General features: G+C 55.5%; 4 protein-coding genes across 6 annotated transcripts; 1 reads left to right on the top strand and 3 right to left on the bottom strand.

Annotated features, from left to right (window-relative positions):
* Positions 1-13786: 13786 nt before the first annotated feature.
* Positions 13787-24337, bottom strand: PTPN9 (protein tyrosine phosphatase non-receptor type 9). 2 transcript variants are annotated; one of them, XM_086471500.1, is made up of 13 exons: positions 24299-24337; positions 19837-19980; positions 19239-19328; positions 19001-19125; positions 18120-18225; positions 17375-17485; positions 16358-16686; positions 15865-15958; positions 15688-15757; positions 15046-15124; positions 14635-14785; positions 14322-14529; positions 13787-14014 (listed from the first exon to the last, which is right to left on the bottom strand). In XM_086471500.1, exons 1-13 carry the CDS (start codon positions 24329-24331, stop codon positions 13788-13790), a joined length of 1767 nt encoding a protein of 588 aa, XP_086327626.1. In that variant the 5' UTR covers positions 24332-24337; the 3' UTR covers position 13787. The 2 variants fall into 2 exon arrangements, with proteins under 2 accessions (XP_086327626.1, XP_086327625.1); XM_086471499.1 differs by lacking the exon at positions 24299-24337 and adding an exon at positions 22215-22238.
* A 3005-nt stretch (positions 24338-27342) lies between these two features.
* On the bottom strand, positions 27343-37092 carry SNUPN (snurportin 1). The gene is made up of 8 exons (XM_086471618.1): positions 36911-37092; positions 36563-36716; positions 35623-35727; positions 35401-35497; positions 34785-34882; positions 34369-34446; positions 32379-32459; positions 27343-28412 (listed from the first exon to the last, which is right to left on the bottom strand). Exons 1-8 carry the CDS (start codon positions 37090-37092, stop codon positions 28080-28082), a joined length of 1128 nt encoding a protein of 375 aa, XP_086327744.1. The 3' UTR covers positions 27343-28079.
* A 1524-nt stretch (positions 37093-38616) lies between these two features.
* On the top strand, positions 38617-42130 carry SNX33 (sorting nexin 33). 2 transcript variants are annotated; one of them, XM_086471694.1, is made up of 3 exons: positions 38617-39791; positions 40014-40057; positions 41864-42130. In XM_086471694.1, the coding sequence occupies exons 1-3, from the start codon at positions 38617-38619 to the stop codon at positions 42115-42117; spliced, it is 1473 nt and encodes a 490-aa protein (XP_086327820.1). In that variant the 3' UTR covers positions 42118-42130. The 2 variants fall into 2 exon arrangements, with proteins under 2 accessions (XP_086327820.1, XP_009954443.2); XM_009956141.2 differs by having other exon boundaries at positions 38617-40057.
* Positions 42131-51935: 9805 nt separating this feature from the next.
* Positions 51936-85421, bottom strand: CSPG4 (chondroitin sulfate proteoglycan 4). Its single transcript, XM_086471711.1, has 10 exons — positions 85334-85421; positions 65664-65827; positions 60973-64551; positions 60194-60673; positions 59561-59737; positions 55868-56066; positions 55555-55689; positions 55237-55391; positions 54226-54409; positions 51936-53848 (listed from the first exon to the last, which is right to left on the bottom strand). The coding sequence occupies exons 1-10, from the start codon at positions 85419-85421 to the stop codon at positions 51936-51938; spliced, it is 7074 nt and encodes a 2357-aa protein (XP_086327837.1).
* Between the last annotated feature and the right edge of the window lie 48351 nt (positions 85422-133772).

Below are 133772 nucleotides of genomic sequence, written 5' to 3'. Positions count from 1 at the left end.
GCTGTAAGAGATCCTTTAAAAATGTGGGAGGAAGGGGGAAGAATGAGGCAAAAAGCAGGTTGCGTCACCAGATTTTAAATCACTTACAAAGTCCTGATGTAAAGTGTTCTCTGTTTAATCCACACAAGATGTGTAACCTCAGTGAAACCCACAGACCCACTACACCAGGAGTATTTTGGATACTGTGTGACACACAGCCATGGTCCTCCCAGCATCCTGGCCCCACTCACCAGCACAAACCAAAAAGGGCAAACTGGAGCAGTGCCAGCAGGCACCGCGGCTGGCGCCCTGCATGCCTGCCACGGATGCGGAGAGCACTGACCAGCAGCTCTCCCACGTACTCCCCAGTATTTTTCTTCTCCAACACGCAGGCACGCTCCTGCCCTACTCTAAGTTGTCTATGCAACTTCATTTCACCTCAAATCTCACAGGCCACGTTGCCACTGCCCTGCTCCTAAAAGTGCCATGAATTCTTCGCTCTGTTTGACTGAACCTACTCTTTCCTGCAAGCAAATTCCAGTGCTGTTTTCTATGCATCAACAGTTATTGCCATCCTTGAGATGTCATCTGCTGTTCATGAAGCCACTGGGTGCTCAAAAGTATATGCAGCATATTAAGGTGTTTGACAGACAGAGAAGAGAGTGAAATCCACCCTCTTCTGCCTCTAATTCCTCAGGACCTGTCCAAAGCAAGTCCTTTTCAGTTCCGGTGCAGTTAAACACATTCATTGCTAACGCGGACACACGGATAAGCAAGAGGGAATGAAGCTCCCCCAGAATAATGGTACAGCAGTCAGCTAAGCCAATTCCCATCTACCAAGTCAGGACAGCTCTTCACAGTCTAAATCCATCATTAACCAAAGAATCCAAAGATCATCCACCAACACCCCCGTTCACATCAAACCTGAAAACGGGAACCAGCACCACAGAAGTTCAGAATAGATCAAAGTGGGTTCGAAAACACAGGGCTTGTGCAACAAAGTGTCCCTCTTCACTCGTCTCTCCCTTCACTTGGAGGGGGTAGGACAACAAGGAAAATGACTTCATTTCTTTTTGGAGTTGCTCTTCAAGTTTAACCTCTCAAAATAGAGTCCCTTAGCAGATCCCCAAAGCACCCAGCAGGCAGAAGACAGCTGGCAGAGGCAGACGAGGACTCCTCAACCCAAGTAAAGAAGAAAGCTTGCTAACTGGATCTAATTTACAAGTTACAAATCCTAAGTAGGTCTGACCTCCAGCACACGCTCCAAAAGCAGAGGAGCACACCCCAGGAGCTCATTTTGCTAATGGTGCCTGCACTGGTTGTCTTTTCATTCAGCTGGTCTCTGCTGACAAATAAAGAGCTAGGTAGGTTAACCTGGAGCTACTCCCCTCACGCACTGCCCACATTCAGCTTTGTAAAAACTTAATAGGGCTGGGACTAAACTGAGCGACGCCAGCAAATCTGGCCACGCACCATCATCCCACAAGCAGAGCTAGCCAGGATTTTGGATGACAATGGCTGACTGCACGAGTAAAGTCTGGGCAAAGCTTTGGTGCCACCTATTTATAACACGCTCACCAGCTTGGCTATCCCTCTGCTCTGAACACTGGTACCCCAGCCTGTCCTTCCACTTTCTTTTGATCTCCCAGGCTGGTTCGCTCCTTACCCTCTCAACGGTACAACTGCTTTCCTTCCCTACAGGAGCAACCAAGAGCTGCTCGTTTGCAGACACACAAACGCAATATCCACAAAGCAGGAACATTCTCAGAAAAAATTCACATGTGATTTGCTATAAAGCAGCTAAACGGTTCCAGCAGGCTTAAAACACCGTCTGTGGTAAGGGGTGTGTGCGTATATACACACGTATACACGGTGTATACGTGGTGTGGCGGCTGCTAAGTGCCCCAGCCTTGTGTCTCCCTTTCCAAAGCAACACTCCACACTTGTCGCTTTGGGTGGATTACAATCAACCTTTAAAGCAGAGGCTGTTTGAGGACAGAAGATGGCTGAAAGACTCATGTGCCCTTATGGGGATTAAAATGCCACCTTAGGCTGACCAAGAAGCCTTTTCCCTGTGGAGCCACCAAACTTCTCAGCCCTGGGAGGCCACGGGAGTCACGGTAGCACCAAGGATACATTACCCCATACACACCAGCAGCATGAACATCAGTTTTTGAAGCTCCTGATTCTCACAGACCAAGTGAGCAATTTTCCAGAAACCTAGTTTGCTGTACAGTCAACATTAAAGCGTCCATTTAGTGAAAATTAAAGCTGCTGTAGGTTCCTCTTCCCTCTGAATTCCCCTCACCTCCACTAACTGAGCTTGGACTCTGCTTCTATCCAAGCACCGCACCTGCTTCAACTTTAAAATTTGATATTATAGTCTATATATATAGAGAGAGAGAGAATCAATATTATAAGCAATAGTCGATAGCATTAGTCAGTCTTCCTAGGTAACACCTTACTAAACTCCTACTTCGGATCTGCATCCGCTGCATAAGAGCGGCTCGCAGCAAACCACCACTTAACGATGATTACTAATTCACAGGCTTTTTTAATCCTAGCAGAGAGATGATGTCGATCCTCTGCTGTACCTAGACAAAGACTAGTGATGTTAACTCTGCATCCACCACCACCGAAACTCTACAGAGAGGGAGGGGAAAGCACTGGGGGGTGAGCAAACCAGCACCAGAGCAGAAGCTGGTCTGCATCTTGCAGAAGAAAATACGATGCTGAATGCTCCCAAAGTGCATTCATTTCCTCGCTGAGGTCCTGCTGATCTTGACCTGGCATCTCCCAAGGATCTCCTCCATTCAAAAGCTGGAGAGATCTGTTGTGCAGCAAGTCCTGCCCCTCCCACAGCATGCCAGACAGCTGATAAGGAAGAAGGACTGTGATGAAACCCAAGACTAGACTTGTCATTTTAAACATTTAAACTGATTTAGCTGAAGCCTGCTCAAAGGGGCAATTCCATCCACCTCCACCCTCAATGACAACCGTTTGCTCTCAGTATCCTTGCTGACAGCAAAGCCCAGCTAACATTTTGAGGATAAATATACAATTGCAATCAATAGTGTCAAAGACTTGTGTTGGCTATTTGCCCTCCACTGTGGCAACACTACAAACAGTACGGACTACACTTACTTTATGTCATCTTCTCAGAAACGTAGCACACAACTCTGGTATCCCCCTTACGGTTATTTAGAAAGCCCCAATTCAAATTGCATCATCTGTAATCTTAATTTGGGGGTAGGGAAGAACAAAAGCCCCAGAAATACAGCAAGGACTGCACAAGACCGAAAGCAAATCACAAACTTCAGGTACTTCCTTTGTTAAAAGCATTAACCTGAGGCACGTAGGAGAGCTGAGCAGTGACTGAACAGACCGAGCCCTGCTCTGTGCAGTCCACGGAGAACTGAATCCGTTTTCCCCAGCACCACTTCTACTCAAACTAGCTTTTAACTTCAGTTAGAGTACACTAAATTCTGCCTACAGGTGAATGAAAACTGTATTTTTTTTTTTCTTTTCTGAGGTTTTTAGTGTTCCCCTTCACAGGGAAAGGACACTGCATAGGAACACCCCTCTGATCTTCCCACCCCTGCCACCTCCCAGCTCACCAGCTTTGCTTCGTGCTACAGGTAGGGTGCATCAGGCAGACATACCACAAACACACACAGGCTCCTTGGCCAGTAAAGCAAGAAAAAATAATTTAAAAAGGTACGTTGCATCTCAGTTAACACCACCAGAATTATGCAATTCCACCCTACGAACTCCATCAGGAGATTTCCCCATCCATCTGCCTCACATAAGCCAGTGGGACCAATAAATGTAAGTGGAGCACATCCCTTCTCCTCTGGTACCGCAGGGAGGAGGGGAGCAGCAGCGCTGACATGGAAAGAGAAGGAACAAAGTGGGGACACGGTTGAATTCAGCTGGCAGAGCACTGTGCAACTCCCTCCTCATGCCCGGCTCCCCTCCTGCCTGCTCACTCCTCCACAGGAGCAACAGGGGCAAGAGAGCCTGGGTACTCTCCTGTTCCCTCGCAAAACTGCCTTGCCCATGGCAGCTCCGCTCCCCAGCTTTTTATCAAACAAGATCTCAAAAATCTGCACAGCTAGAAACCGATATTGATTTTTTTTATTTCAGGTTTTCCAATCAGATAAGCAAGGTCTTCTGGCATTAGAGATCAGCTAATATTAAATAGGAGCAGGAACCAAAAGAAAAAAGGCAAATAGAGAATAGGAAGAAAGCAAATCGGGAAGGTCTGCTGCCTTGGCACCTGTTGGAACCACAACATGCCTGTGGATAAACACAGTCTTCACAGACAAGCTGTGAAAGTGCCACTAGAAAGGATTTTGGTCACTGCAGAGCGAGGACCCTTTGGAAAAAGGGCAGGGAAATCGCATAGCTGCAGATGACGCGTTTAACGCGTGTGTGGGTTTTTTTAAAAGGTTTCCTTTTGAGAGAGAAAGGACTCAAAACTCAGGAGCAGCAAGTGTAAGTCTCAGCTACAGCTCCAGACCCTGTAGGGGCTGCTCTGACCCTGGAGCCGCCGCGGATGTCCTGCAGGACAAGTCCCCCATAGGATTCCGACACCATGTATCACGGCGCCTGCTAGAAAGCAGCTGGCTCGGGTTCTGGCAGCGCTGCTGTCTATGCACTAACCCAGCCGCACGACTTCCAGAACGTGACCCAGCTTGTTCAGCAATCGCTGGTGTATTTTTTACACCATGCCACACAGCCTGGATCCCGCGCCTGTAACACGGGAATAAGCCCCCAGCCCCACTACGGAGGGGTGCTGTGCAGAGAGTCACATCCCTGACCAGAGAGTCATTCCAAAAATAAAACAAGAAGTATCCAAAAGAAAGAGGTGCTGGAAAAGGTTTACGCGAAGCTTTTGGAGCAGTTAGGAGAGTTTTCTGTGAGGTGACACGGTGACAGCCTGCGGATTGCGTGCCAGCACCCCCCACGAGGCAGACGGGACAGGAGTAAACCCCACTTGTCTCCATCCAGATGGGTAACAAGTGGCAAAGCACGGATCAGCAGTGCCTTACCAAAAGCAGCAAAGGGCCTGGGTGTTAAACCCCACGGCAAAGGGACGATCCAAACTGAGCTTTACACTCAATACAGAGGTTAGCAGCGTTTTGCCCAGTTTCCTGAGTACGCTTTCGCCATGCACAGAGGGAATTATCAGAATACTTTTTTTTTTTCTTTTCCTTTTTAAATAAAATGAGACAAGACGCCACAGGAGTTGGAAAAAAGCAGCACGTCCCCAAAAGCGCACCCCTCGCCTACCAGGCTGAAATGACAGCTATTACGGGACTCTCTTTTCTGTTCCAGCTTTAACAGCCATAAAAGCTTTCCAACACTAGAGAAGACCAGAACAGCAATCTGGACAGAAAACGATTCATAAATCCTGGAAACGTAAATGATCCGCGTGCCAATTTCAACGCGATGCTCCGGGCTCCGAGCCCCACACATGCCAGGAGCCTGCGTGGAGGGCTCCCCCAGCAATCTGGGCTGGGGAGGGGGGGGAAGAGCATTCCCCTTCCCCACCATGCTGGTAAAAGCAGTCTAAATCACTCGGAGTTTCCCCAAACTTTAGCAAATTCCTGACGTTTTATTGGGGGAATGATCACGTTGAGGGTCTTCAAACAAATTGACACTGAAACAAGCATCTTAACCAGAAGCGGCGGTCCCCTTCCCCACCCTGCTGGTAAAAGCAGTCTAAATCACTCGGAGTTTCCCCAAACTTTAGCAAATTCCTGACATTTTATTGGGGGAATGATCATGTTGAGGGTCTTCAAACAAATTGACACTGAAACCAGCATCTTAACCAGAAGCGGCGGGTGGGAAGGATGAGGAGGAGATACTTTGGGTGAGAAAGAGCAGCTTCCTTTTGAGAAGAGCGCACCGGCCTGAAAAACTGCTAACTTCACCCAGGCACGGAAGACAAGACCCTAAAAAGTGGGGTTTTTTTTGTTCCCGGAGATCCAGCACAGGCTGACACTAGACTGCCAAGGCACTTTCATGAGATGAAGGAATTTTACAGGTGCTTTAAAATTACTCTATGAACACAAGGCGCCATTTTATTACATAGTATTAACAGCACAGTATTTTAGAACAATGTAAACCGCTTTGAAAGTATATTTTTTTAAAAAAAGTTACAAGTTAGGAAGATTGAAGGGCAGATAGAGCTGTACCGAAATCAGTCGGGCACTGATTCCCACTCGTTTACTGACCCCACACCTTTTAACATGACTGATGAATACAAAAGCAACAAGTTAGAAAAGAAACATAAGGCGTTAGGACATCCTTAAGCTACACTTTAGCACGCGAACCGAGTTGATTCCCCTGGACAGCGTGGGAGATTAAAAATCCACACGCAGCTACAGATGCCTTTAACAACTTGTTCCAGCACTATTTTAAACATATTTCACACCATTCTAGTGGTCCAAATAAATGTGTTTCTTCTGGGACGTACCCTTTCCATCACTGTACTCATACACGTGTTATTTGCACAAATAATGACTGTTAAAATTAATTCTGAGCCCGGGACAGGAAAAAGCAGAAAAGACAGCATTTGGTTAAGCGAACACCAGGCACGATGGGATTTTTAAAGCTGTCTGAACCCCACGGCCAGCCTCCTGCAACCCCAGGAAAAAACCTGAAGTAGTTTCTGTGGCCGTACAGGAGTCTGAAGAATCTAAAACCGGGGCTGACGTACCAAGCGAGAGCCCCCGTAAGGTCCGCGGAGAGAACACGTAAAAAAGGCTGCAGCTCGCTATTAAAAACGCTGGAAAATTAACGCGTGCGAGAGGAGCGCTCCGCTTTCCGTCCAGCCACGCATGGCTCCAACAGGTCCTTACGGAGCGCTGCGGGATTGGGCTGAAAAACCGCCGTAGGGGGTCTCTGAAAACCGACGGGGGGGGTGGGGGGGTGGACGGGTGGACACCGGGTACCGCTTCTCCCGGGGAGCGGGGCGGGAGGCGCTGGACGGGGTAGGGGCCGGTGGCGGGGCGCGACCCCGCCGGGCGGTTGTTGGGCGGCGAAACGCTTTGAACGGCAACTTCTGCGGGAAGTTGGGGCGGGCGGGTGGACACCGGAGCCGGGGGAGCCCCGCGTCCCCCCCGCCCCACGCCCCCAGGCCGGGCAGCGCGGGGAGGAGCTCCGGTGGGGGAGCCCGGCGGAAGATCCATCGCGCAATGCGGCCGGTACCGGGGGCGTGCAATGCGGGAAGAGAGCTAGCGGGGGGCGGTCCCGCCGCAGCCCGGGAGCGGCACCGGGCGGAGGGCGGGAGGAGGGGCGGAGGGAGGCGCCCGCCTCGCAGCGCGCCCAGCGGCCGCCGCACGCTCCGCCCGCCACTCCCGCCATGCCGGGGCCGGGACACCCCCTCGCGCCCGGCGGGGCGGGGCGGGGCGGGAGGACGCGCGACCGCCCGCGCGGGCCGGGGCTCCCCGGGGAACCGCGCCGCGGGCACCGGCCCCCCCCCACCTCCAACCCCGCTCCGCCGCCCCCCTCCTTCTCCTCCTCCCGCCCCCCCCGCCAGCGCGCGCGGCACCGGCGCCAGGCCCCGCCCCCTACGGATCGCCGGAGGGGGCCGGCACCGGGCCTGGCGACCCCCCCCCCCTCCGCACCCCCCTCCCGCCTTACCTCGAAGCGGGCCCTGGCAGCGGCCGAGTCTCCCTCAGGGTCAGGGGGCGGCGGGGCCACTGCGGGCCCCTCCCGGGCGGGCGGCGGGGGCGGGCTGCCCCCGGCGCGGTGAGATGGGGGGGTCCCCGCGCCCCTCCTCCCGGAGAGGGGGGGCGGGCGGGGGCGGCGCCGGGGCCCCGGGCGGGGAGGGGGTGAGGCTCGGCGGGAGGGGGGTAAGATGGAGTAACCGTCTCTCGGCCGCCGCGGCGGAGCGCTGCCCGCTTCTCTGTTCCCCGGGAAATCCCGCCCCTCCCCGCGCAGGGGGGGAGCCCCAAACGCGCACTGGACGCGCCGCACGCCCTTCAGCTCCGCGGCTAATCGCCGCCTTGGTCCCGCCCACTTCGCCCTCCCCTATTGGCCGCGGCCCCCAGGAAGGGGCTGTAGAGAGGAAGGGAGGGAAGAGGGGAGGGGGAGTACGACCGCCGAAGAAAAATGTCCGTATAAGCAGCGCGCTCCGCCCCCGTCCCGCCTCCTCCGCTGCCTCATTCGCTGAGGAAGAAAAGCGCCGGCCAACCGGCGAGCGGGCAAAGCGACCGCGTCACGGCGGGGAGCCCGCCCACGCGGCGGGGACTGGCCCCGCCTCTGAGCGACGAGGCCCCGCCCCCTCTCTGGGGAGCCCTTTTGTGGAATGTTTACATCGGCGGCGGCCTGCGAGCCCGCGCGCGGCCCCCTCCCCCTCCCGGCGCGCGCGTACGTGCTCGCCCCGCCCCCCTCCTCCCCTGGGCCCCGCCGCCAACACCCCCCACCCCCCCCGCCGGTTGGCGGCGGAGGGGGGCGGGAGGGGGCTTGGCGGCGGGGCCCGGCGGGGACACACACACACACAGCGCGGTGCTGCCTTTTGTCCCCAACCCCTTCACTTCCGGGATGGCAGCGCCCCACGTGGGGCGGGTCGGTTACACGTGGGGGGGGGTGGGGGGGGGGTGGTGGTGTCGGGTGTGAACGGGACCGGACACTCACACACACACGCACGCACGCACTGAGACGCGCGCGGAGGGGGGGGGGGGGAAGGCCCGCGCGCCGCGGGGGCGTGCCCTCCGCCCCGCGGCCAATGGGGGCGGGGGGCGGGGCCGGCCCAGCCACCACTTCCCCCCCACTCCCTCTTCACATACACTCACTCCCAGCGCCCCCCCCCTCCCCCAGCCCCGCGCGCGCGCTTCCCGCCGGCGGGCGTTGGAGCGCGCGGGTCGCTCCTTCCCTCAGCGCAACGGCGGCGGCGGCGCCTCCCGCCCGCGGGGAAGCGACTCCCCGCTCTGCCGTGAGGGGGGTGGTGGTACGGCGGGGAGGGGGGCGGGGGGGGAAAGCAGCTGTTACATACCCTCAACGCGCAGGCGAGGAGCCCTGAATGGAGGGGAACTCCCCCCGGGGCGGATTGGCCCCGCGATGCCGATCGTCACGGCCGGACCGCCCACCGGCGGCGGCGGGGCTGAGGGACAGGCCTCACCGTGGAGGGCGGGAGGGAGCTGACCCCCGGCCCTGCAGCAATGCGTGCCCCCGCGGGGGTGGGTGAGCGCTCCCCGGCCCCATCTTACCGTCGCTATAACCACGAGCTGGAGACGGGGCAGCGGCTGCGGGTTTAAATTTTTTATTATTATCTATATTTTTTGTTTTCTCCCGGGGTTTACAAAGTTGTGGAGGGAGTTGGTGGCTTCCCCTCTGCTGCAGGCACCGGCCCCCTGCTTGCCTGAAATTAAGGCTGGAGGAGCCAGGCCTGGCCTCGGATTAACTGTCTCAGGGCCTGCTGCTCCTCTGGTCAGCCAAGAGTGTGCTCAGGAGGGGGAAAAATAAAAACACACAACTAAACTTCTATTAAAATACATATTTTGAGCGTGTTCACTCAAACAAGGTCTAAACCTCTTTCTTTCTACCTTTTCCCTTTCTCAGCTCTAACCTCCAGCCAGGGCCAGGAGACGGCAGCCCCCGCGGGCACTGCCAGGACAAGCAGGCACAGCAGAGGAGGATCTCTCTCGCCTCTTCGGCTCAGTTTCACCACTGAAAGGTCTCTGGTCAGGGGTGTTTGAACCTGCACGGGGTGCTGTGCCGCTGGGGATCAAGCCCGAGCCTTGGAAGCTGGTGGCAAGGAAGCAGGAGGGCTGAGAAAGGAAGCGCTGCGGAGCCAGGCTGTTTTCAAACTCGCAGGGCTCAACACGCTGGGCAAATGACGAGCACTAAAGTAATCGTAATTAGCGAGGCGGTGCGCATGCAGCCAAGAAATTCAGAAAGCCAAATGAGATAGGTGGGCACAGGAATGGCATTGTCACTTTGGGGTTTCCCTGCAATGGCTTTAAATCCTATTTCCAGCCTCGATCAGCACTTTGGATTTCATTCTTGGGCTTGTCCCCGCTGTGAGTTTTGCCCGTGGTGATTGATCCCCACCCTTGAGGTGCTCTGGGAAAGTGGAGATGCTGCAGGCAGGGCAAACCTGCTGCCCACACTCAGCGGCTCATTTCTCCCACCGCTCTCCAAACAACGCTAAATTTTACTTTCCAGTAACACTTGGCTCTCTGCGTGAAGGGGCCATTTCCACGGAAATCCATATTTCTGCTGCCGAGCGGGACCTGCTGGCACAGGGAGGAGGAGTGGATGGAACAAAACCTCAAGTTGTGCAAGAAGACTGAAAACACTGGCTTTGACAAGAAATGCAGCCCTGGAAATAGTCAGGGAGGGTGAGTGTTTGCCTTGTTTTCCCATGGAAAACACTTAGAACCCTTTCCTCTGCCGCCAGCACAGATGGGATCTTCACCCATCCTTGAAGGGAGCTGCTGAGGTCTACAACAGCGACATAACCGAGCAGCTCCCATTCAGAGCCGGTTGGCCATCTCCCTCTGCCTTCACCTAAACTCGGTTTTCTCCAGATTACCCCTCCCCCTGTGCTGCCCGCAGGGTGAGCCCGAGGGGTGGCAGCAGCTGAAGAAATCCTCTACCCTGGCTTCTGCTTTCATTTGTCTGCCAGAAGCCACCATATGGGTTAAAAAGCCCCAAACCTCAAGTTCGAGAGGCACTGTTGACAGCACAGGCTTGAAAACAAGGCACAAACACCCCCTTTCTGCACGTGGGCCAACAAGAAAGCCCAGCTGGGGTGAAGAACATGTTTGGCAGTGAGGAGGGAGTGCCTCAGGATCCCTCCTCCCAAGGACGAGGGGCTCCCTTGGATGCTGGAGCCACCCTGCAACAGGCGCCAGGAGGGAAACTCAAGGCCAGCCAGAGCTGGAGGAGCCACTCTGCAGGTCAGACGGCGTGGGCTGACGCTGCTTGCGAGCACAGCGGGGCACAAAATGGCACCTAGAAGAACGGGATGCTCCAGCTGAAACAAAACCGCTCCGCAGGCGGGACACGCACGGCTCCAGGGATGCTCAGAACACCCACCTCTCGCGCATCCCTTAAAAACGGATGCCCTGCTGCCTCCTCTCCAGCCACCCAGCCCACATGTCTGGCCCTGGTTTGACACGGCCAAGCCTCTCCATGCCGCAAGCGCACGGGAAAGCTTCCCCCACTGCCAGTCCCAGAAGGCACTGGCCTCCTTGGCTCTCTCGAGCTCCAGCTGAGCAAACACAGGTGCTGCTCTTCCCACCCACCAACGTTTCCTCTCGCCCAGGAGCCTCGCTGGGGCGGGCTGCTCTGGGGCACGTGCTGTCCCCGCTGGCTCTAGGGCTTGGTTTGCACCAGACGCCTCTTTTTTTCCCTCGCCCTGAAGCCTCAGGCTGCTGCTCCAGGACTGGCATCTCTCGCACCCGAAGGCGCTGGGGCTGGCTGTCAGCCCGGGAGCCCGTGGGCAGCCCGGCCACGTTCCCCCCAGCCGTGCCCACGTGGCTGTGCGCCCTACACACCTGCTCCGAGCGGGTCTGGCGGCACAGAAGCGATGCCCTCACCCTCAAATCCAGCAGCAAAATGCCTTTCCCTAACACTGCCATCGTTTTACAGAGGCACTTTCACAGAAAGCTCCCAACCATGGGAAGGCAGCGGACGGTCCCCAAACCACGGCTGTAGGTGCTGAGGAAATAACACCAGAAGTGCCCAACAACTCCATTCCTTTAATCTCCGCTTCCACCCCTTGAGCATTACAGGTAGCAGCAATGGGATCAAGTGTGTCTTGTTCAAATCAGCAGCCGCCCATCCTTTCGCTGTTGACAGCGTTTGCATTAGAGGCAAACCCTCCCAGCCACCCCAAAATTCACTGTGACTCGTGAGGTGCAGGCAGAGCCCGCGGCCAGCCTCCCCAGCCGGGACGTGGAGGCTCCTTGCAGGCGGAGGTTTGGTTTCCCAGACTGCTCATCAGGTTGGCCAACACACCCTGGGCACTTTCTAAATAATTATTAACAAAAATAGAGAGGAGGAAGGTGACAGCTGGAAAAAGAGACTCTGCAAAGGAGAGGAGGCTCTGAAGAGCCCGTTGCTTGAAGCAGGACAGGAGATGGATGCTCTGGGGGAGGCTCCTGGGCTTGGAGGGGGGCGCCTTGTTGTCCCCCCCCAGCAAACGGAGCTGCTGCCTTCCCCCCTGCCGTTATCCTGCCTGCCCAGGAAAGCTGCCCGCAGCCTGGTTATCTCCTGCAGGGCCTCACCCAGGACAGGAGCGGGCTGGCCATGCAAGTCCTACCCTGGCTGGCACGGCCCAAAACACAGCCCCGTGTGTCCCTAGGGACGGGGCCAACTTGCTTTTGGGGACCGCGGGGTGTGCAAAGCCCTAAACTCCCTCCCTCTCCTCTCCTGCCCCTGACCAACTCCACCACGAGAGCTAAGAGGCCTGGTCACTGGTAGTATATTTATATGTCGATACAAATAAAATCAAAACGAAACCCAAAAAGTAACAACAACAAAAATGTTTCTCTGAATGAGAGCAAAATAGGAACATTTACAAATACTTCTGGCTCTGGCTTGGATCAAGTTAATGTTAAATACAAAAAAAAAAAAAACCAAACAACCAAACAACCCCTCCCCAAGATTATAAAAAAATAAGAATATACACATTCAAAGAGCTTATTACAGTATAAAGTTACTGCGGCCCAGGCGCTGCCGGTCCCGGCTCCCCGGCAGCACGGAGGGGCAGGGGGCCAGGGCAGAGGTCGGCTCGCTGCCTCCCAAGGGTTTTGGGGGTTTTTTTTTGCTCAGCGCTTTTCCAGCCCATGACTCACGGCAGGGCTGGGCCCGCGGGTTCCCACTGCCGGCTTGGGAAAGCCGGGCGACCTGGAGAGCCGGTCAGTCCCCGTCCGTCCCCATCACCTCGTACCTAGTGACTCCCGCGGCTGCGCCCCAAGGGGCAGGGGACGTTTGCGAGCTCCTCGGCCAACCTGCCTGCCGCAGCCCAAATCCTCCGGATCCTCCTCCCGGGAGCAGGGCTGCCCTCTCCCAGCAGGAGACAAGGATGAGGAAGATGAGACAAGCAGAGGGGGGGGGATGCCGTTGAGCATCCCCATACCTCCCGTGGGATGGGCACGGGAGCGGGTACTGGGTTCCAACGCTGCCCGTGAGGAGCAGGAAAGGGAAAAATGGCGGGGAGGAAGACAAGACAGAGCCAGAACCAAACTCACTGCTCCAGGGATCACAGCAGTGAGACGGCAGGGACCCACAGCAGCTGCTGCAACGGCTGCTTGTATATATGTATCTATATAATAGCCGGGGTTGGGCGCAGCGAGGATATATTATATACACACATACATACAGACACACAGACTTAGCGGCAGGTAAGACTGAAGTAGGAGCCTCTTCCTAAGCCCCAGGCCAGGGCAGGACTGGAAATACATTTCCTAGGGCTTTGCAAAGCCCCTCTTCTAGATACGTTTTAGATGGTCCCAACAGACAAAAATAAAAATAACTTGAAGAAAAACCACCTCCCCAACCAACCCACCCCCCCACCAGAAATACCGTGGAGAGCAGCGAGAGCCTCTTCCCGCGCCGTCCTCCACCCCCCGGCGAGCGGCAGCCACCATTTGGTTTGAATAAGGCACACTTCGACAGCAGTGCGAACAGCCGAGGCCGGGCAGCTGCCTGGCGCCGCCGGGCGGCCGCCCCCGCGCTCCAGCACCGCCGCCCCGACGGCTCTGCCGACTCCCGGTGGGCACAGAGGCGGCTCTGGCAGCCCCGCGAGGACGGGAAGGAGGGGGTCTGCAGGGAGGCGGCGGGTCTCAGTGTCCCGGCGAGTTCTTCTCCTGGCCGGCCCGGCTGTGGTTGGCGAGCAGCAGGCCCTCGCGCTGGGCGTGCTCGAGGACGGCGGTGTAACAGAAGTAATACTGCTCGGGGGTCTGGATGCTGAAGGCGCGCTGCGTCCGCATGCGCAGCACCGTCTGGTAGATGTTCAGCGTGCCCACGTCCTGCAGCTGGGACAGGCAGATGTCCAGCGCGCAGAAGGTACCTAGGGACAACGACAGGGACGGCATCAGCCACCAAAGAGCCATTATCGCCCCTTGCAAGAACCGGAGCGGGGCGGCGGTGGTCCTCAGCCCCCCACCAACCTCCCGCACAAGACCACAGGCATCAGGAGAAGCGGGGCAAAGACTTCTCCCAAGTCTGATGGCTGCAGGAATTCCTGGGGATACGCATCCTGGGTCAATCAGTTTGTGAACACCCTGGGGGTCCCCGGGATGGAAACTTCCCAGGGAGGCTGGACTTGCTCCCCCCCCACCAAGATCTCCACCCCAGCAGCGGCGTAACCCAGTCACCTGTCCTGCCGATGCCAGCACTGCAGTGCACCACGATCGGGGGTCCCCCGGGGTGACCCTTGAAGCGAGGTCCCAGGGCGCTGACCGCCACCCTCTGCTGCTGCTTCACGGCCCCCAAAAAGTCAATGAGGGTGGCCGCAGAGGAGGGAACACCATAGTCTGGCCAGCTCAGGTACTGGAAATGGGACACCAGCCGCCGCTCCCTGGTCTGGGGGAAAACAGGGGGGTTAGACCCTCTCCCTTCCTCTGCCTGTGGCCATAGAGACCTTGCAGCACCCCCATGCTGTCCCCTGCCCTGACTGTGGCCACGCACCTCTGAGCTGTGGATCTCCAGGATGGTTTTCTTGTAATGGTTGAGGTTCTCCACGCCCAGGTTGGTGATGGTCAGGGCCCCGAAGCACACCTGGAAATCCTTCTCCAGGGGCCAGTACTGGCCACATTTTCTCCTGCCTCCCTCCTCCAGCCTGGGAGCAGGAGAAGGACAAGCTGGTGATGTCCTCCTCACCCTGCTAGGGACATGTCCCATGCCACCCGGCCGTGGTCCCTTGGGGATCCCACAAGGACCAAACAGTCCATCCCTGATGTGATGTCCCCACCCTGTAGGGCTCTGTCTGGCACCACGGCTGCAGGGTCACTGCAGAGAGCACAGTGCTGCTGACCCAACAGCAAAAACGCTCATTTTGCAAAGAGAAACAGGGCTGTGCCCCACCCCAGGAGCACTCACCGTGTTGTCATCACTATCACCAGGACGTTTTGCTCCCACACCATGCGCCAGAAGTCACCGTAGGTGTTTTCCAGGGGCCCTGTGGGGACAGCCTGTATGTCAGCACAAAACCTGATGGATTTGGGAAAGCCCCTCCATACAGCAGCCTCCGCCAGCTCCCCTCACCCTCCCTGGGGAAACAGCCCCTTCCCGTGGGGACCAACCCCGGTGCAGATCCACCAGCCCTCCCTGAAGCTGACACCCATTGCTCCCCCCCCCCAACCAAATCCCTATGGCTCAGCACCGACCCCCCTGCCCCGATCCCTGCTGCTTCATCCCCCGGCAGGTGGGGCAAAGCTGGGGCTGGGTAAGGGGCAGGAGGAGTGGGCTGCCATCACCAGGGGTCTGCTCAGCCCAGGACCCGTTTTGCGGGAGGTGGCTGAAGGAGGATGGACCCGGTTGCTGTCTCCCAGGAGAAACTCCATTTCTCCCTGGCTGGGGACTGGGAGGGGAGTAAGTACACCCAGAGGGGAGGGGGACTTGCTGGGCAGTGCCCTGCTCCCGGGATGTCCCAAACCGTGGCCGGCGGCTGATGCTGGGCAAGGAGGTGAAGCCCACACGTGCATCAAGAGCAAAATAACCCCTTGGCGGCTCAGGCCATACCCTGAGTCCCGATGTAAGCGTTCCTCTGCTTGTAGCCGTCCATGAAGCTTGCGTTGATGTAGTCTGTCAGCTGCAGGGAGAAAAGCAGGCACAGCGTGAGCCCTCCAGAGCCCCACGGCCGGGATGGCTGCATTGGCTTCACGTGGGACCCCGAGTTTCCATCCCGGGCTGGCTCACCTCCGGGCGGCTGTACGGCTTCGCCAGCTTGACACGGGTTTGGTCCAGGCAGGGCACGTCCCCGTACCGGTTCTTCTCCTGGTTGTAGGGTGCCCTGAGAGGCAGGGGAGAGGGAAGCACGGATGTTTTCCAGGCAGAGGACGACGAGACAGCATCCCTCCCTCTCCGCAAGCCTCCAGCGCTCATAGCCTGGGCTCTGCTGCCATCACCTGGCCAAAGCCTCGGGAAGCAGAGTCCCGGCCAGGTCCTGGTCCCTGCTGTCCCCTGAGCAGCTCCCTCCTACCCCCGGGGGGGCTGCGGGACCCACAAAGAGGGCTCGCAGCATCACTAGGCTGGGCGTCTCCATTGCTAACCCGAAGCACTGCACCCCAAAGAGGCAGCTGAGCCACCACCAAGCAGCAGAAGTGGTGAAGTGGGGGGGGACCCAGCTCTTCTGGGGTGAGAGGGGGCCCGCATGCTGGCCCGCACACAGCTCCTTGCCCACCCAACTCACAGAGAGCAGACAAAGGTGCCAGCCGGGCTCCTGCGCCGAATATCTTCGTACTCTTCGTAGATGCCCCTTTTCTGCTTGTGGCTAACGTGATCCAGCAGCTCCTGGAGGGTGATGGATTTGGGCCCGGGGACGTGGACGGAGCCGTTATCTTTGGGGGCCACCAGCGGCACCAGGATGAGCTCGTCCAGGGGGTCGGGGTGCCCGTTCTGCTGGGGCAGGAACCGGCAGTTCCAGCTCAGAGGGTCCAGTTTGAGGGACCCCCCGAGGTACTCGGGAAGGCATTCGCAGGGTAGGTGCTCCTTCAGCTCCGACATCTTCACCATCTGCACCTGCAGGAGGAAGAGGAGGGGCAGGCGTGACTCCAAGAAGGATGGAGAGGGTTCACTGGGGATGCTGACAGTCTGGCACGGTCCTGATGAGCCCGGAGATTTCCCCCAACAGCATCGGGATCTTCCTCCTTCCTCCCCTGCCCCGCGAGGGCACTCAGGGGAATGCCAGCGGTGGGGCAGGGGCTGACGCCCCCACGTACCCAGGGTGGGAGTCCACACCAATACCCAAATTTGCAAGCGGCTCCAAGCTCCTACCCAAAAGCAGAGGGACAAAGTCCAGTCCAGGGAAGACGTCAGTCTGAAAGGGGCTGCACCAGCAGCACCGCTGACGCCGAGGGGCTGTTCTAGGTATTTTTGGCTTTGCCAGCTAGGGCCTGAGCACAGGTTCTCTTTTCTCCCGCGTGCTCAGCAGATGTTTCCTTTCCCTTTAACCATTTACCATTGCCTCCACTTGCTGCTGCTGGCAGCCTCACCGCAGAGGAAGAAATCAAAGGCCATTTCAAAAGGGGTTCAAGATATTTGCTGAAAACACCGAAACAGGTTGACCTTTTCCCATGGATTTGGGCTCAGCAGCTTCCAGCGGATGGAGCTGAGGGCCACAAGCTGCTCACACCAGCCTGTCCCAAAGAGAAAACAGCCTCAGCCCTCCCCACCGAGGGTCCTGTGCCCAGGGGAGGACCACGCTTACCCGCTCCCGCAGCTTCTCCTTCAGCAGCAGGCTGATGATGGAGTAGGGCACGCGAAACCACATGGGTGCTCCCACGATGAAAACCTTCTTGAGCCGAGCCGGGAAGGCACCCTGCGGGCAGGAGGGGGTCAGATCCACGCTGCCAGGGAGGAGCCAGCCCCTCTCTGCACTCTGCTGGGGTGGGGGGACATGTCCTAGCAGAGATGACAACCAGCAAAGAGACCCCGAGGTGGCAATGCCGCATCCAAAGCGTGCGTCACCCACAGCCGGCAGCCCACGGCCGTGCTTATTTTCATGCTCCCTCCTAATTCCTTGGAATTAGGTAGGCAGAGGGTTTAGGTCTGCGGGGGAGAAGTGAAGCCTAGGAGCCAGGACTTGTGTAGAGAACACACCCCGGCCGATATTCCCTGTTATTTCTTTTTTCCGGAGAAGGGAGGAGGCATGAAATGCCAGCACGATTAAAAAATAATTTGCATCTGTTTTCCCAAAAGCGCTGCCAGCAGCTGCGAGAGGAATCCAGCACGGGGACAGCTGATCCCCTCCTACCCACGGGACACCACGGCCCCGGCTGGGTCCAGCCTGGCAGGCTCCCAACGCCTTCCTGAGGTCCTACGGGACTGGAGACGGTGCTCCTCAGCCGAGACGTTGTCAGCATGGTCTGGCGTGAAAATTTATGCCGAAACCACAGGTACGAGCAAGTGGCCCACGCATCGTCCCTGGACACTGGGTCACCCCTGGCCGTTACCTTCAGCAGGTTGAGGATCTTCTTGCTGAGGTCCAGCTCGAAGTTGGTGTACTGCGAGCCCGCCATGTCATAGATGAATACCAGCCCGTTCCTCTGGGTTTCGAAGCTGAGAGAGGGAGAAAGAGCAATGACAACCCCACGACATCCAACTGCTCGGCTCCTGCACGAGCAGATCTGCCCCATGCCAACCTGACCTTCAGCTTGCTGACGCCAAAATAATCCCCTTCTGCGCTCAGGACTCACGGACCCAAAGCTCGCTTTTGCATTTCCCAGCTGCTCCACCACCTCTTCCTACAACCCTTATTTAAGCCTGGCTCATGTCTTAAGCCTGTCTCAGCTGCATTGCCCGTGATGGGCAGGTTCAAAACTAGAAAGAGCCCAGCACGATAAATGGGACGTCCTGGCTTTATATTTTTGGCAGGGTTCACGTTACGTCCCACCGGCGGCAGGGCTGCCTCCTCCCCAGCTGAAGCTTGCAGGAACCAGGGGCTTTGCTAAACTGGAACCTGGACATGGGCAGGGAAAGGCTGCGAAGAGCCAGCTTCAGGGCTCGGCAGGTTTTGTTCCCCTGCCGAACACCTCCATCGGGATGACTGGCTTGAGTTCAGACCAGGGGAAGACAGGGAATTTCAAGCCACAGGGAGCTGTGACCCCCTTCTCTCCCCTAACTAGAGATGGGGCACCCAGAGGCATGCAGACAGACTCAGCCACAATCTCACTATCAGGAATTCACGTTCACGTCTTTTCCCTGCGAAGCCTTTTGTTGGGATTTCATCAAAACCTCAGCAAGCAAGCAGCATCTCCCCTTGCCCCTGGGAGGGAAGGGGCTCCCCGGGGACCTGCCGCTGTACGACACGGTACCTCGGCGGAGGCAGGCTCACCTCTCCACCGCTCGGTCCAGCAGGTAGAAGAGCGCCTGGAGCACCACGTGCTGCATGCTCTTGCTGGGGTGGTGCAGCTTGGCCGTGAAGAGGGCGATGGAGGCTCCTGAGGGGTCCCGCACGCTCTGGCGAGGAAACAGGGTCAGGCTTCCACGGCACCAGAGGACACCCACGCGGAGCAGAGCTGGGACGAGCCCCCCAGCTGGGGTAACTTGGGGGGACACACAGCCCCACCTACCAGAATGGTGAATTTGCCACTGAGCAGCTCTGAGCGCAGCGGCTCCTCGTGCGGCTTCAGCTTCACGATGCCCTCCTTCAGCCGTGTCTCCTGCAGGCAGGGAGCCGGTGTGACAGGCAGCACGGGCACCCCAACCCTCCACCCACCATCATGTCCCCATGGAAGCACCCAGCCCTCCGAGGGAAGCCCCAGCAGGGAAACCTCTGCTCCATGGCCCCATTTTCCAGCAGAGGATTGCAACCGGCTGCAGCGCCACAACCCCCGGCACAGGGAGGAGCAGCTTTGCAAAGCCAAGGCGGCAAAGGTGTATATGCACATGTATCCTTAATATAGGGGGAGATGCTCGGCGGGCATCGCACACCAGCCGGGAGGGCACGCTGCGAACACCCACGCTGCTCTCAGCAAGGGGAGGGGGCTGGGGTCAGCGAGGTCTTCATGGTGACTTGCCTTGGCTGAAAAAGGATTTTCCAGCCGGATAAAACTCAGAAGGGAATGAGAAAAAGGAAAAAAAAGCAAGGGGAGGGTCATCCTTGGCACCAGAGACCCCTTGCAGAGCAGGAAGCACTCGACCAGGGGGGACCAGGCCCCGCTCTCTTACCCGGTAGGAGTGGAAGAGCTCGATGGCCCGCAGGACATCAAACTTGCGGGCCATGAGGAACTTGACGGCCACATTCCAGGACAGTGGGGACACATTGTACTGGCCCGTCCACTTGTTGATCTCCTCCAGAAACTGCTTGGTTGCCTGCAGGAGAGATGAGGGGCACGCAGTGAGATGGGGTGGGAGGAGGAGAAGTGCCCGAGGAGCATCCCTGGTCACAGTGGGAGCTACATGGTCCTTGGTGCATGGGCAGGGGCTGAGCATGGCTCAGCAAACCCAGCAGCTCATCAGGGTAAAGCAGGGAGCTCTACGGCAGGCGCTGGGCCGTGTGAACACAGGTAACGAGCGAGACAGGCATTGAGGGCTGACACTTCAACCTGCTACAGGACATGGACCAGCTCACCCAGTAAGGCCAGCTTCACATGGCCACAGAAGACCAGATGAGAAGGATTCAGTCCAGGAGGGTCCCAGGATGCTCCCACTGCTCCCCACGGTCCTGTAACGCGCCGGGGCCATCCCCCACAAGCACCCTCCTAAAGCACTGGCACCGCACGCACCCGAAACCGTGAGAAACCATGAAAGAAACTTTCCCAACCCTAGTGCTGACGGAGCGGAGTCGCAAAACCCAACCTGCAACCTCCTGGCAGGCTTAAAGCCCTGAAGGCGAGCAAAATAACCCCCAAATGTACTCTTTTTACACGCTGCATTTGCAAGGCAGGCATGGGGTTTCTGAACACCCCCGCTAAGGGAAGCAGCTTTGCTTTCTGCTGCGTAGTGACCCCCTGTCCCATGCAGGAGCCCCGAGGGAGATGGGGCAGGACGGCCCAGCCTTCCACCACGTATCGCTCAAAGGATGCGGGCAGGATGGAGGGAGTCCCTGAAACACCCCGCTTCCACCCGGGCACACCCCAAACCCTCACAAGAGCGGAGGATGGCGATGACAGCACAAGGAGGAGGAGGAGGAGGGACAGTGAGTGCTGAAGGCTGGCTCTGGGAGCAGGGAGCACAGGCAGACGGCGGTGTTGGATGTCAGGCAGTGGCACGGAGTTACTGGGAGCTATTCAGCCAGAAAAGCTCGTCGGCGTTAATGACTTCCGATGGGAGGAAGCGAAGGGCCGGGGTTTATCGGCAGCGGGAGGCTCAGCGGGGGCAGCAAGCCTCTCCCATGGGATGAGCCAAAGGAGCCCAGCTCAGCCGAAAGGTCTCTCCACAGCCCGCCTGGCATCCCAGCAGGCATTTTTGGAAGGGGTACCGGCTCACTCAGCTGCTGGCAGCTGCTAAGGGCCAGCCCAGACCCCCAGCATATCGCAACCAGAAGCTCCCTAACTCGGTATCGGAGTCCCACAGGGTGGCCAGGCGAGCACCAGACGGGAGGGAACTCGGGGAATTGGGCTGCATCTGCCGCCAACAGCGCCAGGAGGAATCTGAAAGCGGATTTCAATAGCCCAGCTCCAAGCCCTCGCAAAAATCCCCTTTAAGCATCGCGAGCCGTCCTGGCACGGCGGTGTGTCACGGTCAACCAGCTGCAGCTCAGCAGCCGTACCGGTGCCCCCATCTCTGCAACTGCTGGGGGCAAGGGACTAGCACGGAGCAAAGGAGATAGGGCATTAGACACCCCCCTGCCTCAGATTCCCACCTCCCAGCCAACAGCCGGCAGGAGGTTTTCCTGGGAGCTGTACCTACGGGACGCCTTTATTCCCACAGCTTCATCTCCAACAGCCTCCACTTTGCCCAAACAAAAGTGACTCTTTCGTGGCCTGAATTTCTAACAATTTCTCCTCTATTGAAGAGGGATGGGAAAATAAACGGGGCAACACAGAAACCATCTTCAGCCTTAACACACACACACTTGTATGTATATAGAAATACATCCTATCCATAAGCTAAGATGAGGAACCTCGCTGGCCGTACCCCTGCTTCGCCAGTGAGTCCCCTGAGGCCCCCAGCTGTCCAAAAGCTAGGGCTGGGCTGGAGATGCAAACCCAAAATAACAGCAGAGATGCTCCTTCCCCAGCACAAGCAGGACAGTATGGGGATGGGGGCAAGCACCAGGCACACTCCCACTGCCCTCAGACAGAGACTAGAGCCGACACTACAGCTTGAGATGACAAAGATGCCCCAAGATGATGGGAAGGATGCCCCGAGGGGCACAGCGGCAGCAGGGAGAGGATATAAAGCGTGGGTCAGGTCCGCTTCCTCAACATCTAACCCATCACACTTCATGCAATCCCATTTCCAGCATCCATCATGAGAGATGCCGGGTTTTTTTGCAAGGGGGAAGACCCACGAGAACAAGCACTGGCTTTGCAGCACAGCTCAGCCATGAATTCCAGCTCTTCCCTGCTTTCTCCACGAGCACAACAAACTCCCAGACTTACCAGTGCTGACATTCAACAGCAGGCGAGCCGGCAGTCACCGAGCTGAGCAGCAACACCAGCTGTAGCTCTTCCCCCCCTTGCATGCTCCACTGGGTCTCATCATCATTTCTGGCCCCGACCCTACCTGGATTTATCCAGGAGTTGAGCCGAGCTTAGCAGGGCTCACCCCACGCGCTGAAAATGAAGCCCGTGACCCAGAGCTGCGGCAAGAAGCCCCGTTTCTGCGAGCGACGGCAGCGCTCTGAGCGAAATTGTCCGCGGCTGGGCGTTCCGAACAATGCCGGTCTTTGGAGCGCTGGCGTCATTGAAGTCGCTGCTTCCCTGCGCCAGGGCAGGGTGGTGACAAAGCCACCGCCGCAGGAATAGGGGGGCTCTTCAAGCCCTCCTCCCGTGGGCTGTGCAGGCAGCAAACCCACCCTCCTCCTTCAGCCCGGGGTGGGTGAAATAAGTTCTGTGAGAATTGCAGCTGGGCTGAAAACCACCGAGGAAAATCGGTTTGGGTCCTCTGGTCGCTCTGGGATAGGCTGGGGAGGGAACAGTGGAGATCCTACAGAACAGGAGATGTCCGAATGCTGGCAGGGAAAGGAGAGGGGTGAATTCCCCCTGGCTTGATGTCAGTAACAGGGGAGAGCAGACCTGATGGTCCTGAGGATGACGAAGAGGTGGCAGGAAGGGCATGTCCCAGCCCCAATCAGCACTTATTCATGAAAAGACAGAAACTTCCACTATTTGGCTTCCCAGCCATCAAGGGCAGCACCAAGGGCAGCCTTCCCCCACCCCAGTCTGATGATCCAAACCTGGAGCTGTTATTGCAAATATCCTTTCATCTTCTCCATCCAATACTCCTGCACAAACCAAACACCTCAGAGCCCTCTCCCGGGATGCCGGCTGGGGGAGCCCAGCCATGGCTCTCGCTGCAAACCAAACCTCCCTGCCAGAGCAGGGTCTTCCAAAACCCTGTTTGCTGGAAGCTTTGCCCCCTCCATGATGCAGGGGAAATGCAAATCACAGGCACCTGGGGGGACACAGGGCATGAACACCCCCCAATCCTTGAGGGTTTGTTACCCTGGAGGGAGCGGCGCTGATAAGGGGAGGTGTGGTGGAGGAGAAAGCCTGGGAGCGCTGCATTTCCCGAGCACCAGCGCAGGCTGCGGGCCGGACTCCTCCAGCTCCTGGTGAGCATTCCCTGCGAGGGGCACGGGCGTTTTGGGAACCCAAGGTCTCCGTACCAACCCTCCTAAACCTCTCTGTGGAAACGAAAGATATTTTTTTAAAAAAAAACCAACCCCACAACCAGCCAGAAACCTGACCAGCTGGGCCCTTTCGCCTTCGCAGCGCAGCCCCCACGGCCAGCAAAGTGGCCGATGCGACGCCATGCCCTCGGCCAGCCCGAGCATCGCCGTGGGGCGAAGGGGACCCCGGCTTCGAGGCAGCCCCAGGTGGACGCGGCTTAGAGCGGGGACACGGAGCCGGGGGGGGGCATCCCCGGGGACGAAGGCGAAGGAGAGGAGAGCCAGAGGCTGCCCTCGCCCTCCGACGCGCCCCGGCTGGCTTATCGGCCCCGCTCCCCGAGCCCAGCAACATCCTCCCGCGGTGACGCAAGGCCGGCGGAGGAAGCCGGGACGTCACGGGAGGCCTGGGGCGTGGGAAGCGCGTGCACACGCATCCCCACGCCAGCCTGCCCACGGGGGGAGGCCTGCGAGGAGAGGCCGCCGGTGCCCGGGGGGGTGACACGCCGCTTTGGGGCTGCATGACCCCCAGCCCCCCGCCGCGGCACCCCTGCTCGCCCTGGCGCCCAGGGCGCAAGGCCTCGCAAAGGCCTTTGGGGCGGGGGCAGCCGTGCGGAGATGGGGGGTGGGGGGCTTTGCTGATGGGGGGCTGCGCGGATTATGGGGGGGTAGCTTTACAGACAGGGCTTTCCTTGGGGAGAGCCACCCCGTTGGGGAAAAACAGCACTGCAAATGGGGGTACCCAAAAAACGGGGGAAGGGGGGCAGCGCACGGGGTCCTGCCCTGCCCTGCCCAGCCCGGCCCGGGGAGCGGCGCAGCCCGGCGGCGGGGAAGGGGAGCCCGGCGGGGACCTACCTGCTCCTCCTCGGCGCTGAGCTCCGCGGCCATGCTGCGCGGCGCGGCCCCGCTGCCCCCGGCGGGCCGTACCGGGCCGGGCCGGGCCGTACCGAGCCGGGCTAGGCGGCGGGCGCCCCGCCGGAGCCCATCCCCGGGGACCGGCGGCGCTGCGGGCACCGGCTCCTCCCGACCGCCGCAGGCTCGCTGAGGGCGGCTCCGCCCCGGGGTCCCCGCCGAAAGTGCCGAAAAAATTAAAAATAAATTTTAAACAATTAAAAAATAAATAAAATCCGTATATCCCGCAGCCCCCCGGGAAGTTTCGCTCGCCCCGGGGAAGCGCCGCTCGGCTGGGCTGGGCCGGGCCGGGCCGAGCTCCCCGCCCCGCTCCGCTCCGCTCTGCCCCGGCGGGGGCGGCGGCAGGAAGCGCCCGCAGCCCCCTCCCCTCCGCTCCCCTCCCCTCGCCGCTCGGCTCGGCCGGCCCCGGCGGGCGGCGGGGGGGGGGCGGGCGGGCGGCCAGGGGAAGGCGGGGGACAGGAAGCCCTCCCCGGCGGGGGGGCGGGGGGCGCCGCCGCCTCTGGGGCCGGCATCGGCGAGGGCAGCGGCCCCGCGATGGAGACGGAGGAGCCGGCGGAGCCCTGCCTCTCCCCTCCCCTCCCCGCCCCGGGCTGGCTCGGCTCCGCCGGGAGGGCGTCGCGTTCCCCGGCATCCCCCAGCTTCGGTTCCAGCCGCTAAAATGGTGGCAAGCAGCCCTGCCCGACATCCACCGGCGCTGCCTGCAAAGGGGAGAAGGGGGCAGCGCTGGAAAAGGGCGCCCCAAGACCCCCAGGGCTCTGCCTTCCCGCCTGGGCCACCTCCGCACCCAGGCTCTCGGGGGGACCTTCGAGGAAACGCAGAGGCCGTGCTGTGTGTTTGTGCGAGCCCAGCGCCAGGCAGAGCTCCCCGGCGCCCAACGTCAGGCTTAGGATTTTTTTATTCTGGACGCGTGCTGTACCTCCGAGCGGCGTGAGCAGCGCTCCCGGGACAGGAGCAGCCAGCCTGCCCCGAGCATCGGCTCCCCGGAGCAGCCCGGCAGCTGGGGCACGCAGCCTCGCCTCTCCCGACGGCCCTTCCCGGCACCTCGTGGCAGCGGCGGCCTCCCTTGCCAGTACTTCGGCCTCTGCCTCGCAGCCTTCCCCCGCGGGCAGGAGGGCAGGCGTGTGCCTTCCCCCTGCGCAAACACGGGGCCGGGACTTCCAGCCGTTTCTTTGCTCTCCCTCCTCTGCAGTCCCTAAATTGCATTCCCCGGCTGGGCACGGGTGTCAGCGCCGGGATGGAGAGCCCCGGTGCTCCTCCGGAGGGGCTGCCGGGAAGGAGCGGGGACCCCAGCACAGCAGCAGCCCCACTGAAAAGCCAGGCCCCAGGACAGGGGGACATTTTGTTCAGCTGAGGACGACCGCATTGGCAATGTGCCCACAGCCAGAGTCTTTGCACCTAACTCGGAGAAAATGGAAGAAAGGGCAGAGGGAAGGGGCTGAGCCCCGAGCTGGATGCGGGCTCCAGGGCTGGCTGGCTGTTTTCCAGAGCCGCAGGCCACCTCTACAGGTTGAGCTGCCCGCTCGGCTCTCCTGCCCCAGACTAAATTTAAGCCCCCAGGGGGGTGACCCCTCCTCGGTCACTGCCAAAGCTGCGGCTTGTTCCAGCTGGGAGCAGGATCGCACCCAGCAAATAAAATAGTCCCAGCAACAAACTGCGTTGGCCCTGGCGACTTCCGTTTAACACCCTCTCTCCAAACACAGCCTTTCGTTTCCAACAGGAATTGTAACGCAAATATTTATTTCTCCAGCTTTTAAAAGGGAAACTCTGCAGCATCATCTGGAGCCGGTGGAAAGCTACAGTTGCTTCCCTCTTGCTCTCCTCCATCGATCAGGGCAAGCAGCTGCAGGCAGCCCCTCTTCAGCTGTATTTTCTCTCCTGCCCACTCCCTTCCCTTGGCTGGAGGACCTTGAGAGGTTGCTGGAGGGCAGCAAGGGAGGCAGTAACCTGAGCTGCAGCTTCCTCTGCCCTAAGGGATGCACAAATCTACATCCAGATGCCCACCTCCGGGTTTAATTGCCTGACGGAAGGAAAACTATGCTGATAGGAGGCTGGATGCTGTCTCCCAGCCAGGGCTCTCCCTGCAGTCCTCTGCCAGCGGGTGAGGCCGAAGCGTAGGGGGAACCCGCAGCTGGAGCAGCCCAGGGCCTTCAAGGGACAGGGAGGACAAGGCAGTCCAGGTGTTTGTCTTCTTCCCCCGGGCCAGTTGCTTGATGTGCTAAAGTAATAATAATAATAATTATAATGCTTATTATAAAAATAATGAAATAAGCAGCCGTTTGAAAAGGACCACAGCGCACTCTGCCGCATCCCAATGTTGCAGAGCTGGGGTGCTGTTTCCTCCCCTCCCGGGGAGGGGGAGCCGAGGCCAGCCCCCTCCCACAGCCAGCTCTGGCAGCAGCAAGGAAAGTTCCTGCTGTCCGCTGGTATAATCAATAGCGGCTGCACAGTCAGATGATCGCGCACAGCCCACATGCTTGGCACAGAAACGAGCGGTTTTCTGGGAAAAACGGGGGTTGCGAGGGCAGGATACAAGTGCCCCCGCTATCTGTGGGCGGCGTCCCCACTCTCTGTATCTCCTCCTGGGCAGGGGCCCTCCTCCGGGGCATTTTCACAGACGGCCGGGAGGAGACTCCCCAGCGCTGCCTTTAGCCTGATATTTCATCTCCCCGCTGCGTGGTGAGAGCAGTCCTGCTCTGGCCTTTTAACTTCCCTCTGGAAAACAACCTGGGAACGGTGAGGGGAATTGTTTCACCCCGCTAAAACCGGGGAAAGGCAGCAGCAGCCAGTGCTCACAAAGCAGGCTTGGGCTGGGATAAGAGGGGCAGCGGCAGGGAGGGACTGAAGCACCTCGGTGCACAGAGGAGAATCCAACCCGCACAAGCATTTCCTCCGCTCCAGTTAGCTCTGTAAGCAATTTCTCTATCCCTATTTGGGAGGCACAGCACGCACCCACCCTTAGGTAGCAGGAAGACACTCAAGAATTTGTCTTTCTGAGAAACCTTTTATTTGGCACAATCAATGCTAGCGTTTTTCAGAGCGAAACCATTCCTTCCTCCCCCTACTGAGAAAAGCCTCGAGTACAAGCTTCTGCCACGCTCGCGCCGCACAAAGCTGTGCTCGGAGGCAGGGCCCGCTGCGATGTAAGGAAATCTAGTTTTTCTCAGTAACGTGTGGGTGTGGAAAACCCAGCCTTTGGATTTACAGCAGCCTCCTGCAAACTTTTTGTTACTAGAAGCGGACCGACCACAAAACTTGCATTGAGAAGGTCTCGGTAAACAGCTGGATCAAAGGCTGAAATGCCCCGATTTCCGGGGCCGGGGAGGTGGGGCTGCCATCGGGGCCGGGGTTACGAGAAGCAGCTGCACCTCAGAGGTCTGAGCACTGTTCCTATGCTGGAGCTTTGCCAGAGGCTTTAACAGAAGCAGGGTCAGGAGCTGAACCAGGAACCCTGCAGCGTGGGGACGGATCATTTCGTTTCCCAACGCACGACTGCTTTAGGAAATAACCAGACAATCCTGTTAGAGGCCTCACAGAAGCCCTGGCAAAAAAAAATAAAAAAAAAAAAAAAAATCCAGCGGCACTTGGAGCAAGATATTCCACTTCCGTGCCCTTTAAACAAAACCATCCTATCATTACCTTTGCCCCCCTCCCAGGGAGCGTGAGTGACAGTGAGAAGCGGGGAACCTTTTGCTTTCTCCTTACCCAACCGGTCTGTCCCAGCAGCCTAATTCTCCATCTGGCTCACTGCTTCATCCTGGCCCTCCAGAGGGTTTGCCGACGGAGGGGTAGACAAGTGTTCCAGCTCGTAATGTCCGTTCCTCGCAGCCGCCGCGCTGCTCGGGTGACCCTTTTCTGCTGCTGCCAGCTTTTTACTCCTCTTGCTCTCAATGATCTGCTGGAGCTGACGCCCAGCATAGTCTGGTTTGGCAGTGAGCGCCGTAGCGGGCACGGCGAGCCCGAGGATTTCGGGTACCATGTAGGGCCGGAGCCAGCCCACCAGCGGGGTGCTGCCGGGGGTATAGTGGGTTTGCTTGTGATAGAAGAGAAGTCCGTCGACCTGTGAAGAGGAGAGGGAGTGAATGAAAGGGCAGAGCTGGAGGCTTTTGCAGGTGGATGACAGGGCGCCAGACGACAGCATCGCTCTCCATTTACAGGCCAAAACTACCAGCTGGATCATTTTTCCCCTCAAGCAGTGCAATAAATAGCGGAAGGGAAAGGAGAAACTCGCAGAGCTCCTGCCTTGAAAGATCAGTGCAAGCCCAGCGACTGCCGAATGGCTTTAAATCGTCAAAGGCAAAGCATTTCAGCCCGATGTTGGCACGGACCAGCACTTTTCCTCTGGTTGCTACGATCCCATTCTGCAGAAAAGCCATCAGGTTTCTGAATAAGGCAGTGCCCAGAAAGGCCACTTTACCGGATTAAGGTTATTTTAAATAATACATTTGGAGAGTAATTAGTCAGAGCGCATGACGCCAAGGAGCCCCGATTCATAACGCTGTTACAGCTCTTTCAGCTGGCTTATGCAAAATAAATTCTTCATGTTTCCCAAGAGAGAACTTCTCCAGCAATCAATGACATTTAAGGGCACTCAGGACTTTGAAGGTTTAGGCCCTAACTCTTGTGCTGCTATTTCCACACTCTGCAATGCTGCAGCTGGCTGACGTTTTCCCTGCTTCCCCTTCACGCTCGGGGATTTTCACCCCCCTCTCCCTGTGCTTCCCAGGGGTGCACGCTGCAAGGTTAGATCCTGCTGCCAGGCTGACTAACGCTGGAGGTGGTGCTCCTCTTCACTCAGCCTCGCAAGCTCTTAAAAGGACATTTGGCTACGAGAAAGAGCGGCTGAGTGGGCAGAAGAGATGAGAAAGAGCCCACCTCAGGCTGAATTGTCCCCCAGGCCCTCCCCTACAGCCCTCAGAATATATGCGGCAGCAAGCTGAAACAACCAAGTGGATTGAGGTGATTTCTGCTACCGTGCTGGACTGTGAGCCAGGCTGAGCAAAGAGCAGCATACGTCCATCTCTGCACCATGGATGCCAGCCTCCAGCAGAGCCGGTAGAGCTTCTTGAACTACTCTGTCCATAATTTTCAGTCACTGCTAAGATCTTGCAAAATAATCCCAGAAAAAGGGGGATTCCTGTGCTAGGAAAACACAAAACCAGAACAGTAAACATCATGATGAGCTTGTGTAACCCTCTGGATATCTAAAGTACAAAGCTTTTCCCTCCCCCTGCCTCCCAGGAGACTTGGGAATAGCCAGAGTCTGCGGCACCCCAGCACCATGCCTGCACATCCAGCCCATTCCTGCGGGTGCACGGCACTTGACGAGCAACGGGGATTCTCCAGCACCCACAGGAATGTTCTGGTAAAGATCAGAGCCTGGAAAGGCTTCTGCCTTCCAGACCGCGCCAAAGATCTTCCCCAAGCTAGAGAACTCAAAGGAGTTCAGCCTGGTGGAGAGTTAGGTCATGTTCTTCCTTCCCCTGATTTCTCTTAAGTTACTCCCATGTTCCTTCCAGTTTATTTAATTTGTTGGCTGGATCCCTACCCTGAGTCACCACACTGACACCAGCCACATCAGAATAAGGGCTGACACTGTCCCTGAACGAGCGAACCTGATGAGAAACTGGCCTGGCAGGATTTCATGTCTCACAGCCACGCTTTTCAGATTTTAGGCACCTAACAGTACTTCGTTCCTTCACACCGGGGTTTCTCAGAGCCTTTGGCTCCCCCTGCCTTTGGGGAAACCTGAGCGTTGTTTTACTCAGATCTGCAAGTAGGACAGTAGCTCTTAAGATCCACTCCAAAAACCACTTCAAATCCAGTGCCAGTCAACTGATCCAAAGTCCGCTGAATTCAGTGGAAAAAAAATAATCTGCTGAACCTAGCGGATCAGGTCCTAACTCTAAGGTTACAGATTAACTCTGAAGATCCGAAAGAACCAACCACCTCTGTTGCCACCACACGCGCAAGATCCCTGTAAGGATCAGGAGATGCTGGCCCCAGGCATAAGAAGACCTCTATGATACCGCACTATCTATAGCAAGGCTGTATTCTGCCTTCTGCAAAGTTTATTCCCTCCTGCGCTGCCGGTGGAAGCTATTTCAGGGGATTTCTTGGGCTCCCTCTTGTGGCACATCAGGAAGAGACCCACGGTTCCCTTCATCCCTGGACATGGCACCACGGTTTCCGGCTGCTTTGAGCCAAATCACACCAGGTTGCATTGTTGGGGTCGAACGCTGCGGTATCGACCAGACAACCGGGGGGGCAAATCACAGCTGGATTACAAGGGAGAGTCTGATCAACTCCATCTCCCTCCCCCGGCATTTCGCAATGGCCTCCTTCGCGGGCCAGAAGTTTTCTGCTCTGACCGCAGCGGGGCAATACTCCTCAGCCCTTTCTCGTGGGAGCAGAGGCCTCAAGAAGGAATGAAGCTTTCTTCAGTAAAGACAGGAATGACTGTTTCTGCAGAGGCACTCAGAGCATTTGTAATTGAGCATGTCAGCTGCAGGGAGCCTGGGATGCCTTCTCAACATTTCGGGATCTGGGGTCAGAGCGGGCTCCACCAAGACCAGCAAGGGGCTGGGAATTTCCAACTGTCTCTAGTGACTGTCCTGGCTTTGACAAGCAGAAGGCAGCCAGCCCTCGTGGCCAAATTCACGTCCCTTAAATTTAAACCTGCACTTACGTTAATCGCTAACTTGGGCCAGGAGAGCGCAAGAGACACAGTCAAATCCAAGTGGCTTTCAGCTTAGCGGGATGAGCAACCTCTGTGGACGCTGTTCCTGATGTAGGGCTGAGACCGGGCACTCTGCAGGAAGTGCTGCGGCCACTGGAGGAGCTTCTGGCTCCCACATGTCTGTCACCGACCCTGTGCTGGAATGCCATCGCCTCCTCCACCCTCCTCTGCTCCAGTGCAGTCAGCCGGGGCAATCAAAAGCAGCCTGAGCTGTTTTCATGAGGGCCTCGACTTGCTGCTCATCACCACACGGAGCTGACCTGGGTGGCACATGGATTTGCCTGTCCTGCCCTTCTCCCGCAGGTCAGCAGAGCCTGGACAGCACAACGGCACCTGCTTCTAAAGCTGATGGAGCAACCGCAGGTGTCCTGCTCAGCTGCTCCTGCTGGGGGACCGGCCACCTCAGAGAGAGCCAAAGGCAGGAAGCTGCCGGTTCTGCACCAAAGCAAAGAGCGGAGCTCGCACTGTCCCCTCCACAAGATCAAACAGTAGTAGAGCAGGAGGACAGGCTCATCTGAGCCCCTCCCAGCCACTTCTGACACAGCCACCTGCCCCCAGCTCCAGTACATCTCAGGCACTCACCACTAACGCCCCAACCCCTCAGAAACCATCGGGAGCTTACCACCACCCTTCTCTTTCCTCCCACCACCCTTCTCTTTCCCCCCCACCACACACAAGATAGCTGGGTGCCTTGCACCTAGACGGATGGAAGTAGCTGGGCTAAGGAAACACAGAGCCTGTGGCAGAGGTCAGAGAAAGGCACCACTGCCCACCCCGCAGACCTCTCGAGAAACTCCAGCACATAAGGGAGCACACCGCAGAGACCCTCATGCCTGTACCCATACAAGCCCACCCGGGGCAGCAAGCAGGACCAGCTTTGGCCCTAAAAAGGTCAGCTGTCCATCACGCTGCCACACGACTGGGAGCTATGCTGCTTCTGGAGGCAGTCTGGGTGTCCGCATCAACCCTCTCTTCCCCAAGGGCTCTTTCAGACACCAGCAGTACAGGCAGCCCAAACACAGCGAACGCTACGGTTTAACTCTGGCTAATTAATTTGGCTGGATGCAGCCTGTACCTGGTGACAAGAGGGTCACAGCTCAGCCATGTGCACAAAAGGCATCCATCCCCACACAGGGAAACAAAGGGAGCAGCTCAGCAAGCTTCCTGCAGGCCCCAGGAGAGCACAGATCCCAAGCGAAGGGGATGCACCTCTCGCCAAGCGCTGGCAGCTGCGCAGCCGGGCTGTCTCTAAGGCTGAGGTCCAGGCCCCTGCCTGCGTGTTCTCACCTCGAAGGGGAAGTCCATAGCCAGCACCTTACACAGGCTGTCCGAGGAGCAGGGGAAGTTCTGCAGGCCCACGAATTTGAACTGAAAGAGTAAGAGAGGGTTAGAAGAGAGAACTGCATGGCCTAAAGCAGAACAAGTCACTGCATCGCGCACTGGTGCGGAGGCAGCGAAGAAGGAAGGATTTCCCCCAGCGCGAGATCCAGCCTGAAAGGGTGAGGGACAGGCGTCAGATGAAGTAACCAGAGAGGAGATCTCTAGCAGGGACCACATCATTTAACCGCTGCCCTTCCTGCCATAGGGTATGGGGGGCCCAAAAGCACAAACAGGCTCAAAAAAAAAAGGATTAGACCAGCTCCTGAGAGGCAGGTCCCCTGGTGGCCATTAACTACATGATCCAGGTACAACCACTGGCTGATGAAGTCAGAGGGAACAGGATAGGTACTTCCAATTTCTTACTCTTTCCACAGCAACTGGTCTCTGTGGTTACTACAGGTTATTGGGACAGACAGACCTCTGATGCGATTCAGAACAACAATTTGTAAGCAAACCCCAGATCTAGAGAGAAAACAACAGGACCAATCTCTCCAGCGGTGCCAATCATACCCCACCACAGTAACTGGGAGCTCTTCCATGAAAACCTACAAAAATCACCCTAGCCACCAGAGAGAATGGGGTCGTTAGAGAGAACCCCCACCATCTCTCCAGAAACGCTGGATAAAGCACATACATCGCTGCAACTTTACAGATCTCATCCCAGAAACAGAAGATGACCTATAAAAGAAGACCCATGGATTACCACCACGATGCCCGGACTGCATGAAACCTAGAGTGCCCAGAATGATCTGTTTCAGGTTTTTTATCACCCCAGGTCCAAATGACGCCCTCTGGCATTTAACAAGCGATGCAGATGGCAGAGCCTCAGGGCACGGCTCCAGCGTGCTCCCGATACCTTTCTTCCAAGCCTCTAAGACTGCAGGAAGGACTTTTCAGGAGAGCTGACCCTGAGATGCTCTTTTAACCAAAATAGAAAACGATGACCTCTGGGCAGGATGCAAAGCAGACAGACGTCTGCTCCAGGCTGCTGGCTCAGCCAAGCAAATCTTTCCACCCAGGAAATGAAAGCTGAAACGACCGCCCCTTCGTTAGGTAGCTGTCTTCTGGATATTCCTGTTGGAGTCAGAACAGGATGTTCTCCAAATACAGATACCTTCGCTGCTGGCACAGGAGTGCTCGTCCCCGTTTATGATCGATCTGCTCAGCCCACAGGAGCTGCTCTGCTGAGCTGTGTCTGAGCACGCACGGGGGCTCCACACTGATCAGGTCCCGCTTTGCAAACCGCGCTCCGCAGGCCAGGCTGACAAATCTCTTATGGCTGTGTGTGTTCCCCCCCAAAAAAATTCACTTTCCAAGCTGCTGTGGGTTCTAGATCTGACCTCCCTGCATGAGTCTTCAAAGGAAGACTTTTTATCCTTGCTCAGCAGGGACTCTGGGTGGCAATCGGGCATCCCCCCTGACAACTCCAATGCCTAGTTTAAGCAGGAGGGAAGGCTAAAGCTTTACGAGCCTCTCCCCTTGCCTTGCGAGCCCACAAGACTATGCAAAGACAAATCCCATTGTAGTCAGGCTGCCGACCAACGCTGCCCCGGTAGAAACCACACTGCTTTTACATTCCATTTCAAGGGAAAGCTAAAAATGGCATGGAAGTTAGCTGATACCCTGCAGGCTGATCTTCCTCAGCACTTTGGCTGGGGAAAAAAAAAAAACACTAACAGCAAGCCACAGTCATTTACAATATTCAGTGGTTCTATTTGCATCCTGAACATGGCATCCCATTTCATCAGAAGTACACTTTGAAGCCTGATCTGCAAGGGGGGAAGAAAAAAAACAGAAAAAAAAGAAAAAAGCTTCCGCTTCTGAAAGAAAGCGCTGAAGCCTGCTGAACAGGAAAGCTTACCCCCCATCCTCCTCCTCTCAGTACAAAAGAACTTACTGGATTAATCCTGCTTTTCTCTCCCAGCCCTTCCTCCTCTTGGATCTTTGAGAAGAGCCAGAAGAATCTGAAGTCGGTCTGTGAAAGGAGGCAGAGACTTAATGACCAGCCAGCACACATCACCGATCAGCACCTGCTGAGTGTCTCCATTCCTCTGCACTTGCCCGGGAGACTTACAAACTCAGCTTCTCCTGCAGAACCAGCCAGCACCCCAAACTCCACTGCTTCCCCCGATACTCCCAAAAGATGTACCCAATTGTTCCAGTAGCCAGCAGCCCATAAGCTGTAAAGATGCTGGTGCTTAAAACGAAATACCCGTCCTACTGCACAGTGGGCTATGTCCTGTGCTGGCTGCAAAGCAGCTCACAAAACAGGGAACAAAAGGGAGGGCAGGACAGAGGGAGGAGATTCAGTACCTGGCAGTCATAAACAGGGTGTCCTCTCCAGCACATTACATCGAGGATATAGTACGTCTGCTTTGCCTCGTTGTAGATGCAGTCCAGGATGCAGTACACTGTGCACACAAAGAGGGAGATCCAGACATGCTCCAGAGAGACCCCCTTCTGCTAACAGAAGCTGTGACCACAAAAAGCCTTTAGCTTGAGGAGTCCAACAAGGCTACAAAGGCACCAGCCAGAGGCACAGCAAGCAAAGGCACGTTTCAGAAAATGGCACAGTAACCTCTCCTCAGGGCAAGAAAGCAACTACAGGAGGCATTAAGAATGATCACACTGTACACAGCTCTTTCTCAGAAGACACAGAGGATGTTGAGATTTAAGAGTGCCAGTTAACCAGGCAACTAATTAAAAGATGCTCTTATCCAGCATAAAGTATCTGATATCGTCCACGTCTATTTATTCCCAGAGATACACGAACAGGCCTGAAGCTAACCGCCCCCGGCACCAGGAAAGGGCCCAGCTCCAGGGCTCAGGGGAGCTGGAGGAGCAGCACCGAGCCTGCTGGTGCACACACTCACAGGGAAAGGCAGGCGGTTCCCCTGTCTCTACCCCAAATGTCCCCTCACACCATTACCTTTCTCACTCATTGAATTGTGCCTGTTCCCCCCTGGCAGAAGGGATGGGAACCTGTTGACACAGAAGCCACTCTTGGTGTAAGCTGCTGTTGTGCCCTGCGAGGAAATGGAAGAGAAAAAACCAAAAGTCAAGCCAGACAAGTGGCCCAGTGTTATATTGGTTGTGAGACAGGTACAGGCCCTTTACCAGATGGTGAGACATCGCCCCTGCTGCTGCTTACCCTGGATGCCACGACTAGTGCCCTTTTCCCGACAGGGCACACCACTACAATCCACTCCTGCTCCAGATCCGAGGGGACATCGACCAGCCATTCTGACAGCATCAGCTGCGGAGAAATCCAGAAAAAAAATGAGTTAGTAACAACTCTCCTGAAGTTACGGAAAACTTACAGCTCAAGGATAAAGGAAGGAGGTTTCGACTTGGCTTCAACAGCTACACTGGGTGCTTCAGAGGCAACTTGCATTGCTTGTCACCCTGCGTTACAGCATCAAAGGGCCTCCCTCCCTCTCTTTAACCAACCTGCATAACAAACTCTCTCCCAAGTCTTTCTCCGGCTTCCCAGCTGCTGACTAAGCTTCAGACTACAGCAGGGGGCTCACAGTCCTCACTTGAGCACCTCTGTACCTTGGTCCCCACTCCAGCACTTCACATTTATTTATTTATAAATACATGGCACAGCTTAGAGATTTCTAAAGACTAGGAGTAAAGAGCCCAGACAAGTTGGCCTCTTCAGAGACTGTCTGGCCATGATCACCTGAAAGGTCGTTTGTCCTCTACAACCAATATGGCAGCCAAGGCTGATAAAACCCAGCAGCTGAGGTCTCCCTTCCTTCCTGGTGTCCCAGACACGGGGAGAGACGGAAGCCTTTAACTGACTGCTGCACAACAGGATACCAACGCTGCTTAGCTGAGCTGAAGTCTCCCAAAGCCACAGCAACCCAGCTCCACCTGTCCTCCATTTCAACGCAGCATGTCTCAGAGGCAGAACCGGGGCACAGTTTTCCTCTCTGAGCAGCAAGCCAGGCAGGACACGTTATTCTCAGCCTCAAGGCAGCCATTACCATGGCCGCTCACCATGCCCAGCCTCACCACCCCACACCCCTCACCCTGCCCCACATTCACACCCACACCCCGTGGCGGGGAAGCCGGTAACTCCTCACCTGATTGGCATAGCGCTTGGGCAACTTCTTGCCAGCATCCACGTCCATCTCCTCTTCCTCATCTTCCCCCTCCTTCTCCTCGCCCTCGCTCTCCACCCCGGCCCAGTCGTCCTCTGCCAGCCTCCTGGCATGGTTCACGTAGTCCAGCCGCCTCCTGCGGGGCGGGAAACAGGCCGGCTAGCGGGAAGCAGAGCAGGCCACCGCCCCGCTCCCCAACACCCTGGGCCGCGGCCCCCCAGCCCAGACCGCCCGGCGGGCCCAGCAGAGGCCTGCCCGCCCCAGCGGCTCCCCCCGGCCGGGCCTCCCCTTCCCCGGGCCCCAGCCCAGAAAATTCGCCCTCTCGCTCACTCTCTCTGGAGGCGGAGGAGGCGCTGGCGGCGCTCGGCCTGCCCCGGGCCGCCGCGGGCCTTGTAGGCGGCCAGGCGGGGGTGCGGGGCCGCCGGGCTGTTGGGCGCCGCCAGGGCCACGCCGGCCGCCAGCGCCGCGCTCAGCTCCTCCATGGCAACGCCCGCCCGACGGCCGCGCGCCATGACGCGCTTCCGCCCGACGCCGAGGCGCCGGTGCCGCAGCGCCCCCTGGCGGCGCGGAGGCTCCGTACCCCCCCATCCTCCGGGGCCGGCGGTAGCGCCCCCCTCCCCCGCCCTGCGCCGTGACTCAGTTTCCCGGGACGCGGGCAGTGACACTCGGGGTCGTGACCGGGCACGGCAGTGGGGGGACACCTCGGGCAGGGACGTGGGGACCCCCGTGGGCGGGGACGGCGGGGACCCCCGAGGGCGGGGCTGCTCGGGGCCATGCCCGGCCGGGGAGGCGGGAGCAGCCGGTGGCCGGAGCCGTGCCCCCGCGGGCCGGGCCGTGGCGGCGGCGGTAGTGGGCGGGCCGAGTGCCCCCCGGGCCGGCTGCCTGCAGAGGGCAGCGTGCGACCTGCCGCGCCGCTCCCGAGCGGCGAACCGGGGAGCTCAGCGCTGCCGTGCGTCACGGGAGGCTGGCGGCCAGCCCCGCCACCGGCACCCCCACCGGGCAGCAGCACCGACATCGCGCAGCGGCAGCGGGCGCCGATACCGGAACCGGGCGGCGGTACCGACAGCGGCCCCGGGGCCCCGTGCGCGGGCGGCGGCAGCGAGCGGCGCCCCCCGCCCCCCCCCCGGCCCCCTGCCCCGGCCATGCGGTGAGGGCGGCCCGCCGGGTCCGCGGAGGGACGGGAGGGGCGGCCGGGCCGCGGCTGCGCTCGGTTCTCCGGCTCCGGTAGCGGCGGCGGCGGGCCGGGCTCCCCCTCCCTCCGCCGCCCGCACCGGCAGCCGCCAGCCTCCCTCCCCGTTGCGGCGGGGGCTGCCCCCGGTACCGGGGCTACCCTGCCTGCGGGGCCCTTCCCCTCCGTCCTGCGTGAGATTCGCGGATTTCAGGGGAAAACAAAACAAAACAAAACAAAAAACCAACAAAAAACCCCAACCAAAACAACAACAAGCCCCCACCAAACCCCGGGACAGTCGGCCCGGAAAGGAATTGCAAAATCCCCGGGCCGGGATCACGGGAGGTAGGGCTGGTTTTGGGGTCGGTTCCCGGTGCTCTCCTGGCGCCCACCGACTTGCAGCCGCCGGCTGGAGGAAACGGGTGTTTTATCCACAGGAGCCCCGGGAAAAGTCGCTTTGGATTTATTTCCTCGCTGGCAGCCGGATCTTTTCCTCCTGGAAAGTGAAACCGCGGGATCAGCGTCCCAGCGAGATAAAACCTGCGTGGACATGGCAGAGCCCGGCTCTGGGTCCGGCCGGGGTTTGTATCCTGTAGGAGCGAGGGAGATGCCGCTTGCTTGACCGGGGAATGTTGTTTTTAACCGGGGTGCTGGGATCGGGGGGGTCACTCGGGCACACGGACCTTGGCGTCACCTCGTAAGGGATTTCTTCTCCACCTTTTTTTATTTCCCTGAGAAAGCGGCCGAGCCTTTTCCCACAGCGCGTGGTGGCCCCGGTGCTGAGCGAGCTTGCGGTATCGCCGGGGGGATTTTTGTGTGGGTGCGGGGATTGCGTTACGCCGTGACCCCCCCTGCCCCGGGACAGGCCATGGCGTTGAAAGCCAGAGCGCTTTACAACTTCCAGAGCGAAAACAAAGAGGAGATCAGCATCCAGGAGAACGAGGAGCTCGTCATCTTCAGCGAGAACTCCCTGGACGGGTGGTTACAGGGCCAAAACAGCCGCGGCGAGACTGGCCTCTTCCCGGCCTCCTACGTCGAAATCCTCCGCTCCCGGTCGGGCTCCAACTACACAGACTACTCCAGCAGCCCGGCCGGCTCACCCGGGCACGACTCCTCCTTCTACACAGCCCCCCCCAACCCCGGCATCTCCTACCAGGGCAGTTTTGAGGATGACGATGATGATGATTGGGATGACTGGGACGATGCTTGCACGGTGGTGGAGGAGCCACGGAGCGCGCCGGGCAGCAACGGGCATCCTTCGCCCAGCCTGCAGTACCCGGCGGCGTACGGCCACCACCAGCACGCCGGCTACCGGCCCAAGCCGGCGCTGGAGAGGCAGGACAGCATGAGCTCCTCCAAGAGGGGCAGCGTGGTGGGGAGGAACCTCAACCGCTTCTCCTGCTTTGTCCGCTCGGGGGTGGAAGCCTTCATCCTGGGCGACGTGCCCCTGATGTCCAAGATCGCCGAGGTGTACTGCATCGAGATGGGCTCCAAAGGTCCCCAGTGGAGGGCAAACCCCCACCCCTTCATCTGCTCCGTGGAGGACCCGACCAAACAAACCAAGTTCAAGGGCATCAAGAGCTACATATCCTACAAGCTGACCCCCAGCAACATCAACTCGCCCGTCTACCGGCGGTACAAGCACTTTGACTGGCTCTACAACCGCCTCCTGCACAAGTTCACGGTCATCTCGGTGCCCCACCTGCCCGAGAAGCAGGCCACTGGGCGCTTCGAGGAGGACTTCATCGAGAAGCGCAAGCGGCGGCTGATCCTCTGGATGGACCATATGACCAGCCACCCTGTCCTCTCCCAGTACGAGGGCTTCCAGCACTTCCTCTGCTGCCGCGACGAGAAGCAGTGGAAACTGGGCAAACGCCGGGCAGAGAAGGACGAGATGGTGGGCGCCAGCTTCCTCCTCACCATCCAGATCCCCACAGAGCACCAGGACCTTCAGGACGTGGAGGACCGCGTGGATGCCTTCAAGGCCTTCAGCAAGAAGATGGACGACAGTGTCCTGCAGCTGACTAACGTGGCCTCGGAGTTGGTGCGCAAGCACGTGGGGGGCTTCCGGAAGGAGTTCCAGAAGCTGGGCAATGCCTTCCAAGCCATCAGCCACTCCTTCCACATGGACCCCCCCTACAGCTTGGATGCCCTCAACAACGCCATCTCCCACACAGGCAAGACGTATGAGACGGTGGGGGAGATGTTCGCTGAGCAGCCCAAGAACGACCTGTTCCTCATGCTGGACACTCTCTCTTTGTACCAAGGGCTCCTCTCCAACTTTCCAGACATCATCCACCTCCAGAAAGGTAAGGGTGGCTTCTTCTCCCCTGGTGAGGAACTCTCCCGCATGATGTGTGGAGCAGCACAGGGAGCGGGAATGCAATGAGGAAATGCTGTGCTTGCGGTGATGGGGATGGGGATGGAGATGAGGATGGGGACTATTGCCTGTGACTCCGAGGGAGGCAGCATGATCCCTGCTGGCACAGTTCCCTGGTCACCCCAGCCCAGGAAAGGCTGCTGAGGTAGTTGGGTCCAGGATCAGGTTTTGCCTCAAGGGATGCTGTGGACTCCATAACCGCTGCCCAAAGCACTGGCTGGGTTGTCAGCACAGGCATTGCTGGCCCCAAGCCGTGAGCGGGAGCCAATGCCATTGCTGTTGGCTCCAGGATGGCCTGCTCAGCCCCTTGTGAGTGAGGGGCTGCACTGCACCCCCGCCCACCATCACTTGTTCCTCCTCATCCTCCCTCCCCGGCTGAGGCAGACAGTTGAGTGGCCAGTGGGGATGCTTGGGCTTGCTCCCCTGGGGCTGGGATACGGCTGGACATGGCCATGGGTCGGTCGGAGGGGCCGGGGGGGGCTGTGCAGGGCAGGTGGGATATGGACATGTCCCGTCTTCCCACCAGTCTCACTGTACTGTCCTGGCTGGGGGACACACACTGGACCTTCTGGGGACAACTCTTCAAGAGTACGTCCTGCCCCTCCAAGCCCAGGAAGGGTGGGTTTAGCACCCCCAGGGCATCAGGGCTCCCCATGTCCCCTTTGTCCCCTTTGTCCCCTTGTGCTTGCCGCTCTCCTGGGTATGTGGAGGGGGGCCAGGAAGGAGGAGGGGGGGGGTGAGAGGTGTCTGCCCTGCCCTTCCTGGGGAGGGCAGTGGGTAGGCAGGGCTCAGTGTCCCTTTGCACCCAGGCAGGGCGTGACGCAGACAGGGAGCCAGGTGCGGGAGCGGAGCTGAAGTCCACGCACTCCTCCCAGCCCAGTGCCCACGCCAACATCCCCGGATTTTGGGGAGCAGAGGGTTCTCCCCAGGGTGAAGCCAGGGCTGTCCATGTCCAAGCATCCTGGAGTGTGGGTGTATCGCTCCGCATCCCTGGGGGAGGCTGGGGCGGCAAAGGGGGAAGGGGAGGATGCGATCCAGCCCTGGCCGCTTCCTCGCCTTTCCCTCCCGGCGTTGTTTACCATGGCGGGTGAAGAAGGGCTGGATCCCATCCGGAAGCGAGGCCGCGTGGGCAGAGCGGAAGGCAGGATTTGGCCTCCAACCTTTGCTTCTTCCTCCTCCTCCTCCTCCTCTCTGCTGGGAGCAGGGCTGGCGCAGCAGGAACACTGTAACCCCGGGTCGGGTGCTCCCAGCAAGGGGCAGGGAGCTACGGGCCAGATCCTGTTTTCAGGCAAAGAGCCTCTGTGCTAATGATGGGGGAGGAATGCAGGGCTGGAGCCAGGCAGGATTCTTTCGAAACCAAGCTATAAAAATAAATGCAAGGAGGGAGGAAAAAAAATGATGTCAGATCATCAGCCGGCTCTGGGAGAGGTAAATATGAGGCTGACTGCCCAGGGATGGGGCAGGAAAGGAGTTGGGGAGGGCAGAGTCCAGAGGGAAGAGGTTCCTGGTCTTTCCCTGCCTGCAGGAGAGGGATGGGGATTGGTGGGCGCGGTGAGATGACAGCCCAGGAGCACGCAGATCCCTCACTTACTGACGTGGGGCAGCCATGCTCCTCTGGCGGTGGGGCCAGGCTGGTGCCCTGGCATGAAGGGTGATGGGACCCACCGGTGCTGCGCCGGGGGAAGGGGGGTCACACGGATCTGTCAGGCTCTCAGCCTTGCCCCTGCCTTGCCAGGCGCCTTCGCGAAGGTGAAGGAGAGCCAGCGGATGAGCGACGAGGGCAGGATGGACCAGGAGGAGGCGGACGGGATCCGCAAGCGCTGCCGCGTGGTGGGCTTCGCCCTGCAAGCCGAGATGAACCACTTCCACGAGCGGCGCGTGGCCGACTTCAAGAGGATGATGCAGTCTTACTTAAAGCAGCAGATCATCTTCTACCAGCGCGTCAGCCAGCAGCTGGAGAAGACGTTACGCATGTACGACAACCTCTAACACCTCCGCTTGCTGCCCCGCTGAAATCGCGCCCTTCTCTATCTGCAGCCTTGCAGACCTCCTCTGTTTGTGACGGGCTGGGAACGAACGGGAACTCATGACGCTAGTGACCAAATACCTTTGGGCTTTCTTCCCCCTTCCCGGGCGGGCAGGCTGCGGTCCTGCAGGGAAGGGCTCGCCCGCGGCCTGGCTGTGCCACCTCTTTCCCTGGGGACCTCCCACCCTGCCGCGGGTCTGGCGAGGGCACCGGGGGGTCACAAGAGAGACGGACGTGGAGGTAACGGTGCTGGTATCTCTGCCCAGTGATTTTTAGCTTTCTGAAAACCCATCCTCCTGGAGCAGAGAGGTGGGTGCATCCCAACCCGCCGGGAGAAGAAATCAAAGTGGTCGACATTTTGCACACTAAAAGCTTTTCTGATGGAAAAAAAGAGAAGAAAAAAGATCTTTATTTGGAAGAGAATGATTTTTTTTTTTTGTCACAAGATATTTTCAATATTTTCCATTCTTTTTGCAAATGTTTCTGCAGCATTTTTACCAATCAGTTTTTAAATAGACACACAGGGGCGAAGGGAAACCTCTTTCTCGAGCGTGGCTGTTGACTAGGAAAAAGGGAGAAAAGAAAAAAAAGACGAAAAAAAAAAGCCCCACAGCCTTTTCAATAAAATTGTCGGTAAAAAAAACACCCACCTCCTTCCCAGAGATGTCTGTGGAAAACAGAGCTGCTTCAGGATCCCGGGGAAGGCTCCACATCTGAGCATCCCCCGGCTTCCAGCCAGCTTCTGAAAATCCCCATGCTGTGGGCGGGGGGCTGAGCACTGGAGGGCGGCCCTGCACCGGCCATCCTCCTGCTCTCCAAACAACCTGTTGAGGGGCAAATCCTGCCCTGTTTTGCCTTGCCCAGCGGGGCAGGACCCAGGGCAGCATGCTGCTGCCTGGGGAGACAGCAGGGCTGGCATGGGGACCTTGTTTTTGAAGGGAAATGGCTGGGATAAATCACAGCGAGGAAAGTTAGGACCGGCTTGGCGTGGCTCCAGGGTTAAAATTAGCCCCGGCATGCAGGCCAGCGGGGTATTGTTAAAATAACAGCGGCCCTGGGAATGCGTCGGGCTGCGCTTCATCCTCCCAGAGTCCTCCCCGGCCCCAGCCCGCGGGGACGAGCACACCAAAATACAGCTGGAGGCATCGCGCAGCCTCTGTCCAGGCAGGGCACGTTTCCGCCTGCATCCCGTGGCTGGAGCTGTCCCCTGCATCATGGCCCCAGACCAACCCCAGCCCCATCCTGCCCTGGCCCCATCCTATCTCAGCCCTGTCTTACCCCAGCCCCATCCCACCCTGGCTGTACCCTACCTTGGCCCAATCCCACTCCAGTCCCATCCCACCCCAACCCCATCTCATCCCAACCCCATCCTACCACAGCTCCATCCTACCCTGGCCACATCCTCCCTTGGCCCAATCCCACTCCGGTCCCATCCCACCCCAGCCCCATCTCATCCCAACCCCATCCTACCACAGCTCCATCCTACCCTGGCCACATCCTCCCGTGGCCCCATCCCACTCCGGTCCCATCCCACCCCAGCCCCAGTCCACCTTGGCTCCATTCCACCCTGGCCCCACCCCACTTGGCTCCATCCCACCCTGTCCCAATCCCACCCCAGCCTCATTCCACCCCAGCTCCTCCAGCAGCAGCAGCCATGGGAATAGGGCAGCTAGCCCCGCAGGGGTTAACGCCTCGTCCTGGCCCCGCTGGCTATGCACTGGATGACTGGGCTTGCCTTGGCCCCATGTTGGAGCCAGATGCTGTGCGGGACGTCCCCCCTCAGCCCCGCTGCTGCCCGCTCTCCCTCGGGAGCACAATGGGCACTGGGTTTGAGCCTGCCACCGCCATCTCCGGGCGGGCAGCCAGCCTCCGGCACTGCAAGCAGCCTCTGGAACTGTGCTGGCACCCAGCTGTGGCATCCCAGCTCCCCTGGATGTGACTTTGTGGGGGGATGCCCTGCCAGGGCTCCCCCAGCACAGCATGGTCCCTGGAATGTCCCCGAGACAGACTGTGGAGGGTCTGTGGGGTGGGGAACAAGGACCTGGGAGGGTGGGAGAGCAGATAGCAGTGTCCGGAGGGTGTGTGCAGCCCGGGTGAAGGATTTAGTCCTCCTTGGAGCCACCCTGATAAACGTTTGCAGATTTGGGCCCCAAACCCAGGCTGGTCACACCCTCGGCGAAGGCTGAGCACTACAAAGAGCCTGCTCTGCTCGCAGGGTGTGCGACTGGAGCAGGGAGATGTCCCAGTGCCCTGGGAGCTCACCCTCCTCTCCAGCATCCTGGCATGGGGACAGGGACAGGACAGGGTCCCTGTGGGCTACGTACACCCCCTCTGAAACCAAGCCTCAGTTTCCCCAAGGGTGGACCTGTGTTCTCTCTGGTGCTTCAGCATCCGTAAAGGTCTCCCTGCCCTACCAGCCACCCTGCTGCATACCCCCATGTCTGGACCACGTTCCCAGGGCTGACTTGGCACAGCAAACCCATCGGCTGGGAGAATCTGCTTCCCATTAACATTCCTGCCTTTTCCCTCCACCGCCTGGCACCGGGCAGCTGGGGCCCTCCCTGCCCATGGGCAGGCATTTTGAGGTCTGCCTTGGCTGAGTGGGGTGCCTGAGCATCCTCCTGCTGCCCCCGGCACCTCCAGCGGTGTCCTGCGAAAGCGCTGAGGATTAGAGGCTGGAACCAGCTGTGAGCATCCCAGTGGCTGCCCCGGTGATCCTGCCGCTGGGTGGGCACCCCAGGGTGCAGAGCAGTGGTGGAGAGGGGGCTGGGGGTGCACACGGTGCTTCTTGTGCCCCAATGGTTTCGGTTGCTGCTCTCATCCAGGACACGGGCTGTTCCCTGCTCCCACTCAGGGTCATGGCCAGAAAAAAGCCTGGGGCGTGCAGGGCCGAGAGGAAACGCTAGGAACACGGGGCAGGTCCGCTTCCTCCTCCTGCTTCCCAAGGCTGCTCTCGTGTGGGAAAGCCAAGGCCAAGGCACCGCTGCAAGCCCCGCCGGCACGACAGCTGGGTGGGGAGGTGGTGGCAGCGGTGGTGGTGGTGGCCAGTTCGTCCTCCCCAGGGGGCACCACAGCCGGCACTGAAGAGCTCGTTGCTGCCGTTGCTCTGGCAGGCGGTTTCCCGGAGCTGTTGTCTTGCTTCTTCCCTTTGGGCCTCTCCCTGCCGTGGAAAGAAAATCCAGCATCCTTGGTTGGACCTCTGGGAGACTGGGGTTTGTGCAGGCCAGGCCAGTAGGCAGCAGGGACAACCTGTGTCCAACCTGTAACCACCCCATGCCCATATATCCAACCTGTATCTGACTCGTGCCCAGGTATCCCCCAGAGCGGCAAGGATCAGCTCGGTGGGGTAAGCCGCCTCCACAGCCAAACCAATCCTCCACCACCCCGTGAAGGTGTGTGTGCCCCCCAGCGTGTCACCCAAGCCTGGCCTAGGGCTGGGTGCTCTGGGGTGGGAGGACCCCCTCCTGGGTGCAGAAGCAGCCGGGGTCCCGCGGGGACCAGCCGAGCAGCTCTAGCTGGGGATGTGCTGGGTGCTTCCTGCCCCGGCAGCTGGGGCAAGGGGAGCTGCTGATCTGGGGTGCAGCTCCCAGCAGGGCAGCTGGGCAGGATCAGGCCTGCCGGGCATGCTACACTGCTGGCAGGCTTAGCAGGCGTGTTGGAGAGGCACAGCAGGCAATGGGGAGCAAGGAGCAGAGTCACGCCTGCTCGTTGGGGCTGACAGGAGCAGGGGACGGAGCCAAGTGGGATTTCACTGTCCAAAACGGCTGCGAGGTCCCAGCCAGCCCCATCCCCACCACACTGGGAGGTGGATGAACATGTGCCTGCGTGGAGGAGCAAGACCAGGCAGATGCACATGGGAGGGCACCGGGGCTGCAGCGAGCCAGGGGCAGAGGGAGACAGCTCAGACTGCCAGCTCAAATCTTTTAATCACTGCACTTCTCGAATATTTCCGAAGCATGACCCTGACTCGGCTCCTCCAGGCAAGGCAACAAGCACCAGCTGGTTCCCTTGGCTGCGGCTATATATGCTCCCTCCTGCTCCTAGCCCAGGGCAATTAGGGGAGGTCAGCAGTGCCTGTGCTGGGGGGATGATCTGAGAACCAGCTTTAAATGCAGCTGGATTTTGCCAGCCCACCCTTGTTCCCCTACTGCTGAATGCTGCAGCCCCTGGTGCTCTGCAAAAGGCTGGTTCCCCTCCAGCCAGAGCCGGGGCGGTGCTCTGGGCAGCCCCTGTCCCGGCTCTCCATGCCAGGACAGATCACCTCTCTCTGGTCCCTGGGGAGGTAGGTCCTGTGCTGCCAGAGAGCTGCATCTCTGGGCCTGTTGTTTTTGCAGGAGGGGTGGAGAGCCCAAGCTCTGGGATTTGGTTGTCCCTCCATCATTGTCTGTCTGCCTTGGAGTTGCTGGGTGTGGAAACAGAGGTTAGGCTCCATCTGTCTTAAATTTAAATCAGCAGCCAGGCTGAAGAGCCATGGTAGGCACTAACGGTGTGAGGGATGCTTTCTGGTGTCCAGGTCCTCATCTCTCCATCCTTTCCTCTGCTTGCCAGGGCCTAGAGAGCCCTGTTGGCCCTGCAGGTTAAATTCACGTGCTTCACTTCACGTGGGCAAGGTGGTGGTGGGGGATGCCTGACTCCTGGGGACAGCACTGTTCCTGCGTGGGCTTGTTGGGAGGTGTTCCCAGGGTGACGTGCCTGCAGCCTGCTCCTCCCCCCCGCGGGCTCTGTCCCGTCCTGCTGGGCTTGCTGCCAGCGGAGCCTGTTCTGCAGGCTGTGGGCATGGCCTGCTGAAATCAGGCAGGCACGTAGCAGGGAGGGAGGGCTCCCAGAGCAACCCGGGGTGCTGGGCCTGGCTTTGAGCTGAGTGAAGGGGCTGAGCCTCGCCACGCTGCGCGGCAGCCAGCCTGAAGTCTGGCTCAGAGTTTCCCATGTGGGGCATCTCCTAGGAGGACCTGGCCACCCTTGGTCAGGTCCTTCACCTGCCTTGGGAGGAATAGGTGTCCTCCTGCCTTCTCAGACAGGGTTTCCTGGAGACCTCTCTGCATGACCTGTGTCCCCTGTGGGGACTCCAGCACACTCTTCTTGGCTCCCAGCGAAATCCAGAGCATCTCCTGGGGCTGGTGAGAGCTGCCAGGGAGGTTTTGGGATGGGAATGGGGAGGCAGGAGCCCTGGGACCATGTTTTGCCTCCCCAAGACAGAGAGGGACTTCCTGTGTGAGCTCAGGGAGCTCATGCACTTGCAGAGGATTTTAGAGGCAGCAGAGGATTTTGGAGGCTGTGGACATGATGCTTACGTAGGTCCCAGTCTCCTGTGCAGGGCTTGGATGTACTGGCCTGAAGCCTGGCTGGGAATAAAGTCCCTCACTTGTTGAACCCCTGTATTTGCATGGCTAAAGCTTGTGGGGAGGGTTTCAAAGCCAAATGATCCTATCTGCTCTGGAGAGAGAAGCTGAAAGAAACCGGTTTGGCCTATTATTATTTGTTTGCATTTGAATAGGTGCCTGGAAACCGACTCACGTCACCGGAGCTGTGACAGATTCCCCTCCTGCTCTGTGTCCATCCTCACCTGTGAGCCCTGGTGTCTCCAGCTCCTGCCGAATGCTGGCCCTCGCTGAGCTGGTACCACCGTGCTGGTATTGTTATTAACCCAGGAGAGGTGTCGGATCCAGCCTGCCGCAGATGCGATGCCTGGGAGATGGCCATAGGGTTATGATCGCCTTCTCTCTTCCCGAGGCAGTTGTGTGGCCTGGGGAAGCTTTGCCTTGTTGTGGTGCTTGCACCCATGGCCAGCGCAGGATGGGGCTAGGGGAACTTCCAGAGGACTTTGGGTAACTCAAGAGGAGGTTTTCCAGCTGCTTTAAAGGCACTGTGGGTCTGCTGAGGAAACAGCAGGGGAAAATTGCTCTTACTCTCTTCTCCTTGCTGCTTCCAGGCTGGATTCTGCAGCAGGGCGTCACTTAAATGTGCCCCTTCCCTGCAGCTGGGGACAGCCCGGCCCTGCCATCCCTGCCTGGGGACCAGTGGGGCTGCCTTCTCCCTGAGCTGTGCAACAGTGCTGCTCCTCCTGCTTTGCCTTATCTGAGCTCAAATTGGAACATTAACCCCAGTGCTGGGCTGAAATCCCAGCAGGGCTGTGGGGGCTTCCCAATGGATCCAACCCAGGCCACATCCTGCCCTGGGATCCAGCTGCAGGGGCTTCCCAGCGGAGGAGGAGAAACTCCCTGCTTCTGGGGCTTGGAGGAAGCAAAGGTGACCTCTTAAATTAAGAGCAAAGTAGAAGTGAAACTCGTTGGCATTTTTGCCACTTGTGAGACCCTGTGTGACTGGCCAGGTCATCTGGTGGTCAGGCACTGAGATGCTTTTACCCAGGTGGTCACCTTGGGGTGTCTGGAGGTGACACAGAGGACAAGGGACACCAGCTATTAAGTCCTCCTTGCACCTCCTGGGTGGCTCTACTTGGCGGTATCCTTGCTTTTGACACGCCACCATTTAGGAGGTGGTGGTAAGTATGGTCTGTCCTCTCCATCCTGTCACACCTCTGTAAGTCACCGCAACTTGCTCGCTGTCCTTTGTATCTGGATGTCTTCTGGCTCCTGCCCTGCTTTCTGCCACCCCTTAGTGACTTGAGTCTTTGCTTTAGCCTGGCTGTGGGCTGGCTCTCCTCTTGGCCTGCCTCTTCCTGACCCAGGTGTCCTCAGAAGCTGCATGTAGATGTACAGGAGGTCTTGATGACCTGTTGATCCAGGTGCCCTCAACACCTTCTTACAGCCCTTCTGCCATTCCTGGTGCTCCCATGCCTGATGTCCCCTCTCCATGCCAACCCTGCATTTCTCTGCACTCACAACCTGGGCACAGCAATGCCTCCTTGCCACCACGGGCAGGGACATTTCCCTCCTGGGCAGCACACATCTGTGACCCCCTCTCCCACGGCAGGACTGGGGGAGAAGGAAGGTCCCCTGCCTGCAGTCTGCAGTTGGGGTGAGCCAGGAGGCTCAGCTTGGTGGTGCTGCGGAAGAAATGGCTTTGGCCATGTCCTGGGGCAGGGGCTCCCTGGGGACAGCAATTTCGCTCTAGGTGGCTTTTCTTGCTTTAGAACTGTGGGTAGAAGGCAGAGGAGGGATGTGGGTGTGAGATCCCCAGGCTGGGGAAGCACCAGCGGCTGTAGGTACAAGAGGAGGTGGGGAGGTGCTGGGGGGAGACCTAGTATTGGCCCCCCTAGAATAGGGCGTGTGAGTTCATGGGCATGGCTGGCTCTTGTCAGACAGCTGTGCACATCTGGCCTGCCTTGGAGGGGACAGCACAGCTAGTAGAGCAGCTGTAAGATCTTCCCTAAACCTCTGCAAGCTTTATAACCAGCTCAGCAGGGAAGGGTGCAGCCCAGCTCCTGTCACCCCCAAAACCTCCTGGATCAGAGTGGTTCTGGCACAAACGGGTGAGCAGGGGAAACTCCGGGGAAGGCAGAGATGCGGTGCCAGCTCCTGACGCAGGGAAGACAAACGGCCTCGCCAGGAAACTCTTGAGCTTGTCTGGGCTGCCGTTTGCCTGTTTGGTGTCCGGGCAGGAGCCCACCTGGACCCTCAGCCCTTCCCTGGGTGGCCTGATCCTGCCCCAGCCATCCTGCTGCAAACACCAAATAACCCAAGTGGAGCCACCAGCTTTGCTCAGGATTTAAACCCTGCCAGCAGAGCTTGGCCCTGGAGATCTGTGATCTGCACTGGCGTTTTCCAGGTTACTGACTGTCCTCCCCTGACCTCGGGAAGTGGATGTTTCCCAGCAGCAGGAATACAACTGCAAGCCTTAAAAATAACCTGCTTCGCTTTCAGTGCTCCTTACAAAATAGGCCACGTTCCTTCTATTTAATCCCTGGGTGCGAGGCAAAAATCATTCGAAAGGAAAACACGTCGGATGCTTCCAAGGGGGCCCTCGGTGGATGCCACCAGCTTCGCTGCAAACCTCCATCCCTCGCTGGGGCATGTGTACTTAGCAAAGATAATCAATGTGCTTGTTTGAATGTGACGCGGCAGGCGTGGAGCTGTGATCCGGGAGAGGGAGAGGTTGCTCTGCTCTGCAGGGAGAGGTTGTCCCAACCTTTTGGGAGCAGCACTGCCCTGGCAAGCTCTGAGCTGTGACGTGAGCAGCCTGGTTGCACTGTCCCCATTTTACAGAGCGGGGAGGATGCAATTTGCCTCTGAGCAAAAGGAAATATCTTCCCCCTCCACCCGCTTCTGGATGGGGCAGGAGGAGGGGTTTGGAGGTGGCGAGGTTGCAGCAGGGAAGGAGGCAGCAGAGTGTGGGCTTGGCATCCATCGGCCCAGGCTGCCTTGGGCCAAGAGGGCTTGGAGCGGCTGGGGCTGCCTCTGCCATGCCCAGTCTTGCCCATGCCACGAGGCAAGTTGGGGCTGGGGACAGGGGGCTGCCTGCCTGCACCCTGATGTCTGTGGGTGCCCAGTGGGACGTGCTGGCACCCTCCAGCTGGAGTGGGGCAGGTGTGATTTACCGCTTGGCAAACGTTTGGCACCGTAAAAGCAGCCAGGAAAACTGCTGGCATGGTCCAAGCAAACATGCCTGCTCTGTCGCAGCCTTGGAGTGGGACTGCCCTGGGGTGCTGGTCTGGAGAGGGATGGTGGGATGGATTTTACACTCGGTGAGGGGGGTGTGCAAATGTAAAACATCCCCTGTGGTCCCTGGGGGCTCATTTCATTTCATCATGGGCTCGTTTCCCATTGATGTTATGAGAGCGGGCTGTGCCCTGTGATGAGCTTCCCAGCTGTAGCAATGCGGGGTATTATTGTTGGGTCCCGTCCTGAGCTCAGTGCTCAGTTTTTCCCTTGCTCTTCCTCAGACAATTTCTACTTAAGTTTTCAGGACTCCAGGCTGAGGAAAATTTGAGCAAGAGCCCAGAATTTGGTCCATTACCTCCAAATGTCACTCGGCAATTCACTAGGCTTAAAACAGGCCTGGCAAGGGAGACCGCTTACAAAAACCATGATGCACCTCGGAAAAGGCACTTTATTCTGTTTACTTCTGCCGTACTGGAGTATACAGTGGAAAACCATGCTGGCTCTGGTTCTCGCTCTCCCCTCTGGTTTCACGCTGCCCAGGTGAGCTCCTGCCATCCCTCCCTGCCGAGGGCACCCTACCTGTTGTGCAACCCCCCCGGGGCTCGGTGCAATCTGCTTTATGAAACATATGGCAAGCACGCAGAGGAAGAGCAAGGCGGGTTTTTTTCCAAGTGGGTGGGGACTCCTTAAATTCCCCCGGCATTGGCCACAGAGCTTTTTCCGAGCCTCTGCTCCAGTGTCTCAGCCCGCCTAGCCCTGGGGGATTTGGGCAGCTTCATCCCCAGCCTGACTCAGCGCAAGCTGCTCCTCATCCTCCCTCTCACGCCAAGAGCTGTGGCAAACACAGCTGTCAGTGCTGCTCACGGAGGAGCCGCCACTGGACCTGCCCGGGGTGGCTCGGTGGGGACTGGTGCCATCAGGTCCCCTCCAGCGCTGTGGCAACTGTTGAGTGACCCAAATGAGCACCCAAAATCAGCATTCCCCAGGTGTGCTCAGGCATTTTTCCTGCCCCTGTGTGCTTATGCAGTGTCCCCCTGCCCTGCCCAAAGCCACCTGAAGCTCCTGGGTGGACTGGACCAGCAGCCCCTCTATCGCCAGGGCCTTCCTGCATCTGCGGGGTGCCAGCTTCCAGGGAGGAGGAGGAGAGCTGGGAGGAGGTGGACAGCGATGCTCTAGGAGGGTCTGGACCCCCAGGTGGTCTCGTCCCCCTGCACCTGAGCCCTTCACACCCAATACTGATTGTTTTTCAAGGGAGGGTTGGAAGTCCGGCAGTACTGGAGGAGCTCAGGGTCCGGCGGTGCCCCGGGACCCGTGCCTTGGGGTGGGGGACCTGTGCCTTTGCCCTCCAGGGCATTGACAGTCGTTAGGGGGATGCCTTGGTTGGGGTCCGTCCTCCGGAAGGTCTCCTGGTCTGGCACAGCCCCGTTCTTGGCCTTGGAGGAGGGGGTGCCCTGGACATGGTGCTTCCCTGTCTTATTGCGCTTATGCAGGTAGAAGAGCAGGGGCAGGATGAGAGCCAGCAGGAGGAAGATGAGGCAGATGGGGATGATGATGCTGAACATGTTGGCCTCGATGAAGCTGAGAAAGGTGCCACCCTCCACAGGGCTAGGGCTGGTGGTAGCACCAGGGCCTGGCCAGGGGGTGGGGGACATGCCCAGCTCGCTGGTGTTGGGGCTATTCCATGTTGTGCCTTGGGGCTGTGACACCGGGGGTGAAGGTGCCAAGGGGGCCATGAGCAGGGTGACACCGTAGGCTTTTGAGGCGTTGTAGGGCTCAATGCTGTACCCCAGGGACGCTAGTGCAGGTGGCACGCCAGTGGCCGCCAGCTCAAAGATGAAGTTGTCGCTCTGCAGGGGCTGGTCAGTCTCCCCGACATCCAGCATCTCCAGCCCAACCAGCCCTTGCTCCAGCTCGCTCTGGCTGAATGTCTCGATCAGGGTGGTGGGTTGTCCTGGGTCCCTGGAGACCCTCACAAGACGGCTGGCACAGGGTGCCCTGCGGATCTTGAAGACTGGGATGCTCTTGGTGAGGTTAGCCAGCTCACTGGCATCAAGGACACTGGTGTCCAGGAGGGCTGTGGTGCCCCTGGGCCACACGCTGCCTGGCCGAGCCTTCACCAAGGCACGGACTGTCACATTCACCACCCCAGTCCTGTTTGCTGCCCGCGACATGGCGAGGAATTGGAAGTCATCCTCGGGAGAAGTGAGGTCTGTGAAGGTGAACATCACCTCCCCACGGTCCAGCTGCCTCTGTGAGAAGCCTCGCGATGGCTTTTGGTTGACCTGCACTTGGCCAAACCTTGGATCCCTGGTGATCCTGTACAGGGCGTTGCCTGCACCAAGCTGTGTGGCTCCCAGGAGGTGATGGTGGGACATGGATGCCCTGTTCAGGTCTTGGGGCACCTCCAGCAGCACTGGGCTGGCAGCAGTGCTCACTGCAGGCAGCACCTCGATCTCCAGTGAGGTCAATGTGGGTGGGTGGTGGCCATCAGAGAGGCTCAGGGCTAAGGATCCTGGGTCATGGCTCTTGGTGGCAACAAACACCACATGGCCTGCATTGACATCTGCTTGGGTGAAGTGGTTGATGGACTCCCGTGGGTTGTGGACATTGGCCAAGTGGCCAGCAAGAGGTCTCTGGAGGACACTGTACACCATCTCCTCCGGAGATCCTGATGGATCTGCCACATCCAGGTACTCCTGGGACAAGGTCACCACAGAGCCTGGTGGGACCCGCAGCACTTCTAGCCGCTTCAATACCTGTGGTGGCCTGCTGCTGCTGGTGGTCACTGTTAAATTGAAATCTTCAGAGATGACTATTCCTTCCTGTGGAGGACGGATGGACTGCTGCACCCGGGGCCGGAGCCACGCCTTAAATCTGAAATGGTCTTCAGAGATGCCATCCCCACCGTGGGCATATGCCAGGCGCCCCGCAGCCAGGTCTGACTGCAAGAAGAATGGCTGTGACCTCTCCAGGGGCTCACTAGCCACCAAGAGCTGCCCATGAGCTGGTAGTCCCGTCACCAGGAAGACAACATCATACGCAGCCCTCTCAGGGACTGGGATTTGGCTCAGGAGGTTGGAGGCATCCAGTACAGAGGTGCCAATCTCAGCCCGTTGAGCCCTTGAGAGCTGAAGACCTGGGGAGAAAAGGGAAAAACTAAAGGTCTGTTCATCCTGGGGAAGAGCCAGGATCTGCTGGAGAGAAGAGCAGACCCAGATGAGAGCAAGCTATAGCAGAAAAAGTAGGATTGTGAAGAAATGGAAGGGGGTGAGAATCAACTGAGATGTATTAGTTTGATAAGATGATGGAGGAAGGAATTGTGCAGAGAGCCAGTAAAAGGATGGATGCAGTTTTTGATATGTCAAGCAACATCCAAGCTCATGCTTGGGTGCCCATAGGAAATTGCACGGTGATGTCTTCTTCAGACAAACAAGCTCTCCTAAGTTTGCATGGGAGGGTTGTACAAACTTCAGGAGAGCTTGTTTGTCCCATGCTTCTCCCTTCCTTCTTTACCTGCATTTCTCCACAGCTGAGTTGGGCGCTGGGGACACTTGGCCTCAAAGGAGATCAGCACAAGGAGGATGAAGGAATCTGAGATAGTTGTGGGAGCAACCACACGGAAGCGGATAGCATCTTGGGCGAGCCAGAAGGGCTTCTCTGGCATCTTGTGCTGGTAGAAAATCAACCCACTGTCCACCTAAAAATAAAAAAAAAAACCTCAATGAGCTCTGCTAAATGGCAAAATAAATACCTGGAGTGAGTGATATCATGGGGGAAATGGGTGCATCTGTCTCATCTCTGGTGTGATGGGCACAGAGCAAACCCTGTGCACCCTCGACTTATCTTGGCTCCAGGAAGGAGCAGACAAGCCCTAATTAGGTAAGAAATAGGGATCATAACCAGCTATGGCATGATAGCCACCATCAAGAGCTCACAGTGCCTCTCTGCCAGGATGTTTCTGTCCAGCAATTAGGGAAATTGAGGCTTGGAGGAAGGGCTGTGCCTACTCAGCATCCCCCAAAAGTTGGGCCAGGTTTCCTCCAAGGGTAAGCACAGCACAGGGGAGCTTGTAGCATGCTGCTGAGTGATGGTTAGAATTGAGCCCTTTGCTGTGCTCTGCAAAAGCCTGGCCCTGTGGGAGAATGGGGTTAGCAAGGCTTTTCTGGGAGCAGGGGTGGAGGCATTGTGCTTGGCTCTTGCCTTAGGCAGCAGCCAGGATGGCTGGATCTGCAGCAGGGAGGCAGCCTAAGAAAAGGGGATTATAACTCCCTGAGCCTCCCCCAGCACTAAATCCAAGGCTGGTGGCTGTGGTAAAGCCGGCACCGGGGCGGCAGCTCTTAATCCCTCTGAGCAGCAGTTGGCAGAGCTGGGAAAGTCACAGCATAGCTGCAGGCTTGCTCTGCCTCCTGCCAGGCATCTGGTGCTTCTGCCCATGGTGACAGAGGGGTTGGGCTGGGACCCCCAGGCTTCAGTGGGGATGACGGAGGGCTGTGCCTCGGGGGGCTGAGGGAAGTGAAAGCTCACCTGGGCTTGGGTGAAGTTCCTGATTTCCTCCCCCCGAGAGGTGCTCAGCCTGCCTAGGCGCGGGGCTTGTTCGATGCTGTAGTACAGAGCAGTGGAGCCAGCAGGGCTGTTGCTCACTGCCTGCAGGTTCTGGCTGGTGATGGGCTGCAGGGCACCTGGAAAACATGTCCAGCATGGACTTCAACCCATCGCCTCGCCACCCACCTGCAGCCTCTGCCTTGGGCAACTCTTGGCAGCGCTCAGGCAGGGGGTGGTGGAAGGGACCAAGGGCTCCATTTGCCATTGAACCAGGAGGTTAAGGAGTGTGCCTGTACCCACCTGGGCAGAGGGTGAGACTCTGTTTCTTGGCCAAGCTGATAAGGGGCTCTCTCTGGGCCCTGATGAGGAAGAAGTGCCCAGGAGACAGGTTCTCGCCGTCCCCTAGGTCAAAGGCGAAGCCCCCATCCAGGGGCCCTGTGGAAAGCACAGAGCTGGGTGTTTACAGGGGGCAGCGGGGCTGCAGCCCCCCATTAACCTGTCACAGTTTGGACTGGGGTGCTCTGCGATGGGGTTAGCATCTGCCTTGGTGGCACAGTGCTCCCTGCCAGTGGTGTTCCCCCTCAGGCCAGGGGTGACATCAGCCCTGCCCTACCTTGGTGCATGAAGAGGATCAGACCGTTGTTTATCTGGGCCTGGGTGAACCGCCGGACCTCAGCACCAGGCGCAGACCTCAGCACAACCTTCCCATTGGCTGGGGACTGGATGGAGTAGGTCACCTCCTCTGCCGGGGAGTCCTCATCCTCAGCGCTCAGGACATGGGGGCCGATGGCGGCCATGGTGCCTTCCCTCAGCTGGGGGATAAGGAGAGGCTGTAATCTCCCTGGGATGCCCCCAGCACCTCTCCCCTCTTCCCCAGCTTGCTCCAGACCCCATCCCTGCTCAGACCGCTTCGCTGGGTGCCTGAGCGTGTCCCAGCCCAACAAGGGCGCCTTGTCTGCGTGCTGGGTGACGCCTCAATCATCTGGCCTCTTCCCAGCCCTGCGTCACCCTGCACTGCTGCCGTGTTTGCTGGCACGTGCTGTGCTGCTGGGTCCGTGCATTGGTACAGCACGTGCAGGACAGAGGTGTGGGCTCGCCCCTCCATGCCTCAGTTTCTCCAAGCACTGGAAATGGAAGAAGGCACGCTGCTGGCGCAGCTCATGCGGCTGGGCTGGGGCAGAGGCTGTGCCTTTGATGCGCCTCCTAGTTGTTTCGCAGGGGAAGGGCTTTTTGTGGTGTCCCCAAGCCCTGAATTCAGGGCCTGTTGCAGCAGGACAAGGGGTAATGGTTTTACTAACAGCGGGTAGATTTAGGCTAGATATAAAGAAGAAATTTTTTACAATGAAGGTGGTGAAACACTGGCACGGGCTGCCCAGAGAGGTGGTAGATGCCCCACCTCTGGAAACGTTCAAGGTCGGGTTGGACTGAGCTCTGAGCAACGGGCTCTGAGCAACCTGAACAAGTTGAAGGTGTCCCTGCTCACTGCAGCGGGGTCGGACTACTTGACCTTTAAGGGGCCCTTCCAACCCAGACTCTTCTGTGAACTCGCTCCCTGAGCTGCTGCTGTGTATGTGATGACCACAGCCCTGTCTCTCCCCAGCTGGGTGTTTCTCTTAGCTCATGCTCCCGGCAAAGCACCCGTCCCACCGCCCCCTCGCAAGGCTGCGGTGAGGCCATGAGCCACCCCAGCAAACCCTCCAGGAATGACAAGTATGTGCCTGAGCTCAGGGCCACTGTGAAGCTTCCCAAGGCCAATTCCCCCCGGCCAGTGGTGGCTGCCCACCTGCCCCCAGGGATGCTGCCGCTCCAACGTCCTGGCATCTCCCCTCCCCAGCTGGAGGCAGCAACTTTCCCCACTCCTATTCCTGTGCCATATCTCGGTCTCGGCAGAGCATGGGCGTGAATCCTGTGCTACCAGACAAGTTCTGCCCGCACACCCCAGAGCTGCCTTTTGCCCTCAAGATGCCCCAAAATCATGGGGTGTGTGCACCGAGCCTTCCCGCAGCTCGTGCAGGGCGGAGGGGCAGGGTGCACTGCATCCCACAGCACCGCAGGCCTGGCCCGCGTCCTGCAAACCCATAAGACAACACCCAGACGCTGGAGGAGCGGCTCAGCTGGCTGTCCTCCGTTCAATGAGCTCTTTTCTGCTGTTTTCAGCTGGCCTAACCCAAAACATTTCTTGAGTGGGTGTGGGTCCCGACAGTGAAACTAAAACCCTACGCAGTCTCTGTGGGATAGCGGGAGGCAGGCTCAAAAACACAGTGTTGGAGAGATGGGATGGGGAAGTGCTGTCAGACACACGGCCGCTGTGGGAGCTGCAGCCCTTGCAGCAGGAGCTGCTGCTCCACCACATACATGCACTGTGGTTTTTTTGGGCTGCTCTTCTCCTCCAGCACCCACAGTCAGGTCACTTCAGCGCCTGTTGGAATTGCAATCACATCTGGGGCTGGGTGCCAAGGAAAACTCCCGGTGGTCAAAGCCCGGAGGAGTGTTTGGAGGCAGGGGGGACTGGCTGCCCCAGGGGACGGGCACACGTGGTGGCTGGAGCAGCTTTGCTCACTGCCAAGAGCCCAGGCCGCCGGAGCTGACCTGCTTTGCCATGCTGCCTGTCCTCTGAATTATTAAAGCCTTCCGCCTGGTTCCTGCTCTCACTTACACGGCTTATTGTGTTTGCTTAGCCTCCGTGTCGGCTCTGCTCTCCAGGAGAGCATGTGGGGAGGCAGTGAAATAACACCAGGGGCACGGCCGTGTGTTTTAGTGCAGCAGTGGAAGCCTCTCTCTTGGTGGCAGCCAGCCATCCTTTCTCCTGATGCAACCCAAAAGCTGCTTGAGGCAAATCTGGTCCTTTCCAGGGGGCTCTGCTTTGGGGTCTGAACCCTGCCAGTTGTCTCCCCAGCCCTGCGTGGACTCTGCACCCCTGGCACTGGCAGGCGCAGGCAGCAGAGGAAGGCTTTGTGCAATCTCTCTCCTGGACCCGGCCTGACCTTTAAACGCTGAAGTCATTTCTCTCCAGAGCACAAACACAGCAGGGCTGGGCTCCTCCTGAGCCCTGGGTTGCTTTAGCATTGCTCCTGCTCAGAACAGGGAGATTTTCCCAGCTCCAGAGCCCCTCCTCAGGCCCACCCTGCCAGAGCCAGCACGGAGCAGCCCTTTTGGGATGTGCTGGTCCTCAGCAAGCAGAGAGGGGCTTTTAGTGCCGCTGGAGTGGGGATGAGTGGCTGCTGTGGGGCCAGCAGCCAAGGGGTTAACCTTTCTCTGTTGGGAGCGAAGGATTTTGGCACAGATGGAGCAGATCCTGGAGGCACCACTTCATGCACTATAAAAGGGATTTGCTGGCAGAAAGGCTGAGCTTCCTGGGCTGGAGGTGTAGAGGCAGGCTTAGAGCCAGGGCTGGCTGTGGATGGGGGCACCCCCCAAACCTTGCTGGCAGCCCTGGCCCAGGGCAGAACAGCCCATACCCTTCCCTTTGGGTGTCTCCTCCAGAGCCCAGGCTCCCAGACACCTTTCCCAAAGCCACTGTGACGATCCTGATGTGATGGTCCTGACAGATGGAGCTGCTTTCCCTCTGCCCAGCCTGGGAAGTCCTGGGATGGGTGAGGATAGCCTGCTGGGGGTGTGTGTGTGGGGAATGATCCTGCTGGGCTGGCACTCCTGTGTGTTTTCTAATAATTTCTTTGCTGCAGTTTTGCAGTGGCGATCCTGAATGGGGCAGAGAGGTGTCTGAAACAGAAGGTGGGACTTCAGCAGCAGGTGAGACCTATTTGCTCCTGACTTTCCTGAGGCAGGTATAAAGAGAGGTGTGAAAGCCGCCTAAATAATTAAGTATTTCCAATCTGTGCTGATGAAACGCGGGCAAGTTGCTCTTTGTGCTCCCAGGGATTATTCCAGGACGTGAGGAAGGGCGAGGAGGCTGCCGGTCCCCAGAAAAGGGGAGGCACGGAGCCGCTGCCTGCCGCCGTGGCAGCGCGGCTCCGCCGAGCCCATCGGTGCGACGGGGCGATGCTCCCATCTTGCGGACGGTTTCAGCATCGGCGGCGGGGAGGGATGGGGGGGAGGGAGATGGGGACGACGACACAGCCCGGTCTCCGCCTCCTGCAAAGCCTCGCCCCCGCCGGGAAACCGCCCCCCTTCCCTGGAGCCCACCGCCTGGCTCTGCTGGGGCCCGAATTCCCTGAGGTGCGTGACCAGGCTCGGAGTGGGTCCCGTGGGGTCCCCACGCTTGGCTGGTCACCCCTCGGGTGTCCTAGCGCTGAGGACCCAGGGCCCGCTGGGGTGGCTGCCCATCCCCGTGGCATCTGGCTCTTACCTGCAGCCCGGCGTTGACCCGCAGCCGGGGCCCCTTGGAGCTGCGGGGCAGGATGGTGACGAAGAGGGTCCGGGGCTGGCTCTGCCGGTCCATCTCGGAGGTGTTGGCCAGGAGGGTGAAGCTGTCGGCCTGGGCCCGGGGGCCATCCTGCCTGTACTGGATCTGCTGCTTCTCCACCTGCGGGGCAGGAGCTGGGTGATCCTCCTGGGAGGTCACTGGCCACTGGCCCTGCTGGGGAGGGGACCTGTGCACCAGCCTGGGAGGAGGGAGCAAGCTGGCCAACTACCACTTGCTCTGGGCCATCCCTGTGGGATGGATCTAGCACAAAGACAGGGAGCAGGATCCCCATGGGAAGCAGACCTGGCACCCAGCATGGGTGCTCTGCCTGCATCCCCACCCTGTATCCCCAGTGACATTTAAACACACCTTGGGGGTTGATGCATGCCCTGTCTGCAGGGCAAACCCACCACCCCAAACCCCTCCGTCCCAAGGGCAAATATCTCTGGGGAGTGGAGCCCTGCAGCCCTCCCCAGCCTCCCCGTGCCACTGGTGGCTGAAGCCCACCCCCAGGCTCTTCCAACCCCCCCTGGGAAAGCAGTGTGGTGGGCAAGCAGGCACCCGTGGCTGTTCTACCTCACTCCAGGTGAAGCTGTGCAGCCCACCATCCTCGGGCCGCTCACTGTTCAGCAGCGTGCCGAAACGGGGGGGCTCGAGCACCCTGAACTCCACACCGAGAGCCCTGTAGTAGGTGTTGGGGATGTTGAGGATGCCTGTTGACAGGGCAGCAGAGCCACCTCCTGGCACTGTGATGTTGCGGACGTCCAGGGGGATGGTGATGGGGAGCACGGCCAAGCTCACCACCACCCCCTCCAGTGGGTCTGCGCTGCTGGCTGTGACGTCCACGACAAACCGGTCACTGCCTTCCTCCAGCTTGGAGTGGAGGTAGAGGACTCTGCCGTTGTTGATGTCCTCCTGGGTGAAGGATTGGATGGGGTCCAGGCTGGGTTGCTCATTCGAGTCTTGGCCATGCTGAAGCATTGCCAGGAAGCCGGAGGCCGGGGGGCTGCTCACTAGGTAAACTATGTCTTGGGGAGGGATTTCTTCATGGGTCACCTGGGAGTGTGGGGAAGACAAGGCATGAGTAGGGGGCTGGTACCTGTGAGGCTGGGCTGCTCCACAGCCCACTGCTGTGCAATCCCCTAAGGCTTTGCTGTGGGATGAGCTGCAAGAATCATCTTGCCAAAGCCATACTTGAACCCCCCACTTCTGCCTTTTGGCAAAGCCTGACATGGGCATGAGTCTTTTGCTCTGGGCAGGTGGGTGTTAAATGGAGTCCCACTGGTGGCTGTCCTGGTTTGGTGTCCAGGAAAGTGGTGCAGGCTCAGTGAATGACTAGAGAAAGGGATACTCACCAGCAAGTACTCTTCCTTAATCCCAGCTGCTTCCCCCTGGAAGACATGGATCTCCTGGTTGTTGACTATGTGCAGGGGGCTGGGATGGGTGTTCAAGAAAACGCTGATGGCCAGGGTGTCCTCCACAGCCACTTCTTTTGCTTCTACAGTGAACTGGAGCTCATCCCGGGTGTTCCTGCTCCCATTGTGGAGGTAGGAGATCTCTCCTGCTAGCAGGTCCCTCTGGGAGAAGGCCATGACCGGCTGCTCCCCTCTCAGCAAGGTCCCCCACCTTGGGGGGGTTGTTATCAGGAACCGTATCTCTTCATCTGATCTGATGTCCATGTTGGTATCCAGGCTGAGGACAGAGGAGTCAATGCTCCCTCGGCTGCCTTGGTGGATGACTAGACCAGTGTTGTTGACTATTTTGATGTAGGGGTCTGATGCCTGTACCTCCAGGAGGGCTGTGGTTTGATGGAGGCCATCTGAGACCTGTAGCTGGATCCAGCCCCGGTCAGCCCCTGAATGGACAAAGAGTATCTTCTTCTTCCTCAAGTCATCTTGTGTGAACCGATAGATCTGGTGGCTTCTGTCATCAACGAACACGATGCTGCCAAACAAAATGTCCTTCCTTGCCAGCACCAGCTGTGTGTCAGAGAAGCCAGAGTCCTTGTCAGTGAAGGCTATGTCATCTGTCGTCAGCAGGTGCTGCCCATTGCGCACCACGTTGAAGACCTTGTTCACCACTTGGACCGGGGTATGGTCATTGACAGGTTGGATGGAGACCCTGAAAACTCCTCTTACCTCCTCTGCATCAGGCTCAGTGCTGCCCTCACCCTGTCTGATCGCTACAAAGGGGATGTCGTCCTCCAGCGTCTCGGAATCATCGTGCCGGTACAGCAGCCGGCCGTGGAGGATGTCATCGTTGGTGAACTCTGTGATCTCCTCTCTGGAGGCCCAGTCATGGGATGCAGCCCAGGCCAGCCTCCCATGTGCCGGCCCCTCAATCACTTCGTAGAGGTAGTCCATGCTGTTCATGCTCTGTACAAACAAGTGGTCCTTGGAGATGACAGCTTGCCCCCCTTCGAGCACAGTCAGGAGGACATTGGTAAGGGCTGGTGCATCAGGGTCCCCACCAATGCTGATTGTGTAGGTATAGACAGGAGAGTGCTGCTCACCAGCACGGACACGAAACTGGAAGGTGTCCTCAGCTTGCTGAGAGTTCCTGATGGTCACGCTATAGCTCAGGTGGTTTCTTTGCAGGTCATCTTGGGTAAACCCAAAGCCTTCGGTCAGCCTGTTGCCAAGGAGCTCCAGGTTTCCCTTTTTGGGAGCCTGGATTATCACATAATGGAAGAGGACTGGGGCAGAATTTGGATCTTCCAACATTGCCTCCAGCTCCTTACTGGTGATATTTCTGTGCCGCTTGTTCTTCATCTGGAGGGGGACCATGGTCCTCATTTTAATGGTGGCTCTTTTAATCTGTATGAGAAAGGTGTTGTTTTGCAAGACCTTCTGCCCCACCTGGACTTCGAACCTCAGCTTCTCCACAACATCTTCCAGCCGGTGCTCTGGGTCTGTGCTAAAATATTGGACGCGCCCTTGCTCCAGGTCTTGCTGGTGGAAGGACTCGACTTTCTTCCATTCACCTCCCATGCTCCCTTGCTTCTGGACCTCACCGTACCTTAGGGGCTCTGTGAGGATGTACAGGATGGCAACCTGTTGTTTCACTGCGTTTGTCTCCACTGAGAGGTTGGCTGTGGTAATGCGTGCAGCCCCTCCTTGCAAGATGGAGAGGCCAGTGTTGTTGTGCAGGTGGATGTCAGGGTCAATGGCAAGGATTCTCAGGGTGGCAATGGGGCTTGGGACTGTGCCGTCGCTGACCTGCAAGGTGAGCTGTAAGTTTGTCCCACTCTGGTGCACATAGACTATGTTGCCTGCTTCCAGGTCCCTGCAGGAGAACTCCTCAATGGGCACTCCAGGGTGAAAGTCATACTCCACATAACCCTCCTCCATCTGCTGGCTACCATGCAGCTGGAATTCGAGGTCATCACAGGATGTGTCATCATCTAGGACCTGCAGGATGTCCGTAGTCAGATGTTTCCGTGTGTGTTTCAGGATTGTCATGTGGTTCCCATGGGGAAAGATCACCTGTGGGGCATCATTGATGGGATTGATCATGATGGGCAGCAGGTACATCTGCCCCTGCCGCAAGCACTCTGGGACCCCTTGCTGGGCAGTCACTGTCACCTCCAGCATCAGCTGGTCCATGGGCCCCTCAGAGCCGTCGTGGACATATCTGACTTTCCGATTCACAATGTCCAACAGGGTGAACTTCCTTCTGCTCCTGAACCCAGGAATGTCCAGCTCCAGCTGGCCGTGCCTGGGGTCATTGGTGATGCTAAAGAGGATTTGGGACTGCCGGATGTTTGCCAGGCTCAAGTCCACTGTTGGCTGGGTGTGTTTCCACTCCAGATAGGCCGTGCTCCCTTCAGAGACGATGAGGGGGCTGACATGCAGCAACTTGCTGATGTTAGCAAAGGCAGGTGGGAAGCTGTTGTCTGGCCGGCAAGGTTCCACCAGGCCTGGAGCTCCCAGCCAGACATCCGGAGGTGGGGAGGTGGGTGCCTCATCCTGCTCGTATACCTCCTCATAGTCCCAGTAGTGCTCCTGCTTTCCACAGCCTGATGTGATGTCCTTCGTGATCACAGCATCTTGCAGACTCTTCCTCTGCAGGTTTATCCGCAGGTCCTCTAAGCAGCCAACAAATGAATTGTTGGTCATGGTCCACACCGAGATGAAAGCAAGATGATGCTCTCTCAGCCTTTGCAAAGCTTTGTCATTCATACCTCCGACAAAGAGGTTTCCCTGAAGGTCCAGGTAGTTATTGATGCCCCGGTTGGATGTGGATGAGGCGTAGTAATCTATCAGTATCTCAAACTTGTGGATATCTGTGTAGACTTTGACGTAGTGCTGCTGCTCATCACTGATGAAGACATTGTTGTGCAGGACGATGATACCGTTCCCCTTCTCAACAAACCCTCTCAGGCGCCCGTTGGAGATCTCCAGGTAGAAGAAGTCATTCTCCAGCCCTGCGTGGTAGATGAGGGGTGCCTGGGTGATGCTCGTTGTTATCACAAACTCAATGGTTGCTTCCTCCCTCGCATCCCACGTGGGAAATGCGATGTAGGAGTGTGGCCCCAGGAATCCAAAGGGGTCCTCAGGCTCAGCAGAAAACTGCGTGCTGCACCCTTCCTGGACCCGGTGGAAGATCTTGGAGCTGCCATCAGAAGACAGAGGGGAAAGGACATCCAGGCCGTTGAATGTCACTAAGTGGAGGCAACCCCTGAAGGGTGAGCTGGCCTCAGCAAGGTACGGCAGGTCAAGGCTGCCTGTCCCACCAGCATAGAGGCCATACTGGATGTCCAGCTCACGTACGGGTCCTGCGATATCCGCGGAGCTGTTGAAGAGACTATCAATGGTCAGCGTCATCCTGCCATCTTCCACCAGCAGCTCCACGTCATGCACTGCCAGGTTATTGAGCTGCAGCTCTGCTGGGGACTGCAGGGTCACCTCCTCCGAGCCCAGCCGCAGCCTGGCCTGCAGGGAAGGACATGGAAAGTGCTCAGCTTGGGCAAAGTGTTATCTGCAGCACAGAAGACACCTCACCACCTACCAGAAACACGTACTGAAATGTGGGCTGTTCGTGGGGGCTCACAAGTGTTTTGGTCCCTCTGTTCACTACTGTTTGTCCTGCCCTCATCCTCCTCTGTACATGTTCCTCCCCAGCTAGATCCCGCTGTGGGCATGCCTTCTCTGTCCTGCTTTCTGAATTTCTCTCCTTTTTCACTCTTTCTCAGGAAACCCCAGGGCTACTTCTCTGGGGTCCTCCACCTCCCAGTCCCACAGCTGGGCTTTTTCTCTTCCCCCTCAGAGGAGCCCTACCAGATGCTGGCTCTTCTTTCACTACGCCATCCTGCCTGCTGCCCTCTGTCCCTGCAACCTGGGCTGCTTCCAGCTCTTGCCCTGGGAACTGGCAGGGGAAATAGCAGGCTTTGTTCCCCACAAGCAGCAGCCTGGAGCCTGCCTAAGTAGGGGGTTAGCTGATGGACCCTGAGACACACGGTCTCCATTAGAGGGACCTCCGGCCATCTGCTTGCTTGCTCTCCTGCTTTGATTTAGATGTGGTTGGTGGCCCAGCCCAGGCTGCAGGAGAGGCAGGATGTGTGCCTCGAATACTCCCTGTTCTTTTTCTTCATGGTGGATGCCAACACCATAACCACAAGAGGGGAATTTTATTCTTCTGTCCTGATCACTTCCCATGCCCAGCTGGGCTTGGCCTGTGGTGGGACAGGGGACACCTCATCTTTCTCTGGATCCTCTTGGCTCATCCCTTCTCTTCACTAACCCCTTGCACCCCCAAGGTGCTGTGCACCATATCTGACTGTGCAGTGTACATGGGACGCTGGTGTCTGGGTGTCTCCATGATGCTCCCCAGCATCACCCTGGGCAGTGGGTGAGGAGCTTCCCCAGCTGGAGGATCAACTCCTCCAAGATTGTGTCCACTCTCCTCTTGAACTCTTAACAGCCCCTGACAGGGAGCTTGGCTGTCCATGCTTGTGTCTGGCTGCTGCTTTCAGGTGCTGCCCTGGCATCCTGGATGAAACCCTGGCCTGTAGACCCCAGCTGGCATGGGGGAGCGGGGTGCTGACCTGCAGGCTGCCGGCTCGCAGCTGGAGGAGGAGGTGGTCGGGCTGGCCAGCGGCCAGGAAGAGCAGCCCGCTCCCCTGGCTGGTGTACAGCTGCAGGTGGAGCCGCACCGTGCGTGAGGCGTCGGCCAGCGGCATCTCCACGTAGCCGTCCCCGAAGAAAGAGGCTGGGGAGAAAAGGGAGAGGGTCAGGCAGGGAAGGACGCCTCCCGCAGGACCTGTCTGTGTGGGTGCTGTGAATCTGGAGCTTCCTGAGCCCAGCTGTCAGTCCTTGCCACTTTGCCCCTTTCCCCTTCGTTAGTTGGCCAGGGCAGATGCAGTAGCGCCTGTCACCGGGCTGAGTTCCCAAGCGTTAGGAGACGAACTGTTACCCTAACGAGTCTTTCCCACGTCTGCCACAGCCATCTCCCCTTGGAGGAATTTGAACCCTTCCAGCAGTGGCTGTGTTGTGCCTTGGCTGGATTCCCCAGCCGGTGCCAATCACTGCCAAACAGAGAGATGCTGTGTGGGAGCTCTGGGATGCCACTGGGTCAGCCAACACTGTGCTCTGCTCCTCTCTCTATTTTACACCACTTTCTCACAGAGCTCCATATCATCTGAACATTGCTGACGTTCACCCTGAAGGTGGCTGCTCTGTCGGTGCTGGAGGAATGAATGTGTGTGCCTGCGATCCATATGTGGATGTGAGACCGCACGGAAACCTCGGCTCAAGCAGGGCTCCTGAAGCTGCCGCTGGAACACGTTCAACCCCAGTATACATCAGCCTTGGAGGGACTCAGCGCAATGGCATGTGGTCATGAAATGAAAGACTGTGTCACAGGGCATACGCGGGAAAGGGCAGAATTAAAAGCACAGGGAGTGGCAAGGCTTAATTTTAGAGTGCTTATACTTTTTGCTGGCTCAATGCGTGCGTGTGCATTGCATGCACATTGAACGCATGTGTCTGCGATGCACTGCCACCCATCCTGGTTAGCTCCAGAGCAACCCACAGCAAAGTTAACTCTGTGCTTGCAGGGTGAAGTGTAAACACTCAAGACCTGTAAGTTGTAAATGTTTGGCGCGGGTATGTCAGAGGGGTGAACTTGCATATTTTCAGTCCATATGTAGGCACAGGCTGTAAAGCCTGCTGAACTTGAGTTTATATGTGCAGAGCTTTCCTGCTGTACTTCACTATTGCACGTGTTGTTGTCAATCCACCCAGCTGCAGACCCCCACTCGGGTTTGGAGTCCCACATGCCATTTGCTGAAGTGCCATGGGGCAACAAAAACGAGGCTTTGGCTTCTCTGAGGGTTGCAGCCCAGTCCCTGCTCTCTTTTGGAGGAGGAAGGAACGGAGGTTGGATGCTGGGGTGAAACCAGCCTCGTGCATGGTGAGGTCTGTGTGTAAACACCCACGTGTGCTCTTATAGCTGCTTCCTCAGTTGCATTTTCCTACTGCCCAAATTTCTGTGGGGCTGACCTGGGTGGGAACAGGCAGGAAATTGGGCAGGCCCACCCTGCTCTGGCAGTCAGGCTTTGCTCATGGGGTGGTGTAGCAAGCAAAAACACAACCCAACAAGAAGCAGCCACAGTCACGGAGGGTTTGAAATGACCCCATTGTTAGAGGTGACAGTGAGGGTTTGCCTGGCAGGGGTGGCAGAGTTGGAGCACTCTGCTTTGGCTTATTGCAGTTTCTTCTGAGCTGAGCTCTGGGGTGCCCTGCGTAGGGTGATGTTCTTCCGAGCCCTTCAGGGACAGAGACTTCCTTGCCCAGACCCCATGAAAAATCAATTCCTGCTGCTGGCAGCAGAGAAAGTGCCTCTGCTTTCTCCTGGGGACTGGGAGAATAACGTGGGTGTTGCAAGGGCTGTCACCCTGCCCACGTGGGGCAGGGAAGAAATGGCAGCATGGAAATATCTAGCCCTTGCTTTAATACCAAGCCCTTTGCTCAGCCCAGGGCAGGGCTGCCAGCCTGCCCTCCTCAAGCCTGCTCATTTCCTGGCCCTCCTGCCTGCCATTGGCAGGGGGCACTTTGGCTTCCTTGTCCTCTTGGGCCCAGCCGGTGACTCAGAGGAGCTTTGCTATACTTTGCAGGGCTCTGTCCTCTCCTGACCCACTCCCTTCTTCCAGTGGTCCTTACAAAACTGGCCAGCCCCAGCGTGCCTTGCTCAGCGGCCAAGGGTGGTGGGTGCTGCCTTGGGCTGTCAACACCACCTTATCCTGGGCGTTCGGTGAGCAGGAGCGACGCAGCACATTGCAAAAGGGAATTTTCCTTTCCCTCCTTGCACAGACGCAGGCAGCCATGCTCGGGCCCCAGCCAGGCGTGCACACATGCATGCAATACATTGTGGTCCCCAGAGACATTGCATGTACGTTATGTGCTGGCTCCTGTTGAGGTTTCCCCGTGTGTGCACGCTCTGTGCTCCAGTTCCCACCAGGATTTTACTACATTTTGGTTTTGTGGCTTCCCCTAATCCCAAAAATGTGCTCTTCAGATGGGCACTGAGAAGTTGCTCTCATGGGGAGTGAAGGCTTTGCTGGGGCTGGAACAACCAGCAGCTCCTCTGCCAGCCCAGGGGCTGGGCAGCATCTCATCATGGGTACTGGGGATCATGTTTTGGGGCTGGAGGAGCTGGTCCAGCACAGCCAGCTTGTTTTCCAGTGTGGCAAAGGGCAACAGCTCCTGCAGCCAGCACATTTTGTCCTGCCTCCATTCTCCTGAAGCTGCCAAAGATGCTTTTCTTCTCTGTGTCTCATAAAATACTAATAAGAAAAAGTTACACACAAAGGCACAGATGCCCAGGGGAATGTGCTCTTTGCTGGGGGAGGGAGGAGGGACCCTTGCTTGGCTCCAAGAGGTGCTGGGATTTTTCTCCAGCAGCAGAGCAGTGTGAGTTACTGCTGTTTGTCTTCCCAAATTCCTGCTTTATTTCAGGGCCACTCTCCTCCTCTGCTCGACAGCCCAGCCAGGATGCAAACATGGCTCGACCTGTGGCATTTCTCTTTCACAAGGGACTTGCAGCTTTTCACCTCGTTCTCCCCTCTTCCTTGCCCTCTGCATTGCAAAAGTCGCAGAAAATATGGCTTGCTGGATTTTTTTTTTTTTTTAATCAAATGCATTTTGCCCTGAAGGAGCCTCCAGGGCACAGGGTGCATCATCCTGATCGATTACTTGGATGGCAGCTCCAGTTTGGGCATGCATGGAGGGAGCAAGGACCTCCCTAGGTACCCAACCCCATCTGCGGGCTGGCTGCAGCTGAACATCCCAGGATTGCCTCATGTGGATGCACTCCCATGACCCAAAAGCACCTTTCCCAGGTGATCTAAGGGTGCCGTAATCATGCCATGGGCCTGTTGTGCCTCAAGGTGAGTCTGGATGGAGATGCCTGACCTGGTCCTTTCTCTTGTGTCATGGGGAGCAGCAGGTCTCCATGTCCTGGCCATTGGTCATGGGGGGCACCCCAGCCGTCCTGCTCACCCCAGCTAAAAATAATCAATGTTCCCAGCTTACAGTGTCCCACAGGAAATCGCTGCCCCTGCCTTGCCAGGCCGATGGAAAGGCGTTGACGAGGCGAGAGGGGGCCTCCGTCACAGTTTCCGAGCAGCCGGCCAGCAGCCAGCAGATTATAGGCTGCAGTGTCATTTGGGTTTTGGGTTTTTTTTTTTCATTGAAAAAAACAAGGAGACTAGCCAAAAGCTCTGAGGAAGGGGCTGGGAGTGAGGCCCTGGGCGTACTTGGCTCCTCCCGGGGCCGGCAAACAAGTGAGGGCTCTGTGTGAGCCGGTGCTGCATCCGGACCCACCCCAGCCACCAGCCACACGCCGGGTCCGGGATGCCTCAGCTCTCTCCCCCAGCTCCTCAGTTGAAAACACAGTGGGTTTGGCCCTTCCAATTGCTGTTTTTTGGTGTTTCGGGAGTTTTTTGGCACCTCAGCCCCTGAGCGAGCCTTCTCCGACAGCCTGGGGAGCAGAGCCCGGTGCTGGGCAGCACCACAGAGGGGAAGGGATCCCCAGCTGCCCAGGGAGGTCTGGGCTGGGGAGCTCCTGGAGTGCTCTGGGGCTCAGCAGGGCTGATTTGGGCTCTCCTCCATGTTTTAACATCTTGGCACACAAACTTCTCCCACCTCCTCCCCAGCACGTAGGAGGACGGAGGAGCCAACTCCCAGCCCAGGCGAGGAAAAGCACTCACAAAACTCCGCATGAGGGTTTGCAGAGCGAACCAGTGCTGGATGCAAGAGTTTTTTGGAGCACGGAGGTGTCTCCTGGGTGTGCAGGGGGAAACGTGAGCAGGTGGTTGGATGCCTTCCCCCGATGCAGGCTCCTACCTCGGCTTGGGGCATCTCCAGCCTGGCCTGCGGGACAGCTGGGTGGGTTTTGGGGTGTGTGTGCGGAGGTGCATCGGTGTGGGGGGTATACAAACGAGTCCCTGAGGGGCTGCGGGGACCCCCGTTGCTCTGCCCAGAGGAGGATGCTGAGGCCAAGGAGCAGAGCAAACCTTGCCTGGGGAGAGGGGGCACGGCATCAGGGAGGGCCTGGCCGCTCAACAAGGCTTCATTCAGGCTGCGGTGGGGGGCAGGTGGGGACCAGGGCTGGTGGCCCGTATGTGTTTGCAGGGAGGGGACTGGAATTCATTAAAACAGCTCTTTAATTACTGGAGCGGGTGCCAGCAGAGCCCCGTGCAGACACACGCGCCCCCCTGAAAGACTCTCTGTGTTTGCAGCCACTTCCCGCCCCAGCCACGTCGGTTTTCTGATGGTGGAAAAACAGCCGGGGAGTGAAGGCTCCTTGTTGCTCAAACAGCCCCAGGCTTGTGCGGCTGCCGGTGCAGCCCAGCCCGCCAGCTGCCCTCCTTCCTGCCCACTGGCCAGTGCCAACAAGCAGCCCCTCTGTCGGCAGCATGCCCGGTCCTGCTGAGCCCCCTTCGCACGGGGTGCCGCTGGGGTGCCCCACGGCCAGCCTGGTGCATTCCTCCTCTGCAGTATCAGGAGCTTGTTTTGAGATGCCCTGAGTTGTTTGGAGTTGTTTTTTTTTTATTTTAATGACTTCATAAGGTAGAGAGCTCACCCGTCGCTCGCTGTGCTGCGCTGTACCCACTCACCGTGCAAACACTGCAGGGCCTCGGAGGCAGGTGCCCAGCCCTGGGGATTCTGCTCGGCAGCTTGAACCCCTCCTAGTCCCTCCGCAGCATGTGCATGAGCAGCTTGAAACCCTCCTGGCCCCTCCGCAGCGTGTGCATGAGCTCCTGTCCCCGCTCTCATTGCAGGCAGGGTGGCCAGGACAAGCCCTCCTGCCTCCACTGTGGGTGGCCCCGGATTTCAGCCTCCCTAATCCCCAGCCTGGCTCTGTGATGCCAAACAGGACCTACGGCCCCCTGTGTCCCAACTGCATCCCGGGAAGCGACGGGGCTGGGCTGTGCCCCCGTCCCCACACAGGGCGGAGGGGCCAGAGGAGGAAGGGATCTGATGGGCTTTCTGAGAAAGGCTTCATTATGTTACACATTCCCTTCGTTTTACGGCGTGGTTTTATTTATGGCCAGGGAAGGAAATGAGCAGCTTGCGAGGCAGGCTAAGGCAAACACAGCCGCTGCTGAGCGGCCCATGGGTTTGGCTGGGACTTTGCTGGGAGGAGGGGGTGCTGGGGGGGTGCACCTGGGGGGCTGCTGCCTTCAGGGATGCCCAGACACCCGAGTGGGTGCCTGGGTACAGCAGGAGGGCTGAGCACCCGTCTCGGTCTCTGCAGCAAGGAAATCCCGGTGCAATGGAAACGAGTTGCCCATGAGCGAGTCTTGGGCTGCATCGGCAGCATCCAAGCCCAGTGGGGACCACAGGGACATCCCATGGCCCCCCCTGTGCTGGCAGGACCCTTCTCTGCAGGCAGCATGGGGCAGAGCTGGCACAGTAAACAGCCCCTGCCCTGCAAACAGCCCCTGCCGCAGGAAAAACTCTCCTTGCTCTCCTGCTCCTGGGGTTCAGCCTCGAGATTTACAGGGTGAGGTGTCATCAGCAAGGATCCATCCCTGGTGCGACAGTTTCTGGTGTGGAGGAGGGCTTTTTCCCTTTATCCCCACTTCCAGGTTTTATTCTCTGTGACTCCAGACAGCAACTGTAGCTCCCACATCCCGAGCCAGGGCTGTGCGTGCTTCTCAAACCCCAGCAACGGGAATGAGAGCTCCGGTTCTCGCCTCCCACCCTCCACCTGGCCCTCCCTCGCAGTGGGGCTCCCCGGGGCCAGCGCTTTCCAGGAGTGCCGGCCAGCAGACGTTGCTGGAAAGCAGCGCCCGGGAAACCGCCAGCAAAGCCACGGCCAATCACCCTTCTCAGGGCTGCCGACCGCCAAGCACTCGCCAGAAGTGGCCATCACCCTTGTTTCGGGCATGGGAGGAGACCCCCTGCATCAGGGTGCTCTGCTTCGCCCCCATCCCATCCCGCTGGCCTCTGCCTCCCGAAGCAGATCACCTGCCCCTACCTCTGGCTGCATTGCGCCGCTTTGAAACTCTCCACCTGTGTTTATTAGTTCAGTTCCTCTCCCTATTCCCTTGCCAGCTGCTCTCCCACTTGCCTTTCCCTGGCTCCTGCCTGACAGCTTTGGGAAAGAAAAATTTCTTTTTACAGCCCACGGACTTTGGGGGTAGGGGAAAACACGCCCCCTGCTAATTCTGTGCTGCCTGGCAGGGGGGCTTGCCATATCACCCCATGTCCTGCCAGCCTTCAATCCCCTGCCTGTAGCTGTGACAGAATAACTGAAACATGTTGTATAAGGAAGTAAGACTGTGTGAAATACATCTAAGTTAGGTAGCCATAGTAATCTTATGTGTTAACTATTGTGTTCAAGTTTGCTTTGAGAAACCAAGGAAACTTGTTATGGAAACCATCTGCTTGGAACCCCCCTTACCTATCCCACCTTGATTTGAATATCAAGGATTCCAAACAGTAGAAGTAGGTAGAAATAACCAATGATTACCTTAGAGTAGGAACATTGATGAGGTTATACAACTAAGAGAACCAATAATTGTAAAGGTTAAATGTAATAGCAAGAATAGGATGTGTTTTTCTGTAAAACACGTTATGTAACCATGGATAGATGGATAGAGAACAAAAGAGAATACAAAAGGATGGCCAATGTAATGTATAATTGAACATGTTTGGCGGAGTAATCCCGCATGTTCCCAGCATTGAATAAAGAAGTGTCTACTTATCCACATCAAATTTGTGTTGATAAGTTTTGGTTTCATCTAGTTTGGTGACAGTTTTCTGGCCACCCAGATGGGACCTCACTGAGAGACCAGAGGAGTCGGGGACCTGATTGGTTCCAGCCAGCGCCGAGGAATTCTCAGGGATACCCATCGATACCTGATCCATAAGGCTCTTTGCAATGTCCCCTGGAATTGGTGACACTTCTTGATCTGATCATGAGGGCTTAGAGCCCCCACCAGGGGTCTGAGTCCCTTGGTACTTAGGGGTTAGAGTCCCCTGGTCTGCCTGTCAGACATGGTGAAAGCCGTGCAGGGTTGGACCGAGTAGGGTACCCGATTTGTGGAAGCCTGGTCATCTGCCTGTGAGACATAAGCGAAAGCTATTGCAGGGTAGTGTGGTGTTTTTTACCCGGTAATTTTGATATATGGTATATTGTCATGACTGCAGGATCGGTTAAACTATTTAAAAGTAAAAGTGCAGGAAATCTAGTGATGGATGAAAAGATTCCTAAAATGTCACCGTTAAGATGTTTATTGGCACATTGGGGGGAATTGCAAGGAGACTTATGTAAAAGCCAGATGATAGATTATTGTAATCATTGGTGGCCTTTGTATGTTTTGGAAGGTCAGGAAAAATGGTCAGAAAATGGAACATTGAGTTATAACACTATTCTGCAGCTAATGTTTCGTAGAAGGGAAGGTAGATGGCGTGAAGTACCATATGTGGACTTGTTCTTTTGTTTAAGATAGTGAACAAATTGTCAAAAAGAATGCAAATTGATTAGTGGAGATAATTTGGTAACGGCACTAACTTCAGAAGGTAAGAAGACTAAGAAATGTTGTTCAGTCTGTGATATTGGAAAAAAGTGCATTAAATGTACAGTTCCCAAGGAGGATGAAGTGGAACTAGGATTAGAAGTAGCTCCACTAGAGGATTGAAATTATCGTTGTCCTCCCTCCTCAGTACAGGAAAGAGGTATGGCATCGGGAGGTGTAGTAGAGCCAGAGAGTAGTAGAATGGAGGATGAAGAAGGACCATCAGAAGTTGCAGTTCATACAGCTGTATCTCAGAGGACTAGACAGCAGTCACAGTTGATGGCCCCATTAAGACAGGGAGTGGGACAGAATGGACCAGTGTATGTGAAAGTACTGTTTTCTATTACTGATCTGATGGCATGGAAAGAAGCAGCTGGAGTCTAGGGAGGATCCAGAGAGAGTAGGTAGAGTAATGGAAATAATCATTAGAACACAGGACCCAGATTAGAGTGATTTAAGGGTAGTATTGGATAATTTGTTAGACAATATGGAGAAGCAAATGGTATTGAAAGTGGGAGAACTCAGGCGGAATCGGCTCAGGCAAATGGAATGTTTTCAGGAACAATAGAACAAAATTTTCCTTCAGGTGATCCCCAGTGGGACCTAAATATTGCAGATCATGGGCAAAAATTAGATTGCTATTGAAAATGGATACTGTTTGGAGTCAGGCATGCGATGCCTAAAGCTTTAAATTGGTCCAAATTACACGAAGTCAAACAAGATAAAAATGAATCTCCCTCAGTATTTTTAGAAAGATTGAAAGAAGCTTCTAGAAAATATACAAATATGGATTTAGAAGCAGAACCTGAGCAGCAACAATTAGCTTCAATTTTTATGAGACAGTCAGTGGTTGATATTAGAAGAAAACTTCAGAAGTTAGGAGGAGAAGAGTCAAGGAATTTAAATGAGATGTTAGAAATGGCTTGGAAAGTTTATAATAACCAATGAAGAAAGGAAGAACAAAGGAGGGAGGAAAAGGAAAGGGTTAAGGAAAACAGACTGATAGCAGCATTAACTGGAAGCACTATGAGAGGAAGGGGCAGAGGAAGAGGATCTCCAAGGGGAAGAAGTGGTTTTTGAAATATTGGAGAATGAGAATTTAATGCACCTTTAGGAATAAACCAATGTGCTTATTGTAGGAAGGAGGGACACTGGAAGAGAGACTGCCCTAAATCGAAAAATACGCAAGAGGCAGTGAGGATGATGACATTAGATGAATGAAGGGGACCAGAGGGGAATCCAGCTGAGCCTCTGGCTACAATTAAGTTGGGAAGTCATAAAGTAAAATTCTTGGTGGATACTAGAGCAACTTATTCTGTTTTAAATACTTGTAAAGGAAAATCAGGGAATAAAACAGCTGACATAGTTGGGACGATTAGGAAACAGGAGAATAGGCCATTCTTTCAACTCATGGATTTGAAATTTGAAAATAATCACTTACGAATTTCTATATATGCCAGAATGTCCGGTACCTCTATTAGGATGAGATTTATTACCTAAATTAAATGCACAAATAGTTTTTGAGGAAGGAGAAATTTGTTTAAAAGTACCAGAATAAAAACCAGGGGAAATAATGATGGTACAAGAAAAAGTTAAGGAGATACAGATACCAAAGGAGGTAGAAGATGCACTTATACCTGTAGTTTGGAATACAGAGATACCTGGAAAATCCAAAGCAGCACAACCAGTGAGAGTAGAATTAAAAGAAAATGCACAACCCGTGAGATTAAAACAATACCCCATTGACCCTGAAGCCAGACAAGGAATTAAGAAATTGATTGACAAATTCGTAGAATATGGGATTTTAGAAGCATGTGAGTCAGAATATAACACTCTAATTTTACCAGTAAGGAAGCCTACTGGAGAATATAGATCAGTTCAGGATTTAAGGGCAATAAATCAGACAGTGAAAGATATTTACCCTGTGGTTGCAAATCTGTATACCCTTTTGATGGTATTAAGAGAAAATTATCAGTTGATTTAAAAGATGCTTTCTTTTGCATATCTCTGGAATAAGAGAGTTGTAGATTGTCTGCTTTTGAATGGGAAAATCCTCAAACAGGACGAAAGATGCAGTTAACTTGGATAAGACTTCCTCAAGGATTTAGGAAGAGTCCAACCATCTTTGGAAACCAACTAGCAAAGGAAATTGAAGTATGGAAGCAGAACAATTTGGACACAGGACATTTGTTTTTGCAATATGTGGGTGACATAATGATTGCCACAGAGGAAGAATCAACCTGTATGAAGGTAACAATTGATTTTTTGAATTTTCTGAGACTGAGTGGTTATAAAGCCTCTAAAAACAAGGCTCGAATAGTAAAATCACTGGTGGTCTATCTGGGCTTCAAAATTACTCAAGAACAACAACAGTCGGGAATAAACTGAAAAGCAGCGATTTGTAATATCCCAGGGCCAAAGAATGTCTCTGAATTAAGAGCCTTTTTGGGAATGACCGGTTGGTGCCAGTTATGGATAACGACCTATGGTTTGTTAGTTAAGCTGTTGTATGAAGCTCTTAAAGGTCCCCTGTTTGAGTGGCGTTCAGAACAACAAAGGGCTTTCAAGGAGTTAAAACAAACGCTGATGAAGGCACCAGCTTTGGGACTTCCTGATTTGACTCAAGATTTCCAGCTATTTGTTAATGTAGCACCCAGACATAGCGGATAGGAAGCTGGAAGAGACAGGTGGGATATTTCTCCAAACAATTAGACACTGTAGGTAAAGGCTGGCCTGCTTGCCTCTGAGCTGTGGCTGCAACGGTGATGTTAATACAAGAAGCGCAGAAATTGACTTTGGGAAGGACGATAATGGTATACGTACCCCATATGATAATAACAGTTTTGGGGACAAAAGGGGGGGTCATTAGTTATCCCCGAGCAGAATGATGAAGTATCAAGTGGTTTTGTTGGAATAGGATGATGTGATTTTTAAAACAACTAACATTGTTACTCCTGCAGGGTTTTTTAATTCAGTACAGGAAGAAGGACGACTGGAACATGACTGTTTAACTACCATCAAACATGTATATTCCATTTGAGAAGATTTGAGGGATGTACCTCTGGACAATCCAGAATGGGAATTGTTTACTGATGGTAGCAGTGTCATGGCATACGCAATCCGCTACGCAGGAGATGCAGTAACAACTGAAAGTTTAGCTGTCGAGGCAAAGGCCCTTCCTTGTACAACCAAAAGGCAGAAATAATAGCTTTGACAAGAGCCTTGGAATTTAATAAGAAAAGACTAAATATTTGGACTGATTCAAAATATGCCTTTGGTGTAGTACATGCTTGTGGTATTTTATGGAAAGAGAGAGGATTGTTACCTTCTCAAGGATCAAGTATTAAAAATAAGAATGAAGTTTTACAACTGTTACAGGCGGTCCAAGAACTGAAAGTGGTGTCAATCATGCACTGTAAAGCACGTCAAGTAGGGAATTCAAAAGAGAATAGAGGAAATAGACTGGCAGATAACACTGCTAGAAAAACAGCGAAAAGACTACAAACGGCATTAATTCCTGCTAAAAGTATCACATTACCAAGGGAGAAACCTAATTACTCAGAGGAAGATGATAAATAGGGAAAATTATTAGGTGCACAAAAGAATTTGGCAGGATGGTGGATAATCTCAATAGGACAGGTAGTGGTTCCACCACTTATAATGAGGGAAGTTGCAATAACAAAACATAGACAATGTCATTGAAGTGCAGAAGCACTAGTAGCCTCTTTAAAAAGACAGATAATATCAGTCAAAATGTTGGAAATAGTTAAGAGGGTAACAGTTAAGTGCAAAGTGTGTTTACAAAACAATCCAATTGTAAGAAAGAAAGTACCTATGGGAGTACTAAAACCTGGAATACAGCCAGGAGACTATTGGCAAATAGATTTTTCAAGCAAAATGGGTATCGATACATTTTGGTAGGGGTTGACACTTTTACAGGACGGCCTGAAACTTTCCCCTGTCGAACTAACAAATCAAGAGAGGTTGTTAAGTGGTTATTACAAGAAATCATTCCAAGAGTTGGAGTACTGATAGGAAATTATTGTGATAGAGGCCCACATTTTGTGGCAGAAATAGTAAAAGACATTCGTAAAATGTTGAGAATTTCACGGGATTTGCGTACCTCTTGGAGACCACAGCCTAGTGGGAAAGTGGAGAGAATGAATCAGACATTGAAGCGACAGATCAGTAAGATATGCCAAGAAACAAATTAATAACAAGACTGTATTCAATCGAATGATCATTCAGGCTGTAGGCAGACAACAAGATGAAGAATCAATGCGAGATTCCCACCAGCATACAGTGAATAAGTTAATGAAAGTATTGAAATAATTTTCAAAACTTTCAAAGGAGGGCAACATTGCCATGTCAAAACAACTGACTTATTTTATAAGTAAATAATACTGCGTAAAATACATCTAAGTTAGGTAGCCATAGTAATCTTAAGTGTTAGCTGTTGTGTTTAAGTTTGTTTTGAGAAACCAAGGAAACTTGTTATGGAAACCATCTACGCTGCTTGGAACCCCCCTTACCTATCCCACCTTGATTTGAATATCAAGGATTCCAAACAGTAGAAGTAGGTAGAAATAACCAATGATTACCTTAGAGTAGGAACATTGATGAGGTTATACAACTAAGAGAACCAATAATTGTAAAGGTTAAATGTAATAGCAAGAATAGGATGTGTTTTTCTGTAAAACACGTTATGTAACCATGGATAGATGGATAGAGAACAAAAGAGAATACAAAAGGATGGCCAATGTAATGTATAATTGAACATGTTTGGTGGAGTAATCCCGTAATCCCGTGTGTTCCCAGCGCTGAATAAAGAAGTGTCTACTTATCCACATCAAACTGGTGTTGATAAGTTCTGGTTTCGTCTCGTTTGGTGACATGCCCAACGCCTGTGCCTGCTCCTGCTTGCCTTCCCCATCTTTACGAAGCAGTGTGAAGGAGCTGCTATAGCTGGAGGCCATAAAGTGGGGTCCAGGAGGCTTGGCTGGAGCTCTGGAGCTTCAGCCCTTGCTTATCCAGCATGGTTTTACGATGATTCAAGCAGCCCTAAAGCTGATGGTATTTCCTGCGCTCTCCTGCTCAGCCAGATGCAGAGCCGTGGAGGGGAGGGCAAGGAGCTGACAGCTGGCACTGCCGCGGCCCCGGCCGTGCATCACCTGCGTCCCCCTTACAAAGGGGACGGTGCAATCAGGAAGGGCTGTGGGGAGGGATCCCAGGGCGAGCACCCCCGAAGCCCGGCACAAACAGGAGCAGGGATGGAGAGCTTTTATTGACATGTGTCTAAACAGCTCCGGAGGGACTTAAGGAATAAGCCTGAGCTGGAAGAGGTGGCTGGAGGTTTTGCCCTGGGAAGCGAAGCGGGGGGGAAAAAGTGGGAGGATTTGAGGAAGCAGGAGGCTCAATAGGGCTTTTGTGCCGTCCCCTGCAGCGTGACTCAGGCTCGCTCAGGCTCCCGCTGCCAGGAGAAGTTGGCCTGGAAATATTGTATCAGCCCCAGAAGACGTGGTTTCCAAACCGACGCAAGTCGGGTTTTGTTCTATTTTTTTCCCCTTCTCTTTCTTTCTTTTTCTTTCTCCCAAGCCGTCTCCCCGTCTCTCTCTGGCTGGCAGGTTCTCCGGCTCCACCCTGCATATCCCGGCCCCTCACCCACAGCTTTCCCTATCCCAGCTCTGCACCAGCCGCTTCCCACCCGGCGAGGGAAGGCCTTTCAGAGCTGCAGGAGAGGACGGTGGTGGCATAAGAGGGGACAATCCCGGCCAACCCAGCACTGGAGGAGCAGGCGGTCCTTGGGGGAAGCCTGGGCTGGAGGCTGGGTTACCTGGGAGTGGGGCACCCAGAGTGCACGTCCCACCTGCAGATCCCCAAATCCCGTCCCTGCCCGCCCGACAGAGCTGGTGCCCATTCCCAAGCCCATCCCCAGCCTAGGGGGGGAGAAGGAGCCCTCCTGGGAGGGGGCGGGGGTGAGTGGCAGGGCCCAGCCGGGGGATGCTGACAGGCATCCCTGGAACGGCTGGACGTTACCAGAGAGATCCTCGCCTGCCATCAACAAACAGCGAGGCCACTGCTGGAGAGGGGCCCGTCTCCAGCCGTCCAGGCTCAGATGTTTCCCTGCCTCACTTCTGTCAAACAGCTCTTGAAGTACCAAGATGGGGAGGGGGGCGGTTATCAGCCAAAGTCAGGGCAAGGAGCTGAAGGATGGGCACAAGTGGCGCACGCAGTGAGATGCTGAAGCTCTGCCAAGAGCTACCCACCAGCTTTAATGTTGGTGTCCAACGCTGTCCTCAGGGTAGGGAAGGAGCTTTTAAAACTGGCAGCTTGGGGTGATCTGGCTGTAGCTGCGCTGGCAGGGCAGCACCCGCAGCACCCACAGCACCCTGCACCCCACAGGGCTACAAGGGCTGTGGCTGGGATGGGCTTTCAGTGATGCTGGGTGCTGCGAGGGCAGAGAAAAGTGTCTCCACAGATGGGGAGGGGTGTTTGCAGTGTGAACAGGGAAAGAGAGGATATTTTTTACTCATCTAGGGCTGACATACTAAATTGTCTGCCTTGTGGTTCTAACTGCAAAGAAAATGAGTATTTTCTTTTTTCCCCCTTTCTAGAGCTGAAATCTCTTCTCTTCTTTCTTCTCCTCTCTTCTCCTCTCTCCCCATCCCTACCCTGCCTCCTCCTCCCTACCTCTGTTATCCCCCTGGCTTTTCCATCTATGAGAAATAAGCGGCGGGGTGATGTTTATAGAGAAAATAAACGCCTGCTCTATTTCTAGCACAGGGGGAACCATATAGCTGGCCGCGTGGGGCTGTGGGGGTGTGGAAGCGGGCGCGCACATCCCCTCCCAGGGCTGCAGGGCAGGACAGGAGATTTTTCTCAGCCACATCTACCTCGGGCCAAAACTTCCCTCTCTCCTCCCCAGCTCCCAGAGGAAATGACCCTGGTGGGCCCATAAATTTATGTGGGATGGGATGCAGAAAACCTTGAAGCCCAGCTGAAGTCCAGCCAAAGGCTGGGAAAGGGAATGGGAAATTCCTTCTGACACCCCCCCCCCCCCCCTTTCTGCCTCTGCACTGGGGAGCACCATGGGGCTTAGGGCATGATAACAGATGGGGAGCATCCATTAATACACCTGGGGATGAGACTGCAAGAAGCTGAGGGCTCTGACCCCAAACCCCCCCATCCCTCGCCCATCTTTCCCCTGCCCGCCCACATCAAGGAGGAAAAACAACTACCAGAAAGCCAAGATTTCGGCAAAAGAAGCAGCAGGGATTCACGGGGGCCATCCCAAGCTGACTCACAGCCCACAAAGGCTCCTTGAACAGCCAGTGAGTCACAGCGATGGATAAATGGTACTTTTCTCTCTCCTTAGCTAGGAGACACGTGATGGGACCGGCCACCTCCAAACCATGCTGTTTGCCCCATGACTTTCTCCACTCCTGGCAATTTTTGGCAGTGCCCTCCCTTCCCCGGGATGCTTTCTGTCTGATGCTGTCTGTCTGTCCGCCTGTCTGGCAGCCAAGAGCAGCCGTTGGGCACAGGGCAGCCCCCAGAGGTATTGCACGGAGCAATGCACAGCCGAAGTGGGCGACACACCCAGGGAGGAAGGATGGAAAATGGGAATTTATCACCCTCTTGGATCCAGGGCATGGGGCATAAAAGTCTTTCACCCAAGCTCACTGCCGGTTGGCGGGAGGATGCTCAGAGGCTCTATTTGGTCTGTCCTGAGGATGAGTGACAGCTAACAAGTGGCAAACCTGCATCCTCCCCATCCTGGGGTAGGGAAGAGCTGCAGCAGTCCCACTCCTCTGGTTTTAAGCCCAGCTTTGCAGAACCCAGAGCTGCCCTGACTCTGGACTCTGCTTTGCAAAGCAGCCCTTGTCTTTGCAACAGGGCAAAGCAGTTTTCTCTGGTTGTGACACATTAACAAAAAGCCTTGGGTCCGTTTGCAAACTTCACAAGTAAAATGAGCGCCGTGCAGGCATGTCCACTCGCACCGCAGGAGCTCAAGGAGAAAGATCGTAACACATTTCTCTGGGCCTCAGCTTTTCTGTTACATTTATCCTAGAAAAATTCTTTGGGGCATCCCATCCACGTGCAGCGTGGCAATGTGCAACCGGGCACTGGTCTCAATGAAGATGGCTCAGGGAAGGGCTGGCTTGGGAATGAGGGGTCTCCGATGGGCACCCTTCTTCCTCTGTGTCTCCAGGAGGTTTGGAGACACGGGGTGGTGGAGGGGCTGGTTGCAAACTGGGCTGCTCTGCCTGCAGAGCTGCCTTGTGCCTGCTAGGGGGACTTGGGGCACATGGAAATGGCCTGGGATGCCCAGGCAAGACCCGGGAAGTGTACAAATATGAGCCAAAGAGTTTCTAGGACTTTCCTGGCTGAAGGCTGGGGGTGATGCTAACGGTCAGGAAGGCTGCCTTCCCAAAAAGGAGACAAACCGGAGCCCGTCTGCTCCAGGCACCTGGAAAGGGCCGAGGGAGCGGCCCCTGGGAGCTGAGGCTGGGCTGAGCCAACGCCTGTTGCGAACAGTCTGTGCTTTGAGCTTTATTTAGGCACACAGACAGCGTCAGCCTACCGCCTCCAAAGTCCTGTTACTGTCCAGCCTTCAACCTGACGTTAGTTCCTCCGGGTGAGCTTAACCCTGTCCTGCGATCTTGGAGGAATGCGCTTGTTATATATTTGCCCACAGACCTCTGTTGCTAAATATAAGAGTGAGATGAGAATATTCCTCCCCGATTCCCACGATACCAGTTTGCATTCTCCCCTCTTTTCAGCCTTTTTCCTGTTCTTTCCCATCAGCTGGAAACTTTTCCAGCTGCTTGGAGCTATGACCTCAAAACATGTGGCGCATTCACAAAAAAGAAAGTTTGAATCAATCAGTCAGATTTCCAAAAGTGGAGGAGAGGAACAGCTGAGGTGGCTCCCTAGAGCTGATAACCCTGGATAAGGCAGGAGGGGTCCTGGCTGGGCCCGCTGGGGCAGGTGCTGTTCCCTGCCCATGAGCAGGTACCCTGTCCGGGACAAGCCAGGCTCACACTCGCCTCCTCACGACCTCAATCACTGCTGCTGGGGGTCCACCCGAGACATGGGGGTCGCATGATTGTCACCCCCTTGCTGGAAGATTGGGGTGAACACTGCTCACAGGGACCCTATGCATCCGATTCCTTCTCCCCCCACCCCCCCGCCCTGCATCCCTCCTCATTACAAACCCCCAGCGAGGGTTTTTTTGGGAAAGGGGGAGCTCAGCCTGCGGGTGACCTCTCTGGGAACCAGAGGAGAACCAGGCTGTCTAAAAACAGTTTACTAAAGCTTAACAGTTAGATGTCAAGAGGACAAGTTTTATGAGTGTTCTTTCTTTTTGATATAATCTTGTATTTGTTGATGTGCAAGATGACTCTTTCCATTTTGGGCTGGGCAGACAGCCCAGGGCCCCTGAACCTGGGCTTGGAGGAAATGTGAAACACAGGCTTTGCCCCTAAAAATGAGTCTGTTCCCAGCCCCATGCTGATGGCTGGTGTGGCTCTCCCTGATGGGCATGCAGGGATGTCCCAGGGCAGGCATCCACGGGAACACCTGGCACAAGTGCTGGTGGTCTCAGCAGGGATGCTCCTGAGGGGAGGGAGCTTGCAGGAAGCCGGTGCTCAGACCCAAGGTCTGCTTTGGCTGGGTGCAGAAGTAGTCCCCAGCATCAGAAAATGGGTGTAGACACCCTTTCCTTTCCCAGCCCTGCAGGTCCGTGCCAGGCGGATGCCCATTGATCCCTGGAGCTGTGCCCCAGCCACAGGTGCTGTTATCTGGGGGGAATCTGGGGAGGTTGGCGAGTGCCAGTGAAAGCCACACGATGGTTTTTGGGGTTGCTCCAGCCCTTTCACCATGAAAGAGCTTGGGGATGCCAGGGCAGCCCCAGGAGCCATCCTGGACACCCGAGCAGGCAGTGGTTCTGCATGGCAAAATCCCTGCCCAGCATGGAAGGGTCAGGGCTGGAAAGAAGACGACCACTTTGTTCATTAATAAAAGGTATTTTTTTCCGCTCAGCTTGCCAGACATCCTCAGGTTTTGGTGCATGGAAAAAAAAAAGAAGGAACAAGGCCGGAGGGAAAGAGAGGAGCGTGTCCCGGAGGCCACCTGCTTGCTGAGGAGGGAACAGGGACAACAGGCGACCTGCAGGGACCTTGCAGGTGCCGAGGGCCACAAAGCTGGGCTCTGGGATTGTCCTCGTCGTCCTCCTCACACCAACACAGGCTCGGACACAGAATATGGTTGGGGAGCAAAAGACCAGAGGCGGTCAGTAATTCCTTTGGACACTGCTTGGAGCAAGCTCCTGTCTCACCACTGGTGGGAGCCCCACCACCCCAGGGGGAGGTTTGGAGAAAAGAAACTGCTCAGCGAGATGTTATATTATTTTTTGGGTGAGTTAGGGAAATAAAAGTGTTTTAAATTCACTTCGTTTCTGAAGCTGTGGATGTCACTGACCCAGTGCAAATGGTCGCTTAGACCCTTAACACAGCTTGGACGGTCAGACTAAGGCGCAGACCTGTCCCAAGCAGAATGAGACCCAAGCGCAGACCCCACCAAGCCTACTGAGGCAGGGACCATTGCAGGTACGAGCACCCCAGAGCAGGAGAGGGAGCAGGAGGCAGAAGGAGCAGGGAGGAGGCACAGGGTGGAACCAGGGCTGCGGGATGGCCGTTGGGATGCTGAGGCAGGGCACACCGCCATGCCAAGAGCTGTGTGGTCAAACCTGGCCACTTCTTGGGGAAAACGGCGTATAAATCACCCGCTCTGCTCACCGCCCAGCCCATGCCCTGCAGTAACCCCTCTGCCCGGCACTGTCCCTGTGCAGCAGCCAGCGTCCCCTGCCCTCCTCGCTGTTGGGGCCAGCCAGTCCTGTGGCACCATGGCTCCTTCTCCTGGGGAAGACCCCCAGCCCTGCATGGTCCCTGGTGCCCCATCACCCAAGGGGTGATCCTGCACCCCTCTGGGACTGTGCTGGCAGGAGAGGCGAGCCCTTCATCCCATGCACCCAGCCACCCCAGGTGAACAGGATGGAGCAGAGCCGGGAGGTGACGTGCACCCCGGCAAATGCTGCCCAGCTCTGTCCTTCCCACCAGCACCGTCCAAGCCCCTGCTCCTTGGATGAGAGGGGCTGCCCTCCCAGATAGCTACCAGGGCAAGGCCAAACATGGGCAGCCCATGCTCCGTCCCCATGGCACGGGGCTTTGGCAGAGCAGGGAAGGTGCCTTTCTCCCGCAAGCTGCCCACGGCGCAGACCCTTTGAAGCCCTGCAGCTCCTGTGTGTGTGCAGGGAGCAAGCCCCATCCCACCCAGCACCACGTTTGCATGTGCCCCTGAGGAAAGCATCAGAGACAGCCAGAGTACACAGCACCAAGAGTCATGGTGGGTGAGCAGCCCTGCTCCCTCCCTTGGCTTTCCCTGCAGGGTCACCTGGTCCAAAAACACTGCCCCAAACCAGGCAGCTGCCTCTCCTTGCTCCTGCCAGCTTGGCGAAAGGGCCCCCACGCTTCGGGGAGCGACAGCCTGCACCCATAGGTGCCCACACTGCTCCCCGCTGGGTCCCAATCCCTCCCAGCCCACGCCACACACTTGAAGCCGAGCCTCGTTCCCCCCTGGTTTCTCACCACTCCACCCCCTGGGTCGGCTGGCAGGATGGGGCTTACCTCCGGCTGGGGGTCCCGCGTGGAGGGGCTGGGGTTGGCAGGGCAGCAGCAGCAGCAGCAGCGTGGCAATGCTGCCTTGGGCACCCATGGTGCCCCTCAGGGCTGGAGCAGCGGCTCGGGCTCTGGACACGGCACAGCCTCCGCCAGCGCCTGCTTCCAGGCGAGGGCTGTGCTACTACTATATTTAATAAAACGGAGCGAGGGAGGGACCCGTAACTTCTCCCGCCTGTCAGAAAGGAGGAATTCGCTCAGATTACAAAGTCAATTTTCTCTCTTAAAGGGCTAGAGGCTGCCACCCACCCGCCGCTCAAAGCACCCTTGTTCCCGCCGGGGCGAGGCGAGGGAGGAGCGGCCACCACCAAGTGGGGATGGAGCCCAACATTGGGTGCGACGGGTGGCTCCAGAGGCACCTCCTGCACCGGGCGAAGCGGGGCATCCGTGCCCCTCCCCAGCATCAGGCGCTTTATGGGGAGCAAAGCCAGCTCCTGGTCTCCATGCAGACCCTGAAGAGTGGCTTGGTCCCAAAGCTGTGTTACCGGTCCCTGGCTGCATGCCCAGTGAGCCAGCCTGCCTGCTGCTGTGCCGCCTTCCCCGCCATCTGCCAAAGTGGCTCTCCAAATCTTGCACCTCTCTCAACAGGACTGAAGGCAGTCGGGATGGTCCTCAGCCCCTGGGGTTCGTAACAGTGCAACCATGCTAGCCCGGCACTGGGAAAAGAGTTTTCCAGCTTCTCCCCCCAGTGCATACTGATGCCACACGTGTTCAGGACGAGTTTGCAACCTTTCAGAGACACAGCATCCACCCAGCCTGGATCCCTACTCTTCACACCACAAAGCCCAGGCGACTTTTGGGTCTCTCCTTGCTCACGGTGTAGCTCATCTTCCATCCCTCCTTCCCCCTCCAAAGCTGCTCCCGGCCTCCTGCTTGGATCTTGTGCAGCATACCCATCGTTCCTCTTGGATGTCTGTATTTTGAGTCCTTTTTCCCCTGTGCCGTGTTTCACTGATGGATTATGTGCAGCTTGTTTCTGCTGGTTTATTTCTAACCTCTTTAGGGCCCTTGGTGTGACTTTGCTGTCTTCGGCAGCGTTTGCAACACCTTCCAGCTTACAGTCATCTGCAAACGTAATTAATTTGTTGTTTACTCTTGCTTTCAGATCATTAATAAAGACATTAAATAAACCTGGGATGTGCTGTTTTCTCAGTAACTTTTTATGAGTAATTGTCAGGGGCTCAGTAAGTTCATTAGCTAATTCTATTTAGTCTGGGGGTTACATATTATTCAGACTTGCTGATTTGTACAGATTCAATTTTGCCAAGTATTCCCTTTCCTGCTCTTTATCTCGAGGTCTACTGAGGACCTCTGCGTTGCTTTTCTTTCTGTCTGTCCTCAGCGGTCCCCCTCTCTTTGCCTTGTTAAGGGCTGATTGAGGGATAGAGGCATGCAGGGCTTGGCCCTTCGGGTGGATGTTTGATCTCAACTGTCTTCATCATTATTCATGGGTAACAGGCAGGCTGAACGTGCCTGCTCCTCTCGTGCCCATTTGGCACAGGAGGTCCCACTCCTCTCTCCAGAAGGATGTACCAGGACCACCTCCAATCCACCAGGACTGCCTCCAACCCACCAGCCAGCATCCCTGGGTTTGCTCCTGGCTCCCTGTCCCCAGGCTTGCTTTGCTCACTGCGGCACTGGGGATGAGCCACCATTTGCCAGGGGAACATTGGCCCCGGGCAAGGGCAGCAAGCACAGCTTGAGCAAGGGGAAGGTGGCTCCAAGCACCCTGAGCATCCTCCACCTTGGGGATGATTGCCAGCCCATTCCTGCCTCTGCAAGTGGGGTTTTCCCTGCTCTAGCAGCAGTACAGCTTGCTGGACACATTGTCTTCAGCATCAACTGGTACTGAATGGGAGGAAGCTGGTGGGAAAATACCAGACGAACCTGACCATGGCAAGGACAGAGTAAAACCTTCACTGCTTTTTTTTTTTATTTTATTTTTTTTTCTCCTCCAATAGGCAAATTACAACCTCTGGTTGAAACCTCGTGTGTTATCCAGAGAAATGTCCCCACCAAGTCCCCGTGGCAGCCTGGGTGCTCCTGCTGCAGGCTGCTCCAGCAGCCCCCCTCACCAGAGCCCCTGAGCACAGCCCCATGCCCCGCGCCTGGCCGGCACATTTGCTATCCCCAAGCCAGGCCCTGGCGGCAGCTGGGGATTTGTTTTTCCCTTTCCGAGCCAACATCTGGCTGAGCAGCAGAGGGGCAGAGCCAGCGTGGAGTGGTGCCTTCGCTCTCCAGGCTCTCGGGCAGGGCTGACAGCCTGGCTCTGCACCGAAACCCGCTCCAGTACCGACACTGCTGGGGAAGGACCCTCATGCTTCCCTCCACAAAGGCAGCTCCAACTGGGGCTTTCCTGCTGCCGGCGTGCGGAGCTGATGCCTGGGTGCCCTCACCTCCACTTGCAGGCAGCGGAGAGCTGCCCTTGCCCTTTGGTGAGTGCCCACCGTGGGGAAGCCTGGCTGCCGGGGCGGGCAGGGGGCTGCGGGCTCGGGGAGCCTGCCAGGGGGTGCTTTGAGGAGGACTGGGGGAAAAACAAGAAAAGTTAAATTCTTTCCTTCCCCTCCAACCCAGTGGGCTGGTGTTTGAGGCGGCTACAGTGCAGGGCTGCTCCCCCACCTCCTCTCCGTGCTGGCCGACGTGCTGGCCTCCGGATGCATTTATTTATCCAAGCCCAGCTTTTATTTAGGATGTGTTTCCAGGGTAGCCGGTGTGCAGGGAGGTGTGGAGGGCTGCCAGACACCTCTCAGCCACCGCATCTCTTGTGGGAGCCTCACTTTGTCTGCTGCATCTAAGCCCAGTGTGGGGTGGCCAAGCTGGGAGCCCTTTCCCTGGATAGCAATGCACTCGGTTTGCCTGGCACAGGCAAAGCTGTCCGTGGCATCTCTTTCATGGGCTGCCTTTTGCCGACTCCCGTGTCCTGCAGCCTCTGTGTGAATAACTCAGGACAAGCTAAATCTCCGGGGAACCCCTTCCAACTCCACTGCTTGCTCTGTCTGAGACTCGAGCGATTGAGAGCAGTGGAATGCTGGCATTCACCTGCGGGGAAGGGACACCTCGTGCACCCTTAAATAAGCAGAGCCTAGGTTCTGTGCTTGGCTTTCGCCCCAGCACAACGTCCCACACACTGGTCTGGCTTTGCACCAGCCCTGGGCTCCCACCCTGCCACCCACCGCCGGCAGAGGAGGGTGTCAGCCGCCTGCAGAGCAAGGATGGGGGTTCCTGATGGCTGTGAGGGGCTGCAGCTGGGGAAGCGAGTCCGTCCGAGGGAGGAGAGCAGCAAGCGTGCTTGGAGCGCGCTGCGAGCGTCTGGAAGGAATATCCCATCCGGTGCTGGCAGGAGGGAGCGCATTCATGAATGCTGCTGGGATTTAGCTTCTCAGCATCTGTCTTCCCAAGTGCTGGAGGGGTTTTAATAGGAAACAAAGCAAAGCCTTTGGATCTGACCTGGCTAAAGCAATGCCCTGGCTGGAGGTGCTGGACAGATCTGGCCTGGGGTGGCAGGTCCTCAGCTTTGGCCGTGTGCCCATTCCCCCAGGAGTGGGGACGTCAGCTGGGTGCTGTTGCAGCTAGGCTAGAGCCTCTCCTGCCTTGACGCATACGTGCCATGCAGACAGCGGTCACCTCGGGGAGGTTTTTTCTCTGTTTGCTCAGGGAGAAAATGATGCGAACCTTGTGACTGTGGTTCAAAACAGCTGGGCAGTTGTGCACTATCTCTGTGGTTGGGCTCACCCAGAGAAGTACAGAGGGGTGTCATGGGGTTTGTTCAGTATGTCCGGCATGCCCTGTCCCAGGGTGAGGGAACAAGCTCAAGGAGAAAGAGGATGTTGTGGGGAGCTGGAGCTGCTGCATTAGGCAGGAGAGGCACAGCCCTGTGTCCTCCCAAGCCTTCCCCTTGTCTCTTTGCAACCACCAACAAACTAGTCTTTGTCTGGCAGGGACTTGCGATGCTGTTAATTTAAGGAGACAAACAGCTCTTCACAGTTTCAGGGCCCTGAGTGCTAATTGCCCTGACAAGCCCTATCTGGGCTCACAAACCCACCCACCCACCTGCCCCCCACCCTGGGCTGCATTTAAGCTCAAGTGCCTCCAACTGTTGCTCCCCTTTGCTGGGGATATGCCGTGGTACTGAGCTGGTGCTGGACCTGCCTACTTTGGGCTGTATGGGGTGGCTTTCCTGCCTGCCCTGGCACAGCAGACACCTCCAGTGCCCCCGGGCTCTCTGCTTTGCCCAGCACAGGAGCTCCCCTCTCCCACAGCGATGTGTCCTCTGAGAACCAGGACTGGGGTCAGGATGTGTCTGCGGTGTGGTGAGCAAACATCTCTATGTTGACTTGGTGCTACTTCAGGGTGCTCCCACTTGAGTACATTGTGAGCAGTCTCTGCATGGTGGTGTGTTTATAAGTCTCCAAAACCCAACCTGCTAGGGTGACCCTGGGCAGTGCTGGGGGGTGCCTCTGTGCTGGGGCCTTGCAGCCATGCTGGACCATAGGATAACACCTGTGGGCCAGACCCACAGCTCTCCTGCTGCTTTACCCAGGCCTTGTGCGAGGCACCTGGTGTGAGATGGGCTTTATTTGCACCCCTGGGGTGTTCAGGGCACTGTGAGTGTACTTCCCTGTGACTAATACCCTTTGCTCTTCCTTGAGCACTGAACGCATCACTCCCCAGTGTTAGTTTAAAAAAGGAAATCAATAAAGCCCATTTATTTTTAGCCTGGATTTAGGGTGTTTTGGAAGAGGAGCTGAGCTGTGATTTGGAGCCAGCAGGCTCACCGGCTTCTCCAGGGCTTGTCAGATAGAGGAACCAGCTTTTAACGCTAGATAAATATTGACTGATGGATTTGCAAGGGGTGAGTTCCCTGCTGTGTGAGTGGGGAACCTTCTGAGGGCATGGGTGGGGGTAGGGTCACTGGACCAAGCCCTTGGAGCATCCAGGGCAGCAGTGGTGAGCTGTGCTGCCTACTCGGGCTGACTTTGGGTGCCCAGCAAGGGTGTCTCGGGACCTAACTGGGCTGTGACACAGCCGGGCTTGTCCTCGGGGAGCTGGTGACAGTGCCTGCCTGAAGCAATGCTCTTTCTCACCCAGCACCAGCGAGACCCGCAGCCCGCCAAGAGCGCTCCGGCAGGCGGGGCGCTGCCCGGCAGCCCAGGAGATGGCACCAGCGCACCGCCATCGCCGGGGCGGGGGGCGGCGAGCGGGTGGGCACCCCCCACCGGCAAGGAGCCCTGCTCCGAGGGCTGCCCCTGCTCCCGGGGGGCTTTGAGATGGGCAGGGGACACGCAGGGCTCTGCTGCCAGCCCGGGCCGTTGTCCCGCCTGGGGCTAAGCCGGGGTGGGGTGGTGTCCGTCCCCCCCCCCCCGCTCCTGGTCCGGGACCTGTGCTGATTTGGGGAGGGGGGGAGGGTGTCTTCCCTCCGAGCTAGTGTGGAGGTAGGGCCTGGAGCCCCCCTGGTGCTGCTCCCCCCCCCGGGAGATGGGGAGGGGGAATGGGAACAGCTCTGGCAGATCCAGCTTGCTCCAGGGAGGGTCCTGGTAAGGCCGGGACCCCCCGTGCCCCTGTTGCTCTGCATCTCTTGAGCAAGCTGGGGGCTGCCCAGGCTCCAGTCCACCTCTGCTTCAGCCGGGAAGGAAATCAGAGGGTCGTTTAAGCCCTGGTGTGCTGGGGGTCTGCCTAGGCTGGTCTTCCAGTAGCTTCCGGATACTGGTGATGGCTGGAGGGCACGATGAGCATGTTTAAGTTGGGAAGCAGGGCTGCACCATAGGGAGAAAGGGGGATGTGGCCTGATGGTGAGGGCATGTCCCTGGCAGCCCATTCCAGCTGGGACAGTATCTTGGTGAGGGGTAAAGTGTCCTTCAGAGCTGAGCCATGTAGGGTGAGTGCCAGGGTTGTTGGGGGGGACACACTCAATGGAGAACTAAGGTGATTGCAAGGAAGAAGGGCTGAAACTTAGGAAGAAATAATTGGGATGGAGATGTGCAGGACAGGCAGCCAAATTCGGGGGCAGCCTATTGTCAGCCCCTGCTGTGACTCGCAGGGGTGGGTGACAAGCAGCCCCGGAGCCCTCAGGGTCCTTCCTGCCTCTGCTCTTTATGCAGGTGCCCTTGTGGCTCCCCACCTTGCGGGCATTGGTGCCAGCTTTCCTCAGGGGAGATCAGTTAAAAAGGGGAGACATGAGGCTTCTGTGTTCATCCAGATCCCTATTTTTTTCTATTGTGTGCTGTATTTCCTTCCAAATAACCTTCCTGCTGCTTGGCCTCTTGTTGTTTGTCTTCAGTGTCCCCAAAACAGACAGGGCAGGTGTCTACCTGCAGTGACCTTCTCTCCTAAGCATGCATTTGCAGGCTGCCAGGAGCGTGCACTGAAACAGCAGCAGCTTGAAGCCTTGACCCTGGAAAGCCCTGGCTGCTGCTTCAGGTGGTGCTCACTGAGCTTGTGGTGTTAGAGGCACCAGGAGCTGCCCCTTGCCACCCAGCTTCTCAGAGGAAGATGGAGATGGTTTCTTTACCCAGAAAGGTGGCAGTTTCTCTGGGTGCACCGAGCTGGCAGGGTAAGCTGCTTGTTCTCTACCTCCCCACTGCCAGCCAGGCTCGTCAGGCTTGCAGCAGAGACGGCACCTGACCAGGAGCCCAATTCCCCACACCCCTGTTTCTTTTCTTTACTTCACACAAACCCTGAAGCCCCCAAAGCTTTAAGGGGGTGGGTGAGAATAAACAAGCAGAGGAAGATGCAATGACCTCCCTCTCATTGCCCCAGCTCTCGGTGCAGAGGTTTCCCTCACAGTCAGGTGTCACCAGGGGATATCTCTTGGCAGGACCCATCTGGCTTGAAGCAGATTAGAAAGATGTTACTTTGCAGGCACAGTCATTTGTCATGGCAGCTAGGGAAATTAGCAGGGGCTGGGCAAGGAAGAGGGAACTTGGGCTTGTCCTGGTGGTGTAGGTAAAGGTTGTGGAGATTCCTAGACTATTTCTAGCTTGGCATTAGTTTGTCCTGAGAAGGAAACTAGTGCCTAGGATTTCCACCTTTGGGTCCTGGTGAGGCTGAAAGCAATAAATTGTGTCAAAATTTATGGGGCAGAGTAGCTGGGATCTCTCAAGTGTTGGGGCTTTTAACAAAAAGCTAATATTCTCCCTTCAGCTGTTAATTCCAGGAGCCGGGGTATAAATTAAGCCTTCAGGCTTGCCATAATAATCACAAGGGTGGGACAAAACACGTCACCACATCGCAATTTGCACGGGTTACCTGCATCTTGCCCTATGTGCAGGGGAGCAGCCCAGTCAGCCTTAGTGCTTTGCATAGGGGACAGTGGTGGGGTAAGGAGCCCTGATCACCAGTTGCCAGCTGGAAATAGAGCAAAACTTGGGAATGGGAAAAAAAAAAATGCGATTTTTGCAGCCATGGAGAGACAGTGCTGCAAACAAACGAAGAGTAAAACACAAATTAAACCCGATAAAAATTCCTTGGCAGTGTCCCCTTTAAGCATCATATATTTTTATCTCACTCTGGCTTTATTTGCCGGAAAGGGAAATGTAAAGGGAGAAACATTCAATTAAACCTGCCTGTCAGCTAGAGCCCCTGAGCCATGTCACTTTGAGGGCTGGAGAAGGGATGCTGCCAGAGGTCTCCTCTGCACTGTCCCCATCGGGGTGGCTCGGGGTGGCTGGAACTGTTCATACTGCCTCTTGTCTGTCTGCTCGCCCGCTGCTGTCACAGCCATCTTGTAGCACACGGTTGTATTTGCAAGGCAATGCTAATCACCATAGTAACGAGAGCCTGGATCTGTCCCCCTCGCTGCGTGGCAGAGCAGGGCTGTCTCCTCCCTGGGCTCCATGGAGCAAGGCTGGCTGTGGTGGTTTCTTGAGAACATCCTTGTGTTTCCATCCTCTTCCTCTCTGTGCCACCAACCCCACCTTGTCCATGCTGGCTTCTCTCTGCCACCTCCTCCTTAGAGGACACGTGGGGCATGCAGACCAGTGCTAGAGGGACCCCAAGTTCTGTAGTAAGGTGGCCCTGTACATCCAGGGTCAAAGCTAGGACTTTTGGGGCAGCAACTGTCTCTTCGGTAGCGCCTGGGAGCTCTTTGGTATGCGCACCCAACTAGCACAAGACAGAGATGGTTGCAGGCTGGCTTCTGCTCAGATCACCAGCTTTTCCTTCTGGAGGGTGAAATGTTGGAGTTTCCACAAGCTGTATTAGTCTACAAAGACATGCACCAGTATCTAGATGGCAGAAATGAAGGATGACGATCAACTGTGAAGCCCAGCACATGTTCACCATTGGGCTTTTTAAACAGCTAAATGTGAGAGCTGGAAGCGTCACTGTAAACCTTGGAGTCTGAATATTTCTGATCTTGTACCAAGGCCATGTTTCAGTGGGAGCTGACATTTTTCATGAATACAGCATCTGTGGAAAGAGCCAGGGAGAAGGTCCTAGAGATAAGTTTCTCCCCAAACCAGTCAGGGTTTCTCTGAAAATCCCCTGCCCCAGCCAGGTTGATTCACAGCAGAAACTGGTGATAGAGGATCCTGGTCACATTGTGCTGGTGGGACCCCAGCAACTACCTTGAAAGAAGCCAGCTGCTGGCTTTGTTCTGTTGAAGACACAAGGCAGGGGAGAAGATGCCCCCAGAAATACTTGCACCTGTAGGCACTTGTATTTTTCCTCATAGCAAGGAAATCATCTCCCCTTGGTGGAGGCTACTGGTCAGCAGTGGTTGTGACAGGAGAGGCTGTGATGTGGGCATCTGTCTCCTCATAACTGGACTGAGACCAATGCCTTATTCCCTGGCAGGCATTCACCAGTTGGCAAAGACTTTCTGTCTCTATTGACCCAGGGCTGGAGCTGAGCTGGTGACATGGAAGTAGAAGGGTCTATTTACCCATGAAAAATACTCCTGAGGCACCTCAAGCCTCTTCAAGCTTCAGATACTGGTGAAACCAAGGATGTGCTGTGGGTGGGGAGATGCTGTGCATGGAGCCTTAATGGAACCAGTAGTGTTGGTGCAGGTGATGCTCATAAGATGTGGAAGAGCTGCTCTCTGGGCATGGGTAGATGCTGCAATGATGGCAGCAATTTTTGGAAGGTGCTTCTTGTGCCCATGTTCCCTCTTAGCTCCCCACTGGGCAGAGGGAGAAAAACCAAGCAGCCATGAGGAATATAGCCATAATAAACCCAGACCCCTGATGGGAAGGATGTACTGCTCTGGAGAGAAGTGGTTCAGCAGGCGGTGGGTGGTGGGTGTGTTACAGAGCTGGGGATAATAAGAATAATATAAAAAATGTCAGGGAGAGCAGCAGCTCAGCAGCCTGGGGTCAGCCTGGCCTCCTGCCGGGATCTCACCGCCCACCGGCAACTCCAGCAGTGCTGCCAAGCCCATGGAAAACTGTCAGCCGCTGACAGGGCACAAATAGAGCTGTTTCCCTGAAAAAAACGGCCTCTGTTGTGTGTTTCTGTTCAACATGTTGCTGCTGCTTGGTAAAACCCCTTGCTGAGTGCAGTCAGGTGTGCGCCTGGGCTTCTTGGGTCTGATTGGGGATGGAATGGGATGGAGGGAGGGAAATGGAGATGATGGAAAGGAGAATATTCTTTTTCAAAAGAACAAAGCCAGGAAAGATTGACTGGTTGGAGAAGGAAATGGGGGGAAAATGTTTTGGATGAGAGAAGAGCCCCCATCCCTGAGGCATAGGCTGACTTCAGCCCTTCCATCACCTCCTCAGCCTTCTCCAGCCAATGTCCCTCACCCCCCCCGGACTCTTGCTTGCTCTCTCCAGCTGACCTAGCACCTATGGGTCTGCCTCCCCATGCATGATTCTCCATCCTCTTCTACACTCCAGCAGAGCCCCCAGTTCTGGAGCTGTACCTGCTTCCCACAGCCCTGTTGGGATGCACACAGCCATGCAACCCCTTCCCTGTGCTGTTTCTTTAAACAGATGAAAACTCCCCATTGTTACCGATTTTGCTCATTCTACATGCTGTTAGGGAGATGCACCAAACTTAATGCTTGCACAGATAACCATTTTTTTTTACTTTCTATCTTGTTAAAAGGGCCAGACACATCCCAGAAGACTTTCCTGTATAAGCCAAGGCTGACAGGATGTGTGCAGAGAGAGAGACAGGAAAACAGGTCTTCTGCTGGATATGGATGGTCCCCATCCATCCCAGGTCCTGGGGAGATTAACCGCAGAAGAACACAAGTAGAGGAGGAAGAGTAAGGCAGGAGGAGGAAAGGGTGAGCTGGCTGGCAGTGATGTTGAAAGGAGGAGAGAGTGGGCTGGGTCTCAGCTGTGAGGATGAGGATGGATTTTCAGAGTAGCCTTCTTTTTTTTTTTTTTTTTTTTGTTGGAAACTGCTCCTTTGTCAAATAGAAAGTGCTTGTGGGGAAGGTCAGACTTGATAAATCTCCCCAGTTTGAAAGCAGGCATTCAGAAATGCTCAGAAATGTCCCATTTTGGTGATTTGTAAGCAGACAAAATGGGGGAGAGTTGGTTCAAAAGACTTTTTGCCTGGGAAATGTGAGTTTGCAGTACAACATCTAAAGACAAAAATGAAGCAAGACCCAGTGACCGAATCCACTCGGTGCTTTCTGGTGTGATGGGTTTGACTCCCACCCTCTCCTCAGAGCCCTTCCTGGCTATCTGTGTCCTTGCAGCCTGGTTCCCTGAGGACAACAGTCCTTTAAGGGGACAAAACCGGTTCCTACCAGCTCCAGCAAGAAAGCGGTCAAAAGCCAGTCCAGAAGCTCAACAGGAGGACTTGGGGGACTAGGAATCTCAACATGTTGAAAGCTGAGTGTGTCTTACTCAAGTTCTGGGTTCATGGGCGCTGTTACTGACCTCCCGTATGTGATTCTCCAGTGTGGCTCCAGCCCTGGGGCGCAGGGAGTGGGAGCCCTGCAGAAGGAGGCAGGAGGGCTGGCACTCACACAGGGTAAGTCGCTAAACCAGGGGAATTGTCTTTAAACAGGCTGTGCTGGAGTGACTTCTGAATGCCGTGTGGTTAATAGGGATTAATGGGAATTAAATAAGAATGGGAGAGAAGCACTGGGAGGACTAAACTGCCTTGGGAATAGGCATTATGGGGTGGTGGTAGGGGAAGTGTTACCTGGAAAGTGTCTGGGGAGATGGTTGTGGTATGGGATGGCTGGAAAATGGGATCCTTTGGATGATGGTTTTCACAAAGCCTCAGGGCAGGGGAATGCTGCAGCTGTACCCCCAGCTGCGGGCAGGGTTTGGGAGCATCACCCAGGGGATGGCAGAGGGTTTGCTCAGAGCCAGGGAGGGCTACTTATTTCTGACCTTGCATGCGGAGTACAGTGTGTTTTGCAGCTGGTGACATGATTTGAAAGTAAGCATCCTGGGAGAGCTGTGGGGACTGCTGGCTCACTGGAGGGCTTTGAGGGTGTGCAAGGCTCCTTGACTCTCCTCACCCTTGCTTGTGACATACTGGACCTGTGCTACTCAATGCGACAGCGAAATGGTGCAAAAGGGTGGTAACAGCTGGAAAGAGCAGAAGAGCTGGATGCTGCTGTGTACTCAGCTCCATGAAATTACAGCAGAGCCCTGGTGAAAGGCTTCCCTGGCAGATGCTTCCCAGTACAGCACGGACTGGGGTGTCTGTGGTGTTAGGAGTCCCCCACCCCCTAGAGCCAAGGACTGTCCTGGCTCCTGATGACAGCAGCTCCTCTGGGAGATGTCCCAGCTGCTGGCCCGAGTGCTGTGCAAGATAATTACCTGTCGTTAGTGGCTCTGGCTATTAGAAAGCTCCTAAGTGCTGACATGTGTTGTGTTGGCACATCCTTGCCTGGGCTGTGACGGAGTTGGGTACGGAGCAGCCTGCAGAGCTGGGCGTGGAGATGCATGGCGAGTGGAGCTGGGTCGTGGTGTGAGAGAGGACCTGCCTGCTGATAACACCCTGCAAGAGCTCTGGGAGCAGGGCAGGGATGCGGGAACAGAGCTACCTGCAGCCAGCTTCCCCAAATGCCAGCTGGGTCGGGTCAGCTCATCACCAAATATGGCTTTTGTGGGTTTTTTTGTTCATCTGGGCAAGTCTCACAGGGGCAGCTGTTGAGAGGTAAAGAAGCTGAACTGGATTTTTGTGCCTGTACGAAGTAGGCTATGGTTACGCAGCCGGAGAGAATAGGATCCTAAATTGGATTTCACTGCTCACTTGGAATGGGCTCCAGTTGTGTGAGATTATTGGGGATTTAAAGCTAACATATAGAAAATTATAATGAAACCATGCCCCAGCCAAAAAGCTGGGGAGCTCCATGTGCTGTTACATTAACAAATGCGGAGGAATCTCGCAATTAACATCCGAGCTGTGAACAGAGCATTGCTGGCAACACTGGTGTGGTAATGAAAGTTTGCGGGATTGCAGCGTGGCTAATATCTCCTCCTCTGTCTGCAAAACACAAAGGCACATGTGTCAACATGTCTGGCTCCTTCCTGCTTCCTGCCCCATGGGCTTTGCATCCCTTCCACACCTCTCCTGGCCAGGGTGACCCTCATTGGGGGGCTCAAGGGGACAACGCAAATCCCCAGGCACTGGGGGGGCTGGCACCCATCTGCAGATCTGTAAAAGAACCGTGTTCTTCAGTAAAATCAATGATGGATTTTCTTTTTGTCTTAAAAGAATGAAATTTGGGATGCTTAATTGGATTTGTCTGGTGCTGAGATTTAGTGTCTCTGATTTGTTTCCCACTCCTCCGCCTCCTCCTTGTTTTGGCCCTTGAAATGTCAAGGCTAATTGCCAGCATTATTTCTCGTCTTGTTTCAGGATTGCCCACCTGAGTGCTGGCAAATCAGACGGCGTGTGTGAGCATCATCACCCAGTGCTGGTGTGGGCAGTGTCTGCCCTGGGAGCTGGGGTGTCTGAGGGGCTGGATCTGGCAGGGAGAGACAGCTTAATTTGGGGAGCAGCACTCATGCAACCTGCTAAACCAGAGAGCATGGCTGAGAGAGTCCGAGCATGGATCTGAACCGGCAACTGATTTTTTGTGGAGAGATTAATTTGAGCTGTGGGAGCTGAAGTGGTAATGGGGGGATCAGTGCCTGCCTGCAGCTGGGCAGGCTGCTTTTTGGGGTATGGTGGGGTCTGAGGCTGCCTTGGTCCCTGTAGAGGGTTTCTGCACCCTGGCTTGTTTTGGGGGATCTCAGTAGGATGGGGAGCAGGGCCAGGTGCCAGCAGATGGCACTCCTGAATGCACCGCACAGCTTCTTGCTTTGCAGATGCTACTCTGAAATGGCTTCCCCAGCTTCTCCGTGCAGCAGCTCCAGGAATGGGCTGGCTGCTGTGGCCCAGCACACTCCCTAAGCTCACCCTCTGTCCTTGCCTTCTGCCCTTCTTGCTGCCAGCATCTCCTGCCCGCAGACCCCGTGCCCCAAAACTCCTGTTCCTCCACAGCTGGATGCTTTCCCAGCCTCTGCTTTGCTCTCCCAGTGTGTCCAGGGTGATAGGTACAAGGGCATGGGGCCGAAGGTGGGGTCTGCCGAGGGACCCCAGCCCGAGGTTTTGGTGCCTGGGTTGGAAACGTGAGCATTGCCGAGAGCGGGGAGGAGGGCTGGGAGCAGAAGCGTGAGGCTGTTTATTTTCTGTCCCTTGGGTGGTAGGCTCTCACCTCTGCCTTGAATTACAAGTCATGTCACATCTTGGGAGGCTTGAAATTGTGTTTCTCAGCAATGTTCCCAAAGAGATTAGAAGCACTGAATTGGCTGAAATACCCTCTGAGCTTGGAGCAGAACAAGCCAGTGAACACGGCGGAGTGAGATGAGATGGGGAAGGAGCTGTGGCACCCTCACCAGGGCCATGGGGAGGGCTGGGGACAGCATCAGCCTTTGGCACTCCTACTGCTCCCCTCCTGGTTTGGGATTGCTTTTGCAGTGTCAGTTCATACTGGTGCAAATGGGATGTGGGAAGAGCTGGGTGGCCACCTTCCCTCCGGCATGGGGTGGAGAGACCCAACCACCATCCCAAGTACAAGGTGTCTTTCAAGGAATGCCTAAATGCTCACCCATGGAGCTAGGTGTTGCTCCCCAAATTTACAGATGGAAAGTGAGGAGCTGTGATTTAAGGGGATTAAGAAGGACCAAGCAGCCAGGCAGAAGCTGACCTCAAGTGTGGAAGGGATTGATTTCCAGGGTTGATTTAGAGGAGGCGGAGATTCAAAACATCTTAATACAAGGCAGAAGCTGCATGCCTTTCCGAAGCTCGGCCGCTTGTTTTCAGTTGGCATATTGCTAACCGCAGCCAAAGTTGCCCAGCTCCGATTCGTTGCTGTCTCTCTTTGCTGCTGGAGGCCCTGCAATGGGATGTTGCTGCAGAGAGCTGCATCGGCTGCGGGGCTTCATCCTGGTCCTCGCTGTCCCCCTGCCTCCCGTGCACATCCCTGTTTCCCAGGCTCATGCAGAGCTGTCTGGGATGTCACCAAAGTGAATTGGTCCCCAGGTGCTGCTTTGAGGGCCTGGCTGACAGAGTGATTTGGGATCAGCCAGCTGAACTGACACATACCCCAATTAGGGACCTCATGGTAAGAGGGAGATTCAACTCAGGCGAAGACTGAGCCAGTTACAAATGTTGAAAGAGCTGTTAAAGATGCAAACTCATCTCCCAAGCAATCCAGCGATGCTCATGAGGACATTAGTGGCAGAGCAGTACATAGGAATCACGAATGTATACATATGTGTGGGTCTTGTGTTATGGAGTGGGCAGAAAGGTGAGCTCGATGACAAACATGTCCGCAAACATGGCCATCATCCCAATTACAGCCCTTGCAGGGTGTGAGGGATGGGAATGGATGAAAGGGACATCAATGAAGCGGGGCAAGATCTGGTCTGTTGCAAGGAGGGGTGACCTCGGGCGCTGAAAAGTCGGAGCATTGGCAGAGGAGGAGCTGGGATTGAAGGAAGAGTTCACGCAGTTGGGTCTGTTTGGTGAAGAGCTGCCTCCTGTTGGGATTTGCCACTCAGGTCTCTGCTGGCTAATTATGTTGCCACGTTCCTCATGACTTGTGAGGCTCAGCAAAAGCCTTCTCAAGAGTTACCTCTGAGGTTAACAAAACTAATTGAATTGAATTTCCAGTGAGAGTATTTACATGGCTGTTTTCAGAGTGTGCTTTTTCCACACCTCTGGAACAATGCAAACCGAAAGGGCAATCACTTGCTCCTCCGTAGCCTGGTAGGACCTGCTGCTCCGGTCCTGACTGCAGCCATGCTGGTGGGGAAGGTGGCTCTTCCACCATGTACGGTCACATCTGTGGTGGAAGAGGTGCAGGGCAGTGGGTCGCTGCTTCAGAGCTCTTCCAGCTGCGGTATCCTCATGCTCTGGTGAGAGAGAACCCCAAACTGATTTCTATCCAGTTGTGCAGCTTTACCTCTGCAATAAGAATGTGCTTAGTGTGCAGGGTGAAATTAATATAGAGCTAAATTTGCCTTGGGAATATTTAAGCAAGTTTTTAGTTGAATATTCATTGGAATTTTCATGCTCTTACATCCTGCTTGGCCCATCATGGTTTTAACCGAGCAGCTGGGTCAGCTCTTTCCAGTGCATCACTTGCCGTGTCAGAAATGCTGGAAATGTCCCAAAAGAAAACATCCACCTCTCATTTTCTCTGCAGCCTGCAAAGCTTTGGACGTGATGCAAACACTGCTGTTGACATTGGTGCTGTGAAGTGGGGCTGTGAGAAAAGAGGAGCTCTGCCTGGGGTACAGCTCCTGCCTCCCATCCAAAGGTGCTGGCCAGCTGGAGCAGAGGGATAGGGGAGGACCTGGGGGTTTACAGCCCTGAACGGGAAGGTCTTTGGCAGCCAGGAGCTGGGTCAGAGCCACAGTACACGGGTGGACTCAGCAGTGGTAATAAAAGTGTGTGAGCTGACCTGTGGCCAACTCTATAGAGAGCTCTCAGTGCTACAACTAAATGAGCTGGTAGCAGATTCAGGCAAGACTAAAATTAAAACAGGTCAGGTACAGGCAGTATCGCAGAGCTGAGAGCCAGGGTTTCAAAGCATGCTTTCTCTGAGAGTGCAGAAAAAAAATCTTTCCTGTGTATGCAAAGGACATTTCCAGAGTTCTAAGCCTTTGATTATAACAGATCTTAAGAGAAACTGTGCTGCACCTTGAAGATGGGGGAAAAAAAAAAGTAACTGCTCTAAACTGATGGAAACCGAGCTGCTAATCAGCAGAGAATAATGATCAATTTATTGGATGTGATACATTTAATGATGAAATACCAACTGTCTTTCCTAATTCCTCTGACTAATAGAGAAGGACATAGTAAAAAGTATCAGTGTCTACTGGTACGGTAAGTGCTGGAAGACATACAGAGATGGGGCAGCAGGTGTTTCTACAAGTGCAAATAGACAAGGAGCAAAATGTGAAGCGAAGGGCTGCTGGCAGCTCCAGAGGGGATGGGGCTTGCAGGCTCTATTTCAGGAGAGGGGCTGCCTTAGTGGGGAATAAAAATACACCCATGGAGACAACTTCCCTTTCTCATCACTTTCTCAAGACTCTACAGGCTGCAGAGATTCATGCTGGTGTTACAGATGTGCAGGTACTAAAATAAAGGCTAGCTGTGCCAGTCCCCACACTCAGTCAGGTGCTACTCCAGCTTGTCTGTGTCCTTTCAGAGTGGTCCTGCTCTGACAGCCTGTCCTCTTGCAGCTGGATGCTCCGGCTCTGATAGTGCTTCTTGATATGCCAAGAAAAATTAAGATTTGGAATAATTTTTCACCACCGCCTTTACTGTTGACAAATGCAATCTATAAAGCAGTGAGGGAGAGGGGAAGGCAAAAAGGCTTGTCTGGATTAGCCAGGCTGGGGAGGACCAAGCTGAAGTTGTTGGAGGGGCATGTTGGCTGCCTGTGCAGCAGCTGCAGCAGCCCAGGGTGCTGGCAGAGGGACCCTGCTGATGTCCCCTCCCTTGGTGGCCTCAATCCCTCTGTTCTGGCTGTGCTCCCCAGTGCTGTAGGGACCCTATCTTGGTTTCCCTGCTCTTCTGGATGGTGGGTAGGGTGTGTCTGCCAGTTTGCTGGGGATGGCTTTGGGGAGTGCGCTGCTTTCCAGAACTGAAGAGAGCTTTGCTGGGTGAAGATCCCTGCCTCTGAATGAGCCAGGGAGGTGTCTGCCCAGCGGAGAGATGGTGTTACGGTTCTGAGGGGCAAGCAAAGCCCGTAAGGACTTACAACGCTTTCAGTGGGCCTGATACGCAGATGCCTGGTCTGTCCTGGATGGCCACTCATCCTGACCCCACAAGAGGCAGGGGATTGCTGGCGTTTCCCACGGTGCAGTGGGACCAGCCCTGGAGTGGGAGATGCCTTTGCAGCAGAGCAGCAGGCTGTCTGCCACCCCAGCTCTCCAGGCTCAGCACCGGGGCTGGGGGCACGCCTGGCCCCCGTGCGCTGCCTGGCGCAAAGGCAGCTGCCTGCCCTTGCGCGCTGATGCTGCTCTCCTTGCCTGCGCATCTTGCCCTGCCATTTCTCCTTCTTGTTTTCGTTTGTTTGCGACCCACGAGGTGGAAGGGGGGCTGTGGGATCAGCCACTGGCCAGCATCCCTAGATGAGGGGCTGTACGGTGCTCGCCTCCCACCCTTCCCATCGGTGCCGGAGGGGCTCAGCTGCCAGGCAAGTGGGAAAACAACTTGGCTCTGCTCTGCTCCTGGAGCTGCCCGTGCCTTTGCCGGTGCAATAGCAGAGCCTGTAGCTAGATGCCACTCAGTACTAAGGCGTCATTATTTTTTACGAACTAAGAGAACATTCCCTAATGCGCCTTGGAACATTATCGTAAATAATTAAATCTGAACTGCAGTTGTCACAGTAAATGAACAAAAGATTGTTCCGCTTCCCATGTGCAAAGTACAAATCACAGACTTTTAGTCTCCCTGAATTTTTACTGCCAATTTAAGAAAAGCAGCAAAGAAAGAACCAGTATAAAGTCTCTAGGTTGGGAGCGGATCCAAAACCCCTCCTAAAAACTCAACCTTTGGGTGAATCAAATCCATTTCCCTCCCTGCGAGGGCTGAGGAGGTGCTTGGGAAGAAGGATTGCAGCAGCTGGTTGCGATGGCTCAGATGCTGAATGCCTGCAGGCACAAGGTTTTGGGGGCTGAACTTCCACCTTTCCCCAGTGGGGCCAAGGACCATTTGATAGCAGATTAAAATCAGTGGCCTAACAGGGCACATCACGAGCTGCAGCTATTTGCGAAACGCTCAAATCCCTCCCTAGCTGGTAAAACACTTCCATGTGTGCCTAAGTCTAAGGAATGTAACGTGGCACAATTAGGGGTTTATTTATGTAACTAAGGGTTGTTTTAGCTCTTGGTCCACCACACAGGAGCACGTTGGTCTGCTACTGAAGCAGCTGCTAGAGCCAAGCAGGCAAACGATATCCCCAAAGCATGGCAGCCAGTGGGCTAGTATGGCCAGGATGTCAGGAGAGCAAAATATAGCCTGTGTCCAGGGAAGATTGCTCCCGTGTATCACAGGGACCCCTGTGGCCACCTGGGCCGAGCTTTGGAGAGCACCTCCTGCCTCTTCTGCTGCCTTGATTTAAGGCTGTCGGTGTTTAGGACACAGTGATTTGATGATGGATCTTGATGGCTGTGATGCATGTCTGAGGTCCACCTCTCACCTCCCTAAATCTTCCCGTGCAGGACTTAATTCAGTGCAAAGTGGGGATGTGTCACCCTGCCTCCCACCATGTGAATGAGCTTTGCCCTTCATCTTCCTCATGGAAAGCTGTGGGAGGAAGGCTGCTGCTTGCTGAGGTTTCAGTGTTTGTGCAGGTGAAGGTACGATCAGAACCCCAGACTCTCGCTGCTGTGCCCAGCAAATATGCCGCTGGCCTCCAGCGAGGCAGAGCAAGTGGCAGAATAATTGCATTCCTCCACTTCATTCCAGGTTTATGATGCAAAACGTTTTAAAAGGGTGAATAATTAAGTGCTGCTCATAAAAGACTTGCTTGACACTGCTGCTGGGTTCCTCCAACTCCAGGAACTGGGACCCAGTGGGGGCTGTGCCGTGGCAGGGGATGAGAGCTGAGACTCATCCTCTGCTGGGCACTGGGCTTGTCCCACAGGCAGAGGGGCTTGGGCGGAAAATAAACATCCCATTTTGCTCTGACAAGCAAGACAGAGACTTTTCATTTGCTGAATAGGCCCCCACGGCTGAATCCATTCGCAGACTGTCCGGTACAGGGGGTGTTTCTCTTGGCAAGTTCCAGCCATGGTAAATAATCCAGAATTTGTGCTTGATGGATGTTCGCTCCCCACCAGACTGTCTCCTGAGAGTTATATAATTCCCTTTCCCGCAGCTTGGCTGTAAATTCAGCATGATTCATGGCAGATCCCTCCACCAAAGGCTTTTACAGCCCTACCACCCCTGGGCAGGCAAGGGCGGGGCGGACCACGCGGGGCGGCCTGTGCTGAGAGGGAGGATGCTGCTTGCTGGGGCATTGGGTCTCCAAGGGCTAAGGCTCTTTTGTGGGGCGAGCAGGGCTGTGGGGATGGAGCAGGGTGGCCCTGAGTGACATCAGCTGTCCCATGAGGTTGGGAGAGCTGGATTGTCTTCCTCTAGCTGACACCAGCCTCTGTTTTGTGTCCCTAGCAGCTCCCCAGGATGCTTCTTTCTCCCACACTGGCAAACCCCAGCAGTTCTCTTTGCACCAAGAAGATGCACTGTGCTGGAGGAAATATTCCTGGCTCGATCCAGTGGAGAAGCACTGACAGCATGGCATGGGTGAGCCAACCTCTGTGGCTCTGGGAAGGTCCCCTTCTGCTCTGAGAAGTCCCGGAGAGCAGAGGTGAGCCAAATTGCTTATTGATTTTTGGAGGGAGTCATCCCTTATTCCGCTGCATAATCTCCTGCCTGGTCATAAACCCAGCTGAGGTGGTGGGAGCCTGGACAGGGGATGATTCATGGGGTGGGGGAGCCCCCTGGGCTGGCCCCTGACTGCTCCAGCACTGCTGGAGGATGCTGTGGCACCCCAGGCGTTGGGGAATGAAGAAGTAACTCTGCAAATGGCCTTGAGTCTCGGCCAGAGCCGAAGGCTGGGTTGTTCCCACGCCTGAAGTCTGCCAAAGCACAGATCCTGCAAACCATCAGGGCACTGTTCTTGAGCACTGCCTTGGGGACACTGGTGTCATCTCCCCTTGCAATGGGTTGAGGATGGGAGGGTGCTGCTATGGTCCTGAACGCCCTGTCCCAGCAAACAGACCCTTGTTAGTGCTATTCACCAGGCTGGTGCCCTTCCCCTCCCAGCCCTGCCCACGAGCTCCCAGCACAATGTTTGGCACCCAAGGGTGATATCCTATCTGCAATATTAAGACATGTGTAGTGCAGTATATACATATCCCCCCCTTAAATCAGATAGACCCCGTGGTGGAGGCAGCTCATAAATCCCCCAGGCAGTTACAAAGCCAGGCAAATTTAATTAATTCTTATCATTTCCGACAGAGGCAGCAAGCAGTGGGCAGGAGAGGGATCTTTTTGGCCTTTTTCCTCTGCCAAGGAGCAGGAGTGGAGGGCAGGGGAGGCTGCAGGACCCTGCCCAGCATCAGGGCTCTGCGGCCACATCCTGGTGACACAGAGCAGGGCTGAGGCTCATGCCTGAGCACAGGAGTCTGTTGGGAGAAGAGGAAACAGAAATCTGCCAGCCTGCTGCTTGTGGGCTTGATCCATCAAGGTCCAGGCACCTAAATGCATCAGTCCACTGGGACTGGATAAATATCTGTTTCCAGGTACTGGAAGTATGTCTAAATGAAACAAACTAGGCTCGACTGCACATCCCAGACAATAATCGCCTGTAAATTGTGAGGTTTCTATGACGTAGTGCTGATGCGCACACATTTCTGCTTGGAAAAATATTTTTGAGCTCAGATGGTGGTATTTACCTCTGGTGGTTGGCTCTGTAGCTGGGAAAGCAAAGCGGGGCTGGATGCTGCGGTGAGGAGCAGATCGGATGCAAAGAGTACAGAGCAGAGCACCAGTGGTGCTGGAGAAAGGCAGGGCATGGGTCTGCCTGTGGGATGGAATGTCCTGCTGCCAGCACCTTCTGCAGCTGCTCCAGAAGCTTCAAAGCAGCCAGGAGCATGATTTTTTGAGCAGAGCTGGTGTTAGGGGTGAGACTGCAGGCACGCTGCAAGGGGAGAGCTGCTCTGAGCACCCCAGGTTTCCACCAGCTGCTGACCTACCCCAGGGAAACCCCCTTTACCTGGGAGCTGTTGTGGTGGTGGTGGGACTGGGTCTCAAGGATAAACCCCAGCCGTGGTTCCCTGCTCTGCTCTGGGCAGGGCATCCTGGTCCTGTAGGACTCTGGTCTTGAGCATCCTCTCCCGACCCTGTGCCTCGGGCCTGAGCCCATGTGTCCACATCTGGGACATTTCTGGAGGGGCTGCAGTGCAGCTCATGGCCCCCTGCACTCCCTTAATTAACGTGCCAAGAGAGGAGAGATGTATTCTGCTGCAGCAGGTGAGGATGGCTTAGTGTCCCCTGAAAGAAATATCCTCATCCCAGGGGCAGGACTGCACTCACACGCCCTCTGCTTGCCAAGAACCTGAGGCTTGGTGCAGAGCTGGGACGCTGGCACAATAACCAACGTGGCAAGGTCTGATGCAGCAGCCAGGGCTGCTGTGGGATGTGTCCCCCCCCTGGGGTGGTCGGCCCCTTGTCACGACGGGCTGGGGCTCCCAGCGTGGTCCTCCCCATCCCATCAGCAGGCAGGAGAGGTGTTCAAACTCCATCCAACTTCACCAACTCTGATCGATTACTCGATTTTTAATGTTCCTGTCCTCCTGAGAAGCTTCATTTTCTTTTTTCCTCTCTTTTTCTCCCTATAACTGGCCATTGCATTTTCATCTTAATCTGCCGATAGTTCATTTTCATTTGACATATTAATCTATGCTTCTTTCTGTAAAGATAACTCATCCCTGTGTGACGGCAGGAGTGCATAACCAGTGCCATGCCAGGAATATTTTACTCGCTTTGAAAAGACAGTGGAATAACAAGTAACCAGAGTTGAGCTGGTATCACCCATCCATTTTTAAGAAGGCAGAGGTCCCTGGCAAGAGACTTGCTGGGTGATGCTGCTTTAAAAGCTTTGCTCTGGCTTGCAGGCAGGTGAGGCTCTGAAGCAGGAGCTGGGGGTCACGATGCCAAGGTGGGGCTGGATGATGGGACCCCCCCGTCCCTATCCTTACACACACACATTGGCACCGGAACATTCGGCTGTTGGCACCGGATTAATTTATTTGCTGCTGTTTGTCAGGTTTGTGGCTGGCTGGCGGTTTTAGTGCTGTTTGTATAAGGAACAGCGTCAGTGTACAACAGCAATTATTTCTGTATAAATAAGAGCATGGATGCTGTTGGCTGCCCCCAATGGGCCCTGGGATGTGGACTGAGCTGATGCCACCACCCTGTCACCAGAGATGATGGTGGGGACACGGGGGGTACCACACAGGGTGGCAAATATCACCAAAAGGAAGATTTGACAGCAAAAGCTGCCTAGCTTCCCCTGCGCCCCTCCACCAAAACTGCACAGCTCTGGGGATGCTCCCGGTGTTGTTCCCTTAAACACGTAAAAAGGCTCCATCTGGTTTTAATTATTCAAATGAGCTGACAGGGTAATCAATATAAATGGTTAAATGTGGGCAGGATTAGTGTTGGTTCTGCTGCCGCACCAGGTAAAAGCTCTCAAGATGGGGGATTAGCTGCTGCCTGGTGCTGAGGGGCCCCCTTGCCCATGGTGATGGGGTGGCACCACAGCCCGGGCTGGGGGTCATGGCGGAAGCGTGTGTCCACAGCCACTCCGGCAGACACAGGATTTAAAACAATAACCTGCGGTACTTCTGGCTCTGGCTGCTTTTTTTATTGCTAATATACTGCTAATTGTGCTCTGCTGTGCAGTAATACTAATAAAGCAAGATTTAGAAAGCAGGAGGCTTAAGAGAGTAAATCAAGGGCACGGCACAGCCTTGGCAATCTGCATCACAATTAGCCACAGCTCCCCAGTACCGGGGAAGGATGAGGGACCCCACCGTGAGGACCTACATGCAGGGTCCCCATTGCACCCCAAGCTGTTGGCATGAAGGCATTTTGTGGGTTCCCGCCCCAGGGTGCAGCACCCCAACACCTCTCCAGTGCTGGAGGACTGGTGTCCCTGTGCCCTCCCCAGCAGCAAAGTTTCTCCTGACCCCTTTCTCCTCTCGGGGCTGCTGTCATGCTGCTTTTTTTGCCATGTTTCCATGGAAATGCTGCGTGTGTCCGTCCTTGGTCCTGGTCCTGCCTGCATCTACCCCTGGTCCTGCGGCCGGTGAGTGCCTCCTGCCTTGGGGCACCACTGAAAGGGTTATGACGGGTTTGCCTGGGCCACAGCTCCCATCTCTCCAAACCCTGGATAAACCATTATTAAAAGATGAAAAGAGAGAGGCGGGGAGGCCGGCACCCCCTGGGTTATTCAATCTGTCTCTGCTGGTCCCTTATGGAAGCCACTGGTGCCCGTGCTCCTCTGTGTGCCTCAGCGTAGATGTGCTTCATCAAGCCAGCACCCACCTCGGAGCAGGGTCACGCAGAAACGACCACTGTAATGAGAAGAGCTGAAATTGCTGCACGTGGCAGGAGGGGACAGTGGCAAAGGCGGGGGGGCGGGGGAGGATAGCGACGTCCTTGTCCCCACCGTCAGCCAGCTGCAGGCTTTCTAGGCTTTTCTAGCCCCGAGTGATGGGAGAGCCAAGGCAAGGCTGTTCGTGTTCCCTCTCCTCCCAAACCCTCATTTTCATCTCGCGTTATGGCATGGAAATGTTTGACTTTACAGCCTTAGTTTATATTGCCAGGAAGTAACTTAACCGTGCTCTCTAAGTGTTGAAGCTGCATTTCTTTTTGATGATTTCAAAGATTTATTAAGTTCTCCCAGGGAGAAGGAGGCAAAAAAAAAAAAACCAACCCAACTATGCCAGCAAATAAGATTCAGTGGTAGGCCCAGCAAATAAACCGAAAATATATGTGCAGTGTTTAGAGATTTTGCTGGAGCGTTCGCTTTCTGCCGGCTCCTATCTACAAACGCACCTCTGCATTGCTCGGCATTATCCTTGCCTATAGAAGCTTTGACGCCCAGGGCTGCTGCTTTTAAGGTTTTCCCTTTATTTTGGGGTTTGGATAGAGCAATGGAATAGGGGATAATTAAAGGTTTGCTGTCTGCTAATAACCTATGCACCTGAAAGTGTTCATCCGAAGCACTTGGCTGAAATTAAAATATAGTAAGTGCTCTCCGGGCAGGAGCCTGGAGTGGTTCCTGGACAGTTGGTGAACATGAGAGATGGGTCCAGTTCACCACGTGAGTTAGTCGCAATTAATTAATGGACTGGGTCTATTAATTTACTCCCAAATCAAATCATCGGGGGATGAGGTCACAGCTGGCGGAGAAATACCAGCAAGATGTAGAGTTTTCTGCAAAGTAAATTAGCAGCATTTAATTTCAAGAGTCCAGGAAAAATATGTGTTAATAAGTGATGGAGGCCTGGACATCAAGACGAGGCTGGAGCCAGCAGAGGCACGGCCAGCTGTGAGGTGGGCGAGAGCCAGAGCCAAACTTATATCTGAGGATTTGCGTTCTTTCCCTTTCGATCAACACTTTGCAGAAGAATAGGCGGCGCGATCTGGTGGAGTGGTGCTGGCGTCAGAGCCTGGGGCTGGCATCGCTCCTGCCTGCTGCTGCCCGAGCCTGGCCGGGTCAGCCGGGGCCATCCCCAGGCTCTCTTTCCCCTCCCGTGGTACTGGGGAGTTAAGGAGTCTCCGCCTGCAGCACCCTAGGTGAAGTGCCTTGAGAACTCCCATCTGCCAAGGAGCGGGCGATTGCCAAAGAAATCAGCAATCCCATTTTTATGCAAATGCTCCTGGTATTAACAAAAGGGGGGGGAAACGTTAAGAAAGTGCAATGTCAGCAGAAATTGGGGCCAACGAGGGGCTGAGCTGAACAAGGACTGCTGCATGCATCTTGGTGGTGCTGGCACCCCGAGGGCAAGGGCCAGGCAACCCCTGCCCTGCCAGGTTCCCCCGGGGCGGCCGAGCCATGTTAATGAGCGTGGGGAAGATATTTAGTTGTAAACATGCTGCTGTGCAACAGCAAAGGGGAAATCTTTGCTTGGGGAGGAGACCTCAGGGAAGGGCAGAGGTTAGAGCTGGGTCTTTTCACATTGCTTTTAATTTCACCTTTGAGAGAGCTTTAGCTCAGGGTATCTATGTATCTCGGTTTTACCACTGCAGACCCAGTTTTCCCAGCACAGTGTATTAAAATAACGTTCTTTTGTTGCTGGCTCTTCTTTTCAGCCCCTTGTTGAGATGCCCAAGTAGAAGACATCGCTGTGGGGTGCTGGGTGCTCCCCGAGAGTAGCAGGCAGAGCCCAGCACAGGCAGCAGCACTGGTATGAACACCATCAAACCTGCTCTCTTGCCCCCAAAACATGCTAAGGGTGCTCAGCTGCCTTTTCTGAAAAGCTTGCCCAATGTGGTGCGTTACTAGAAGATACTCTGCTCTGAGGAATAACCTCATCTCACCGAGAGGAGTTGGTGGTGATGCCATCAGTCATTAAAAATAGAGGCTGGACTTCTACCAAGCGCCCAGCTCTTACTGTGTGCCAACATGTGCTTGAAAACCCGCTATCCTTCCTGCCCAGGGGAGCAGGAGAATGCAGGAGGACCCTGTCTGGCTTGGGCTCGCTGTTACATGAGCCTCTGTCTTTGGTGAATGCTGAGAAAAAGCTTAAAGATGCTCAAGAGGAGCAGGAGAGGGGCTTAAATGCTGTAGGAGGGAGAAAAACATGCACACACTGCCCCTTATGGGTTTAAGCCATCTCAGGCGAGGTTTCACTTTTATTTTTCTAATTGGTACCCACTTCTGGCTTTGGCAGTGCTGCTCAGTGGTGTGTTTCAGACAGGTGCTGAAGCTGACTTCCGATTTTGACCAAAAAGGATTATTTTCTCCCCATTTATTCTGCAGGGAGATTTCTCTTCCATCCCCACAGTGAACAATTCTTGAACTCAAACTGGGGCTCTTGGGGGGTTTTCCAGGCATGTGCTGGCACACGTATGCTCAGCAGAGATGGCAGAGCCCCATGGGAGCCAGGTGATTTTGGGGACCCCCTCGTGGGCTCTGCTCCGTCGAACTGCTGCTCATGGTGTTGAGACACATGCGTACGGGAAGAGCAATCCCCGGGGGAAGCTGGTCCAAATTACCATCTCCCCAGATCGACGTGATTTAAAATAATTTCCTTAAGTGTGGGATTATTACAGGTAGATTATATGTTGATTTTGAAGGCTTTCAGATGAGCAAAACCACTCTCCTCATCACAGAAAAGACTGAAGGGTTGGGGTGGGGTTTTTTTTTCCTTTTTCCATTTTTGAGGAAGAGGAGAAATGCACCAAAATAAGGCAGAAGTGAGGCATGGGAAGGCAGCGATGGGTCCAAGGTCTCCAAAAGAGCTCCAACCTCTGAATTGTCCTCAAAGAAAGACAATGAATCATCATTCCCAAAGTCCCACGGGTGTTTCCCACTCACCCCCCAGCCCTTGGTCCCTTTCCCCTGGCACCCAGCATCCCTCCAGCCCCGGCAGGGGGATGCTTACCGAGGGAAGCACAGGAGATAAATCACTGTTAATCTTGGCTCGCTGTACATGAAGGGCAATAGCTCTGCAGGTTGTTTGCTCACCTGTTTGATGAGCCGATGGAAAATAAAGTAATATTCCTCCTCACTGCCCCCACCGCTCCTGTCCCTGCTCTGACAGAGGCCAAGCTGCTGCGGTTGGGTGCGTGATGCTTCAGAGAACAGCAGGCAGATGTCCCATATGCCAGCAGATATCCTGGCATAGTTACCCGAAGCGTACCAGTAATCCACATGCCTGGGGAACCGGTCTTCTGGTCGTAGCTGCAAAACCCACAGCTTTCTGCATTAAAGACTACACATTGTTGGGTAATCAACTCAAGCCATGTGTCAGTACTTGGGTGGGACCTGGGCTGTCTACATCTCCCCACCAACGCTGCTGGAAAGGGGTTTCCTAGCATCTAACCCAACCCTTTCTCTCCTCCCCACACTGGATGCCGAGAACAGGTTTTCTCTTCTGCTTTGCAGCTGTCATCTTCTGTATTTGCAGACTCAGTTTTGCCCTTGACCATCTCTTCTCTGGGTTAAGCAACTCAAATTCATTCAACCTTTTGTATTCCCCAGATGTTCTGGATTGAATTCACTGAATTCATTAGTGGGTTTTTGGGCCAGGAGGGAGGAAGGTCCTGCCTGAGCCCAGGCTCATCACTGGAGGTGAGTATTCCTCCCCTGTCCTGATGCCTCGGGAGCCTTTGGAAATGCACAGGGGATGTTTCCAGCAGTTTAGGAGTTTTTTTTTGCCTGTGCCTCTCTTCCAGAGGTGCTAACAGCCTTGTGCCAGCCAAGATATTATCTCTCATTGTCTTTACCTTTACTTAAGCCCATCGGTTTGGCTTTTCCTGAACGTAATCCTGCATGAGCACCTCGCTGTTTCTCCCCCCATGTATATATTTAGATATTTTCCTATATCCAATTAATTCAGCCTCCACCACCGAAGAGTCGCGCCGCCTCGATCCATCCTGCCTTTCATCCTCCTGCAACAAAGGCATCTTTTGTTAGTGGCTTGCTGCCAGGCTGTGTTTCTCCGTCAGGCTTGTGTAAAACACCCCCAGAACCTGTTAGATAGCGACGTTCACTACCCTTTTCTGCAAATCTTGGTGCCAGTGAGTGGAAGGGAATAGATTCATTACATTCTGTGGAGGTACCTGAGCCTGAGACCCCTGGATGAGAGGCAACTGGAGGGAAGGAGAGGTCAAGCAATGCTATGATTAGTCAGAGAAAAGCTGGGGCTGTGACCCCAGGAGCTGTGACAGAGCTGGCCAGAGCATCATAGTGGCTTTTTTAGCACCAGCCACTGTATTACTGTAGTGCTGAGCAATGGTGCTGGGGCAGCCGCAGTGGGCTGCATCTTTAAGCTTGGCCACAGAAACTGGGGCTGAGAGAATCTGTGCTTTTTTTTTTCCCCCCTTTTCCCCATCACAAGCCTTTTGATGTAATGGAAGTTTTTTCCACTGATGATGCATTTTATTTCCACCCTCTCCCCTCCTTTCCCTTCCCAGCCCAGAGATAACAAATCCAGCCTGGCTGGCTGGTTTGGGCGCCCCAGGGAAGGGTATTACTCTGTAGGGTTCATCCTGCACCTGGCAGCGCTGGGGCTGGGGGTGTCCCACCAACCGGGTCTCACTCCCAAGGGCTCAGGGAGATGCGGCTCTTGCCTGGCACCACATCTCCTCCCCAGCAGTGCAGAGGCATTTCTTGGGAAGGGTGTAATTGGGATTGCAGCCACCGAGCCGGGCACCACCTTAACTCTGCCCTGTTCGAGACACATTGTATGGAGCAGGGAAATTATGGCGTAGAGGGAGATGCCTTCTCATTTTCGTGTTTCAAGGCCAAGCCGAAATCTTCGTCCCCAGCTCGGCTTTTCCACTGTAAAACCAATGTCCCTTGTTGGGGTGCTGGTTGATGGGAATGGAGAGGTTTTGGTGCAGAGACCTGGGGGCCATCAGCATCCCTTGGGGTCCCCAGCCAGCCCTGCCCCACCGGGGAGCAATCACAATCGATCCATCTAATTAGGCAAGTGATGGGCTGTATTTTCATGAAGTGCCTGGCAGTAACCAGCTGTAAAGCTGCACGGCCATGGCGGGGCTGAGATTGAAGTGATCCAGCCTATACAAGCAAGGGTAAAATTGAACTGCTGGCACAGGAAAAGTCACAGCGGGCAGAACTAAGGTGATTCAGTGGAGGACCAGGTCCTGTTTTTCCTGACCAAGGAGGGTTTTGCAGATGTGAGCAAAGATGACTTCTCCAAAGCCCCAAGGGGTGAGACCCTTCTCCTCGCCCCTTTCCCAGCAAGGGCTTGCGAGCAGGTCATTGCCATCCCTCTCCTTTCCCTCCTGATGAATGCTCTGCTGTTCCAAGTTAGCATCGGTGGGTCTGTCAGAAAAAATAATTTTTTAATTAAAACCATTTTTTTTGGTGGTGCTTTAATGTCTGGGTCTGGAGTAATTATTAGTAGCTCCAGGGAGACTGTGCTTTAGAAAAATTGTTGGTGTTCCTGCAAAGGAATTTATCTGATTAACGTCAGCCTTCACACGTGGCTGTCGGGCGGGGGATGGATGAGGGTGGGAGTCCTGCTGCTCTCAAGCAAACTGATTAATCATGGAAAACGAGGCAGGGCTCTGCAGGTGCTGATTTTCCACTTTGGAGGTGGATTGGGAAAGGAGGAGAAGCTGGAAGCAGCAGCACGGGGCTTCCTTACCATCCCCTACCCTGCCTGAGAGATTGAAGACGCGAGGAGTGATGGTTTTGTCCCTTGCTGCAGAAGGAGGCAGAGAAACACCCAAAGAGAGCACAAGCAAAGCCTTGGCTGATTCTTGTCCCCATGAACGCGGTTGCTCGCACGGGGGATTTAGGCTTGCACATAGCCAAATCCCTCTCTCAGCAAAAGGTCAAAGGTTCCCTGAAGGAAGCAGCTTTTCCCCCAGCTCTTCCCTCCCGAATTCTTATTAGAGGCTTATTCCTGTCCTGAAGCGTAAGGGTTTAGATGCCTCCCAAAACTCCTGGCTCTGGAGGCTTTTGCTGTGCTGTTTTAATCCCCGTAGCCCTGGCTGCTCTGGCTGCTCTGGCTTTGGGCTAGCCTGGCTGAGGGAGATTAACTGGGGCCTTGCAACGAGCTGAGCAGAGCAGCATCGTCAGCAAGCGGAGAAAGCGGCGTGAAGGCACCCGTTTGCTCGTGCATCCCCATTCTGCAAGAACCTCTCGGTGATGGGGTCCCCCAGGATGCCCAGGGGATGGATGGAGGGAGGGATGGATGGATGGATGGATGGATGGATGGATGGATGGATGGATGCAGCAGGAGGTCCTGGGCTGCCTGGGGGCAGGAGGGGCCAAATGCTGCACCGCTCAGGACCACCTTCCCCTCCCAGCACCCCTTTATCCAATTTCATCGTAACGTTATCAGCTGCTTCTCTAATGGGTTCTGCAGGCTCCAGGCAAATCCTACCCTTTGTGCTCAATTAACAGGCTATACCCTGGAGAGTGGGAGGTAATATAAATATTTTCCATGTAGTAATAGGACTTTTTTTTTATTTCTTTTTTTTTTTTTTCCTGTGGTGCTGTCATTATAATATTGATTTGACATCCAGGTGTCAGGAACAGCTGGATGGGAGAAAAATGGCAACTTTAATTCGTTTTTCAGGCAGGGGAGGGGGGGGAAGATTTTCCTCCAGGCTTTCCCCCCGCTCTTCCTTCTGCGATGCTGCATGTTCCGCCCTGACAGGAACATTTATAAACTGCCACTGTGGGGAGTATTATTAACAGCTCGATTCCTTAAAGATGCAATTAATTATTCACCTGCTTCCAAATCAGTTTAAGCAGCTTCTAAGCTGCAGTGTAAATAAAACCTTCCCAACTTGCCTCTCCTCTTTCTCACATGTACACACACACACGTATTCCTGGTATTCATAAAGCTGAGCTATTTAAATTGAGCCAAACTAGCAGTTATTGTAAATTACTGCAGCTCCATTGGCTTCCCGGGCTCTCTGCTGAGTTACGCCAGCCAGGATTTTAACTCATCCTTGTGGGGATGGCAACTGTCACTATTTTCTCATTTGCCGTATTTTTAGGTTATTTTTGCCTTGTTGCTAAATCCCTCCTGTTTTGTTGTGCCTCCCCCCTTGGCCCAATCTCCCTTTTACCTGTTTGCTGTTTAATAAATCATCCCCTAAATGATCCCCTGACTTGAGCATCAGCTACAATGACTTTGTGGAGGGTTTATTTTATTTTTTTTCCCTGTTTTTGGAAAGACGTTGATTAGGTCTCAGCTGACGGCTTCTTTCAAAGGAGAAAATACTGGCTTGTGCTCCTGGGGCTCTGCAAGCAAAAGGCTGCAGAGGCCCTGGGAGAGGCTGATTTGGGGACCCAGAGGGGAAAGGCTGTGTCTTTGCTCTCCTCTGGCTTCCCTGTGTTTGGGTTTGGATGGCCAAAGCAGGTTGAAATGGCTTTAGGGTATTGGGTCCCTTATGGCCTTACTGGGTTTTATTTATTGTGGTTAAGCTTCTGGGCTGAAGCGTAGGTTTGGGAAATGGCAGATAATTGGGGAGAAAACATTTCAGGAAGAGGTTTGGGCTTCTTTCTTTAATGGAAAGCCGAGACATGTCATGGATTTTAGTGGGAGAGGACAGGGCAGAGCTCCTGAAGAGCCTTGCCATCGCCACTCCAGAAATGCCGAGCACCCAGGGGTGAAGGGCAGCAACAGAGCCACGGCCAGCACCCCCCCCCCCCTGCAGCTCTGCCTGGCTGGGGGAGGTGGGGACCCTCCTGTCACTCGCTTGCTCCTGTACACCACAGCCCCCTGCTCCCAAGACTCCGGGGGCTGGAGGAACCACTCACCACCGAAGCTATTCAACACCTCGCCCTGCAAGCTCCCGTGGTCCTAACCAGGTAAAACCTGAAAACCCTGTGACAAGGAGTGGGTGTGAATGCCTGGAGGATGCTCGTCTCCATAAACAGACTCCAAAAATAAAAAAACTACTAAAAAAAATCATTAAATTGTTAAAAATTCCCTTTCCTGTTACAGGGTCCGTCTCTGGCATGAACACCGCTGCCGCCTCACACGCTTCAAACAGGCCAGGCCAAATCTTCGCATAGATTAGCTGCTAACAATGGCGTTAATAACGATAATGGTACACATGTCCTGTGCCTGCGTGAGATACACTTAGAAAAACCTACTAGCACCAGGTAATCACCGTGTTTCATACCGTCAAAGAGATCAATCATGTCAAGAGCCCATTCATCAGTCAACTGTGCCAGCGGCTTAGCAGGCAGAGAGGGAATGCAGGCGGCTCACAGCACCCCAAAAAGCTGCTCCTGGGGGCAAGGGGGAGGTTCCCCAGGATCAGAGTGGGGCTGGGAAGCGGGATGCTGACAGGCTCATTTGGGGAGGTGTCAAAGCCCTGGTGGGCTCCAAGCCTGGCCGGAGCCGCTCCCCTCTCCTCTTGAGGATGCTCCATCGGCTGCTCCCCTCTCTTTGGCAGCTGGGGCTGATGGGGCTTCCTCTGCCAGAGACAGATTGTTTGTTGCTGTTTCTCCATCTGGCTGGAATCACGTCTGTCTTCCACCATGTTATTAGTTGCCTGGTTGCCACTTGTAACCCATCCTTTCTCCTTTTCTTTCTCCCGCGGAGATGCCCTCAGCCACGTGGTCCCAGAGCCACCCTCAGGACCCAGTAGCCCACGTGGGGTTCCAGTCCACTAGTGCTGGAAATCCTGCCCCAGGGGACTTTGTGCTCTGAAAACTAGGACCTTGCTCCAAAGAGCATCCATAAACCCGCAGTCCTGGCGGCAGTGAGCCAGCAGGCAGGGAACGGGCAGCTCTCCCGCGGCAGCTCTGCTCCAGCGAGCAGCAGGAGCTGATGGAGAGCCTGTCCCCATCTGCGGTGAGTCTGGGGCCGGCCCCTGCATGAGAGGAGTCAGCTGGCAGCCACAGGGACCAAGCACAGCCTTGCAGAAGGGATAACAAGGGGCTGCCAGCAGCGTGTTACAGGCAGCTTGGGGTCTGCAAATCCTGCTGGACAACCATTTACTGATAGTTTATAGACGGCTGGTGTGCTGGCAAGGGAAGACACCCCAGTCTTCCAGCTTCCCAGCTGGATTCACCACCGAATCCTGTGGGAGCAAGGCAATCTGGCAATGGGTGGTCCTGGGGCTGGAAGCCACCACCCTGTCCAACTCATGCCTGTGTCATCCTCCCTGCTAACCAGCGGATGAGCAGACTGGGAGCCGGGAAGGGGCTCCAGGTGCTGCTGTGGCTGGCAGAGCTGTCACTCCTGGTCTGCATAAATCAGCCAGCTGAAGGCAAGGGGAGATGGAGGGGACGCAGCCCTGCCTGTCACTCCTCTAGCCTGTCCATCCAGCACCAGACCACCCCTCCGCTGCCAGCTCTGCCTGCATGGGCCCTCTGGGCTCTAGCCTCTATGCTAAATTGGGCTGCAGCCTGGGGACCCCCTTGGCCAAGTGGGGCTTCAGCTCCCTGCCAGGGCAGGATTTTGGGCAGATGACTGTACCCTTTGTTCTGAGTCTGGCAGCCACATGCTGCAAACCTCCCAGTGAAAAGGAGGCAAACCATGCAACCTATCTCGCTGCCATGCCGTGTAAGGGGAACTTGAAAACCCCTCGCAAGCACTGGCGATGCCCACCTGCAGACAGCTGAGATGGTGGGTCCAAGGGCTCAGCACTCGCTGGTCAGTTTTAACGCTGATATCTGCATGGAGCCCTCGGTTGTATGGCACTTACTTTCATAATTCCTGAGGTAGATATTATTGCAGAGCATAGCCCATTGCTCTGGGCTCAGTGATGTGCTCTCCAGAGGTTGACCTGAACTGTCTTCCTCTCAGTGCCATGGCCAGCAACCTTGACTTCCACAGCGTGGTACCCAGCTACCTCAACACCTCTGCCAAGGATGCTGCAGATGTTGCCCAACAGGTAACAGCATCGTTGTCCTCACAGCCACTCCAGGAAGGGATACAGGGCTGGTAGCACAGCACAGCAAACCCTGGGAGCCCCCCATCTGCCTCTCCCCTCCCTTCTCCAAACCCTACCTCACCCGTTCCTCTCTCCTGGCAGCAACCCTCTCTTCCTCCCCTCTCCTCCTTTTCCCCACTTCTGGGAGGCTGCTTGATTGCCTGGCTCCCTTCATTAGTGTGATACCTCCTGGAAAATTGGTAAACAGAGGCGTATGAATGAGGTGTTGATTGCAATCAGCAGGGGAGAAGGGGGGCTGAGAGCGCTGGAGAGGCCGAAGATGCTTCCCAATCACCCGATGGTCCGGGATGGCTGCTGGAGAGCATCTGTTCCCCAGCACGAGCCACGAGGGGCAACTGCCCTGCACAGCTCGTGCTGGGGGATGGAGCCTCTCTAGCAGCCACCTGAGCATCCATCCACAGAAGGATGCTGTGTGTTGACACCCTCACCCTTCCCTCTTGGGAGCATTGATGAGGTCTGGGGGAGATCATCCTCACTGCTGAGGTGGGTGGGCTGATGAGCAGATGGGTGCTAGGACACCCTGTCCCATGGGGACCATCGCTGGGCTGATGGCAGGGCTTGGCAGGGTGAGAGCACCCTGGGGCTCTTGGAAAACAAGAGCTTAATGGGATAAGCATAATCTAAAGCACATCCTATTATTAATCTGGACAGACTGCAATGGAGCTGATCCCCTGACCATCCGTTCCCCTGGCACCACTGGAGGTGTTACAGGGGCAGGCAGAGGATATGGGGCTGATGTTTGGCATTGCAGAGGGGAATCTGGCTAATTTCTGTCTTGTTGCAGGGTTAAATGGCTGAAACCATCCTCCAGGCCAGCTCCAGTGCTGGGTTAATGCTTCACCAGCACCACTAAGGTGTTCAGCACGTTAGAGGTAATGGCTTACAGAGGTGAGGAAGAATTATCAGCCCTGGTTTGGGTCAGAGGTGTCAAGATGCGGGTGCAGGTGGTCCTCCACCAGCCCGCAGCACCACCAGTGGAGCAGAGAACGTGGGGACCCCTCTGTCAGGACCTCTCTCACGGGTGAGAGGTTCCCAGTTCTGTGCAGGGAGCTGGGGGGGTGAAATGAAGTTGGTCAGTGGGGTCAGTGATGCCCATCATGCAGTCTGATGGTGTGTGATTCACCCAGCTCCAGGCCCTGGGCTGCTGCCAACACGCTCACCCAGAAGTGTCTGTCATTAAGCATCTATTTAGGCGTGCAGAACTCTCCTAATTTTTCAAGGATTTTGCTAGCCCCTGATGCCCTTGAAGTCAGTAGTTGCTGAAAGTACCCAACATCTCCAAGAACAGGTCATGGGAGACTTGCATTTGATGCCAGCAGAAATAGGTGGGCAAAGCACCAGCCCATGTGATGGGATGGCCGTGTCCCTATTAGCAAAGGGTTTTGGTGGGTATCAGAATCCCCCTGGGTGTTGGGGAGCAATGCCCTGACCACATGCCAAGACAGGCTGCAGCCCTGCATCACTGGGGAATCCCAAAGAATGATGGGGAAACCCCTCGGGGAAGCCACCAGGCCAGGTCTGTGCTGACAGCCGCCAAACTTCTTGCAAAGCCCTGCCTAGAAAAAGCAGCCAAAATAGAATCCCAGGGGATTATTCCCCAGCTGTCCGCATCAGGAAACACGACTGCTGAGGACAAAGGCAGGACTTAGAGGAGGGCACCTGAAGACCCAGGCTCAGGCTGGGAGAGACATCCCTGCAGAAGGAGGCAAAACACTGGCAGTGTTTTTTGCTACGGCACATCTGTTATTTGACCTTATAAAACTCTATTTGTGGAGGTGGTTGTTATTTTTCGTTAAATCTTTTAATCTAAAATCCCATTAGGCTCAGCAGCGTGTTCATTTGCGAGCAGAAGCAAAACAGTTTGGTGTTTGCTTATTCCTGTATCTTCCTCACTTCAAACAGATGTAATAAAGTATTTTCTCTTTCCCTCTTGTTTCCCTTTGTGGTTTGGCTTTTTTAGGAGCCTTTGAGGCAGTTCAGCTTGGTTTTCCCCCCTCCCAGCACCACACGCTGCTTCTAGCTCTGCTGCTTTATGGTCTGTTGAAATCAAATCAAATTCACATGATGTCCTCCAGAGCGGGAACTTTTCTTTGCCTGACTCTCCTGCTCGGCTGCACTGGTGGGGTTAAACCAGCCGTTTCCAGACCACAGTGCCTGGCCTTAGAATAAAACCTTTAAAAGATACATCCAGGGGGTGGTTTTTTGTGGGAGTATTTTTACAAAAGCCCTGGTGTGCAGAGAAAAGCCTGCAGCCCCCATCTCTGCTGGGCAGCCTGTGGGGGGGACAGCCCAGTCCCCGCACTCAGGGAGGCATCGCAGTGGCCCTTTGTAGTGTTTTTTTCTCCCTCCTGTCTCCACCATCTTTATTTCAGGAATTGCTTAAAATCAGGCTTTGAATAATTCACCAAGAGCATACGGCAGTCCACCCTAACTGATTCGTCACAACTTCCCTCGACTTCAATAATTCACTTTCCTGCTAGGAGCTGATGTGCTTTCTTTGTACGTGGATTTGCTGCCGATCACGCCCAGCTCCCGTCCCAAATCTGCTCACGAGGAAGAGAAAAAGGGGATTTGAGGCCAAATGCCTTTGTTTTAAGAAACGCTAACTTTGAAGCTGGGTAGAGGGTTTGCCAGGCAGCTTGTCCAGCTGTGAGAAAGGCAATAACAAGGTAAGCTGAATAGGGTCTTGGCTTGCTGCTGACGTTGGTCCTAAGTCCCCACAGCAGCAGCAGGTGTTGGTCCTGCAGCCCCTCCTCTGTGCAAGGCTTTGGGGCTGCAGTGCAGATGAGCTCCAGTGGGTCAGTATCTACCCCCCAAGAGCATTTTGGACCCACCACCACTGGGGATGTACCCCAGCCCCACTTCTCCGTCTGGCCAGGAGCTGCATCCCACTTCAGCCTTCCTAACAAGGTGCCTGAGCTTGTGTTTTCCCCCAGCAAATGTAATCAACATGGGTTAATTACCTGGTGATGGCCAGTAGCGGCTCATAAGAGTAAGAACGGCAACAAGCCAGGGGGATCCGGCAGCTTCTCCACCCAGGCCCTGCTTATCTGGGTAAATTAGGGTTTCATTTAAAGGAAGCACAAAGGCTCCTACTGCAGCTTATTGATGGGGTTGTGCTAGGGAATGTATGATGTGTATGGAGGAGAGGCTAAAATATGTAACATACAAGGGTCTATACAATAGTGTTTCTGCTGTGGATTTCTTTTCCTGCCATCTTGGGAGTGTGGCTGGCTAGCAACGTGCAACAAGGAACTACGGCCATAGATAACTGGCAAATTCCTGGGAGGAGAGCTGGGTAACCTTCCCCAGGCCCTGTCCCTGCAAACAGCAGGGAATGTGTCTGTTGCCCGGCAGCCTGAGGTAGGTGATGGTGAAGATGTTCAGATGCCTGTGTAGAAGCGTGGCTTGTGGGAAAGGGTTTATGCTTATGCTAAGTGCTGTGAATTTAATTTCCTTGCAATAGCACTCCAATATTACAAGGTGCTCCAGAAAAATCAGAGAGGGCCTGAAGCAAAATGCAGCTGAGTCAATTGAAGTTAACTTCCCCCGGCACGGGGCCAGGCCCCTCTTTAAAGGCTATTTTCCAGAAAGGTGGTGGATTGCCTGCAAAAATGTATTTTCAGTCAGTTTTGATTCGGCTGCCTTGAGCCTACCTGAGCCCAAGCGAGCTGTGTGTGCAAAGGCCCCTGAAAGCCTGTGTTTGCAGGAGGGGAGCAGGCTGTGAGGAGCCAGACCTACTTTTTTCCCCCCTGGATCTCTTGTAGGAACCCCAAGAGTGCTATACGTGCCCCCAGCCCTGCCCTTTTCCAGGCACTGCGGCATCACCGGAGGAGGACTGGGGGCCCAGGCTGGCTGGAGGAAGGTGGGGGATGTCTTGCAGTCCCCATGGCAAAGCCCCCTCCCTCCCCCCCCAATCCCCACCATGCCTGCTGCTGGCCGGTGTGGCAGAGGGTCTCCAACACTGAAGGACCCGTGAGGGGTGGTGTGGCCGGGAAGGGAGGCACTGGGAGAGCCCGGACTTGGGGCCAGAGGGTCTGGGCAGGTTTGCTGCAGGTCGGGTCTGAGCTGAACTTGCCCCCTGGTGGGCTTGAGGTTCTGTGCCCGGGGGCTGACGAGGCAGAGCATCCCCTAGCTCTGCTTGCAGGGTTTTTTTCCCCCTAAGCCTGTGCTTCCTGCACCGTGGTGGGGGGCAGGAGGGGTTTCCACAGCTCTTCTCCACCTCCTTCCCACTGCCCCCCAGTCTGATGCTGCTGTCTAATTGCATCGTAGCCTATGGGGAGAAGGAAACCACTGCTTTAGCTTCAAACAAAAGGTGCCCTAAACCAACTAATTAGCTACCTGACTTACTCCCCAACCTCCCATGACCCTCCTGTATTTTTCACACTGTTTTGGCACACTAACGAGCAGAACTGCTGAGGCTGCGGCCAGTGGCTCGCCCAGCACCAGACCCAGGCTCTGGCAATGAGCTTCTGATGCTCTGCCTCTTCTCCCCTGTTCAGCCTTTTCTTTGCCATCATCCTTTTTATTTGCAGGCGCTTCTTCTGGCCTACTTGCATCCAGTTCATTTTCCTTTTCTTAAATAAAACTTGACTCCAGGCCTTATTTGGTAAATAGAGCTGGGAGAAGCTGGGCTCGCTCTTTCTTCTCCTGACAAGCCTTTCAAGGATGGGGGAGATGAGATGGAAAGAGAGACAGATGAATAGGATGCAAAAGCAGTGAAGAAAAATAAACACAAGATAAAGGGAGCATGGGAGAGAAAGAAAAATGAGGCAGATCCATAGCTGGGATGCAGAAGCAGAGTACAGGCAAGGGGGGACCTGCTAAACCCTAACCACCCCAGTCCCTGCGTGTGAGGCGAGGGACTACGGGGAGCAAACTGGGAACATGCCAGTATAACACGGGCAGTGCTTAGTATCCCTCCCCAGCACCTTCTGGGTGTGCCTGCACAGGGGTTTGGGGAGAGGGACCCGGTCTGGTGAAGAGGTGGCCACGCTTTCATCCAGGAGGAGCTCTCCTCCCACATCCCCCAACAAATTTTCATCCGAGGTGCAGGATGCTCATGGAAGCAGCCGGGCGCTTTAACCTGGCTCCGTCTCCAGCTGTCAAACACTGTAAATATCTGTGAGGCAGTTAAAGCTGGGAAACAACGGAGATGCTTTAAACGCAGCCCAGAGCCAAACCCACCACTGGTAGGGCTCATAAATATCCCCTTTGTGTTTCTTCTCTGTCAGAAAGCAGCAATAAAAGAGAACAAAAGTCAAAGCCATCATGGGGCGGCTTAAGCATCTCTGGTGCCTCCTTACCTCTTCCAGGGCATGTCTGATAGCAATGAGAAGTAAAACCCAAATAGCTGGGGGGGAGCTGGTGGCACAGGGGTGTTCGCCAGGCATGGAGAGCCCAGCACTGACATGGTGAGGTTGGGAGCTGGCACGAGAGGCTCCTGAAGGGCTCTGCGTGGAAATCATTGTTTTTCCTATTATTTCCCCCTTTTCAGCAGGCTGAGTAGCACTGAACATCTGCCTAAAGGCAAGTAACCTGGCCCAGCTCTTGAAACCACCGGCTTCATTGGCAGCAAATGAAGTCCTCGGTCGAAGAGATAAAGTGAGGGCTAAAGCACTAAAATTATCTGTGCTGAAACTGGGTGAGAGTGAATGATGTTAAACAAGGCATGTGACTGGTAAACAGGTAATTGCTGGCACTGAGCAAACCCCAGGCATTGCTAGGGAAGCCAGGGAAATTTCTCTCCTTTGTCAATGGGCCCCACCAGCCCTAAAAGCAAAGGACCCCCGGGGTGACAGGACCCACACTAGGGGGAAGGTGGAAGCCCTGTCTGGAGGCAGGCACCAGCAGCATAGCTCTGCCCCACTTGTGATTTTTTTTTTTTTTAATATGCTGAATTCTCAGCTGGACCAGGCAGAAAAATCAATCATGGGACTTGAGAAAGCAGTCAAAATACATGGAGCTAAATTGGCCACCCCATAGGCAGCCGTGCAGCTTCTCTGGTGTTGTGATGTGCAGCTACACCGAAAGGAGGAAAAAATATAATAATTTCAAAAATCCTTTGGAATAATCACCTGAGATTATCGAAGTATCTTAAAATACCAGGGGAAGGGCCAGAAGTGCTTTTTAAAAGGTTGTTGGTGGAAGCTGGAGGAGGGAGGGAAGCCACCTTCCCACTGCTGAAGGCATCTGGGGAGGGTTGGGGTGGATTTTTCCCTTTCCCAATCTGACCCGAAGAGTGGCCTGCCACTCCACCTGCAGAAGCCTTATCTGCAAAGCAGCATATCGGCTTTAGCAGAAAGCGTCTCTTTCTCCAAAATCTCTTTAATTCCATCCTTTTACATCTGCCTTTTCAAGTGCAGCCCCAGCGACATCCATCTGCCCTTACAATGGAGATGGTGTACTGAATTGTTTTATTTTTGGCAGCTTCGCCTTCAGCTCCCCCATGGCAGGAAAGCAGGGCGATGCTATCCCCTCCCTTGCCTCCAGCCCTCCCTGCAGCTCCTGAGGATGCTGTGATGCCGTTGGGTTTCGGGACGGCTATTTTGGTCCTCAGCACCTCATCTGTTGGCAGATGCAGGACAGACAGATGCTTTTGGGCAGCAGCTGTAGGCACCTCCCAAGGCTCTGCAAGCCTGGCCGTGAGTTACTAACAGCATGTGGCTTTTGCTGGTGCATACCCAGGTGCCTGTAGGGACAATCCTGTATCACACCCGGCATCCAGCCTGTGGGACACCCAGGACAGGGCTGGCCCTTTAACATTCGCCTCTTGGGGCTGGGAAAGGCACAGGGAGCCTAGCCCTGAGTTTTTAATGGCTAGCAAACTCTTCCACAGCTAGAGGAGAAAAGACAGGGGAGGAAAGTGGGGAAAAATATAGAGAAACAATTTTCTTCTGACATTTCTCTTTTCTTTTTCAGTGTGAGCCCTTCCGGGAGGAGGTCTTTAAAATTAATAATGTTCTTTCTTTTTCCCTCTCTACTCCCGAGACTCCTGGTTTAAATTAATGAAATGTCAAATACTATTAAGTTCTGATCATGTGTTTGTGATAACGAAGGGACTGATTTCCAGCCAGTTTACAACTCTGATCCGTTCGCACCCTCCCCCTCTTCTTTTGCTCTGATTAAAACTCCCTTTATTAGATTTGCTCTTTCATCGTCTCCCTCTGATTTCCATCCTTTGTGGTCCAAGGCTGAGGAAAGCCTTTTTGTTGAGCAGATTTTAAGGCTTTTTAGCATTCTAGTATTTTTCCTCCAAAATCTGCTTAGGCCAGGGGTGACAGCCCCTGCCATGATGCCCTGCTGGGAGCCGATGGGTGCTCCCAGGGACCTTGCAGCTCCTACCCCTAAGACCCCAAACACCATCATTTCTTTTCTCCCTTCCTTCTTTCTGTACTTGGGAACTGATCATGTTAATGAGTTTAAAAGGCCACATAATAATCCAACACGCTGTAGCCAGCGACCTTGCAAGGAAAGAAGAACTTTGTTATCTTTCCCAGTGCTGTTTCTCAGCAGGGGAACAATGGGAGCAATTACACCTAACACAAACAGCAGTGTGGGTCAGGCAGAAGATGTCTGGTCTCTGCTGGTAGTGCCTGGGGGGCTGCAGGGCACGGCATGCCACGGGGATAGGGCTGCTGAGGCAGTAGGGTTGCCAAGCTGGGTTTTCCACAGGGTGATTTTTACCAGGACACTGTGAAAAAGAAAAAAAAAAAAAGTCCTCTGATGACCACGAACTGCATTATGAAAGATCAGATGGGGGTCTCCAGGGAAGGGCACCCTGAATGCCTGAACCACCCTCCTATAAATTAAAGCAGCTCTTGCTTCGCTCACTACTCTGTTGTTGTCGTACAGTGAGGACTGTACAGCTGTCAACGCTCCTGAAGGGATGATTTAGGGCAGGACGAATGGATGGACTCATGTAGGCAGCTAGATGGACCCACCCCCTAATGGATGAGCAACAAGGTGCTTTTGCTGATGGCTTTATCAGTCACCTGTGTGGCTGGGCTCTCCAGCAGATTGGAAGAGCTCAAAGGGTTAATCTGTAATTTAGGACCCAACACCAAAGATACACTTGTTGGGAGAGAAGAAAGCCTTGTCAAAAGCTTTAGGAAATAATTTGCCTTGGCACTTTCTTATAAGAGTGAATTGATTTTTGCTGGGCTGTGTCAGGCTGAATTACGAATGGGGGAAAGTAGGGCTGGCGCTCCCAGAGGTGAAGGTGTGATAATTACAGGCATATGCAGAGGGGGCTTGGGGGATGCCTCCTTCCAGTAGTTCCCATGTAAACCTGGGGCCGTAGCATCATTGTCCCTAGAGCTCTTGGAGAGGTGGGTTTGGTCCAGCCTGGACAGAGAGGTGCTCCCCAGATTGGGCCAGGAGAAGCCTTTCCTGGACCATCCAGGACCATCTCCTCTCCCTGCCTGGCCAGCGGAGCAGCTGATGCTTGTTGCTGAAGGGCAAAGCAAAGCATCGCAATCACCCTGGGAGGAGGTGGGAGAGCATGAGTGTGCAAGATGTGATCCCATCACCCTACCCTCCCTGCCTTGCCCACTGCAGCCCTGCTGGGAAGGGACAGTGTCCATGCTTCTGCCCTTTGCCCTGGCCTTAAAAGCTCCTGGCGCTGCCTTGCTGCCCACATCCATCTCCATCAGCCCATGCTTTATCGATCGCGCCCTGCTCGATGCCACTTTCCGAGGCGAAGACCCTCCTGCAGGCTGCTGGGAACTGTAGTGCAGTAAAGGCAGCAGTCAGGGATGGAGACAAAGGCAGGCTCTCAGCTCGCTGATGGCCTGGCCATGCGGCTCCCCTTGGCAGACCTCACCCCCACCCTCACATGAAGAGCCCCCAGGGAACATGCTGTCTGCCTCCGGCACCAGCCGCTTCTCCATAGCTTGGGCTGAGCATCCTGCCGTGCAGCTTGGCTTTTGTTTGCCAGCTCGAGGGGAGGCAGTGGGAAGAAAATGAGGTCTGGGTTTTTTCTTTTTCCACCTTGTGCTTTTATTTATTATTGTCTATTACAAACCAGCTCTGGCTCATCAGTAAGACCTGGGAACTGCAATTCCTGAATAAGAGAGACCCTGCAGAAAAGCTCACCTGATCACAGCCACTTCCAAAAGAAAGGGGCTCAGATTATCTGCTTCCTTCCCTGCCCCTTTTCCCAGTAAATCCCCCTCCAAAGAACAGCTTGTTCATTAAGCTGTCTGCTCCATAATTGCAGCTAACCCAGTAATAAGCACTGGGCTCATCCAGCTCGGCACAGCATCCCCCGGTTCCTGGGAGGATGGAAATGCCCTGCTCCCCAGGGGTATAGGCAGGCACGGAGAGGAGGAGGCTGTTGCACAGCACAACCAGCACTCGGGGTGGAGGAGGACAGGGGGGCACCCGGCCCTGTCGTCTCCTGGCACGGTGGCTCAGACCCCTCCAGGTAATTGTGCATAGAAATGGATTCCCATTTCTCTGCTCAATCGTCCTGTTTGCTGTCACAGCCAAACGTTTTGCATGTGCAATTACCCGTCCCTGCATATATCTGTGGGCACGCTCAGGTGCCGACTGCCAGCTTTCGGCGGCCACCGCACAGCCACGTCGCTCTGCGTTTGAGCTTTAATAGCAGTCAAGCAGAAGCCATTTTCCATATGAAGCTGCAGGACCTATGGGGTAGATAAATGGGTTTGAAAGCCTAGCAGTGTAATGAGTTAATTTAAAACCTGCCTTCTCCTCTTGTATATTAATTTACTCGGTATTATGTTTAATCTTTCACTTACTGGGGTTTCATTGGCTTCTTTCTCCCTTCCCCATCTGGCGGCTCCCTGGGATGCTCTGCCTTCGGCAGGAGCAGGAGGAAGCCAAGCCAAGGCTGGAGAGTGGGAGACTTGGGCCAAGAGGAGTTGCACCTCACAGTCTTCTGCCCTTGTGGGTGCCTGGCAGGCAGGTGCAGACTGATTCCCCCAGGATCAGGGAGAGACCACTGCCGGGTTTCCCTGGTGCCATTTGTCAAGGTGCTAATCACTTTAACCAACTGGGAGGGCAGCCAGGGCAATTAATCAGCTCTAATCAGGACAATAGTAGCTGACAAGGCAGCTGGGGGGTGGAAGCCAGAGGTGAGTTGTGCACCACCAGGTACAGCACTGAGGTAGGAGACCTTGAGCCACTGCTCCCCACACCCACCACCCAGCCGTGGCTCCAGCTCCTGCTTTGCTGACTTCCCATAGCTGGCCCCGTGTGGAGGGGCTGAAAACTGGCTGCCTGGGGACAATCCTGCCCAAGCATCTGTCCTGCTGGTCCTGCTCCTGTCCTCCCGCCAGCAGCCGCAAAGCCTCAGGTGTGAGTGGATGGCCCTTCACATGAGCACCTCTCTGAAGGGGCACGGGAGGTTAGTGCAATGAATGAAAGTCTGGTGCAGCCAGGGAAAGCAGGGCAGAGATAGCAGCAGCAGCTCCTTGGACACACTCGTGCTGAGGTGGTATGAGCCAAATTGGACAAGTGAGACGCGGGCCCCTGTTGCACAGTGCAGCTCTGCAGCCCCGGTCTCGCCGCAGGCAGCGTGAGCCAGGCTTTGTGTCACCCCGTTAACGAGGCTGCCCTGCAGCTGTGTGCCCACGGCTGGTCTGGATCCCCGCTGGATTGCTGGCTGGTCCAGTTGAAGAGAAGCTGAGGGTGCGATATTGCAGGCAGCGCATGGGAAGTGAGGATGGAGGGAGGCGGGACGCAGGGCTTGGCGGGGCTCGCCAGCAACCTGGTGATGATGCAGTGGTTAGAGCCAGGAAATGTGGCAGGCACGTCTGATGGCATCAGGATACTTTGCCTGGAGCATCCCTTGCCGTTTCCATCACCTGTCTCCGAGATGGGGATTAGACTAAACTGTCTCAGAGAAGGACTGATGGATGATCTGGAAGAGAGAAAGACTATTGGGGGGCTTATTTAAGCTGGACTGACCTGAGAAACTGTCCCTGAGGCCTTCATGGTGGGGCAGGCTAATGCCAGGGAGAGGAAGATGGGAAACTGCAGGGCGAAGTGTGTGGGTCAGGGCCCTGGGGCTGAATCCAGCGCACGCAGTAGGTTCAGTCTGCACCCGGCTGCCTCTCCGGTGCTGTGGGACCGTCAGCAGTAGCTGCTGCTGGGAACATCCCCCTCCCTCCCATCTTGCTAATGAACGTAGGTGAAACTTGCTGTGCCATGACTTTAATCAGCAAAGAAAACTGCAAAGCCTTTTTTTTTTTTTCCCTCTTTCCCCACCTGCTGAATTCAGCACCGAATGTGAATTAGGCGGCGTTTGGACTTGGCTGCGTGCCCGCTTCCCGTGCCAACGCAGGGAGCCAGCCTCTTCGACACATCGAGCCTCCCCGGCTAATCCACGGCACACCTGGATCAACCCCTTGCATTTCACGCTGTGCACAATAATCCCCGGAGCTTAAAGGCTGCTTTGCTGTGACTCCTCCGAGCATCCGGCTGGCAAGCTCAGCCTGCGCTGGGGAGCGGGACTGGCCCGTGGCACCCATGGGCGGCCTGGCAGGGCAGCTGCGGCCGCGGCACTGGGCTGGAGGGTGAGGACATGCCACAGCAACCTTGGGAGCCGAGCCTGCAGCACGGGCTGCCGTGTGTGCGCTGTGCTCGCAGCTCCGGGGAGCTCGCGGTTGCAGTAGCCTGTGGCTGGCGCGCAGGCAGCATGCTCAGGAGTGACAGGTGGTCCGGGGAAGAGGTGCAGGGATAGGCATCTCAGAGTCCTGTGGGCTTTTGGGGGTGCTAGAGTGGTACCCCGGGGCTCACACCTATGGGTCTGTCAGCATGGCAGCAGTAATTTGCAGCTCCATTAGCGCTCGGAGTCGGCACAGCGGCCACGCAATGTGTCCATTTGATAAGAGGCAAGTTCCACTGAATAATGAGCAGTAATTGGATTTCAGGGTTAACCAGCTTGCAGCAAAAATAGAAAAGAACAGAGAGCCATTGGATATTTCTGTTCTGGCTCATCAGACACTGGAGGTTTATCTCTGCTGAGAATAGCACAGGAGAGGTAAAGTTATTAGTGACCATCAGAGCATGGTGATACCATCTCCCTCTTGTGTTTAGTGGGATGAGTCTGTGTGTCCTCTGCTGAGTTTCATTTAAGGCTACAGGAGTTTATAACCTCCCCCAGGAGAGCTCCGCACATACACCACTGCTGTGCAGCAGAGAGGAGTCAGCCCTCTTTAGTATGCAGGAGCACCCAACCTCTCTGCCATCAGCTGGAGGGGAAGGCAGGAGCCAGCAGCCCAGGGAGCGGACTGGGACGGCCAACAGCTGGGCAGATGCACTCAGCAGACACAAGGCAAGGTCTCCTGCTGGTGTCACCTCATTCAGGTGACAATGTGGCATGGGAAGGCCATCACACGTGTGTCACTGCTGTGCTGGGAGCTGTGGTTGCCTGCTTCGGGCTGGCATCAGTGAAGGTGGGGCAGGCACTGGTGGCTGTGCTGGGCACTGGGAGATGCTATTTGAAGTGCCGCACACGACCGCGATGGGCCGTTTTCCAGCAAGATTAATTCACCCTGGAAGCGGTGTGGAGAAGGGCTATTAGCATGGTGGGGGGAATGGAGAGCCTGTCTTTACAAGACGAGACTGAAAGCACTTGGCTTGTTTAGCCCGGTAAAGGGAAGGCAAAGCAGGGATATGATTACTCTCCATAAATATATCAAGCAAGTAAACACCAGGTACAGAAAGGAACCATTTAAACTAAAAGACTGTGCTGGCACAAGAACAAATAGGTTTAAACTGGCTAATGTAGGCTGGAAATTAGAAGACAGTTTTTAACCATGGGAGTTGCGAGACAGTTTTTAGCCATGGGAAGCAGAGGAAGAAAAATACCTCATTGCTTTCCAAATGGAGCTGGAGCAGCATGTTAAGGGAGCAGAAAGACAACTGCCTGCAACTGCAGGGGCCTGAAGTGGGAGTTGTCAGGGTCCTGCCCGCTCCAGGCTCCTTCCAGGATGTGCTGGGCACATCGTGTGCTGCTGGTGTCCCTGAGGTCCCCAGTTTCCTAGGGAGGGGAACATCGTTCCAACAGGGAGGGACAGCCGACACCAGTCTCCCTCTGCTCAGGGTTTGGCAGGTACCCAGCGCTTGGGACAGCCCCCCCGAAGTGCTTGGGAGTGTAAGGGGCATTGAGCCAGCAGCAGCCAGCGTCTGCTACTGGCAGGGAAGGTACCACAGGAGCTGATGCATCCGCCAACTTGAGCAGGGCAGCTCACAGCACCTGGATCTGGGCTGGTCACCTGCTGCCGTCACTGCTTTTTCTGGATTTTCTCTGGAAATGGCACACAGCTAGGCCACCAACTCCAGATTTTACCTCCTGCATGAAATTATTCTGAATTCCCTGGATATTCTAGGGCCTGCCTAAAGGATGGGTGAAGAATCTGCTGATGAGGAGTCTAATCAGTTTTGAGAGCAGGTAATTTCTCAGCTAGAGATCATCTCTAAACAGGAAATCTGATTCAGGAGATAGCTGCTTTATGCAGCACATCATGGTGGACTAGAGCAAAGCTCATTGTAATAATAAGCAGAGCTGGAATAAGAAGATCATTACTAATATTATGCATTAATTACTTTACAATCCTCCTACCAGGTGGGTTTTACTATCTCACTTATCTCTAGTGTTAATGGAACAGGAATAATTCTAGACCAAATCCTGGCACCTGGGCAGATTTTTGGATGATGTACCTCCTTCCTGAAACCAGAGGAAAGATGTTCCCTGCCTTCAGCACGTTTTGAGTCTGGCACCGTGCCTGGGATCATATAAGACACAAAAGCATCTGATGGAAGCGACCACTGGATGGAGCCTCAAAGGTCATAACAATAGTCGGTTCTGGTACAGATGGTGTTCACCGTTCAATGAAACAATGCCAAGCGCGAAAGCAGCGAGCATCAGTACTGCAGCGTAAGGTACGGAGGGATGCTGCCCGCGCTCCTGCCGCAGAGCCGGGGCTGGGCAGTGGTGCCCGAGCACACCACCCTGTTCCCAGCTCCGTATCCCTGAGTGAGCTGCTTGCACCTCTGCCTGCTCCTGCCCCAGGTCTGCCTGCCCTTGCTGCGGCGGCTGTAGCTTCCTCGGGGCAGGGAGCACCGGGGTCCCTGCCAGTGGGTGGGTGCACCGCCGGCACCCCCGCCGGCTGCAGCCACTGCGGGCTGCTGCAGCCCAGCTGACAGCCCACGGCCAGGGGTGCGTTCACACCCCCGAGCTGCACAGGCTGGGTTGCTATATAAAACCTCACCAAACACATTGTTTCATTCCAGCAAGACAAACAGAGATAACCATGTGAAGAGAATGCCAGTTTTGATTAAAATCCACAGACCTGCAAGCCTCGGCTCCTGCTTGAATAAGAAGGAGGATAATATTGGCAGGAGAAAGCGAAAACATCTGATGATATCTGAAGCAAGAGTGTGGCAGAGTGGCAGCTTTGGGAAGGGGGCTCGCAGCTTGGCTTGTGGAAGGGAGCCCAGTGCCTTTCCCCGGGGCAGGGTTCTGTGTGCCGAGCCCTTGGCGGCTCCCCTCCCTGCAGCCCTGGGAAGGTATAAGGCAAACCCCGCCGGGTGGGTAAGCGGATAAGCTTAGATCTGGGAACAGAACAATGCACAATTCAATCATCTTGCAAACTTGCAACAGAGCACCCCGAATGCTGCGTAGTAATGGGTTTTATGGATGAGTGCATGAATGCGTTCGCTAAAAGGGGGCCTGCAGAGAGGGCGAAGGCAGCTCAGGGAGGGGACGCTGCCATAGCTCCTTACGCCTTTCTGCAAG

The sequence above is a fragment of the Leptosomus discolor genome, chromosome 11 (genome assembly GCF_034619465.1).
Source record: "Leptosomus discolor isolate bLepDis1 chromosome 11, bLepDis1.hap2, whole genome shotgun sequence".
In the NCBI taxonomy this organism is placed as follows: domain Eukaryota; kingdom Metazoa; phylum Chordata; class Aves; order Leptosomiformes; family Leptosomidae; genus Leptosomus; species Leptosomus discolor.
This window is presented reverse-complemented; position numbering and strand designations above follow the sequence as displayed.

What these genes read in the sequence shown, in the direction of transcription:
- PTPN9 (XM_086471500.1), bottom strand. Translation starts at nt 24,331, where the DNA reads ATGGCCGCGGAGCTCAGCGCCGAGGAGGAGCAG. An exon ending in GGCACCTTTGTCTGCTCTCT is followed by an intron (nt 15,959 to 16,357) that starts GTGAGTTGGGTG and finishes CCTGCCTCTCAG; the next exon opens with GGCACCCTACAACCAGGAGA. An exon ending in AGCCGTACAGCCGCCCGGAG is followed by an intron (nt 15,758 to 15,864) that starts GTGAGCCAGCCC and finishes TTCTCCCTGCAG; the next exon opens with CTGACAGACTACATCAACGC.
- SNUPN (XM_086471618.1), bottom strand. Translation starts at nt 37,092, where the DNA reads ATGGCGCGCGGCCGTCGGGCGGGCGTTGCCATGGAGGAGCTGAGCGCG. An exon ending in CACTAGTCGTGGCATCCAGG is followed by an intron (nt 35,498 to 35,622) that starts GTAAGCAGCAGC and finishes ATTTCCTCGCAG; the next exon opens with GGCACAACAGCAGCTTACAC. An exon ending in CAATTCAATGAGTGAGAAAG is followed by an intron (nt 34,883 to 35,400) that starts GTAATGGTGTGA and finishes TTGTGTGCACAG; the next exon opens with TGTACTGCATCCTGGACTGC.
- SNX33 (XM_009956141.2), top strand. Translation starts at nt 38,617, where the DNA reads ATGGCGTTGAAAGCCAGAGCGCTTTACAACTTCCAGAGCGAAAACAAA. An exon ending in CATCATCCACCTCCAGAAAG is followed by an intron (nt 40,058 to 41,863) that starts GTAAGGGTGGCT and finishes CTGCCTTGCCAG; the next exon opens with GCGCCTTCGCGAAGGTGAAG.
- CSPG4 (XM_086471711.1), bottom strand. Translation starts at nt 85,421, where the DNA reads ATGGGTGCCCAAGGCAGCATTGCCACGCTGCTGCTGCTGCTGCTGCCC. An exon ending in ACAGCTTCACCTGGAGTGAG is followed by an intron (nt 59,738 to 60,193) that starts GTAGAACAGCCA and finishes CCTGCCCCGCAG; the next exon opens with GTGGAGAAGCAGCAGATCCA. An exon ending in GGAACTTCACCCAAGCCCAG is followed by an intron (nt 54,410 to 55,236) that starts GTGAGCTTTCAC and finishes TTTTATTTTTAG; the next exon opens with GTGGACAGTGGGTTGATTTT.